Below are 144179 nucleotides of genomic sequence, written 5' to 3' on the forward strand. Positions count from 1 at the left end.
AACGTTCCCAGTAAAAAGGAGGTTAACGTTACTCCATAAATCAATATTCCCAGTGAAGAGGAGGTTAACGTTACTCAAATTAACATTCCCAAAGAGGAGGAGGTTAACGTTACTCAAATTAACATTCTCAGTGTGGAGGTTACCGGCACTCCACAAATTAACATTCTCAGCGAGGAGGAGGTAAACGCTAATGCACCACCTAATGTTAATGCACCACCAGCGGCTCAATCGCCAATGTTATTCCTGGCAAAGCGTTGCTATGGGTACCAAATCTAAATTGGTGACGAGTAAACGAAGAGCACCTGATGAGTCGTTAACACCAGGTGCTGTTAAAAAGGTTGTGCTGGATGTGCAGACCTTCGGTGCAAAAACTCATCAAGATACTCCTGAAATCTCTTTGCAAAACGTTAACCAAATAAATGAAACGGAACACCTGGAGAAGTGTAACGGGATTCAAACGGTAAAACAAAGTGCTTCCATTTCCCGCACGGACAAGGGTGATGATGTAAATATGGCTGACAGTGAGTCAGTGAACGATACGTCATCGATCCGACCACATGAAGGTGATCAAACTATGGTCCAACATAATTATGCCCATTTAACAAATGAGGGTGTAAACACAAATCCACAGGAGTGTGGAAACAATGATTTGACTCCAGTTGAGGAAAGTCGTAGTCAGGCTGCCGATGTTTCCCAAACCCAACACTTTGGGGACCCCCAGACCCTGGCATACTTGTTCATAAAACAGGAATGGCTGAGGGTATTGACCCAGACCCCTTTGGGGCAATGTCTGACTTATCGGAATCAGAGGAGGAGGTGGATGTGACGGTTGTATCACAATCAATGGCAGATCAGCCCCAAGTCTCTCATCTTGTTCCTCATTTCTCAATGAAACGTAGACAACGGAATGTTGTCATTTTTGATCATTTCCCCAACTTGGCTTCTGTTACGGATTTGTCACTTCCGTTGTTGTGGTTTTCATCCACTGTAAACATTTTTGGTTCCATGTATTATTATTGTTATCATAGCCTGGTGTTGGCTTAACGGTTAGGGTGCTGGCTTGGGATCCTAGGATCCTGAGTTCGAATCCCGGTCGATCACTAAATTAACACCAGGGGGGTTAACTCAGCCTGTTCATCCTTCTGAGGTCAGCAAATTGAGTACCAGCTTGCTGGGATGAATGATCCCGGTGTATACCCCGGTTTAGAATAGGTACACCATATCCCTGCGCATCGTAAGAGGCGACCAAGGGTTGGCATCAGGAAGGGCATCCGGCCATAAAAATATTGCCTCAAACAGGGAACCATGATTGTCATGGGGCCTGCAAGGCTAACCCCTGCTCTAGCGGGGAAAATGACCTTAAAACGATCATTCATTCATTTCATTCATATGTACTATTATTGTTATCGTTCAAGTGAAATAGAGATTACTATTTTCAAAAGGTAAAAAAAGTTAATGTTTTAAATGAAACCGGAACTGGAAGACGACGAAGAGGAAGAGGAGAGGAGGCGGAGCGAGTGAGTCGGACAAGAAGACTAGCTGCTTCGAGGTCTGGAGCGAACGTTGGCGAACGAGGGTCACGAGTGAACTTTGGGTTTCCTGGGAAAGGGATTCCTGCGACAGAGTTGTTATCGCTGTGACCGATAAACCTGCGTGACAGGTTCTGCGGTCGATTCTGAAGAGAATGGTTGGAGTGCCATTACGTCTCGAGAAACGGGCCGTTGGCCATTTTGACTCGCGCCAGATTTTCGCATCGCTCCAGGTTTTTCACCTCGCTTCAACCATTTTCACCGCATTCAGACGTTAATCTGGTGTGTGTGTGTAACGTGGCTTTTGAGTGGGAAATCTGCGGTTCGCCGATTGGGAGCCGTGGAACGTCCATACCCGAGGGTGTGATTTCCCAGTCGCCTTGAGGGCACCTTTGCGCAGCTTTGGCAGCGTGACTGTGACTGTCATCCGAACGGGATTTTGGTCTCGATTAGGCATCGTTCTGACGATCACTGGAGCGGATCGACTTTGGCTTGATGCCGGAATAGAGACATTGGGAATGTTCTTCTTTTCGCTCACTTGGAGCACAGTGAGTTATATTGTACGAACCTGATGGTACCATCACAGGAAATATATATTGGTTGTACAATTGATTACTATTGTTGTTGTACTGTTATTCTTGTGTGATCTTAATACAATACTTGTTTGTTGGTAACAATTGGTGTGGTTTCACCATTGATCTTTGACATACAGAAGAACACATCTTTCTGCCGTGACTCCTCTCGGGGCTCGGAGGTACACCGTGAGGGGGGTTTGGGGAGGAGCACGTAACACTTCCTTTATTCAGGCTGCAAAACTGGTCCTAAAAAATCTGAGGAACTAAACCTCACAAAATCACAGTTCCATCGACTAAAGTAAATAACAACAAAGGCAAAGTTTAAGTTTTCTCAGCATCAGACAAAATTCACAAACAAATATGAAGACACTCACTCTTGCAACTCTTAATATAAATGGTGGTGGGGCGAATAACATCCGCCAGATCCAAGTAAATAGTTTATTCAAACGGAAACAAGTTGATGTGATCTTACTGCAGGAAACTCATATCATTGAGAAGGTAGAACATGACTGGAGCAGCATTTTTAAAGGTAAATGCTTCTTCAGTAACATGTCATCTGTATCTGCTGGAGTTGGGTTCTTGTTAAAACCAGGACTTGTACCTGACTCTTGCCTCTTTCAGGAGGTGATAAAGGGCCGGTTTGCTTCCCTGGAACTGGTGATTAATAACATAAAATTTATTATTTTTAATGTATATGCACCAAGTGAAAGTACTGACCGTAAAACGTTCTTTACTGTCGTGGTAAACCATTTAAAATTGTTTGACCTGAATCAGTGCATATGCATGGGGGGTGATTTCAATTGCATGTTTGAGCCCAAATTGGACAGAAACTCACCAGAACCACATCCCGAAGCCCATGGTGACCTCTCCCATTTCCTTTCCATTGTGGGTTTACTTGATGTATGGCGCTTGATACACCCAAATGACCAACAGTACACATGGTGTCGATGTTCCAATGGTCAAGTGTCCTTAGCGAGGCTTGACAGATGGTACATCACCCCACGTTTTAGGAATATGATAACCTTCTCGAATATTATTCCCTCTATCTTCTCCGACAACCACATGGTCACTATGGGCCTATCCTTTCCTCATTTCAAACATACTAGTGGCTATTTGAAATTTAATACTAGTCTTTTGGATGATGCCTTTTTTAAGGAAGCCTTTCGCAATCTATGGATGGTAGTAGTTGAAGAAAAGCCCCGTTTTGCTTCCATTAACCTTTGGTGGGACAACATGAAAACCCATCTAAGGCTGTTTTGTCAACAGTTTAATTCATATGTCACTCATGAAAGTCGAGTCACACTGGCTCGGTTAGAAACTGAAATTCTAAAACTGGAGAACAAACTGGCGAAACAAGAGAATGAGGCAAACTATAAGTTACTCCTTGAAAGAAGGACCCAACTTGGAGAACTATTGCAGGAGAAAGCTGCAGGATTATTAGTTAGATTAAGAATAAAAAAATATTAAAGTATCAGATAGCCCGAGCAAATCCTTTTTTCACCTTGAATCCAAAACGAAGACTCAGCTTATCTTATCAGTTATGGACCCCAGTGAAAATGTAATTGCAAATTCTGATGGGGTAAAAAATACCATTAAAACGTACTATTCAGAACTGTTTGCAAAAAAAGATGTTTGTGAGGATAAGATGAAACTCTTTACCTCCCATCTCCCATCTCTGACTGAGACTCAACGGCTGGAGCTGGATGTGCCGTTAACCCTTCCTGAATTAGAATGTGCTCTGGCTGAAATAGAATCTGGAAAAGCTCCAGGAATTGATGGCCTACCAGCTGAGTTTTACTTGGAATTTTGGGACCTTTTAGGTCCAGAACTCTTAAATGTAATCCAAGAATCCCTGCGAACTGGTGCAATGCCATTAAGCCTAAGGAGAGCAGTGGTGAGTCTCCTCCCAAAGTCAGGAGATCTCCGGCGGATGGAGAATTGGAGACCAGTTTCAGTATTGTGCACCGACTACAAACTGTTTTCAAAAGCGATGGCAAATCGTCTGAAGAAAGTCATTGGTGACCTGGTCCTACCCGATCAGACTTTCTGCATCCCCAGTCAATCCATTTATTACAACATTTTTTAAGTTCGGGATTTAATGGGCACTTACCACGATTAAAATGATTTTTGAATAATTTTTCTAGACCTTGAAAAAGCCTTTGACGGTATTGATCATGTTTTTTGTGGCGTGTTTTGGAAGCATGTGGCTTTGGGGTTAACTTCAGAGCCTTCATATCTCTATTGTACACTGACATCTCCAGTGTAATTAAGGTAAACAATGAACTCGTTTCCCCCATACAGGTGCAGAGAGGGGTACGGCAGGGTTGCCCATTCTCAGGATGGCTTTTTGCATTCGCAATGGAACCATTACTTTGTACACTCAGGGAGAATATCTCTGGCCTGACGTGTTTCCCAAGGAGTCCACCATTGACTATATCAGCTTATGCAGATGATGTTTGTGTCATAATCAGAAACAACCGGGATATTGATGCTCTTGTTAAAGCCTTGAGAACCTTTTTCGAGACTTCTTCCCTGAAAGTTAATTGGAGGAAAAGCAAAGCTATTTGGGTGCCTTACCTTAATAGTTGCCTCCCTGTCTCGACACATCTACCTCCTCTTCCAGAAAGCTTAGAATGGAAGGCAGATGGGATCGACTACCTTGGTGTGTCCCTCGGTTCCACACAATTTTTGAAGAAGAATTGGGAAGGCTTGATTGGAGAAATGGAGAGGAAACTGAACCTGTGGAAAAGAGTCCTACCGCACCTTTCATTTAAGGGCCGTGTCTTAGTTGCCAATAACTTGGTTGCTGCAACTTTATGGCATCGATTTATTTTGCCTACAACCGCCGGAAGTGCGGCTTAGAATGATCCTGGCCAAACTTGTGGACTTTTTTTTGGGAGGCCATCATTGGCTGCGGCCAAACGTAATATGCCATACTTCATCTGAAGGAGGCCAAGGCCTTGTTCACGTGAAATCCCGCCTCATGGCCTTTCGCTTGTGCTCCATTCAGTGCCTTCTATATGTTGAGCACCTGCCAAACTACCCATTGGCCTGTCATATTTTGCAACAGGCGGGCAGACTTGGCTATGGTCATGAAGTATTCCTGACCCACCTCAAGGATGTGGATACAGCAACGCTCCCTATATTCTACCAGAGCCTTCTCAATGCCTGAAAAGGTCTTACCATGAGTCGCAAAGAGGACACATACTCCCCAGGGATGTTCGAAGTTGAACCACTGTTTTTCAACCCTCTCTTCCCTGATGTATTCAAGAGCCGTGATTTGTGCCAACGCTTCATTGATGCAGGCATGAACAAAGTATGGCACCTCTGGCCAAACTCTGGTGTAGGGTGGAAGACTGTGGAAGATATTTCAAATATGACAGGAATTCGGTCCAAGAAGACAATCGGCTTAATATTGAGAGGTCGTACAAAAAGGTCATCAACTACGGTTATTTTTCTATTATTATTACTACTATTATTGTTATTATTATTATTATTCTATTATTATTATTATTATCTATGATTATTATTAATTAGTCTATTAATTAGTCTATTATTAGTCTATTATTATTATTATTATTATGGACTCAGAATACACATGGACATCCTGATGGGTCATATTTCCCGAAACTGATTTTTGACAGCTCCCCCAGAGAACTTCCACCTGTTAGCACAGGGACAAATTCATTACAAGCTGCAAGCAGCAAGAGTCTGCATAGGTGTTGCGTGTCTCTAATTCTCGGTGTTTCTCCATTAAACGGAGTAGCACGCTGGAAGAGACTTCTCTCTGCGGGGCCCCCCACTGAACCTGTATGGGAAGCGATGTATTGTAAGCAAATCACCAAAACAACAGGGGATCTCCAGTGGCGCATTGCCCACTGGATCATCCCATGCAATACATATGTGAGGAATTTTGCCCCAATATCTGCATGCTGCCCCCTTTGCTCTGTAAATGAGGATGTATTTCATTTTTCATTGGCTGTGAAAGACTTTTTCCATTATTTAACTGGTTAAACTTTGTGTCACACAAAATGAATTTCAGATTTACTTTTCGTTCCTTTATTTTTGGGTTTAAAAAGGAACGTCAACATGACAAAAAGTATGAACCGTTGTGTTTTTTTGTAGCAACAGCAAAACTTGCGACATACTTGTCCAGAAAGGGGAAGCGTAATGGTAAATCGCTTCACCAATGCAACGTCATGACGTTTTTCACTGCGCTTGTTTCTGCAAGGGTAAAACTTGAATTTAATTTTTCCAAGACCATGGCTGAACTTGATCTGTTTGTGGAAAAATGGTGTTTAGAAAATGTTTGTGAAGTTCGCCAAAATGAGTTGGTATTATCTCTTTCTTAAATAATCAAGTCTTTCTATAATTTAGTAGTATTGCGTTATTTTATGTTTTTATAATTATGAACTGATTAATTGTTATACTCTCATTGTTTCCTCGCTTTCATATTCTCTCCTGTTTTGTTTGGATTTTTGATTTGTAAATTGTACATACACACACTTTTATAATTTTGTAAGAAAAGGATCTCAAAACTCAAAGTCTCTCTCTCTCTCTCTCTCTCTGTCTGTCTCTGTCTCTCTCTCTGTCTGTCTCTGTCTCTGTCTCTGTCTCTCTCTCTCTCTCTCTGTCTCTCTCTCTCTCTCTCTCTGTCTCTCTCTCTCTCTCTCTCTCTCTCTCTCTCTGTCTCTCTGTCTCTCTGTCTCTCTTGCTCCCACCCCTAAACTCACAAGTCACTCTCCTGGAGAGGATAGCAACGTGTGGTGAGCCATCACCCTCCCCCTCTTCCTTGCTATCTGCCACTTCCTCACTCTCCCTCCCTCTCTCTTGCTTCCCTCTCGCTCCCTCTTGATCTCACTCACTCTTCCTGCCTCACTGCCCCTCCTTGCTCCCCTGCTCCCTCTTTCTCTCTCCACCTCTGTTTGTATTCCCTTCAGCGAAGCGACAGTTGCTATTTGCTAGTTACCAGTAAGCTTGTAAAGCACTCGCCAAATGGCTTATGCACTCCATTTAAACAGTGGATAAGGAACGGTTGGCTTGGCAAGCGATAGCAAGCGTGTTGGCCATGGAACACACCACAAGTCTACGCTTGTGTATTCGACTATTGGTTGGATTGCGTTGCTGGGACATGGTGGTTTTTTGAATGCTTGGAACGCATTTTGGAACACAAAAACTACAATAAAACAACCCAAAAATGCAAAAAAAAAATTATTGTTTTGTATAAATTGGTGTGGTGTTGATGTGGCGTAGGCCTGATGGGCCGAATGTCCCCTCCATGCGTATAATTACCTCCGCCACCGAAGGTGGATGGAGGTTATGTTTTCACCCGTCTGTTACTTGTGAAAATGGAAGATTTTTCATTCAAGTATATTGCTTGGTCTTGTGCATTATTCTGTCTGTCTGTCTGTTCATTTATTCATTCATTCATTCATTCTTCTCCAATGGCTTGATCTCCGATCATCAATTTGGATTCAGACCAGGTCATTCTACTCTGGACATGCTGCTTCTGCTGTCTCAACAATGGATGGAGGTCCTCAATGCCAAACAGGAAATCAGAGCTGTCTCCCTTGACATATCACATGCCTTCGATACGCTCTGGCACCCAGCTCTGCTCACCAAACTCTCCTCCTATGGTATCCATGGAAATCTCCACGCATGGATTGTGGAGTTCCTCTCTGGTCAGAGTCAACGTGTGGCCCTGAATGGATTTCTCTCATCTCCCATCTGCATCTACATCTCGCTGTCTGATAATATGGACCAACTTCTATCTTCCCATCCCAACTCTCTCTTCCTCATATGTGGTGATTTCATTTGTCACCATGCCAGTTGGCTGGGTGTGGGTACCTCTCTCACCAGCCATGGCTCTTCAGCAAAGGACTTCTGCGACTCACTGGGACTGACACAATCTGTCAATTTCCCGACCCGGATCTCAGTCAACGGAGCATCTTCTCTTCTGGACTTGGTTATGACTAACTTCCCTGAAAATGTCTGCTGCTCTTCTTCTGCTCCAATCGGCTCATCTGATCATGTGCTTTTTAAAGTGGACATCTCTCTGACCATTCTCAGAGAGCCTACTCAGCGTCGATGAGTCTGGCATTTCACTCAGGCCAACTGGCACAGTCTTCAAGCAGCCATCAATCATCTGGACTGGTCTCCCATCTCTACCGCCTCTGACATCAACTCATCCTGGGAATTCTTCCAAAGCAAATTGCTCTCTCTCATGCACAGATTTATCGCATCTCGTCTTCAGTTGTCATACCATTCCTCCCATCCATGGTACAAGGAATCTTGTGGTGAGGCTGTTGCCCAGAAAAAACTTGCTTTCGTCTCCTGGAAAGCAAATCCAAGGGAAGGAAATCTCATTTCCTTTCACAAAGCCTGAAACAAGTGTGTGTCCACCCTCAGGAGAGCCAGGAAACAATATCTCTCCATTCTCAAGACCGAACTCTCTTATCTGTCTCCCTCTTCCAAATCCTGGTGGCGTCTGGTCAAATCTGTTTCTGGTGTTTGTTCCCCCTCCATCCCCTCCCTCACCTCAAACGGCTACACGGCTGACTCCGCACGTGAAAAAGCTGAATGCCTCAACTCTGTGTTTGCCTCTAAATCTTGTGTCCCAAACCCATCCCTCTCTGTACCCACCGTACCCAGTCATACCCAGCTGCTCGTGGACTCTGTGTCCTTTCCTCCTGACAAGGTGGAAAAGTTTCTGTCAACCCTCGACTCTGATTCTGCAACTGGACTTGACGGCATCAGCCCACGGGTCCTAAAATCCTGTTCTTCCGCTCTTTCACTCCCTCTCTCTGTTCTCTTCACCCTCTCTTTTGCTCGAGGTCATCTGCCATCTGCTTGGAAATCAGCCAACATCACGGCTTTGCACAAAAAAGGTGCAAAAACAGATCCTAGCAACTACAGACCAATCAGCCTTCTCCCAATTATCAGCAAAGTCATGGAATCCATCATTGCTTCAGACATGAAATCTTTCCACTTCTCCAATGGCTTGATCTCTGATCATCAATTTGGTTTCAGACCTGGTCACTCTACTCTGGACATGCTGCTTCTGCTTTCTCAACAATGGATGGAGGTCCTCAATGCCAAACAGGAAATTAGAGCTGTCTCCCTTGACATATCATGTGCCTTCGAAACGGTCTGGCACCCCGCTCTGCTCACCAAACACTCCTCCTTTGGTATCCATGGAAATCTCCACGCATGGCTGGCGGACTTCCTCTCTAGACGTAGTCAACGTGTGGCCCTGAATGGGTTTCTCTCATCTCCTCTTCCTGTTCAGGCTGGAGTTCCCCAAGGCAGTGTTCTGGGCCCTGTGCTTTTTCTGGTCTTCATCCATGATCTCTCTGACTCTCTTGAAAATCCTCTCTATCTCTTTGCTGATGACTCTACTCTCTGTTGCTCTATTCTTCATCCCTCAGATCAGCAGTCTGCAGCCTTCTCACTCTCTGCAGACCTGGACAAAATCACAGACTGGGAAAACAAGTGGAACATGTCTTTCAATCCTAACAAATCTCACACTCTTACGATGTCTCTCCGAAAAGACCAACTGGACAACCCTCCCATCCACTTTCTGAATAATCCTCTCCAAGAAGTTCTGTCATTCAAGTTTTTGGGTCTCACTATCTGCCATGATCTTTCCTGGGAAAACCACATTTCAAATCTGGCCTCCAAAGCAGGTCGCCGACTGGGCATCCTCTGTTGTGTGAAGTCCTTCCTTGGCACACCTGAGCTCCTCACCACATACAAGGCTTTCATCCGCAGCTCAATGGAATACTGCTCTCCCCTCTGGGCTGGTGCTCCTGCCTCACACCTAGCTCGTCTTCACGCTGTTGAAACCAAAGCGTCAGAATCATTGGAATCTCCCGCGATGAAGCTAATTCCAAGGGCCTTTCACTCACTCACCGCAGGCAGGTTGGTGGTCTTTCCGTCTTCTACCGACTCCTCTCTGGCCTTGCCCCCCCCCCCCCCGCCAGCTCTCTCTGGGCTCTGTCCCCCAAATATTCCTACAGGTCGCACAAGATCTGCCTGCAACCCTCTTATGGTTAAACTGCCAAAATCAAGACTCTCTGCTCACCTTCACTCCTTCATTCCTCTTTTCTCCCACCTCTGGAACAAACTCCCTCACTCTCTTCAATCCCACTCCACCCTCCAAGTCTTTAAAACAGCTGTTCACCACCATCTCTTATCTTCCCCCATCCAAAACCTTGATCTTTTCTACCACTGCTAATTTCACCCCAAGTCCACTTTTTTGAAATACCAACTTCTGTCCTGGAAGTCCTTGGTGTCCTTGTGTTTTATACTTCTCCCAACCCCACCCCACCCCTTCCCACGCCCCCTCCCCCCAAGCCCTCTCCCTCCCACACATCTCCCTGCTCTCAAATGTTGTGTTTGTGTGCTTCCCCTTCTCTCCCCATCTTGCCTTCCGCTCCCTCTTTTTATATATTTTGTTTGTCTGGTTGATTTGTTTGTGAAATAAATGTTAGCTCTTTCACGAGCCTCGATTCAGTATACAAAAAAAAAAAAAAAAAATCTCCCCTTCCTGTTCAGGCTGGAGTTCCCCAAGGCAGTGTTCTGGGCCCTGTGCTTTTTCTGGTCTTTATCAATGATCCCTCCGACTCTCTGGAAAATCCTCTCTACCTCTTTGCTGATGACTCCACTCTCTGCCGCTCCAATCCTCTTCCCTCAGATCGGCAGTCTGCAGCCTTCTCACTCTCTGCAGACCTGGACAAAATCACAGACTGGGCAAACAAGTGGAACATGTCTTTTAATCCTGACCAATCTCACACTCTTACTATGTCTCTCCGAAAAGACCGACTGGACAACCCTCCCATCTACTTTCTCAACAATCCTCTCCAAGAAGGTCTGTCGCTCAAGCTTTTGGGTCTCACTATCTGCCATGATCTTTCTTGGGAAAACTACATTTCCGAGCTGGCCTCCAAAGCCAGTTGCTGACTGGGCATCCTCCATCGTGCGAAGTACTTCCTTGGCACACCTGAGCTCCTCACCACATACAAGGCTTTCATCCGCAGCTCAATGGAATACTGTTCTCCCCTATGGGCCAGTGCTCCTGCCTCACACCTCGTTCGGCTTCACGCTGTTGAAACCAAAGCTTTCAGAATCATTGGAATCTCCCACGAAGAAGCTATCTCTGAGGGCCTTTCACTCACTCACCGCAGGCAGGTAGGTGGTCTTTCTGTCTTCTACTGACTCCTCTCCGGCCTTGCTCCTCCAGCTCTCTCTGTGCTCTGTCCCCCAAATATTCCTACAAGTCGCACAAGATCTGTCAGCAACCCTCTTATGGTTAAACTGCCGAAATCTAGGCTCTCTGCTCACCTTCACTCTTTCATGCCGCTTTTCTGCTGCCTCTGGAACAAACTCCCCCACTCCCTTCAATCCCACTCCTCCCTCCAGGTCTTTAAAACAGCTGTTCACCACCATCTCTTATCTTCCCCCATCCAAAACCTTGATCTTTTCTACCCCCGCTAATTCACCCCAGATCCAATTTTTTTGAAATTCCAACTTCTTTCCTGGAAGTCCTTGCAGTGTCCGTATGTTTTATACCTCTCCCACCCCCCCCCCCCCTTCCCATTCCCCCCACCCTCAAAGACCTCTTCCTCACACAGATCTCTCGATGTCCCTGCTCTCAAATGTTGTGTTTGTGTCCTTCTCTCTCTCTCCACATCTTGTCTACCACTCCCCTTATTATATGATTTATGTGTCGGTTTGCCTTTCTGTGTGATTAATCTTAGCTCTTTCACGAGCCTCGATCTTGTATTCAAAAAAAAATAAAAAATTCAAGTCTGCTGGTTGGTCTTGTGCGTTATTCTGTTTGTCTGTCTGTCTGTATGTTAGTCGCCTGCAGGTCACAATTTTCTACCGATATTCACAAAACTTCACCAAACGGCAGAGTTGGTCATAAGCAAGAAGCCTATTGTTTTTGGGGTCAATAGGTCAACATAGGCCAAAGGTCAGCAACTTTTTCATATTTCTAAAATCCTCAATTTTCATCCCATTGACTTGAATTCGAAGAGGATTTTCATATCTGGTCACTGAATTCAACCAACATCTATTTTTGAGGTCAGCATAGGTAAAAAGGTCAACATAGGCCAAGTTTCTAAAATCTTCAATTTTCATTCAATTAACTTGAAATTTGAATAGGATTTACATACCAGGTCACTGAATTCAACCACCAATTGTACTTTAGGTCAACATAGGCCAAATTTCTAAAATCCTCCGATTGACTTGAAATTTTAAGCGGATTTGCATATCTGGTCACTGACTTCAACCACGAAGTATGTTTGAGGTAAAAATAGGCCAAAAGGTCAACATCGGCCAAGTTTATACAATCCTCAATTTTCATCCAATTAACTTAATAATGAAGAATTAACGACTTTTGAGGTCAACATAAGCCTAAAATAACAACTTATTTTCGGGATTTCGCAAGTATCGTGCTATGCACGACCAATTTCTTGTTTGTTTGTATTTCTGTCTGTGAACAAGATATCTCAAAAAGTTGTGGACAGATTCAAACAAAAGTTGGCATCGAGGTAGTGCATGTGACAAGGACGAAATGATTAGATTTTGGTGAGGATTCGGATCCGGATAGTAGAATTTTTAAAAGTGATTCTTCGCCATTGAGAGATCGGGCTCAATCCAATACAAAGCACGATATCTCAAAGTTATGGACGGATTTGAACGAACCTTGGTGGAGAGGTTGGGTGTGTGACAAGGACGAATCGATACGATTTGGTGAACATCTGAATATGGATTCGGATACGAGAAATGCTAGGTTCTCGTACCAGCTTGCTGGGATGAATGATCCCGGTGTGTACCCCGGTTTAGAATAGGTACACCGTATCCCTGCGCATCGTAAGAGGCGACTAAGGGTTGGTGTCAGGAAGGGCATCCGGCCATAAAACATTGCCTCAAACAGGGAACCATGATTGTCATGGGGCCTGCAAGGCTACCCCCGCTCTAGTGGGGAAAAATGGCCTTAAACGATCATTCATTCATTCGATAATTATTTAATTTTAAAGTTATTCTTCACCATTGAGTGATCGGGATAAAAACGATATATTGAAGGAGCACGGGCTGCAGCATGATACGGACAAAATGATGTCAAGGCACAAACTCGTCCGAGAAGATATTTATTCGTAAAACCAACTCGGGAACACTGAAAAGCCCGTTTATCGGGCTGCATTATAAAGCACAACCAGAAACCGAAACCGAAAGCCACGCCTCGCTTCGGTGGTCACGTGATCAACAGGTGTAGCTGATTATACCCGCCCGCGCGGCACGCTTTGGTGGTCACGTGACCAGCCACTCTGGCGCCGTGGATCCCCACCGGTGACGTCACCGGCTGGAGCAAGGAGATTCTGATGCTGGTCTTGCTTGGGGGACCCATGGGTCGCTACACACGCCCCCCCAGAATGGACCCGGTCCAGGGAGGTCAACCTGATGACCCGACCGAAACGACCCCTGGCCAGTCGTGGGGGGGGGGGGGGGGGGTCCGGTGTGGTGGTGGGTGTGGTCGGACGGGGGGTGCAGGCAGGGGGGTCCGGTGTGGTGGCGGGTGGTCGGACGGGGGGTGCAGGACGGGGGGGGGGCGGCCGAGGGGCCGGGCAAGTCCTCGGGGGAGGCTGCCGACGTTCCTCGCGGGCCTCCCGAGGTTGCAGTTCGCGGGTGCAGTGCCGAGAAGGCTCGAACGGTGCACGCGAAAAGCGGGTGAGCCAACCGAGGGGCTGGTCCAGGCCTCGGGGGAGGCTGCCGAGGTTCCTCGCGGGCCTCCCGAGGTTGCAGGGTCGGAGAAGTAGTTGCGGTTGTAGTTGTAGGTGCGCGAGGGTGACGAAGCGGCCGTTCCGCCAACGTCAGTGCGCGCGAAGGTGACGAAGCAGCCGTGCCTTTGGAGGGTCTTGGAATAGCTTCGCCCCTCCGGTCGTAGAGGAGGAGCCGAGCGCGGTGCGCGAACCTCATAGTCATGGCCGTCGTCGTTTCCGAAACTCCGGCATTTCGAAACCGCGTTCGAAACTGCGCCCGAAGCCGTGCGGGAGAAGCCGGCGTCACCAGCTTAGGTGGCTTCCCTGGCTAGGGCGCGCTTGCCGTGTTCGTTCGCAGCCCCTGCATCCGTGCGGGGGCAGTCGGGGTTGCGTGTTCAAATTCGGGGTCACCAGTGAAGGTGCACGGGCTCCAGCATGATACGGACAAAATGATGTCAAGGCACAAACTCGTCCGAGAAGATATTTATTCGTAAAACCAACTCGGGAACACTGAAAAGCCCGTTTATCGGGCTGCATTATAAAGCACAACCAGAAACCGAAACCGAAAGCCACGCCTCTCAAGCGAGGCGTGCTTCGGTGGTCACGTGATCAACAGGTGTAGCTGATTATACCCGCCCGCGCGGCACGCTTTGGTGATCACGTGACCAGCCACTCTGGCGCCGTGGATCCCCACCGGTGACGTCACCGGCTGGAGCAAGGAGATTCTGATGCTGGTCTTGCTTGGGGGACCCATGGGTCGCTACACACGCCTCCCCAGAATGGACCCGGTCCAGGGAGGTCAACCTGACCGAAACGACCCCTGGCCAGTCGCGGGGGGGGGGGGGGGTCCGGTGTGGTGGTGGGTGTGGTCGGACGGGGGGTGCAGGCAGGGGGGTCCGGTGTGGTGGCGGGTGGTCGGACGGGGGGTGCAGGACGGGGGGGGCGGCCGAGGGGCCGGGCAAGTCCTCGGGGGAGGTTGCCGAGGTTCCTCGCGGGCCTCCCGAGGTTGCAGTTCGCAGGTGCAGTGCCGAGAAGGCTCGAGCGGTGCACGCGAAAAGTGGGTGAGCCAACCAAGGGGCTGGTCAAGGCCTCGGGGGAGGCTGCCGAGGTTCCTCGCGGGCCTCCCGAGGATGCGGGGCTGGTCAAGGCCTCGGGGGATGCAGTGGACGGGGGGCGGCCGAGGAGCGGGCAAGTCCTCGAGGGAGGCTGCCGACGTTCCTCGCGGGCCTCCCGAGGTTGCAGTTCGCGGGTGCAGTGCCGAGAAGGCTCGAACGGTGCACGCGAAAAGCGGGTGAGCCAACCGAGGGGCTGGTCCAGGCCTCGGGGGAGGCTGCCGAGGTTCCTCGCGGGCCTCCCGAGGTTGCAGGGTCGGAGAAGTAGTTGCGGTTGTAGTTGTAGGTGCGCGAGGGTGACGAAGCGGCCGTTCCGCCAACGTCAGTGCGCGCGAAGGTGACGAAGCAGCCGTGCCTTTGGAGGGTCTTGGAATAGCTTCGCCCCTCCGGTCGTAGAGGAGGAGCCGAGCGCGGTGCGCGAACCTCATAGTCATGGCCGTCGTCGTTTCCGAAACTCCGGCATTTCGAAACCGCGTTCGAAACTGCGCCCGAAGCCGTGCGGGAGAAGCCGGCGTCACCAGCTTAGGTGGCTTCCCTGGCTAGGGCGCGCTTGCCGTGTTCGTTCGCAGCCCCCGCATCCGTGCGGGGGCAGTCGGGGTTGCGTGTTCAAATTCGGGGTCACCAGTGAAGGTGCACGGGCTCCAGCATGATACGGACAAAATGATGTCAAGGCACAAACTCGTCCGAGAAGATATTTATTCGTAAAACCAACTCGGGAACACTGAAAAGCCCGTTTATCGGGCTGCATTATAAAGCACAACCAGAAACCGAAACCGAAAGCCACGCCTCTCAAGCGAGGCGTGCTTCGGTGGTCACGTGATCAACAGGTGTAGCTGATTATACCCGCACGCGCGGCACGCTTTGGTGGTCACGTGACCAGCCACTCTGGCGCCGTGGATCCCCGCCGGTGACGTCACCGGCTGGAGCAAGGAGATTCTGATGCTGGTCTTGCTTGGGGGACCCATGGATCGCTACAATATAACATATTTCAAAAAGTTACGGACGAGTTATGACTAAACTTGGTGGACGACTTGGTTAGGTGACAAGAACAAGCTGATTATGTTTTGGTTCAGGTCCGAATCCAGATCGGGCCTATCAGTATCAGTGGGACACAAAACAAACTGTCCAGCCTGGCGGAGGTTTGCGCTTTACCGAGTGCTGTTCTAGTTTCCATGTGTGTACATCCTTGTGTGTATATGTTGGCAGTCAATGCAGAGTGAAAATTTCGCTTTGTTGTCAAGATTTGTACAAGTTCCTTTTAAACATTTACAAAGGTGTATGTAAAATATTTCGAAAGATTTATAATGCTTTATATTATTTTACATAACTTACTTTCTTTCAATCGCTGTACATCGATTCTGTTTCCGTTTTAAATTATTTCTAATTGTGCATAATCGCTTAGCCATGGTGGTGTAGTTCAACGCAGTGTTTTAGACGTTCATATTTGGTTATCTTAATTTTATCGAAGAATGTAATTTATTATTAAATGTTTAAATCCACTCCATATATCTGGAAGCACTACTACCGGTACCACAGCTTCAGGAAATGTTTTGTTTTCAATGCAAGAGTGAATTGAAAGTGAGCGGGAACCGGGAAATGGTACATGAAGGCCTGCTGGACAAGAGCATGAGAGAAAGATAGATGAAAAAGGCCGAAGGAGCGGGAGGGGAGAGCGATATATGTGGTATCTGCATCCCTCCCAGGTTTGTAGGGCGTTCATTTGCTGCACTATAAAACAAATATGCATTTATGGACGGTATACTATTAAATGTGTGCGATCTCACGTTTGAAACTGTCTATACGTCCCGCTTTGTTTTTGCTGCCGAAGTCCAAATGACGCTGCAATTCGTGGTTCGGTCCTGATTAATCGATATTCAGTTAGACTGACGTGGGAATGGAATAGATTCGGCTTTTATCAATGCAATTATCCTCCCCGTGCATGCATGACGACATGTTGTTTTAATACACGAGTCACGAGTACACCCACTCACTTCAGGAGCGGCAGGAACTCTGGGGTACATAGATTACAGTAGATCTAGGCTCTGGTCCGTTGGTCTGTGGTGGATGCGTTAAGCATATAATTCCTCAAAGCCGTCGGTGTTCCTCCAGATTAGTATTAAACAGCAGTAGCGACTTTAAAAAGGTAATCATACGTGTTACTGTTTGTTATGTGGTTTATAATTTTTTTTAGATTTTGGTGAAGATCCGGATCTGGATCCAGATAGAACTACTAGAATTTTTTGTGATTCTTCACCATTGAGAGATAGGGGCAAAACAATATACAGCAGGATATTTCAAAAAGTTATGGATGGATTCGGACGACACTTGGTGGACAGGTTGGGTGTGTGACAGGGAATAATTCATATACAGATCTGGTCTATCAGTGCGATACAAGACGTAAACGGTTCAGCCTGGTGGAGGTATGCACTCTATTGAGCGTCGTTCTAGTTACTTCCGCCACCAAAGGTTATGTTTTCACCCCTGTTTGTTACTTGCAAAAATCAAACATTTTTCACGTATATTGTGCGTTAAAATGTTGGTCTTGTGCGTTATTCTGTCTGTCTGTATGTCAATCGCTTACAGGTCACAATTTTAAACCGATCTTTACGAAACATCACAAAATGGTAGAGTTGGTCATAATGAAGAAGCCATAATGTTGTTGAAGAAGCATATTGAAGTTTGTCAAAAATGAAGATTTTGAGGTCAAAAGGTCAACATGGGCCAAAGGTCAACAACTTTGTCAAATTTCTAAAGTCGTCATTTTTTATCTGGTTTACTTGAGATTTGATATCAAATCACTGAATTAAATTACCAATTTATTTTTGAGGTTAACATAGGCCAAAAGGTCAACAACTTATTTTAGGGATTTTGCAAGTATTGTGCGATGCAGGATATATTTTTTGTTTGTTATGACGAAAATTGAAATTTTCCGTCATATGTCGGTCTGTCTCGTTTGTTTGTTTGTTTGAGTGTGATAACTCGCAAACGCTTTAAGCTATCTTCGTCAAACTTTACCAGAGAGTTCTGGAAGACAAAAGTGAGTGTCAATGTTTTTTGACTATATATGTCAAAGGTCAAGGTCAGAGGTCAAGGTTCTCATTTGTCCAGGCAATATACCAGCCATCCTTTGAGCTAAGAAGCTGAAATTTAGGCACGATGATGAATAAGTGCTTTGGCAAAAACAATGGTTATTATTTTTGATGAATTGATTATTACTTAATTAGGTTACATAATGCTCCGTTATTACATAATTGAGCATACGGAAGCATTTTGGTCATGTATGTTGCTATGTTCATAATGGAGAACCCAAACACAATTTTTTGTTATCAAAACCATTGAAAACCATTAATCACAGTCTAATTTCAAGGGTATTTTTTTTCTTTTGCCAATCACAAAGTGTTGGAAATAGCCCAAGACTGTCGATTTTTGGTTCACGAGTTATCAAACAGAGTGACCACTATATTCGTCATGGGTGTGTGTCTGTCTGTCTGTGTGTCTGTCTGTCTGTCTGTGTGTCTGTCTGTCCACAGAATAACTACCCGATGATATCATCCGATCTTGATGAAACTTGGGTGGGAGGTTGATATCATGATCTAGTTGTGTCCTGCCTAGAGTGGGCGTATTGTGCCCATTGTGGGCGGAGCGACGCCAGAAAAAGATGTCTTTTTAGGGGGTAATCGAGGTCAAGCTACATCTTCTCCGAGGGAGTTGGTGGAATCTGACAGGGGTTTCGGTATTTGGTTAGGCCAATGTCATGTGTCTAGCCCCACGGAGCTCGATTTTTCATTTTCCCCCCAAAGTTTCGTCACAAGGTCACAAAATTTAGAAACGTCGATTTTTGATAGTTTTATTACATTGTTTGCTTCCTGATAGGGTGAAATGTCGTACATGATCTTATATTATCACATACATCATGAAATACAAGTTTTCCAACACCTTTCAGAATCCTTAACCTTTGACCTTTGAAGGTCACAAAGGTCAAAGTTTCAAAGTTGTCAGAATCTAACCGAATTTTCGGTGTTGTGTAGCTAACTAACCTCATAACTGATTATACATTATTTTCTATCTCACATGTTGTGTGTTGTGTATTTCAAGGTCAGTAACCTTTGTTTTGACATTTCCGGGCCTGTTTCAGTTATAGTCTGTCCTTTGTCATTGAATACCGCTCGCTCGTGAACCATCGTCGTCTCCTGACTTGTTCAAACTCAGTTCAATCCAAATGGCGACTTCCATAGAGAAACTGTCTTCTGAGCTTGGATTCCGATACTGATTCCTCCCTGATTAGCAACTCTGAAGGTTCTCAGGATGTTGAAATGGATAATGGATCAGTGGGAGTGTGAAGAAGCTATTGGAGACAAGATTAGTGATAGAAACACTTTCGGAGGAATGTGTGTAAAAGCATTACATCTAAATTGGGCATCAGGATATATGGATATGCTGCTCCATTGTATTCCCTGCATCACCTGTGCAGATATCATCTTTATATATTGCAGTGCAAGGTTTGCTTTCTTTGTATGTCTGCACACTGACAAAATACACACACACACACACACACACACACACACACACACACACACACACACACACACCCTTATTCTCTCTCTTTTCTTGAATGCCAATCGTACTGAATTTGAATCTTCCTTGGGTGGTAGTTTATGGGATATCGGAGTTGACGTGGTGGCATCTGAGACAATGGCTTCTCTGTTTTTGAGCTCTTCAGATGTGCAGGGCAAGGTGGCGGCGATGTTAGGCAGCACATGTAGAAAGGTGATTTGGTTGCCGGCAGACCAACACAGGTGTTCGATTCACCACTCAAATCGCCCATGTGCATAAGCTGGTAGCTCGACAGAGAAGAAGAAGAAAAAAAAGAACCGCCTCTGGAGGCCATTTCCCCCCGCAGAGCTGGGGTTGGCCTTTTTTGGGCACCGTGGGCCCCTTTTTTGAAGCAATGTTTTACGGCCGGACGCCTTTCCTGCCGCCAACCCTGTTAGTTGCCTCTTGCGACAAACAGGGAATTACCAGCAAGGGTACTCAATTTGCCGACCGAGGAAGGATGACAGGCTGAGTCAACCCACCTGGTGTTAATTCAGCGATCGACCAGGATTTGAAACCAGGATCCTAGGATCCCGAGCCAACACCCTAACCGCTAAGCCAACACCAGGCTTAGCTAGGCAGAGAAGGTGGTACAGATTTGTGCGACGGCTGTTTCTTCCGCTTAATCGTGGGGATAGCGTCCTCTCTCGATCGTGGGGAATAACCACAAGATATAGCCATCTCTGTTTCTTAACGGTTTTCTGTAAAATGTTCCGAGCACAAAATCGACCATTTTGTAGGCCCATCCACACTGGATATTTCGAACAAACCTTATCCAATTTCTGGCAGCCCTGGGATCTTTTGGCCATTGGTGCAGCATGAAACCATCTCGATTTGTATTACTGCATCCACCAAGGACGCATTGGCTAGGCATATTTGTAGAAAATGGAAAACTATTTGCCATTTGAGTTAAATTGTTTGTTGATGTTATCCATCCATAGACAATACGGAAGTGGCGGTCGCTTTCACGAGGTGACGTCGCGGATAATCTTAAGAAGAAGAACATTTCGCCTTTTAATCACAAAATTGCCCACTTTATAAATAGCAAATCGGAAAAACAACAACAAACAACAACAACATGCATTTTAAGGGCATTTTCCCTGCTAGAGCAGGGGGTTAGCCTTGCGGTCCCCATGACAATCTCCTCCATTTTGCCCTATTTTCTGCATCTCCCCTTGTTAACCCCCTTGCCCGCATTTCTTCTTCCACCATCTTTAGCCAAGTCTTTCTCAGTCTTCCCCGTCCTCTACTTCCTTCTACATTCATTTCCGTCACTCTTCTCAACCAGTCACTTTCATCCTTCCTCAACACATTACCAAACCATCTCAACCTGTTCCTCTTCACAGCATCCATCACAGGCTCGATTCCCATCATCTTTCGCAATTCATCATTTGTTTTCCTCTCTCTCAACGATACTCCGCACATCCACCGAACCATTCGCATTTCCACCCTTTCCAGCCTTCGTTGCTGCTCCACATTCATGACCCATGTCTCGCTCCCATAAATCATAACACTTCTCACAAATGCAGCATACACCTTTCCCTTCAGTTTCAACGACATTCCCTTCCTCATCAGCACGCCACTCAGTTCCCGAAACTTCTTCCATGCACATCTCACTCCAGCAACCGTTGCCGTGTCTGATCCACCTTCTCCATTCAGCATGTCTCCGAGGTAGCAAAATGTTTTCACACCTTCCAGCTTCACGCCGTCTCCAAGATCCAACTCAACATTTCCTCCATCTGCAGCTCCCTCTGTGCACACCTTACATTTGAATGTCGCTGCCACACTGGTTAATGACCCTCTCAGACCACTACATTTTTGATGAACCCACTCAGCGCACATTGTACATTGAATAGAGTTCACTCCGACACCCTTCCTGCACACAGCACATGGCCACTTCCCAGTTCTTTCCACCTCACCACATGCTTTACCACTTGCCATCACCTTCGTCTTTCCTATATTCACCTTCAGACCTTTTGTCTCCATACATTCCTTCCACTTGTTCATCTTTTCCTTCAGTCCATCCATACTTTCCGCAATCAACACCAGATCATCTGCTTACAACAACTCCCACCGGAAACCCTCCTTTACGTTCTGAGCCAGCACCTCCATCACAGCTACAAATAGTCGTGGACTTAGTACCGACCCCTGATGCACTCCCACCTTCACCTCAAACTCACCACTGTTCCCGTCCTTCGTCCTTACAGCTGTGCGTGCTCTTTTGTACATTGCCATCACTACTCTGATCAACCATTCCTCCACTTCTAACTTCCTCAAGGCCCATGTCAATACTTCACGTGGAACCCTATCGAATGCTTTCTCCAAATCAACAAACCCAAGAAACAACTTCTTCCTCTTCTCCATGTACTTCTCCTGCAACTGCCTCACAATAAAGAGCACGTCTGTCGTTCCTCTTCCTGGCATAAATCCAAACTGCATTTCGTCGATCTTCACCTTCCTTATCCTCCTCTCCAACACCCTTTCCAATACCTTCATTCCATGCTCCAATAACTTTATCGCTCGGTACGAGCCACACTCCAGAGGGTCACATTTCCCCTTGTATAGAGGGACGAGGGTACTCAGTTCCCAATCCACCGGAATGCGGCCTTCTTTCACCACCAGATTACAGATCTCTGTCATTCTCTTCACACCCCAACTTCCTGCTGCCTTCAACATATCTCCCACAACTCCCGTCGGCCCTCCCGCTTTTCTACTCTTCATTGCTTTTATCGCTTCCTCTACTTCCTCCTCAGTTATCTTCTCTGCCGGTCCTAAAACTGGGCTACTCTCTATGTTGCCATCCCATTCATTCTCTGTATTCAACAGCATTTCCATATATCTTTTCCATCTTCCTTTAATTCCATCTGGGTCCACAACGATTTGTCCCACTTCATCCTTCAAGCAACTCACCCCCATCACATCACACCTCTCTTTCGCTATCTGCTTTACAATCCTGAATACCGCTCTCTGGCCCTCTTCCGAATCCAAGCGTTCTCCAAACATTTTCCTACATGCCTCCTGCGCCTTTGCTACCTGTTTCTTTGCAGCCTTCTTGGCTGCCTTATATCTTTCATGCTCTGCTTTTTCTGCTCCCGTACCCTTCGCCTTCTGCCAGTCCTTGAACTTCTTCCTCTTCTCGTCAATCCTCTTTCCAACTTCATCATCCCACCACCATGTTTCCGAGTGCCTCGGTGGTCCTTTTGTCCATCCACATACCTCGCCAACGGCTCCCAACAGACTATCTTTCATTGACATTCAACCACGTTCAAGCTCAACCACATCATCCTCTACCCTACTCAACCTCTCTTTTAATGCCTCCCTTACTGTCACCTCTTTCAACCTCCACACCTTCATTCTCGGTTGGTACTTCACCCGCCGAGCTCTTCTCGCACCTTTCACCCTTATGTCGCAGACAACCAAGTGGTGCTGTGAAGCAGCCTCCTCCCCCGGGATCACCTTTGTGTCCCGGAGGTGCCCCCTATCTCGCCTACACACCATCAGGTAGTCAACGGTTGTCGCCGACCCACCTGATGTAACAAGCTTATTATCCCCTTTCTGGAACTGAGTGTTACAAATCAACAAAGCAGCTCCATCAGCAAACTCCAAAATCCTTTCACCTTCTCCATTTCTCACACCATATCCGTAACCCCCATGAACTCCCTCAAAACCGTCCATACTCCTTCCCACATGTCCATTTAGGTCTTCTCCTACCACAACAACTTCCTCATCTTTCACGTTTTCCATCAGCTTCTCTATCGCACACCAGAACTTGTCCTTCTCTTCATCGCTCCGACCAACCTGCAGAGCATATCCCGAGATGACGTTCACCAAGAGCTTTCCAATCATCATTTTCACCATCATCAACCTATCACTAACTCTAGTCACACTCACCACACTGTCTACAAACTCCTCAGAAAACAGGACACCAACACCATTCACGCTCTCCGGGCACCCTTGCCACACAAACTTGTATTTCTGTCCCTGCCGAACCTTCACCATTCTCACACCACTTCCCTTCCATCTCGTCTCTTGCACACAACATATGTCCACTCTTCTTCTGACCAATACTTTTTTTTTTTTTTTTTTGGTATACAGAGTCGAGGCTCGTGAAAGAGCTAACATTTATCAAACAAACAAATCAAACAAACAAGCAAACAAAGTATATAAAAAGGGGAGCGGTCGACAAGATGGGGAGAGAAGGGGAGGAAGCACACAAACACAACATTTGAGAGCAGGGACATCGTGAGATGTGTGGGAGGGAGAGGGCCTGGGGGGAGGCAGGATAGGTATAAAACGCAAGGACACCAAGGACTTCCAGGAAAGTAGACAAAAGTCACCTCAAAAAAGTGGATTTGGGGTGAAATTAGCAGGGGTAGAAAAGATCAAGGTTTTGGATTGGGGAAGATAAGAAATGGTGGTGAACAGCCGTTTTAAAGACCTGGAGGGAGGAGTGGGATTGAAGAGAGTGAGGGAGTTTGTTCCAGAGGCGGGAGAAAAGAGGAATGAAGGAGTGAAGGTGAGCAGAGAGTCTTGATTTTGGCAGTTTAACCATAAGAGGGTTGCAGGCAGATCTTGTGCGACCTGTAGGAATATTTGGGGGACAGAGCCCAGAGAGAGCTGGGGGAGCAAGGCCGGAGAGGAGTCGGTAGAAGACGGAAAGACCACCAACCTGCCTGCGGTGAGTAAGTGAAAGGCCCTCGGAGATAGCGTCATCGCGGGAGATTCCAATGATTCTGAACGCTTTGGTTTCAACAGCGTGAAGACGAGCTAGGTGTGAGGCAGGAGCACCAGCCCAGAGGGGAGAGCAGTATTCCATTGAGCTGCAGATGAAAGCCTTGTTTGTGGTGAGGAGCTCAGGTGTGCCAAGGAAGGACTTCGCACGACGGAGGATGCCCAGTCGGCGACTGGCTTTGGAGGCCAGCTTGGAAATGTGGTTTTCCCAGGAAAGATCATGGCAGATCATGAGACCCAAAAGCTTGAGTGACAGAACTTCTTGGAGAGGATTATTCAGAAAGTAGATGGGAGGGTTGTCCAGTCGGTCTCTTCGGAGAGACATCGTAAGAGTGTGAGATTTGTCAGGATTGAAAGACATGTTCCACTTGTTTGCCCAGCCTGTGATTTTGTCCAGGTCAGCAGAGAGTGAGGAGGCTGCAGACTGCCGATCTGAGGGATGAGGAATGGAGCGGCAGAGAGTGGAGTCATCAGCAAAGAGATAGAGAGGATTTTCAAGAGAGTCAGATAGATCATTGATGAAGACCAGAAAAAGCACAGGGCCCAGAACACTGCCTTGGGGAACTCCAGCCTGAACAGGAAGAGGAGATGAGAGAAACCCATTCAGGGCCACACGTTGACTACGACGAGAGAGGACGTCCGCCAGCCATGCGTGGAGATTTCCATGGATACCAAAGGAGGAGAGTTTGGTGAGCAGAGCGGGTGCCAGACCGTATCGAAGGCACGTAATATGTCAAGGGAGACAGCTCTAATTTCCTGTTTGGCATTGAGGACCTCCATCCATTGTTGAGACAGCAGAAGCAGCATGTCCAGAGTAGAGTGACCTGGTCTGAAACCAAATTGATGATCAGAGATCAAGCCATTGGAGAAGAGGAAAGATTTCATATCCGAAGCAATGATGGATTCCATGACTTTGCTGATAATTGGGAGAAGGCTGATTGGTCTGTAGTTGCTAGGATCTGTTTTTGCACCTTTTTTGTGCAAAGCGGTGATGTTGGCTGATTTCCAAGCAGATCGCAGTTGACCTTGAGCAAAAGAGAGGATGAAGAGAACAGAGAGAGGGAGTGAAAGAGCGGAAGAACAGGATTTTGGGACCCGTGGGCTGATGCCGTCAGGTCCAGTTGCAGAATCAGAGTCGAGGGTTGACAGAAACCTTTCCACCTTGTCAGGAGGAAAGAACACGGAGTCCAGGAGCAGCTGGGTATGACTGGGTACGGTGGGTACAGAGAGGGATGGGTTTGGGACACAAGATTTGGAGGCAAACACAGAGTTGAGGCATTCAGCTTTTTCACGTGCGGAGTCAGCTGTGTAGCCATTTGAGGTAAGGGAGGAGATGGAGGGGGAACAAACACCAGAAACAGATTTGACTAGGCGCCACCAGGATTTGGAAGAGGGAGACAGATAAGAGAGTTCGGTCTTGAGAACGGAGAGATATTGTTTCCTGGCTCTCCTGAGGGTGGACACACACTTGTTTCGGGCTTTGTGAAAGGAAATGAGATTTCCTTCCATTGGATTTGCTTTCCAGGAGACAAAGGCAAGTTGTTTCTGGGCAACAGCCTCACCACAAGATTCCGTGTACCATGGACGGGAGGAAGGGTATGACAACTGAAGACGAGATGCGATAAATCTGTGCATGAGAGAGAGCAATTTACTTCGGAAGAATTCCCAGGATGAGTTGATGTCAGAGGTGGTAGAGATAGGAGACCAGTCCAGATGATTGATGGCTGCTTGAAGACCGTGCCAGTTGGCCTGAGTGAAATGCCAGACTCGCGACGCTGAGTAGGCTCCCTGAGAATGGTCAGAGAGATGTCCACTTTAACAAGCACATGATCAGATGAGCCGATTGGAGCAGAATAAGAGCAGCAGACATTTTCAGGGAAGTTAGTCATAACCAAGTCCAGAAGAGAAGATGCTCCGTTGACTGAGATCCGGGTCGGGAAATTGACAGATTGTGTCAGTCCCAGTGAGTCGCAGAAGTCCTTTGCTGAAGAGCCATGGCTGGTGAGAGAGGTACCCACACCCAGCCAACTGGCATGGTGACAATTGAAATCACCACATATGAGGAAGAGAGAGTTGGGATGAGTCGACAGAAGTTGGTCCATATTACCAGACAGCGAGATGTAGATGGAGTCATCACTGTTTGGTGGACGGTACAACACACATATGAGCAAGAGGTGGGAGCGAAGGGGAAGCCGTAGCCAGAGGTATTCCTGGGGGTGAGGTGGAGAGAGGGCAGTGCAGGGCGAGTGAGGAAGAGTTTTTGATAAAGATAGCAACCCCACCTCCAGGACGAGGCTCAGGTCTATCATACCGGAGGAGGGAGTAACCCGGGAGAGATACTAAGGAATCGGAGACATCATGAAGGAGGAAAGTTTCTGTTAAGCAGATCACGTCTGGTTTGACAGAAGCAACCTGTGTGGAGAGATCAGTTGAGTTTGAACGAAGGCCCCGGATGTTTGAGGTCCATACCGTTAATGAAGAGGAAGGGGGAGCATCGGATACAGAACAGGGGGGAGGAGGGGTAGGGTAAGATGTGGAAGAGGTGAAAGAGGTAGGGAGAGCTGTTGAAGGTGTGTCAGAGATTTCAGAATAGCTCGGAGAAAGGGAAGGATGGGGCGGACAAAAGGTTTGATGGTGATTGGGTGAGGCACAATGAAGTGTTATTTGAGGAGGGGTAAGAGCGAGGCAGAAGATTGGGGGAGATGGAGGTGAGAGTTGGAAGGGGGAAGAAGCGGGGAGGACGCTTTGAGGAGGGAAATTGAGAAGAAATGAGGGTGGGGAGATTTGAAGGGGAGGGGCGAGGGGGGAGTTTCGGAGGGAAGGGACAAGGGGAGGGATTTGAAAGGGATGGGATATGGGGGAGATTTGGAGGGGAGGGGTGAGGGGGGGGAGTCTCAGAGGGGAGGGGCGAGGAGGAGTCTTGGAGGGGAGGGGTGCGGGTGGAGTTTAGGAGAGAAGGGGCAAGGGGGGAGATTTGAAAGGGATGGGTAATGGGGAGGATTAGGAGGGGAGTGGCAAGGGGGAAGATTTGGAGGGGAGGGGTGATGGGGAAGATTTGGATGGGAGGGGTTATGGGGAAGATTTGGAGGGGAGGGGTGAGATTGGATTTTAGAAAGTGTACAATTAATGGGAAACGAACATTTATTGCAAAATGAGTTTCTTGTGATCTTCGAGTCAAAAATACGTTTAAGGACGCTGGAGGGAGGATGGAGTGCAGGAGAGTTTAAGGAATGTAGAAAAGAGGCACTGAAAGAGATGGAATTTTTTTGGGGGATGAATAGATTTGGTGAGCAAGTCGAAAGCAGCCTTTTAAAGAAGAAGAAGAAAAAGGTGTTATGATATACGACGGAATACAGAACTTGAGGGGAAAGTGTAAACATTTTAAGGTTAATAACAGTGAAAACTATCTGGGGAAATGGGGGAGAAACACGTGGTCAAAGAACGAACGAACGAATAAGAACGAATAAACGAATGAGAACAAAGAATAAGAACAGAGAAGGAAATGTTTTTTTGTTTTTTTTCTTTTTTTTTTGAGTTGATTTTAAACAAGGAAGTAGGCTACGGGGTGAAAAGACTGGGAAAAGCAGAGAACGAAAGTTATTGGAGCACAAACGACGGACCGCTGAGAGGAAAACAAAGCCTCAAGGTTGGACACTGTACAAGGCCTCAAAAGACACAACACGAATTAACACGATTTTCTATACAGGTATGAAAGATTTGCACTGAAAATCTTCCTCGGGACACACGATACGTACAACACCATAAAATAAATACAGTTATAACGAAAATACAAATGGGAACAATTACTTAACTTTGATTTCGATGGAGAGCGTAGACAGCTGCGAATAAACGAAACCTCGCCGGCAAGACCGGAAGCGGAGGTCAACTTCCACCACTTCTCCTGATCTCCCCGTCATTGTCCCTACATTCCATGTCCCAAACCTCAGAAACCAATCTCCACTTCGGGCTGTAATCTGCCCATATGTAGTTGTAATTGTCATGGTTCTCTTTTTGAGGCAATGTTTTTATGGCCGGATGCCCTTCCTGACGCCAACCCTCTTTGTCGCCTCTTACGACACGCAGGGATACGGTGTACCTATTCTAACCAGGGTACACACCGGGAGACCCCAAAATCCTAAATCGGAAAAAGACACCATATCTATTTTGTGGGGTATCAAGGGACAGATTAGCGTCGACGTGGTCTGAGCATTTGTGTTCCCCTTTAAGTATTTTGATGGGTCATACTAAACACCACCCGGAGACACATTTTTAGCAAATGGACACTTTTTATGCCTCCATCGATGAAGTCACCGGAGGCATTATGTTTTCACGATGGCCGTCGTGAAAGGTTTTCGTTACCGCGATAACTCGAGAACGGTTGAAGGGATCTTGGTCAAACTTGGTGCAGGTATGGGTAATGAGGTTCAGATGAACTGATTAGATTTTGGGGTCACAAGGTGAAAGGCCAAAGGTCAGAGGTCATGTTAGGTAAAAATCCTGTTACGCAATAACTTGTGAACCAGTTATGGGATTCTGACCAAATTTGGTACACTTATGTAGAATGTTGCAACGATGAACTGATTAGATTTTGGGGTCAAAGGTCAAATGTCAAAGGCCAAAGTCTGTAATATGTCTATAACTTAAGTTCGGCTGATGTGATCTCATTCAAACTTGGTACAGATATGTGTAAGGATGTAAAGATGAACTGATTAGATTTTGGGGGCAAAGGTAAAGGGTCAAAGTCTGTGATAGGTCTATAACTTGAGAATGGCCGAAGTGATCTAATTCAAACTTGGTACAGGTATGTATAATGATGTAAAGATTAACTGATTAGATTTTGGGGTCACAAGGTCAAAGGCCAAAGGTCAGAGGTCATGTCAGGTAAAAATGTGATAACTTGTGAACAGCTGAAGAGATTTAAATTAAAACCTGGTACAAGTATGTGTAATGATGTAAACATGAACTGATTATATTTTAGCTTTAAGAGGTCAAAGGCCATATTCGGTAAAAATCCTGTTACCGTGATAACTTGTGAACCAGTGATGGGATGTTGCGCAAACATGGTATAAGTATATATTATGATGCAAAGATGAATTGATTATATTTTCGCATGAAAGGTAAGGAGTGAGGTGATTTTGTGGTTTTGGTGAGGTCAGACGTCGTGTCAGGTAAAAATGTGATACTTGAGAACAGCTAAATAGATTTAAATCAAACCTGGTATAAGTATGTATAATGATGTAGTAATGTGGGTGGAGTCATGTCGGTCGACGTCGTGACATGCAAGTGTCGTTCTAGTTATTCTTCATTTGATTTGATTGTTGTCCTATTGGATGAAAAAGCACAGAGTAAAGTAACATAACTGACCTTGCTGATTGCGCTGCTTGCTGAACTGTCCTTGCCAACCCTTAAAGTCGTTTAGGCCCCTGAAATCCACAAGACTTTTAAGACCCCGAAGGTCCTGCTATCTGTTTTGAGAGACCTCATATTCCTGGTGACAATAATGTCGTCTTGTTCAACAAATCTGATTTTTCAAAAATAATTTAAAGAAAAAAGAAAAAAACGTTTTCTTTTGTTCATTGCTGACCCCTAAGACCGTTTAGACCCCGAAGATCCAATAGACTTTGAAGACTCCGAATATCTAACTATCTAATTTGAGAGACCTCATATTCCTGGTGACAATACAGCCATCTTGTTAAACAAATGAGATTTTTCAAATATATACTGTATATATATATATATATATTTTTCAAAAACAAAACCTGTTTCTTGGGCATCTTACTTGTATGAGTTGTATGAGGGCATCTTACTACTTGTATGAGTCAAAGTAGTAAAGCTGCACCAACATTTACAAAGGATAGATGTAAGTGTAAACACTACAATGGAGTTTACATCTTACTATCTATGAATTCAAACCTCCTCTACTTGAATCAGAACTTAATGTTCAAATTCTTCATCAATTTCTTTAATTGTCTGATTTAAAGTGTAAAATTTAAGTCTTTTTTTGCATTTTTGAATTTAAATTGTCTGTGAGGAAGTGGCACTGCACTTTACAGTAGTGTATTTCCGTTTTGTACTACTTGTGAAAGAGGAGCAGAGATCCTTCTGGTGGATGCCATGGCTTTTGTGGACATTTTCCTCAAAGTTTTTAATCAGATTGAGAAGACTAAGGAATTGTATTGGAGTCTATCAATACGGCAAGAAATGAGATGCGGGGTTTCTTGAATACTGAACAGTTTATTCTCCGTTAGCATACGATCCCACGTGAAGAGGTTTGCCAAAGTGAGTTGTGTTGCTCCCGTTCCAGTACGTATTGGTGCCTGTGGTTAATAATCAATTGGGGCATTTTGTGTTGGCAATCCATGACAAGATGCCCTGTTAAATATCCATCTGTGGTTTGTGAATTAAAATTACAAATTCAATATCCTCTCTGGGACAAACAAGATTAGAGGTTACTAAGACTGAGAGCAAAGCCTTTCATGACTTGCCTTGTACCAGGCAGAAAACTTGGCATTATAAATTCGTCACCAAACATAATGATTCTCGATGAGTCCTGTCTCAAACATTGCTCTTTATGTGCCACAATTAATTGTGCCCATCATACTCACAATCGAGCAATGATGAAACGAATCTGGTGCAACACACAAAGTGAAACTGACATGAAATCATCACCAGTATCTCGGAAATGGTGAATGTGATTTTTACATGAAAGAGGAAAAACAAATTTTGTCGTCATACAAATCTACAGTGATCATTGCACGAGTCGATCACAAGAGGGCAGTCTATAACTACAACAGTGGTAGATTCTCTAACACCATTATTTAGTGTTTTATAACTGTATTTTTGTCGCATAACAGTATTGTTTATTTATATTAGTTTATATCTATAGTCTATTTGTATGGTGTGTCTCTCCATGTGTCCATGCATGCGTCCGTGTGTGCGAGTTCCAGACCCCACTACTATACCTTTGAACCTCTTGACACCCCAAATATCTAAGACCGTTTAGAATGTTAAGACCCCTTAAGACCACCAAGACCCTTTAAGACCCCTCAGGTCCTTTATAACCCAAATCACTTTTATATCCCTAAGACCTTATCGACCTTTAAGACCCCCTAAGACCATTTAGACCCTTTATAATCCCAAGACTTTATATTACAATGAGCCACCTTTCAATTTTTTTTCCATGGAGCGATTTTGGGGATATAGAGGTGCAAAGCTTTCCGTTTTTTTTCCAAGATGGCACCCGTAACACGTGACATACGTCATCATAATTATCATTTAAAAAGTCTACGAGAGAAGGATCTTCTATGGTGAAAATGTCATGTCAATCGGTTCAACAGTTACAGAGAAAACGAATTTTAAAGTAAACAAGTCAGGAGACAAGTCACGATGGTTCACGAGCGAGCGGTATTCAATGACAAAGGACGGACTATAACCGAAACAGGCCCGGACTGGGGGGTCGGGGGCCCATGTGGCAGGTGTCGGCCCCCGACATGTGGTGTACATGCCTATTTACAAAGGGCCCCAATGCGCTGCGTGCGCAGGCCTTTAAGAGCCAGCTGTACGTAATTGTGTGTGGTGCTGGCCTGGAAATGTCAAAACGAAGGTTACTGACATTGAAATGAGATAGAAAATGATGCATAAATCAGTTATGAGGTTAGTTAGCTACACAATGCCGAAAATTTGGTTCGATTCCAACAACTTTGTAAATTTGACTTTGTGACCATCAAAGGTCAAAGGTCGAAGATTCTGAAATTTGTTGGAAAACTTGTATTTCATGATGGATGTGATAATATAAGATCATGTACGACATTTCACCCTATCAGGAAGCGAACAATGTAATAAAACCATTAAAAATCCACTTTTCTAAATTTTGTGACCTTGTGACCTTGACCTTGGGGCGAAAATGAAAAATCGAGCTCCGTGGAGCTAGACACATGACATTGGCCTAACCAAATACCGAAACCCCTGTCAGATTCCACCAACTCCCTCGGAGAAGATGTAGCTTGAACTCGATTAGCCCCTAAAAAGACATCTTTTTCGGGCGTTGCTCCGCCCACAATGGGCGCAATACGCCCACTCTAGGCCGGACACAATTAGATCATCATATCAACCTCCCACCCAAGTTTCATCAAGATCGGATGATATCATCGGGTAGTTATGCTGCGGACAGACAGACAGACACACACAGACAGACACACAGACAGACACACACCCTTGATGAATATAGTGGTCACTCTGTTTGATAACTCGTGAACCAATAAACCTGCAAAATTCTGGCAGAAGGGACATGCATACATACATACTGTTGTGTCCCCGGGGTTAAGACGCCTGGGTGACGGATGACCGAAACGAGTGCTCTTTATGTCTCATCACCGGCACCGTGGTCATGCCAATAGGATGGTGTTGATGTATCATGCTTACCTTTAAGGTGTATAGTTGTCAGTCATGACTATCACCTTCTTCTTGGCCAACACCACATCCACCCACATTGGACTGCAAACTGCGACTTACACCAAAATCTGTGCACTTTTACTCGTTGACCGTAGACCGACATCAGACTTGTGTATTGCTCTGCATCTTGGGTCGCATTGTGCACTGTGGGATGGCAATGGATTCCATAATGCCACCGGAACAACAGATAGCACTATGCGGCTCCCATTTTTAAAGATTAGATCATTCGAATATCTGAGATATGGTGGTACAAGTCCGACGATTGTGAGTCCTCTTATTGTATGCTCAAACTGATTTGAACAAGTGCATACCATAGCCTTGTTGATGAATGAAATTTGGTCAAAATTGCTGATATTCTTTGCGACGTTGTGTCTCAGGTTCGGGTGGGGGGAAGGTGACGTTGGGTACAAAAATAGTTGCAGCTGCAATGACATGCATATAGATAGGTATGGCTACTGCTCAGCTTTTACTTGGGACCAGAAATTGGGCCGAGGTTGGATCATGCAAAAAAATAACACCGCAAGTCAACTTTTAACACTTCGTCAAGTCAAACATTGAGAACATCGTGTACATTTTTAGTTTCTTTAACCTGGAATGACCTGCTAATGCTTTAAATCATTAATCATTTCTGCTTCATTCATTCATTTGTTGAAGGTGTTTGCTGGGTTCTTATTTCTGTCATCCTTCATGAGAATCGCTTTGACATTATCCGAATGTTTCCATCTACACATTTCCCCCAAATTGAATTTATTCAATAATTATGGTTTGGGCATTGCTGACCTTCCGAATTTTTATCATAATCAGCTCCATGAGATTTTTTTTTAACTTGTAAAAAAACAATCCTGTAAGCCCAATTTCAGTGACAATGACGTATCACACTCTATTAAATGTTGTAGTTGTTAAATTTTCAGTGAAACTTTACAAAGTAGAATGGCACTCGGTAGAGCGCAAACCTCTGCCAGGCTGAACAGTTTATGTTTTGTATCCCACTGATACTGATGGGCCGGATCTGGATTCAGACCTGAACCAAAATCTAATCAGCTTGTTCTTGTCACCAAACTAACTTGTCCACCAAGTTTAGTCATAACTCGTCCATAACTTTTTAAAATATGTTATGTATCGCTTTTCGCCCAATCTCTCAATGGTGAAGCATCACTTAAAAATTAGATAATTGTCGTATCTAAATCCACATTCAGATCTTCACCAAAATCGAATCAATTCTTCCTTGTTACACACCCAACCGCTCCACCAAGTTTCGTCCAAATCCATCCATAACTTTTTGAGATATCCTGCTATGTATCGTTTTTGGCCGTATCTCCCAATGGTGAAGAATCACTTTAAAAGTTCGACTATCCGAATTCGGATCTTCACCAAAATCGAATCATTTCGTCCTTGTCACATACACTACATCTCCGCCAAATTTCGGCCGAATCCATCCACAACTTTTTGAGACATCTTGTTCACAGACAGGGGTGAAAACTTAAGCTCCAGTCACCTTCGGTGGTGGAGGTAACAAACAGAAAAAAGCAAAATAGCTTCGGTCGCTGATTCATCCGTTTATCACTTGGGCATATGATTCGATGGCAATTATTGTTTTAGTTAAATGAAAGTCATGCATGATATACGTTCCATTATATTTAGCATATATTTCTTCTGATTAGTTGTTTTGACCCACTTGCGGATAAGGAACCTGCATTGCGAGGAAACCACTCTATTTTGACGCCATACTTAACTTGAAATTGGCACGACACCCGAATGCTTTCTCTGCTCGTCGAGCTCTCCTTCTCCAAAGTCAATAGCAGGGAGGACCTGCTTTTCCAATCTCGCTCTTTGTCTCCCTCCGCGCTCCATGGTTTGCCACTTGGCTCGCGTGCAGAAAATTCTTTTTGCGACCGCCTGTTGTTTTGCTTACCGGTTGAAAAGAGGGGATTTTGAGTTGTTTTTAAGTGATTGCATACCACATATTGATCGTTTTTAAAGCTGTTCCTTTGTACTGTATGCCGGGGAGTTGTGGAGAGAAATTTGAAATCGTGGATGTATTTGTTTAGCCTTTCAGTCTGTGGATATTGATAAGATTTTGTCTCCAGTTTTCTCTTTAATTCACTTTTATATACATATATATATATCATAGTGGAGCTTGCATGTAAATCACATGGAGGATAAAGGCATTTCTAGACGAGGGATAATGCACATGGCACATGGGCTTTGAACCTGGATTCTCAGGATCACGATGCAGGTTCAGATGGAAATGCCAAACAGGCCAACCATGATGTTAAATACTAAACAGGCCAGCTCTCGGCATTTCTTATCTCTTCTATTGGCCAGATACTCCGCAAAATGTCAGCTATTGGTGTTGGCATTGTACAGCAGTTTAGGGAAAATATTATGTGCTTGGTCATAATGACCCAGGTTAGTCTTCTGCACTATTCCTGTTCTATTATCATTGTTATCTTGCTTATCTTGTCGTGTTTCCTCTTTTAATTTGTTGTTTGTGATGGCCTTGCACTGCAAATTAGCAAGAATTGTTTCATAATATATTGACCTTCTTTTTTTATTCCATTAGAGACCACACAGAAGGTACCTTTTCTCTACAAAGCAACTGCAAGATCAACACGGTGAGCTTTTTTCAAGGTTTGAGGTAACGCCTAATCTGGATGGAAATTACCTCAATTGGGCAAAGGTAGTTGCACATTAGTCATTTTCTTGCAAAAACGACAAAGGATTCTAATATTTTCCGCAGGTACAGGAAACTCAGCCAGCTCATTATCCTCTCCAGTGTTACGCACTCTGCTGAGACATGAAAGTGAAGCAAAGGAAGTTTTGAAAATGAAGATTGAGTACAACTGGTTATCGTCAAATTTAAACTTTTGCATCTTTTTAATAAAATAATGTATCATTAACCAGGTAATGTAATTTGCATTTCTTGGTGATATCTGTGGGGGCAGCGATGTCATGTCCACAATTGGCTATGGAACCCATGATATAGAACATACCAGCAGGGCATGCTTGCACATTGCAAGCAACTACTCCGGTGCATCCTACGTGTAGACATAATACATATAAACTTTATATAATTTAGCAATATTTCAAACGTATCGATACTAAAGTACATCATAGATCAGAGACGTAGACGTAGGAATGACATGTAATTCATTCCTGGATGTGGATTAATACAAGTGTGCTGCGTCCCAACCAACTGTGTTGGAGATTTGCATAAAATTGAAGGTACACGTGATGCGAAAGGGTACAGGCAAGTTCTGGTCCATCTATGCTGTTCTCCCAGAAACGCATCTCATTGGGCAGGGATTCTTCTTCCAACGTCATGATGACGACAAACATACAGCCATGTGGTGAAAGACTATGGAATGTAAAATCAGTGAGGCTATCAGGGAGTTGTATAAATACTGAGAACGTGAAAAGGCAACCAAATACCTTTGATGAATTATGGAAAGTGCTGCAGGACATTTGAAATAACATTCCACAGTCATACATTGGTAATTGTATGGGAGCATTAAAATAAGGAGTCATGTTTTATATAAAGCAAACGTCTCCCAGTGAAATTGCGACAAGCTGGAGCACAAATACCAAATGCTATTGCACTGTCTGACGTATTAATTTTGTTTTTGTTTAACATTTTCTGGAATTATGCGTTCTCTCAATTGCAAATACACATTGTGTATGTCCTGTTTCCATTATTATTTCATATACGACACACAAACACACACACACACACACACACACACATTGAAGTTTAGCCTGGATGAAATTGCAAGTCATACATTCTCTTCGCAGAGTATTCTTGCCATTAGAATGGAGCTGCAAGCTATAAGGACGTTAACAAAATCGATGCAAGCTGGAAACTTTGTTAATATCAGAGAGACGGGCCAGAGACCATCTGCATCATGTTAACCAAAACTTTATTCTGAAATTGATAATCTTTTGCTGCAATAACTGTCTTCATTCATCGTGGCGTGTGTTTGAATATTCCTCATTCTGCAGAGGAATTTCGTTTCATTGTGGTGTTGGGCTAGCGGCTAGGGTGCCGGCTTAGGATCCTAGGATCCTGGGTTCGAATCTCGGTCGATCGCCGAATTAATGCCAGGGGGGTTGACTCAGCCTGTCATCCTTCCGAGGTCGGCTAATTGAGTACCAGTTCACTGGTAATTCCCTGTTTGTCGTTGAAGGCGGCAAAAAGGGTTGGCGTCAGGAAGGGCATCCGGCCGTAAAACATTGCTTCAAAAAGGGGACCAAAAAACAACAACTACCACGGTCCCCGAAAAGGTCAACCCCCGCTTTGCGGGGAAAAATGGCCTCTAAACGGTGGTTTGGTTTTTTTTGTGGACTACACTTCTAGATGGAAAATGCAGTGCAGTTCACTCGGTTGACTCTAGAGCTGAAAGATCGCACTGACTAGATTCCAGAAGATGAACATTGAAACGAAACGGGCTCTCGTATTTCACAAAGCTCAGCTGTTGAACATTTTTGGAGCTTCATTAAAAAGCAACTACAATGGTTGTAGCTGAAAGCATTGTAATGAGGCAAAGTGTTCAACCTTGTGCGTCATTGATAGTAGCTTAGTTTTGTGAAATATACCAATGATGTATTTATGATGTATCTTGGGTAAATAGGCTAAACTGATATGAGCGTGTTCCACCTTGCACTGTCTTGGTGGAACAGAAAATGTTATGGGCTTAAAAATGCATACTAGCTCTCTCACCGCACTATTATACCAGCATTGGGGTGCGGGAGAGTTGGGGAAGGGGGAAATCGCACGACAAGACGTGGCAGAATACACTTTTAACTTGAAAGCATCCTAAAATGCAAAGCCCTTCCGCACCCGCTTTGTACTCAAACTAAACTTGATGAAAACCACGGCTAAAAGAAAATTGGAATTTTATTAATCGCTAATGGGTGTGCATTGTGACATGGTTGTTCTTGCCAATCATTTTTTAGGTTTTTGTGATGGGGGAGACCTCTGTGTAATGTCATAAAAAGGGATTGGCCCATCTGCCTGCGAAGCAGGAGACAGGAGTTTGCATGTGCATCCAGGGCATGTTTTTTTTTTTGTTTTTTTTTGCATTTCAGCTTTTGGTATCAAATTTTCAACAAACCTTTATTATGAGAATATGGAGAACAATCTTAACATGTACAACTCAGCGGTGTCTGTATGCATGTTTGTCTGTTTGTCTGGTAACTACTCCGAGAACATTAGGTGGATCTACACCAATTTTTCAGGGTATACTCAGGGGGTCTTTACTTGGGTTTGGGATGCTTTCTTGTTAAAAGTGTATTCTGCCACGTCTTGTCGTTGCGATGACATCCCCCATCCTCAATGTTGGTATAATACTATAATAGTATGGTAAAAGAGCTGATCTGCATTTTTAAGCCCATAATGTGTTTTCTTCCACTCATGAAGTGGAAGGTGGAATATCTATTAGAAAATCACACTGACTAGAAGATAAGCATTGAAACAAAACATGCTCGTCATATATTACAAAGTTTTATAAGATACATGATGTCGACCACTATCTACAGATTGTGTTCACCACATCTGATGCTCTTATCTCCTTTTGGAACTGAAATGAATGCATTTCAAAATTCCCAAGGAGTGCAATTTCATGTACTGCAGTTTTATTTATTTATATTTGCTTGCATATTGGGACATTGGAGATGGGCCAGTCTTGATTGCTGGGAAAATAAGTAATCAATTGGGTACACAATCGGACTTTAAAATCCTTTATTTCCATATTTTCCTTGGTCTGTACTTCACAGTAGACATTTACTTTGTAATCAAAATATTTGTCATTCTCGAACACAAAAAGGAATGACAAATATCTGTACATATGTGATATCAAAGAGAAATTGTCGGTCGAGACTCGAAGCCTGTTGCGTCACTATCTGTTTTCCGACCTCTGCATTCGCAGCTAATTTGGTTGCTATTGCAGAGGTTGGAGACCAGAGGCTGATACGGCAGGTAATATAATTGCATTTGTGCATTTAGGAGACTTCATATGTACCGTCATATATTGTGATGTCTCTTTTGGGCTGGCAGGATGGCCTAGTGGTACACACTCACCTCAAAGCTGTCTAGCTTTGGTTTGAATCCCAAATTGGCTACAAACTGCCATACCGATCTTTCATAGGAAGGGTGAATCATCAATCTGTGATGATCCCTTGAATGGACTTAAGCCAGGTGTACCATCTGCTTTCATTACTTGGTGGATGTTAAAGATCCCATGGTGTCCTTCTTGAAGAGTAGGCGAGCAATTGCCGGCATCATGGCCAAATTCCAAATTCCTGCCTTAACCTCAGCCTGACCAGCCGGTTCATGAAAGACCTTGGCCAAGCTTCCCCCAGCCAACCCCACAATTGTTGCCGTTAAAGAAGAAGATTGTGATGTCTCTTTAAATGCATTCACAAAATAGACGACTTTGAACACTTTTTGTCTTTGTCAGTAGTAATAGCTTTTTTGTCTTTGTCAGTCGTAATAGCTTTTTTGTCTTTGTCAGTAGTAATAGCTTTTTTGTCTTTGTCAGTAGTAATAGCTTTTTTGTCTTTGTCAGTAGTAATAGCTTTTTTGTCTTTGTCAGTCCTAATAGCTTTTTTGTCTTTGTCAGTAGTAATAGCTTTTTTGTCTTTTTCAGTTGTAATAGCTTTTTTGTCTTTGTCAGTAGTTATAGCTTTTTTGTCTTTGTCAGTCGTAATAGCTTTTTTGTCTTTGTCAGTAGTAATAGCTTTTTTGTCTGTCAGTAGTAATAGCTTTTTTGTCTTTGTCAGTAGTAATAGCTTTTTTGTCTTTGTCAGTAGTAATAGCTTTTTTGTCTTTGTCAGTAGTAATAGCTTTTTTGTCTTTGTCAGTCGTAATAGCTTTTTTGTCTTTGTCAGTCGTAATAGCTTTTTTGTCTTTGTCAGTAGTAATAGCTTTTTTGTCTTTGTCAGTCATAATAGCTTTTTTGTCTTTGTCAGTCGTAATAGCTTTTTTGTCTTTGTTAGTAGTAATAGCTTTTTTGTCTTTGTCAGTAGTAATAGCTTTTTTGTCTTTGTCAGTCGTAATAGCTTTTTTGTCTTTGTCAGTAGTAATAGCTTTTTTGTCTTTGTCAGTCGTAATTAGCTTTTTTGTCTTTGTCAGTAGTAATAGCTTTTTTGTCTTTGTCAGTTACGTTTGATTATTTGCAGGTCAAATTGAAAACTTTTAGTTGATACCTACCGATACTTGTATTGGCTTTCATATCGATTTAGAGATCAAACCATTGATTAGTACGTAGTGCATTGAGTGTGCTTTTGTCATACAAAGCATTTTTTCCACATTTTTTTGTTGCAGTTATTCCAAAGAAAAAGCCAATAAAGGGGGAAAAAAGTGTTTGGTTTAGTCCAAAAATAAATGCAATGGCTACGAAAACTCCAGCTGGTGAAGACCCAAAGAAGCTAGAAAGGACAGGGAGAGTGCGAGAAATTGGATCCCAGGCTATTTGGTCTCTGTCATCTTGCAAACCAGGTGTGCATTTTCACAATATCCCATGAACATTCTTCTTGCAATGAGGACAATGCATTGATTTTTTTTTAGTGCATAGTAATTCCACTTTCTATGTAAATACAGGGTGTCTCAAAATACATGGAACCCATGTCACTGCTAATAATTCTGCCAATATTAATGTTCTTGTTCTTTTTTTTCAGATTTGAAGAGAGGAGACCATAACAACTAATAATTATCAATCAAAATGCCTTGGACAAAGGAGGAAAAACTATTTTGCGTCACTACTTATTTGGAGACGAAATCGTTCAAAACGGTGCAAGCAAAATTTCGCAGGAAGTTCAACTTCAACAACTATCCCCAGAAAAACCAAGTTTATCGTTGGGCACACACATTTCAAGCCACTGGATCAGTAAACAACCTCAACAAGAAGGCAGAAACACCCAGTTCTGGCAGGAAGCTGACTGCAAGATCTCCTGACAATGTGAATGCGGTGAGACCTTCTGTCGGAAGGAGCCCGAAAAGGTCCATCCGAAGACGTAGCCAAGAGCAGGGTCTTTCACGTGCGTCAGTGCAAAGAATCTTGATCAAGGATCTTCAGCTGTACCCATACAAGATCCAGATCAAGCATAAACTCACACCAGCTGACATGGCAAAACGTGTTGTGATGTGCCGGTGGTTCGAGAATAAGATCGAAGAGGATCCTGACTTTCTTGATGATGTTTGGTTCAGCGACGAAGCACACTTCTTGCTCTGTGGGCATGTCAATAGCAAGAACAATGTGTTCTGGGGCACACAAGCCCCAGACGAGGTGCTTCAGAGGCCCTTGCACTCTGTGAAATGCACGGCCTGGGTGGCCATCTCAAAACATGGCATAATCGGACCGTTTTGGTTTGAAGACGCAGACGAGGAGGCAGTCACTGTCACAAAGGAGTGTTACATTGTGGTGCTCAACAAGTTCTGGAGGGGACTTGGGAGACGTCGTGGCATGAATAGAGATGTGCAATGGTTCCAACAAGATGGGGCAACTCCACATACAGCCAACGTCACGATGGAGTGGCTGGACCACCGATTCCCTGATCGGCTGATCAGCAGGCGCCGCGAACCCGAGTTGTCTCCGCATTCACCCGATCTGAACCCCCCGAATTTTTATCTCTGGGGGTTCTTGAAGGACCACGTGTATGAGAATCGTCCTCAATCCATTTCTGAACTGAAAGTGGCCATCACCCAGAAGATTCGTGCCATCAGGAAGGAAGAGTGTGTCAGGGTGATTGACAACTTCGCTCGTCGGCTTCAAGTGTGTCTAAGGCGCAAAGGCGGTCATTTGGAACATTTGCTCTAATAAATGTATCCTTTGAGCTAGAGACCTCAAATCTTCAGTTTTTTTATTGTTATCATATCAGCTTCCAGGAAATGTAATCTTTTTTGGAGTTTCTTGTCTGAGTAATAAATTATTATCATGTTAATGGGTTCCATCTATTTTGAGACACCCTGTACATGGCTTTGATGATATCTGTGATGAAACTGACATCCTCTTACTTTTTATGCGCTTCCAAAGATTGTGTTTGAGCTTGGCATTGCTATTTTATTAATGGGGAAGTCAAAGAGAAATGATGCGCATTGAAGAAGCTTCCATTTCCCTTTTAGCAATAACTTCGTGTAATAACTCCGTATGAGAAGTTGTTTCAGCAGCAAGACTTTATCGTTGGGCATGGCTTGATGTTGGAGGATGCCCTTACAACTACTTTATAGACTCCTGCCAACTGACTTTGAATTATGGTGATCGTCTAAAAAGAGTGGGGAAAATGGGAGCAACTGGTGGAGAATGAAATTTGATCAAGAGTGAGGGGGCCAAGGTTTGATAACCACTCCCTGCAGCCACCATTTATTGTACACTGCTCCTTTCCTATTCCATCCCCAGGCGCTGCATGACGTCATCGCCGGGCACAGAAGAGGGCCTGGCGATGACGCGCGCTGAAAAACTCAGTTTTCACTCTGGTTTCTATCTTCTTTTTTTTAGTGTTTGTGTGTCTGGGCGATATCTCAGCCATCCTTTGAGATATGAAGCTGAAATTTTGGCACACTAGTGAGCACGCGCTTTGGCAAAAAACGTATTTTTAGTTTTTTCATTAATCAATGAATTGATTAATTACTTAATTATTATAGATTTATAAATCACTTATTTATTTTCTTTCTCATCTGTGCAATATCTCCAGCACATTTTGAGCTATGAAGCTGATATTTGGACACGACAACGACCAAGTGATTGTAACCGACCAATTGCTGTAAATGGTATTTTTGATTCATTGGTCAAAAGGTCAACTCAAGATCAAACTTCCAAAATCATAAATTTTTTCATCTGAAAAATCATCAGTTTTCTTCCGATTAACCTGAAAATTAAAGCAATTGCATAGTGCATCACTGAATTGGGAAAGCAACTATTTTGAGGTCAAAAGGTCAAAGGTCAACTCAAGGTCAAACTTCTAATATAAATTTTCATCTGAAAAATCAGCAATGTTCATCCAATTGACTTGAAAATCAAACAGCAATTGCACAGTGCCTCATTGAATGGGGGAAACAAACTGTTTTGAAGGTGAAAGGTTAACTCAAGGTCAAGCTTCTAAAATCATAAATTTTCATCCCATTACTTGGAAATGAAACAGCAATTACATAGTGCATCACTGTATTGGGAAACCAACTATTTGTTAAAGTCAAAGGTCAACTCAGTCAAGCTAATATCATTTTTCATCTTTTTTTTCTCTTTTTTTTTTTTTTTGTATACTGAATCGAGGCTCGTGAAAGAGCTAACATTTACTTCACAAACAAATCAACCAGACAAACAAAATATATAAAAAGAGGGAGCGGAAGACAAGATGGGGACAGAAGGGGAAGCACACAAACACAACATTTGAGAGCAGGGAGATGTGTGGGAGAGAGAGGGCTTGGGGGGAGGAGGTATGGGAGTGGGGGGGGGGGGGGGGGGGGTGGGTGGGAGAAGTATAAAATACAAGGACACCAAGGACTTCCAGGACAGAAGTTGGTATTTCAAAAAAGTGGAATTGGGGTGAAATTAGCGGGGGTAGAAAAGATCAAGGTTTTGGATGGGGGAAGATAAGAGATGGTGGTGAACAGCTGTTTTAAAGAACTGGAGGGTGGAGTGGGATTGAAGAGAGTGAGGGCGTTTGTTCCAGAGGCAGGAGAAAAGAGGAGTGAAGGTGAGCAGAGAGTCTTGATTTTGGCAGTTTAACCATAAGAGGGTTGCAGGCATATCTTGTGCGACCTGTAGGAATATTTGCGGGACAGAGCCCAGAGAGAGCTGGGGGGGCAAGGCCAGAGAGGAGTCTGTAGAAGACGTAAAGACCACCAACCTGCCTGCGGTGAGTGAGTGAGAGGCCCTTGGAGTTAGCTTCATCGCGGGAGATTCCAATGATTCTGAACGCTTTGGTTTCAACAGCGTGAAGACGAGCTAGGTGTGAGGCAGGAGCACCAGCCCAGAGGGGAGAGCAGTATTCCATTGAGCTGCGGATGAAAGCCTTGTATGTGGTGAGGAGTTCAGGTGTGCCAAGGAAGGACTTCGCACGACGGAGGATGCCCAGTCGGCGACTGGCTTTGGAGGCCAGATTTGAAATGTGGTTTTCCCAGGAAAGATCATGGCAGATAGTGAGACCCAAAAGCTTGAGTGACAGAACTTCTTGGAGAGGATTATTCAGAAAGTGGATGGGAGGGTTGTCCAGTCGGTCTTTTCGGAGAGACATCGTAAGAGTGTGAGATTTGTCAGGATTGAAAGACATAACCCCCCCCCCCCCCTCCACCCCCTGCCCCTCCTCGACGTCCTCCTTCCCACCACCACGAGCTTTCTGCAGGCACATATTGTCCCCAATCAACTCCCTTCTGATGGAGCTCCCAAAATACAAAAATACTCACCTCAACCAATTCGTTAGCTTTTCCCACCTGTAGAACCAACTTAACATACTCATTCTTGCCTCCAAATCTGAAAAATCATCAATTTTAATCCGATTAGCCCGAGCCTTGATTAAGATCATCAATTTTAATATCAATGAAATGGACAATTTTATCTATCCATGGCTTTTTTGAGGGGAGGGTTGGATTTTGCAAGTGTCGTGCTCTGCATGACGTCTTCTTGTTTATTTATTTTCATTATTAATCACTTATTTATTTTCTTTCTCATCTGGGCAATATCTCAGGCACCTTTTGAGCTCGGAAGCTGATATTTGGACACGATAATGGCCAAGTGATTTGGCTGTAAAGAGTATTTTTCATTTATTGATCAATCAATTAATTGATTAATTATTTAATTATTCAATTAATGACAAAATTAATAAGTTTTAAAAAGTGACAGATTCGGATGAAATGGTGGTGGTTTAGGTATTCTATTTAATTTAATTATTTTATGATTATTATTTATTTATTTTCTTTCTCATCTGGGCAATATCGCAGGCACCTTTTGAGCTAGGAAGTTGATATTCGGACACGACAGTAACCAAGTGATGTGACTATAAAGGATATTTTTGATTTCTTGATTAATCAATTAATCAATTAATTCTTTAATTTTTTTGATTAATGACATTTAATTATTTTTCAAAAAGTTACAGCTTCGGGTGAAATACTGGTGGTTGAGGTGTGCTATTAGCCAATTGATTAAGAAATTATTTTACAATTATTGTTTATTGCTTTTAATTATGCAAATAATCAATCAATTATTGCACACCTCTCCCTTCCAATACTGTCTATGTGCTTCATGGTGGCATTTACAGGCACCGAAGGCGCCCCGGAAATGTCACTCACTGGAGGATATGTTATTTAATTGTCATGGGGTGGTGTATTTTGAATGTATCTGTACTTGTTACATTTTGCTTTGGGGTTTTGTGGATTGTGTTTCGATTGTGCATTACATTACCACTTTACACAAAAAGGTGCAAAAACAGATCCTTGCAACTAGACCAATCAGCCTGCTCCCAATTATCAGCAAAGTGATGGAATCCATCATTGCTTTGGATATCAAATCCTTCCTCTTCTCCAATGGCTTGATCTCTGATCATCAATTTGGATTCAGACCAGGTCATTCTACTCTGGACATGTTGCTTCTGCTGTCTCAACAATGGATGGAGGTCCTCAATGCCAAACAGGAAATCAGAGCTGTCTCCCTTGACATATCACTTGCCTTCGATACGGTCTGGCACCCAGCTCTGCTCACCAAACTCTCCTCCTATGGTATCCATGGAAATCTCCACTCATGGCTTGCGGACTTCCTCTCTGGTCGTAGGCAACGTGTGGCCCTGAATGGATTTCTCTCATCTCCCCTTCCTGTTCTGGCTGTAGTTCCTCAAGGTAGTGTTCTGGGCCCTGTGCTTTTTCTGGTCTTCATCATTGATCTCTCCGACTCTCTGGAAAAACCTCTCTATCTCTTTGCTGATGACTCCACTGTCTGCCGCTCCATTCCTCATCCCTCAGATCGGCAGTCTGCAGCCTCCTCACTCTCTGCAGACCTGGACAAAATCACAGACTGGTCAAACAAGTGGAACATGTCTTTCAATCCTGACAAATCTCACACTCTTACAGTCTCTCCGAAAAGACCGACTGGAAAACCCTCCCATCTACTTTCTCAACAATCCTCTCCAAGAAGTTCTATCGCTAAAGCTTTTGGGTCTCAATATCTGTCATGATCTTTCTTGGGAAAACCACATTTCCAAGCTGGCCTCCAAAGCCAGTCGCCGACTGGGCATCCTCCGTCGTGTGAAGTCCTTCCTTAGCACACCTGAGCTCCTCACCACATACAAGGCTTTTATCTGCAGCTCAATGGAATACTGTTCTCCCCTCTGGGCTGGCTCCGGTGCTCCTGCCTCACACCTAGCTCGGCTTCACGCTGTTGAAACCAAAGCTTTCAGAATCATTGGAATCTCCTGCGATGAAGCTAACTCCGAGGGCCTTTCACCCACTCACCGCAGGCAGGTTGGTGGTCTTTCTGTCTTCTACCGACTCCTCTCCGGCCTTGCTCCCCCAGCTCTCTCTGTGTTCTGTCCCCCTAATATTCCTACAGGTCGCACAAGATCTGCCAGCAACCCTCTTATGGTTGAACTGCCAAAATCTAGGCTCTCTGCTCACCTTCACTCTTTCATTCCCCTCTTCTCCCGCCTCTGGAACAAACTCCCCCACTCCCTTCAATCCCACTCCTCCCTCCAGGTCTTTAAAACAGCTGTTCACCACCATCTCTTATCTTCCCCCATCCAAAACCTTGATCTTTTCTACCCCTGCTAATTCACCCCAGATACACTTTTTTTGAAATTCCAACTTCTTTCCTGGAAGTCCTTGCAGTGTTCATATGTTTTATACCTCTCCCCAAGCCCTCTCCCTCCCACATTTCTCTCGATGTCCCTGCTCTCAAATGTTATGTTTGTGTCCTTCCCCCTCTCTCCCCATCTTGTCAACCGCTCCCCTTGTTTTGTGTTTTATGTGTCGGTTTGACTTTTTGTGTGATTAATGACTCTTTCGGAAATGACTCAACTCTTTCACGAGCCTCGATCTTGTATACAAAAAAAAAAAAAATTGTCATCTCTACCTTACTAGTTTGCTCTTTCTTGCCTCCCTGCTTTTAGGCTTTGGTGTTGACCAGTTGCGTGATGACAATCTAGAGACTTACTGGCAGTCGGACGGCTCTCAACCTCATCTGGTCAACATTCAATTCAGGTATCAAAATTCGGATAAATCCTTGCATTTTACCTGTGGCAGTTCATATGGTGTGTTGCAATTTAGTTTGATGCGTCGTGATATGTTGTGATCTCATTTGGATTGATGTGTTACGGTTTTCATCCTTTCAGGCGGAAGACTGCTGTAAAGACTGTATGCATCTATGCAGACTACAAGGCCGACGAGAGCTATACACCGAGTCGGGTCTCGCTCCGTGTTGGAAACAATTTCCATGACCTGCAAGAAATTCGAGTAAGCATGGGACTGGGGTTTGGGAGTGTGGGGAAGAGGAAGGGGATATTTTTTTTTGAGGAAAGTGAGGATGGTAGTTATGATGGAAAGCATAATGATGGATTTATAGTCGAGTTAAAAATATAGAACCTTAGTTGAAACTTAAGGTTCAAAATAAATTACCTTCAGGCCACCTTTCATCAAAGCCTCCAACTTTTGATAATTTGTTGCTCAGTGCAAATTTGTTTCATCTGTTGAATTTTTTAAAAATTTTGTGTACATGATTGAGGCTCTGTGGAAGAACTCAAACAGAACCTAGGGTAACAAAATGGAAAGGGGGAAGCACCAATAGCAGAGTAGAAGTTAAAATGATAATGAGATCAAGGGATGGGGGAGAAGGACTCATGGGGTTAGACATGCTGCACATAAGCACAGCAAGAGGAAGGAAACACAGCAAGAGGAGGACGAAGATGAGGATACAACAAAAAAGGAAGAAAAAAAGCAATGACAACTAACAAACGAAAAGTGGTGAGGGAGAGGAGGGAAATTCACAATAACCTAGAAAACGGAGTGCTTGGGAATATGGTATTTGAGGTAGAAAAGATCATGAATATGGATGGGGGATAACCCGAGGTAGTGGTGAACAGCTGTCTTGAAGTCCTGGGGGAAGAATGGGACTGCAAAGACTGGGGAAGTTGGTTCAACATGTGAGAGAAAAGGTTTCTGTAGGGCTTACACAGACCTCCATCAACCTCCTGGTGAGACTACCTAAATCCAGGATTCTGCTCACCCCCACTCATTTGTTACTCTTTTCTCCCACCTCTGGAACAAACTCCCTCACTCTCTTCAATCCCACTCCTCCCTCCAGGTCTTCAAAACAAATGTTCACCACCATCTCATCTCCTCCCCCATCAAAAACGTTTATCTTTTCTACCCTGTTAATCCACCCCAAGCCCACCTCCTTCAAATTCCCAGTTACATTTGCAGAAAGTTCCAGTAGTGTCCATCTTGTTTATCCCATGTACCCCACCCCAGCCCAATTCCCTTACACAGATCTCCTGATGTCCCTGTTCTCTACTGTTTTGCTTCCCTCTCTCTCCCCCTCTCCCCACTCCCTTTATTATATGTTCTATGTGTTAGCTCATATACGAGCCTCAGCTAAGGATACAAAAAAAAATTGGAACCTTACATTGAGCAGCAGTATATTTTACCTCGGGCCGACGTGCATGCTATCCATATAAATGCAACAGCTCTGCAACGGCTGCACTTTGACAACACTGCCTGGGATTTCTGCCAAGTTGTTGGGATGTGAGCGGGGCAAATGTGTTACCCACTACCAGCTGGTCCTGAGCACTCACAGCCGCTCAGGGCAGAAGGTTGTTATACCAAGCGGAGCCAGCTTGGGACAAATAGCTGCTGAAGCTTTCCATCATGCTTGTCCAAAGAAGTTTGCAATGCCACATTTGCAGATTTCTTCTGAGGAAAGTAACTTTAAAGTTTGTCTTGTCTACAACCTTTATTTGTGTGATCCTTTTAAAATGGTGGTGAGCACCGCTAAAACGCTTTCTTTTTGTCTCTCGTTTATGATGAATTTCTTCAACCCAATCTTCATGATATAGCAGTTGGATCTGGTGGAACCAGGTGGCTGGGTGCACATCCCATTGGAAGACCCCGGTGGGAAACCATTGCGCACTTTCATGATCCAGATGGCAGTACTGGCAAACCACCAGAATGGGCGCGACACCCATCTGCGCCAGGTGCGGGTCTACACGCCAGCTGAGGAGATGTCTCTGGGTAACCTTCCACGATTCACCACCACGGACTGTCTTAAGTACAGCACCATACGTTAGTCAAGGATGGGTGGGATGATGGAATGCATGGGGGTGGGAGTGAAAGACAGGATTGTTTTGCTGCTGTCCAGGTTGCACATTTGAAATGTTACCATGACAGTGTCAATATTTTAATGTTTTTTTTTTTTAACTGGCCAAGCTGCTGACTTTTACGTTTGGTTTTTTTTGCCCTTGCCTTCGAGGGGAATTTCAATAGCGCGTTTCTTCTTCATTTCCATGGTCTGCCAGTGCATTGGTATGCTGCTAGTAAAATTATATATAAATGAGAATATTGGGCCATTGTTCTAACCGTGGATTAGCAACCCAGCGCACCTTCATGGGTGTCTGATTTTGACAAGGTCTTTAGAAAAAAGTTTTGGTTTATTGGTTAACAACCAGCACCAAAAGACAGCTTGTTTATACTCAGAAGTTGTTTTGATTTGTCACGAGTCTTTGAAATTCTTCTTTTTTTGTTTGTTTATACAATTAAAAAAAACCCAACAGTATGCTTGTGTTCCACGACTTAAAATGCAACAGCGTCATTCAACACCAAAGAAAGCAAGCTTGTTTAACTGAATTATACTCTTACACAGCGATATTTTAATCGCAATCTAGAATCTGTTTTCATCAAGAACTCCACAATTCTGTATGATCTGAGGATCCATCAACTTCATCACCGTGTCTCTTCACCTGTTTTGGGTCCATCTATATATTAAAATTCACAAAGAAATGGAACTTTTCCTATGCTTCCCCTTTTCAATTTTTCTCTTCTTAGTTGCTACCCTTACCTGTGTCATACACAATCTTACAATATAAATTTGATTCATCAATATACAAAATCCTTTATCTGCATTGAATAGCAATGGTTAAAATGTGGACATATATGTAACACGTCATTTCAATGTTCTTCATAACTTTGTTGTTCCCCGTCGCACCGCAGAGCGAAGTGGGGACTATGGCTTTCCCCTCCGTCCGTCCGTCCGTGTGTGCGGGCAGGCGTGCGTAACCGAAGGACCGCATTCGAATTTGGTGTGTGAGTGCAACCCACGTCAAAATCCAAGATGGCCGCCGCCATGTATGTTTGATGCCATGTATGTCTGAACCTTGTGAGCTGAATATCTTGAAAAATAAGCGAAGTACCAACTTCTAATCTGGTGTGTGGGTGTATCTAGGCACAAGGAAGAATGCTCTTGAAAATTGGGTCGCCACGTCAAAATCCAAGATGACCGCCGCCATGTATGTCTGAACCTTGTGAGATGAATATCTTGAAAAATAAGCGAAGTACCAACTTCTAATTTGGTGTGTGGGTGTATCTCGGCATAAGGAAGAACGCGATTGAAAATTGGGATTGGGTCGCCACGTCAAAATCCAAGATGGCCACCACCATATATATGTCTGAACCTCGTGAGCGAAATATCTTGAAAAATAAGCGAAGTACCAACTTCTAATCTGGTGTGTGGGTGTATCTAGGCACAAGCAAGAAGGCTGTTTAAAATTGGGTCGCCACGTCAAAATCCAAGATGGCCGCCACCATATATATGTCTGAACCTTGTGAGCGAAATATCTTGAAAAATAAGCGAAGTCCAAATTCTAATCTGGTGTGTGGGTGTATCTCGGCATAAGGAAGAACGCTATTGAAAATTGGGTCGTCACGTCAAAATCCAAGATGGCCACCTTGCGTCTTCCACTTTGTCAACTCGCATCACTTCACCGACGGGGGACCTAGGCGTAACGCTTGTTCTTGTGGCTTTTCTCCCTCCTCTCTCTCTCACCCATTCAATGTTGTCTCTATAAATGCAAGTGTCGGTCGGTGTTTGTTGGACAAGTAAACACTATATTTTAACTAAAATTTGATCTAAGGGAAATAAATTAACTTAATATCATGGGAAACGCGGTGCAGCTGACGTTTTGAGTTGAGCCCTTTATCAGAGCCAAACCTCAATTATTATCCGACATTATGCATCTTCTTTCTTTCACTTGATAGCATCAAGTGCTTTTGCACCAACAGAGAGCTAATGCTCAAAACTTCAGCTGGACCTCGTTTTACACGGCGCTAAATATACTCTGAACGTTCCATTATTTCATCCCATGCCATGTCATCATGGATACTTGTAAAAATGAATATCACAGTGCATGACAAATACAAAGGAATAAGTATGGTTGACCATTGTTACATAACTATGCTGTAGGTCATTTGAAAAGTAAATTGCAAAATAGGGGATACATAAATCAAGGAACAAGTGGCATAATGCCAAATAAGGTGAGTAAGAACTATTGGAAGCAGTGAGGAAGTTATTATACTTGTGCATACATCTCTACATTTCCCATGTCAGATATTTGCTATTGTCATTTATGTCATGCTAAATATATTGTCTCTCTCTCTGTGGTGCTTTGCCAGAAGGTATGTTCAGTGTTGCCAAAGCAGCATCACACCATGGATTACACTGGGTGGTTTGCTTTTTCCTTCCCAGCATTAGTCATGGCAGAAATTTCTAAGATGGCAAGAATCCCAACCAAGATGCTGGTTGAAAGTCACCTAATCTTTGCGAAAGACTGTCCAACTAATGCTATCAGATGGGCCACCCAATTTAACATCCATGCGAGGGCCGGCACACTTTGTGATGCAGCACCTTGCATGCGAAAGACCAATCCGACAGTTTATAGTCGGGTCGGCAATCAAATCCAGTCTAGACAGCTCAAAGGTAAGTGTTCTACCTCTTCACCATCTGTTGGACACAAACGCAGTATATAAACTTTAATGTTGATAGATATTTTGAAAGTGTAACAAATGGTATGTTGTGTCCAAGCTACATAACATCCCTGTCAAGTAATGCTTGTACACATTGTGTTGCATTGAAAAGACAGAGTGAGAGTTTGTACATCAATTAATGACTGTAAATAAACTAACAATAGCAGGACATAAAATAACAAGGCTGTACACACATTTTCTTTTTTGTCTGCCCAAGTAAAACCTCTTATTGAACACCTGTCCACCAATTTGCAAGCGGCGGACATTCTACATCATCCATTCGTCCCCTTCGATCCTGATGACGTGGTTCTGCTGACTCAGGCTCTCCTTCTGTACACCCTGCGCCTTGCTGAATACTACAGAAACAGACAATGCGTTGATGTATCAAACAGTGGTCCAGTGACATAAGCATTAATGGCAATATTGCAATAAAGATTAGAGGGATGGATCAAGATTGGGATAATCACTGTTACAATCGTACACGCAAGGCGTGGTTCTTGATTCCCTGGAAGGAGACGAGGCGGCGTAGGATGGCTGCAGCTGCTGGAGATCGTGGCTGATCACCTTGCATTTCTTGGGATGGAGCTACATGTCGCAGATGGAGAAAATAACGGTGAAATCAGATTGACACTGGCAAATAACACCTGTCTTGTTACCCCACATGCACAAAGTGAAAAGCAGGGTTATGTAATTAGTTCACTCTGTCTGTCTCTCTCTGCCCATAAACGTTAGTTTATGATCGAGGAACAACTTGATTTCAATACATGACTTTCAAAATGGTGTATTCTGAGCCAGAATGCTCTGCGTGCATGCACAGAAACCCCAGGAAACATTGGAGTTCAGGGCATCTTGTATAAATATACATTCACGTGAAAAAGTAAGTACACCCCATGTAAAGTTTTGACTTTTTCAACATATTTCCACATACAGCTATTTGATCTTCATTTCAACAATATTGATAGATAAAGGTGATATAATATAATAAATATCATGAAACATTTACATTTTGTAGTCCATTGTATAATTTAAATAAACATACCGTAAATGCAAATTTCGCATGTGGAAAAAGTAAGTACACCCCTACATTTATCACTACTTCAAATACCTAAAATTAGAATCAGGTGCACCAGCTCCTCATTTGCTCAATACACAGATCCTCACACACACAGCATCATCTAACTAACTACTTCCCCTAAAACTCGTGCTTCCCCGTCTTCCCATTAAACTAAGCACACCCTCATCATTATCATCCATCTAATCTCTCTACGTCCCCTCTACAGTACAAATGTCCCTACTTAATTATCATGTCCTCCACCAGTCTGCCTTCTAATTCCCTAACAATTGACCTAGCCCGCCCTCGGCTAGCTTCGGTGCCCCATGGAGGCAACGATCGCTGGTCCCTCCATGTGCATGTCACTGCCATCCCCCTAATCTAATGCTCATGAGCCCCGGTAATGAGGAATGGTAAAGCTACCATCCCCCCATGCCGGGCACCATTCCCCAACACTATTGCTATCCGTCCACTACTGTACTCGAGCCTCTCCATGCGGAAATACATCGTCGTCACAGCTCGGCTTCGAAAAGCCGAGCGATGCATGCGGGTGGTTTGTCTACTGTTGGTTGGGTCCGTCCGGCATTTTCGATCCAGGGGAGGAGGCTTTGTTGGGCCAAGGTTCAAGGCGCCATCTCTGCGCGGAGCCTTGCGGTCCCACGCACAATGGCCCAACCGCCCACGGTCGGAGCACCGCAGCCGCCAGGGAGCGTGGCTCCGAACTCTCCTACCCCCCCCCCCTCCCCTTGAACCGTGCCGATTGCCTTTCCCGCCACGACGTGGCACCGACCATACAGGGTGGGGCCCGGCGTGAACCGTGCACGCCGGTCCTTGTGAACCGTGCACGCCGGTCCTTGCTCTGAAACTTTGTCCATCCAGGATGGAGCTTCGCTGGCCTGACTCCACCCACAATTGTAACCTCGAAAAATCAAATCTCCACCATTTTGTTTGCTACTTTTAGGCCTTAGGCTTCAGGCTTCACGTGTACATTTGAAGACCGAACACCACATTTTCTATCATGAAATAAAGGTACGTTTTGATTACAACTCATGCAGTGGAAATGAGGTAATGCATGTTTTATTCGGGAGCACCCGAGGCAGCGGTCGACTGCACACCACCCAAATAAAAATTCATACAATCAAGGGGACTTTGTTAATTTTTGTTATCTTGTTATTTCTTCACTGTATGTACTGTACTTCACTGTACAATCAAGTCATGCAATCATCCATTCTGCTTCAGGCTTGTAAAGTTTGAGATGACACTCAATAAAACTTTCATGCTTGGGTTTATTCAAATAAAATAAAAACTTTTTGGGAATGTCTCCATCAACTGAAGTACCATATTTATTGTTTTTCCTTTATCTTGCGTGTACACTCAAATAGGATAAAGTGTTTAGGATTGATTGGTATATCACAGACCTGGCATATCAAGCACTCCGTTGATCACATGGATGACTCCATTGGTGGCCATGAGGTCGGTCTCCTCCACCTTCTGCCCATTCACAGTCACCGACCGATCCTTCTCCTGGAAATTCGGGAGACAATATTAGGAATAGCTCACTTGCCCTCGCAATGCATAATTGAAGCCTTCACAGATGAGGTCAGGGCTATGAGTAAAACCCTGTTCTGGTAATTGCACGAAGACTTCTTGTGCTGGAAAAGTATTTTTTTCAAGCTGCTACTTTTTTTTTGAGGATCATTCCACTAATGAATGGATGATTACTCGAACTACATGTGATCCCATGACCACTTGCGATATTTCACGTGCAAGAATCTACCATCTGAACAAAGTGTCAGCCTAAACAATGCAATTGCCATGACTTGTTGGGATATTGAGAGAGAGTATTTTATCAAACCCTTTATATATTCTTGGATAAGGCTGATGAACTTTTTTTTTTTTTTTTTTTTTTTTTTTGTATACTGAATCGAGGCTCGTGAAAGAGCTAACATTTATTTCACAAACAAATCAACCAGACAAACAAAATATATAAAAAGAGGGAGCGGAAGACAAGATGGGGAGAGAAGGGGAAGCACACAAACATAACATTTGAGAGCAGGGAGATGTGTGGGAGGGAGAGGGCTTGGGGGGAGGAGGCGTGGGAAGGGGGGGGGGGGGGAGTTTTTGGCTGTTCCTCAATATAAAATTTGAGGGAAGATAGTCTCATGAGCGGTGTTCGATACCTCAGTACTGTGAAGTGGTGAGGTATCGATTCCAGTGGCTGTGAAGATCCTACCCCTTGGTGGGACCATACTACGGCTGGCAGTGATTGCCGGATGCTCCCCTGTTCCTAAGTATCCCCAGTGGCGAAGGAGAGGGGTCTCCAATGGCCTGATTAAACGCAATGTTTTGTAATGATAAATAACAGCAAGGCAGCAGCAATAAACAAATGCACAAGCGACCTTCCCTTACCAGGCAAAACTTACCCTACATGTTGCCAAAATAATGGTTTACACACAGGGTGTAGGGTGCGGAAGATGGATGTGAAAAAACCTAAAGTAAACTTACGACAGATATAATAAATGAGCCAAGGGAGGGGTTAGGTGTGGGATCAGGAGGGGTGGGCTAGGGGTGATATGATGTCATTACGGAGGTACGGCGGCTGACTCTGCACACCACCATTTTGATTCCAATTTCGTTCAGGCCGAACATATCGGCGAACCTGTCATATATCACAATCGCTATGTTCTACCTTTACGTTTTTCATTCAGTGTGAAACACAAACAAACCGATTGTTAAAATGACCATCAAATATCGAAAGCATCGGCATTACGGATCTTCCAACGACACAGTACGTATAGGCCTAAGGCTGAATGCCTTCATGCCTCACCTTCAGGCTGCTTTGGACAAATTAGCCTAGGTTTCTTAATACAGTAGTGTTGTTTTCGTAATAATAAAAATAGCGTTAATACTAATAATATAGTAAATCTAATCGTAACACTGCAATCCCTTTGTCATTATTGCAAAGTTTCTAGATTGAAGCGGTGTATGGTTGGTTCATTGTTGACTCAAAACATAGAATAAACTAATAGTAATACCGGGATTAGCCGGTATCGTGCATGTGTCTTGTGGTGAAAAGAGTCCTTAAGTTTTGCAGTTTTGTTTTTAGTTTATTTTAATCCATATTTAAATTGAGCAAACGAGGGAGTTCTATGCTTCAATATGGATTCATAATGACTGTCCAGACGCTTTGAGCTCCCTGTATCGCAAGGTTCGGTGCTGGGGATCTGCCTCTGAGGCCTACATGGTTCTGCAGTGACCGACCCTCTGATGGCCTCGTTGCCGGCGAGGTTCACCCTCCCTCCCATGCCAGCATGGACTGCGTGCCCCTGTTCGTGGTTGTGGTGGTTTTTGCAATGTTCATGTTGGTATCCCCACCCAGGTCATACTATCGTCTTCAGCTAAAGTATCAAACAAGCCCAGCTACGCCGCTGTTAGACTTCCGGTCTTGTTTTATATTGCTTCTTGAAATATTACCATATATAATTTTGTGTGCTCCTTCCATATTCTTTTAAAGGGTTGCTGCTTTCATCGATTAATAATTGTTACTGTTGGAGCCTCTGCATTTAAGCTTCCATTCCTGCTTTGTCTTTTTCAATTCCTGAAAGAGGGCTTTTAAAACTGGCATCTTTACGATTAAATAGACACTATTTTTGTTCCAAATAAATTGATTACGAGCTTGCTAATGGTACCATTTGTATTGTTCTACGACAGCAGGAACCGCTACATTATAGCCCGAGGTCCTGCTTCTTAAATCCCATAGAGACTTTCTTTAAAACAGGAAGTTTTAACATTAAACGGTCCTATGGTACCATTTTATTAGTCCACTACCAGTGTACACCGGAGGAGACTTTGGGTTTGCACGCCGTCCCTCCATCTGTCAGTCTATCCATCCGTCAGTCTGTCCGTCCGTCAGTCTGTCAGTCCGTCACACAAATAACAGCTTTCCAGACTTTTTTTCTAAACGCTTAATGCTAATGATTTCAAACTTGGCACATGGTTTCCTCATGATAGTTTACAGATCAAGCTCGAACCTCATGACGTTTCGATCATTTTTGACAAAGTTATGGCACTTTGAACTTTGGTAATTTCCCCAACAGTTTTCCGGACTATAATTTGGAGTGCGGTAAGTCAAAGCTGTTAATATTCCTTGTTTTAACTCCAATTTACATTCTGTTTCCACTTTTAGTGAGAAGTAGGGGTCTGTGCAACCATTCATGAACTTTATTTGGTGCAAATCGGATAATTCTTAGCCGGGTTACCTCAGACCGTGAGTTGGTAATTATATAATTCACAGTTGAATATGTGCAGGCCGCTCCACGGAGCGACCTTGCCGGCTTATTTTAACTCCGATTTACATTCTGTTTCCACTTTTAGTGAGAAGTAGGGGTCTGTGGAACCATTCATGAACTTTATTTGGTGCAAATCGGAGAATTTTTAGCTGAGTTACCTCAGACCGTGAGTTGGTAATTATATAATTCACACTGCCGGTAGGGGACATGTATTGCAGCGCAATACTCGGAATGCTTGTTATTCTACCTACATGGTTCTGCAGTGAACAGGGTCACGTGTTCAGGGGCACACAGACAGCAGGAACCCTTTACAATGAACCGTGACATACGGACGGACAGACGCTAGGGATAGACAAAGTATGAATGAGTGTGTGTGTGTGTGTGTGTGTGTGTGTGTGTGTGTGTGTGTGCGCAATATAGGTTAAACGTGAATGCTTACCACTTTTACTTCCAGCGGTGTTCCCTTTGTTGATGTCACAAGGTTTGTACCCACAGGCACCATCCCACCACGCACAAGAGCCCCCTGGCTCAGGTGTGCACCAAGAAACTCGGCCAGCTCCTCTCGGTTCCCTGGAAACACGGTGCTTGTGGCATGTGTAGAAAGAAGCAGCAAAGTGAAGGATTTTTTTTCCAAGAGCCAGAAATTCTCTCAAATCAGCATATTGCCTCAGACGCATGAGTCTGAGAAATAAGGTGCAGCATACTTCTCAAATGCGCAAGCTTTGCAGGTGCCATTGATTGGAGTGCTTCATTGGTTGGAGCAAACAATGTCATCTCTCCGGGCTCCCTTAACTGTTTACGCAGACCGGATCTTGTGAACCAATTCACCAAAATGCTGTGAGATCAATAAAGATACATGACAAATTATCAAGGAAATTATGAGACATCATCTTACTTTTTATACGGATTTTTCATGGATTTTATACAGACATAATATCAGTTGGTAATGCCAAAAAGATCAGTTAATATTATTCCCTCTAGCTTATCAAGATGAAAAGTTGGATCTTTCATCCTTCCTCTGGATGAAAGAGGAGGCTATGCCAAGTTTGGTTGCACTGGTTACTGCAGGGTCCAAATGCATAAACAACCAAACAAACAAACAAGAAATATGTCATGCAGAGCAAAAAAGTAAAAGTTTGAAATCCTTAAAATACGTTGTTGACCTATGACCTATGTTGACCTTTTGGCCTATGTTGATCTCAAACATAATTGATTGTTGAATTAATTGATCAAGTATGCAAATCCTCTACAAATTTCAAGTCAATCGGATGAAAATTGAGGATTTAAATAAGTTGTTGACCTTTGGCCTAAATTGACCTTTTAACCTCAAAATCAATAGGCTTCTTCCTTATGACCAACTCTACCGTTTGGTGCAGATTTGTAAAGATCGGTTTGAAGTTGTGACCCATAGGCGATTGACATACAGCCAGACAGACAAACAAACAGAATGAAAAATCACTTGTAGAGCGACACTTGGCAAAAGAGAACAAAGCAGAATGGCACTCGGTAGTGCATCCTTTTGACATCAAAAATAATTGGTGGTTGAATTCAGTGACCTGATAAGCAAATCCTGTTCAAATTTTAAGTTAATCGGATGAAAATTGACAATTTTAGAAATTTGGCCCATGTTGACCTCAAAAATAGTTGGTGGTTGATTTCATTTCGCTGATATGAAAATCGTATTCAAATTTCAAGTAAATCGGATGAAAATTGAGTATTTTAGAAATCTGAAAAGGTTATTTATCTGTGGCCTATGTTGACCTTTTAACCTGTGTTGATCTCAAAAATAGTTGGTGGTTGAATTCAGTTAGCCGATATGAAAATCCTATTCAAATTTCAAGTCATTCGGATGAAAATTGAGGATTTTAGAAATCTGGAAGAAAGTGGTTGACCTTTGACCTATGTTGACCTTGTGACCTCAAAAATAAATAGGATTCTGTCGGATCATCAACTCTACCATTTGGTGGATTCGTGAAGATCCGTTTAAAATTGTGACCTGTGGGCAAGGTAAGTGAGCGGATAGACGAACACATAAACCGGAGTGATCAACATACTTGTTAAAAAAAATATTTTTTGATAACTAATAATGCACAAGACCAACCAATATATTAGGTGTACCGGAAAGTAATGTTTTTTAAGCTGTGTATTCCTCTGAAGAACAACATTACTTTCTGGTACACCTAATACTTGAAAAATCTTTGCTTTTCGCAAGTAACAAACTTTCTTCTTTATATATTAGATTATCAACTGATGCTGTGCCCAGATAATGAACCGGTTGGGGATTATGGCCTGCAAGGAGTGCAATGAACCTACTAACTTGGTATAGACCCCACTTTCAGGCTTGTACTGTAAACGATTTATTCACTTGCCACATTGATCATTATTAAGTTTCCCACGACGCCCGCCTAGGACAAAGTTGCGATGCCTTTTCTTAGTTTTTCTTCACCGCTCCTTTCTATTCCATCTCCAGGCGCTGCATGATGTCATCGTCGGGCATCGAAGGGGACCCGGTGATGACGCACGCTGAAAGGAAGTACACAGATCCGTTTTTTTGTTTTCTTGTTTGTTTGTTTGATTTTGGCTGGGCGATATCTCAGCCATACTTTCAGCTAGGAATCTGAAATTTGGGCAAAATAGTGAGCACATGCTTTGGCAAAAGCGGTATTTTTTTGTTTTTTGATTAATCAATTAATAGATTAATTACTTTATTATTGATTAATTAAGTACTTATATATTTCCTTTCTCATCTGGGCAATATCTCAGGCGCCTTTTGAGTTAGAAAGCTGATACTTGGACATGACCACGACCAAGTGATTTGGCTGTAAAGAGTATTTTTGATTTATTGATTAATCAATTATTCGATTTATAATTTAATTATTCGATTAATGACTTAGTTAATTTTTTTTTTTTTAGTTACAGCTTTGGATGAAACACTGGTGGTTGAGGTATGCCATTAGCCAATTGATTAAGAAATTATTTTACAATAATTGTTTATTGATTTTAATTATGCAAATGATCAATCAATTATTGCACACTCTCCCTGCCAATACCGTCTCTATGTGCTACACGGCGGCATCGCCGGGTGCCTAAAGCACCTCGGCAATGCACTGGAGGATGTTATTTATTTATTTGGCATGGGGGTGGTGTACTTTGAATGTATCTGTACTTGTTTTTTTGTTTTTTTTTGTTATAGTAGCTCCTTTTTTGCAGGTGGGGGTGGTTGTTTTTTTAAACATTACTGGAGAGGGAGTGTAAGGGGGTATAGTAGGGGAGGTGGGGCAAATTTATATAGTGATAAAATGTGAATAAGCAAGATTAACAGAAAAAACTAGAACGTTACTCGGTAGAGCGCTTACCTCCACCAGGCTGTACAGCTTATGTTTGGTATCCCACTAAATAGGCCAGATCTGGATCCGGACATGGACTAAACTCTAATTGGCTTGTTCTTGTCATCGAACCAACTCATCCACCTTTTTCTTTTCATAATCCTTCCACAACTTTCGGTTTTAGCCCTGTCACACAATGGCGAAGAATCACGTAAAATTCTCTGATCCGGATCCTGATTAGAATCTTCACCAAAATTGATTAAATTCTTCCTGGTCACACACCTAACCTGTCCACCGAATTTCGTCCGAATCCGTCCACAACTTTGAGATATCGTGCTATATATATTTTTCCCCTATCTCTCAATGGTGAAGAATCACTTAAAAATTATTGGATCCATATCCGGATCCGGATATTCATCAAAACCTAAGCATTTCGTCCTTGTCACATATCCAAACTCCCCACCAAATTTCAGCCGAATCCGTCCACAACTTTTTGAGATATCCTGTTCACAAATAAACAGACAGACAGTGCTGAAAACATAACGTCCATCCACCTTCGGTGGGAAAGGTAATCAGATGATTCTCAGTTACATAAGTATTCAACCCTTTTGCCTAATTAACCCTAAATCTCTTCAGGAGGAAATTATTTGCTTGAACGGTTACAAAATAAGTGTAATATGGTTCACCTGGATGTAATCAGTGGTTTAACTTAAAAATTAAGCTCCCCCACTTATGGAAGGAGATTTCCAAAGAAGTCAGACATAAAGTGGTGGAGAAGCCCTGTTCAGGAGAGGGTTATAAGAAGATTTCAAAGTCACTCATTATCCCTTTGAGTACGGTAAAATCCATCATTAAGAAGTGGAAGACGTATCATAACACCCAGATTCTACCCATATCAGGTCACCTATCCAAAGCTTGTATGGAGTTTACCAAGAAGCATCTTAATGATACTGTGGGCATGTGGAGAAAAGTTTTGTGGCCAGACGAGACAAAAATTGAAATTTTTGGTCTAAATTCAAAGCGTTACATCTGGCACAACCCTAACACTGCACATTACCATCAACACCAACCCTACTGTCAAGCATGGTGATGGCAGAATCATGTTCTGGGGCTGCTTTTCATCAGCAGGGACTGGAAAGCTTGTCAGGATAGAAGGGACAATGGGCGGTGCAAAGTACAGGAGAATCCCTGATGAAAACCTGTTTGAGTCAGCAATGAATCTGAAACTGGGTAGAGATTCTCATTTCAGCCGGACAATGATCCAAAGCACAAAGTTAAAGCCATAATGGGTTGGCCGAATTAGAAAATAAATGTTCTTGAGTGGCCCAGTTGAAGTCCTGACTTGAACCCAAATTAACATTTATGGCGAGATTTGAAGATTGCAGTCCATTGACGGCAGAACTTGGAAGAACTAGAGTAATTTTCATGTGAAGAATGAGTAAAGATTTCACCATCTCACTGTGCAAAGCTGGTAAGGCCTACCCAAAAAGACTAAAGCAGTCATTGCTGCAAAAGGTGCTTCCACCAAATTTTTATGCCTCCGGCAACTTTGGGTTGTCCGTCCTTCCGCCCAAGCTAAACCTCGTTTTTCTCAGCAACCATACGTCTGATTGAGACAAAACTTTCAGGGTAGGAGTGACACCCATGCAGAATGTTTTTATGATAATTGTGATGTCATAGGTCACGTGGTATGGCAGCCATCTTGGATTAAAAGCAAACAATTAAAAAATTATTTCTCGGAAACCGTTCAATGGAAAAATTTGAAACTTGGCACATTGTCAAGTACTCCCAATGGGAAACAAAAGCATGATAATGATTACATCATAGCCAAAGTGGTATACCAGCCAAAAATGTTTTAATCGAATTCCTTATCCTAAACATCTGAAATTAGATGCACATGATCTATGACCCATTTGTATTGAAATATTAAATTGATGACATCATAGGTCACATGGTTTGGCAGCCATATTGGATTGAAGGAAAATATTAAATAATTATATCTCTGAAACCGCTCACCTTATCAATGCTAAATTTTACAAATATCATCTAACAGCACTGTTGCATATAGTTTGAAAATGATGATGTCATAGGTCACGTGGTTTGGCAGCAATCTTGGATAGAAAAACGAACCTTATCTGATCAACACGAAACATTACAAACCTGATCCCCTACCCATACATATGCAGAGTGTACGTTTTTTTAAGGTCATATGTCATGTGGTATGGCAGCCATATTAGCTTGAATGCCAATATTTAAAAAAATCCCTTCTCTGAAACTGCTTCACCGATCGATGTGAAACCTGTCATGTCTGGTAAAAACGTGATACTTGAGAACAGCTGACGATTTAAATCAAACTTGTTTATTTTTAGGACAGTGAACGATGGCATCTACCCGTTGTGGGACTATGCGGAGGCATAATGGCGACACAGTCGAATTGTTCTAGGTTATTATTATTTTCGTCACCGAACGCGGCGATATACACCGCCCAAATAAAGGGATGCGTTTATTCATATTGAACTGAAACTTAGTAGGAGACATGTATTGTAAAGCAATTCTCGCTCATGTTTAATATAGGATGAAAGGTGAATGTATAAACATTGATCAAAGGTTCACAGAGCTAGTACATAACACAGGTACAGGTTAAAAGATTTGGAGACATCAGTGAACTATTACATGTCACAAGGAAATTAATTGATTATGCATTAAAAAAAATTAAAACACTATGGGCTTCCAGTAGTCTGGAAGGATGATGCAAGGATAGTGAAAATATTACCTTTGAACTGTCTAGTCTGGGATCGCTTCCCAACCTGACTCGGGTTGATGTATCACATGTAGGGCGAGTCATCAGTGTGTGTGCCGTCCCTAGCATGGACATTAAACTGGTGTCCCATCTCCTGGCATTGGTTGCTGGATGTTAAATATGCCCACGGTGTCTCTCAGGAACAGTAAGCAAGCTATCATCGGCACACTGGCTAAATTCAAAATTCCTGCTCTAATCTGTGGGGGGCACTGCACCCTGCCCCAAAAATCAGTCGCACAGCTACGATCCCAGCAAAATATGCTACCTGCATCTAAGTGCTGCAGATGCAACAAGAAGAGCCATCGCAACACCTTTTTCCCTTCTTAAACCATTTTGCAGGCTGTGTTGTGAGCACAACGCATGTGACAACCAAGAATGTCTGTTGTTTGGCCCAATAGCTCTGGTTTTAATTTTGCTCTCCAGGTACTATTACCTTGCTCGTTAACTGAGCGCACATGAAATCTGCGATTATGGTCAGCAACGGTGTTGCGTGCGTAGTCATTCAAGAACAGGGAACATAGCGCAAAATGAATGAGATTTGTGGCTTTTGGATAAACGAATCCACTCTACTCGTTGCCACCAATGTTGCAGTTGTATCGCACAACAAGCACTGTGTAGAGCTAAGGAAATGATCATCTAATGCTTGAGAAACATTACCTGAAACGTTTGTCGGATGACAATATATCTATGATGGTCGCAGTTGGTGGACGGATGATTCCATCCAGGATAAAGAGTGCACCGTTTCTCATCGGCTTGTCCCGAATGTCAACGCACGCATTCTCGATACACAATGCCTGTTTTGATGAAAAGCGGAAGGAAAAAGGAGGATGTTGGAAAGTTTTTATCATATGTGAACTGGTTCTCTGGACTATTTTATACAACAGAACTGTCTCTTATGGTCAAATGGACATCCAAATAAAGTATTTTTTTTAAATCTCACCCGGTGGTAAACGAAAACCCGTAGATATGTGCCAAAAAGGCTTTCAAGCAATTGTCCATGGTAGAGATCCCTTGAAAGGTATCTACCTTGCACCAGGTGCTGTTCTGCAAGCTTCTTCAATTCATACTGAGGCATCGTTGGCAATTCTTTAAAGAGAAGGTAGGATGAATGTGTCATCGGAAGGCAGCGATGGACAATTGGTGGTCTCGTTTTTCATTATTTTTATTTGTATACAAGATCGAGGCTCGTGTAAGAGCCAACATTAATGACAAAAAATAAACAAACGGACACATAAGACATAATAAAGGGAGCGGGAGACAAGATGGGGGGAGAGAGGGAAGCACACAAGTACAACATTTGAGAGCAGGGACATCAGGAGATCTGTGGGAGGGAGAAGGCTTGGGGGGAGGAGGCATGGGAGGGCGGGAGGAGGAGTGGGGGGTGAGAGAGGTATAAAACACATGGACACTGCTAGAACTTCCAGGAAAGAAGTCGGTATTTCAAAAAAGTGGATCTGGGGTGAATTAACGGGGGTAGAAGAGATCAAGGTTTTGGATGGGGGAAGATAAGAGATGGTGGTACAACATTTAATTTTCATTTATTAACACATTTAATATTAACATTTAAGAGATGGTGGAGAGGGGGAAGCACACAAGTACAACATTCGAGAGCAGGGACATCGGACATTTGAGAGTAAAGCCACGTGCAAGCTCATTTGTGCACAAAATGTTGGTGAGTCTTTTATGATGAGTATCTTTTTTTCAAAATGTGTTATTCTGCACATTCTGAAATGCAGGAAAGGCAATTGAGCCGTACCTTCCAGTGCCTCATTCTTTGGTGCCAGAACAGTGAGGGTGTCCCCGCTGGAGAGGCGGTCACGGAGTCCAACACGCGTCAGCAGCTTTGTGAACTCGTTTACACCATACGTCTCTGCCACGTCTACCATGTCTTTCACTGCAGGAGATGGATCACTTGGCTTTAAAATCACCACCATTCCAGTTCATTGGCCTCGTACATCGCTCCTTCTTTTCTGCATCCACCAATGTGTGGCTGTGCAAGTCAGCCAAGTAGTTTATGCAAGAATGTGAAGTGCACAACACCTTTCATTTCAAAACTGTTTAAAAAGTATCCATATGGAGGCACTCAACACTTATAGGTGTTTATAACTGTACCCAATTGAATGTTCTGTACTTCCTTCAAAGGAATTTACACTACTATGACAACCTACAACTCTTTCTTATTTACACCTACATTTATTCACATTGTGCAGTGTTACTATGATGCAGCACAGTTGATGTTAATCTCTTTGAACAATATACTTGCCTACACTTTATAATAAGTAATCCTTTTGCAATAATATTATTAGCTCCACATAAGATATTCAAAACACTATCCTGGCATTGGAAGAGGTGAAGGATAAAGTTGAAGATCCCACCAGCATCAGGTACGATGAGCTCATCTATAATGTGGATGACCCCGTTGGTGGCAACTATGTCCTTGCGTTGAATATTGATGTTCCCATTAATTTTATGGCCAATCGCGTCGCAGTTGACAGTAAGCTTGGCACCCTCGGCACTATGTACGGGCGTTGGTCCCAGGAAAGATTCAGTGCATCGCATGGTGTGCAGTACATGGTTTAGGATCAGAGCTGCAAAAGAAAGAATAGGGATATGAATGATTGAGATGCCCCACTCCTTGTGCACATGGTGTAAAAAAACAATGAAATAATCGAACGTCACACAATTTCAATGTAAGGGGCGATAACAAAATCACTTTTCAAAACTTTTTATTGGTTTAATTTTTTGAGGTTTTCATGTTTTTTCTTTCAGTCATTTGGACATTAAGGTGCAGGGTGCTTGCTGGCTTTCTTGTTGAAGGTAATAGTCATAACTTAGCACACATGAAAAGGTGCCTTGGTAATATCACATTATTGTGTATGTGTTTTGGCCAATGCCATATATTATACAGAAATATATATGGAAGCAGAGGGCAGCTGATCCTGTAGATTATTCCGTTCTTTGCAAAATTTATACTTTTGATAGGCCATGTGGTACTTTTTTGATCCTTTTTTTTTTTTTGATAAATTGATACTTTTTTGATTATATGCATATACAGACTTGGCATTTAATATGGAATATTTTTTTTAACTTGACTTGGGTTTACTTTCTGAACTCGGTATATCAATCTGGTGAGTTTCTTTTACGCTTCGGTGATTCCTTTGTTAAAAGAACCATGTCACTGATTGTCTATCGCAGCAAGAAGTCAATAACAGGATTATATCACAGGTGGCGTGACAAAATGTACGGACAGGTACATTTGACGATTGGCTTCACAATCGGGTATATAAGGGTTGTTGCGTTCTGTATTAGTGGAAAACAACTGCTGCATGTCTACAAAAGTTATTGCCGCTTCCCCTGGAGATGGTCCGTCAACTCAACAATGCTGTTTGTCATTTAGTGGTGGTGTTACGAAATTCCGGCATGAAACAGCGTGCTAATGCTCGGCAGTATGGCATCACTGAAGGTCAGGTGTCAAAGATCCTGAAACGAAATGCTCAGCGGGGTGTCCCTACTCCAATACCGAGGTCAGGACGTCCCCGCAGAACCACAAGGAGGGATGATCGCCAGCTGCACCGGTTAGTCCGCAATGGCCGTACCAAGTCAGCTAATCGGCTTCGGGCTGAGTGGCAGCAACTGCCAAATGTGCCTGTATCCAGAAGGCTAGTCAACCAACGACTGGTTCAAGCAGGCTGTCGTGCCAGGCGTCCCCTGAGAAAGCCACGTCTGACCAACCAACACCACCAGCGCCGATTGCAGTGGGCCAGAGAGCACCGTCAATGTCAGCCAGGACACTGGAATCACGTGATCTTCAGTGACAAGTCTAGATTTCTGGTCTATCGTCAATATGGCCGCATCCGAGTGCGCAGACAAGTGCATGAAGCCTACAACGAAGATTGTATAGTGCCAAGAGTCCAAGCTGGAGGTGTTGAGGTGACCGTTTGGGCTGCTTTTCATGCAGGGGGCAAAACTGACCTGGTTGTTCTGAATGGAAACCTGAACCAGTTCAAGCACAGGACCATTCTGGAAGAAACATTGCTTCCATTTGTTCGTGCAGCCTTTCCAGGAAACTTTGTCTTCCAAGATGACAATGCACGGCCTCATCGTGCTCGCATGATCCAACACTTTCTTGCTGACCGTGGTGTAGAGTATATGGAGTGGCCTGCTATGTCCCCTGATATGAATCCGATAGAGAACTTGTGGGCAGAATGAATGCGTCAAATCGACAACTTGGACCAGCAGCCTGCCTCTGTGCGTGAATTGCAGCAGGCTATTGTAACTGCATGGCAAGCAATTCCTGTCCAAATCTTGGCAAATCTCGTGAACAGCATGCCTCAACGTGTACGTGCTCTCCTGAATGCTCGTGGGGGTTACACGAAGTACTGAACTGTAATTTTACTGTCCGTAATCCCAGTCGTAATTTAACTTTTGTTTTTGTAAAAAAAAAATTTGGCTAATGTGCAAAATAAAGAGATACTTCTGGAAAACGCACAGAAGTTTAACACAGTACTGTCCGTGAATTGAGTTCGATATCAGTTTACATCACTTTCAAGGATGAATTTATTTGCTTTGAAATGTCAAATGTGGTTTTTGTTTCTTTTAAAGGTCACATTAACAAAATCTAGAATAATTTCAACATAATTCCAATGAACTTTGGGTTCTAAGACATCTTGAAAAGTAAGTTCACCCCCGCCAAAAAAAATTCCACATTAAATGCCAAGTCTGTATATATATATGTATAGATATATATATATATATATATATATATATATATATATATATATATATATATATATATATATATATATATATATATACACAAACATACATACATACAGAAGCAGAGGACGGTTGATCTTGTAGATTATTCTGTTCTTTGCAAAATTTATACTTTCGATAGGGCATGTACTTTTTTGATCCAATTTTTTAGATAAATGGATACTTTTTTGATCAGTACAAGCTGATCTGCCTACATTTCCAGTGATGATCTAAAAGAGTCTTAAACGCCTTCACCGAAGGGGCCCGACTACGTGTTGTGGAAAGCTGTTCCAATCAGTGATGATCTTTTGACCAAAGAATCGTTTTCTGATGTGTAGTCTGCTACGGCATTGCCAGGTACCTTTGCTCATCTTATAAAAAAAATTCAAATGTGAGTTTTTTGTTGTGCGTTTTTTGTCAATCTTTCATGGCCGAACATATATGCCCCAAACCTTGGGTGTATGTACTTCAGAATCTTGGCAAGGTTTTAAGCGACTGTACATTGGCCTTAAAGGCCATTTTGAGGCCCCCAAAGGCTGCTATAAAGTGTATACAGTATTGTGTTGTAGGAACAGGCATTGTTGTCACCGGCCTGCAGGCAAAAGATAACTATGTACCATGCTGCCAATAACTTCATAGCTTTTAAATCTCCAACGCGTCTTGAAACTCCCACCAGGAAAAACTTACCTGGCTGGGCATCGCCGGGTACCCTCTCTAGTATTACTCGACATAAAACCAAGTATTTTTCAATTTTACCTATTGCATAAAATGTCTACCCCTTCCAGCCCTCCCATCCCTTTCAATTCTCTACCCACTCCTCCGTCATTTCCATTTCATTACCCTTTTACCATGCTCCCCCCTTTGACCCCTACCTCTCAATTTTTATTTTGTCAATTAACCCCCTTCCGCAACTTCCCCTCCATATGAAAAACTAGCAAACACACTGCTCCAAAGCATAAAGCGTACCTTTCAATTCATCTGTGTTGTTCATGATTCGCTTGAGGGTGCTTTGGGGCAGCTTGTCGAAGGCCGCATTTGATGGGGCAAAAAGAGTGAGTGGTCCATCGGCGGACAGCATATCTAGCAATCCAGCCTTATTGACTAATTTCTGAGGTCAGATAAAAAGATGGGACAATGGAATGCATTCCAGCATTGACAACAAAACAAAATGAAAAATTTTACTTTTCACGCTCCATACTCACCCCGAGTTGCTCGAGCTCTTCGTAGTGGTCAACAATGTCACCGATAGTGTTTGATACGGGTTGATTGACACGATCTATGAGGTGTACGACGCCATTGGTCGCCAGAAAATTTGGTGTTACGAGTCGTGCGCAGTTCACAGTAACAATCTGTCAATATTCCATGAACCGGTCAGTAAATAATCACAAACACAAACACACACACATGGAGGAGTGGGTCACACACACACACACACACACACACACACACACACACACACACACACACACACACACACACACACACACACACACACACACGGGAGTGGGTCACACACACACACACACACACACACACACGGGGGAGTGGGTCACACACACACACACACACACACAAAATCAATTTTAGCCACTGAGGTTTGAAAAGTATAGAGCATGGACAATCCCCATCGGTTGGCATCCATGGGGAGAAGGAAATTCCTCTTGAGTAAATGGCCCACTGAGAAAGGCGGCGCCCTTGTTATGACATCACTGGTGCCCAGAGTATCCCGGGAAGTAACGGTAGTGACGCTACTTCCCCCAAGTTCAGTGGCTGTGTTAAGTGTTTGTCTCATCAGTATGTCTGTGTGTGTGTATGTGTATGTGTGTGTGTGTGTGTGTGTGTGTGTGTGTGTGTGTGTGTGTGTGTGTGTGTGTGTGTGTGTGTGTGTGTGTCAGCTCTATTACAAGCCTTAGCCAAAGCATTAAAAAAAGATTAAGTGCACACTTAATTTGTGAACAGTCATATTGTGTACAAGTGTACAATATTGTTGGGATCATATTTCTGTATTGAAAGCTCCTCCCACAAAAAAGCACGTATTCGTACCCCATTGCGATAGTGGTTTATATAGAGTGGCTGCTTCTCATACATGCTGGTGAGTACAGTTCCACTGGGCAGGTCTCCAGTGAGCAGGCGTTGTGGGACCATATGGTAATGTAGCGAATTGAGCAATTCCACATTTATGTTGTTCAGCAATGCGTCACGGTATTCCTGTCGAGAACGAAATGTATTATTGACCAGGTCATTATATGAAGTATTCACCATTGACATTTTCTATGCATGACTATCTTCTGCAACAATCAATCTTTTTTTAATACACTTAACACTATCACCTGATATATCCACTACCTCTCATCGAAAGATGTTGTGTATCTGTATTTCAAGTCATCAAAGAACAGTTTGTAGCTTGAAGAATCCATCATCACCAAAATAATGAGAACTGTAGAGGGAAAACTCAAAAGCATAATCAACTGGAGGTGGTTTTGTGCCCAAGACTCAGAAGGTCCAAATTTTCAGCCACAGCACAGAGGAACTTGACCAGGACATCACACAATAGACCACAAGGCCCAGGCAATCAATCTCATCAGTTTGGTCAAACAACAGTTTGTAATGAGAGTTCAGAATCACAAAAATTGCGAGAAATGCAGAAGCAATCCAAATGAGGTATGTTTGATAATTTTCAAAATTTCGATGGCAGTTCTCGTAGTTCTTGGTGATTATGTATTCTTGCAACTACAACTGTTACTGATGACCTGAAGCTTACTTTTGGTGATGAGACCTACATGGTCAGCTGAAAAGGCAATGATGACTGGTTTTCTGGGTCTTATTGTCTAATGCAGGCCTGCGTTGCTCTGCTTCTCTGAGAGAGCATTTCAAATCTTGGTGCACAAGGCCTTTTGTTAATGAGGCCACTATGGCTGAAATGGACTTTGAGACATTGCTCCTTTTTTTGACCAAGAAAACCTCGAGTTGATTACACATTTGTATTTTCACCTTTTGTTTTCCACAATTTGGTGAGTATATTGCAACCCGGCGAGTTTTGGTGAGTATTGAGCACCGGAGGAGAGGGTATTGCATTTGGGTTTATTTATTACTTGCAAAATCGAATATTTTTCAAGTATATTGGTTGGTCTTGTGCAGCATTCTGTCTGTTTGTCTGTCAATCGCGCCTGCAGGTCACATTTTAAAATCAATCTTCACGAAACTTCACCAAATGGTAAAGTTGATCATAGGGAAGAAGCCTATTGATTTTGAGATCAAAGGTCAACTCAAGGTCAAACTTCTAAAATAATAAATTTTCTTCTGAAAAATGATCACTTTTCATCCGATCAACCTGACAATTAAAGAGCAATTGCACAGTACATCAAGGAATTGAAAAACCAACAATTTTTGGGGTCAAATGGTCAAAGGTAAACTCAAGGTTATTAGCTCTTTCACGAGCCTCGATTATGTATCCAAAAAAAAAAAAAAAAAAAAAAAAAAAAAAGGTCAAACTACTAAAATGATCAATTTTCAATTGAAAAATTGTCCATTTTCGTCCTTTTAACTCAGAAGTTAAACAGCAATTATACAGTGCATCACTGAATTGGGAAAGCAACTATTTTGAGGTCAAAAGGTCAACTCAAGGACAAACTTCTAATATCAATTTTCATCTGAAAAAATAATCAATTTTAATCTGATTGACCCAAGCTTTGATTAAAATAATCAATTTTAATCTGATTGACCCAAGCTTTGATTAAAATAATCAATTTTAATCTGATTGACCCAAGCTTTGATTAAAATAATCAATTTTAATCTGATTGACCCAAGCTTTGATTAAAATAATCAATTTTAATCTGATTGACCCAAGCTTTGATTAAAATAATCAATTTTAATCTGATTGACCCAAGCTTTGATTAAAATAATCAATTTTAATCTGATTGACCCAAGCTTTGATTAAAATAATCAATTTTAATCTGATTGACCCAAGCTTTGATTAAAATCAGCAATTTTAATCTGATTGACCCAAGCTTTGATTAAAATCAGCAATTTTAATCTGATTGACCCAAGCTTTGATTAAAATCAGCAATTTTAATCTGATTGACCCAAGCTTTGAATAAAATCAGCAATTTTAGTCTGATTGACCCAAGCTTTGATTAAAATAATCAATTTTAATCTGATTGACCCAAGCTTTGATTAAAATAATCAATTTTAATCTGATTGACCCAAGCTTTGATTAAAATAATCAATTTTAATCTGATTGACCCAAGCATTGATTAAAATAATCAATTTTAATCTGATTGACCCAAGCATTGATTAAAATCAGCAATTTTAATCTGATTGACCCAAGCTTTGATTAAAATAATCAATTTTAATCTGATTGACCCAAGCTTTGATTAAAATAATCAATTTTAATCTGATTGACCCAAGCTTTGATTAAAATAATCAATTTTAATCTGATTGACCCAAGCTTTGATTAAAATAATCAATTTTAATCTGATTGACCCAAGCTTTGATTAAAATCAGCAATTTTAATCTGATTGACCCAAGCTTTGATTAAAATCAGCAATTTTAATCTGATTGACCCAAGCTTTGATTAAAATAATCAATTTTAATCTGATTGACCCAAGCTTTGATTAAAATCAGCAATTTTAGTCTGATTGACCCAAGCTTTGATTAAAATCAGCAATTTTAATCTGATTGACCCAAGCTTTGATTAAAATCAGCAATTTTAATCTGATTGACCCAAGCTTTGATTAAAATCAGCAATTTTAATCTGATTGACCCAAGCTTTGATTAAAATCAGCAATTTTAATCTGATTGACCCAAGTTTTGATTAAAATCAGCAATTTTAATCTGATTGACCCAAGCTTTGATTAAAATAATCAATTTTAATCTGATTGACCCAAGCTTTGATTAAAATAATCAATTTTAATCTGATTGACCCAAGCTTTGATTAAAATCAGCAATTTTAATCTGATTGACCCAAGCTTTGATTAAAATCAGCAATTTTAATCTGATTGACCCAAGTTTTGATTAAAATCAGCAATTTTAATCTGATTGACCAAAGCTTTGATTAAAATCAGCAATTTTAATCTGATTGACCCAAGCTTTGATTAAAATCAGCAATTTTAATCTGATTGACCCAAGCTTTGATTAAAATCAGCAATTTTAATCTGATTGACCCAAGCTTTGATTAAAATCAGCAATTTTAATCTGATTGACCCAAGCTTTGATTAAAATCAGCAATTTTAATCTGATTGACCCAAGCTTTGATTAAAATCAGCAATTTTAATCTGATTGACCCAAGCTTTGATTAAAATCAGCAATTTTAATCTGATTGACCCAAGCTTTGATTAAAATCAGCAATTTTAATCTGATTGACCCAAGCTTTGATTAAAATCAGCAATTTTAATCTGATTGACCCAAGCTTTGATTAAAATCAGCAATTTTAATCTGATTGACCCAAGCTTTGATTAAAATCAGCAATTTTAATCTGATTGACCCAAGCTTTGATTAAAATCAGCAATTTTAATCTGATTGACCCAAGCTTTGATTAAAATCAGCAATTTTAATCTGATTGACCCAAGCTTTGATTAAAATCAGCAATTTTAATCTGATTGACCCAAGCTTTGATTAAAATCAGCAATTTTAATCTGATTGACCCAAGCTTTGATTAAAATCAGCAATTTTAATCTGATTGACCCAAGCTTTGATTAAAATCAGCAATTTTAATCTGATTGACCCAAGCTTTGATTAAAATCAGCAATTTTAGACTGATTGACCCAAGCTTTGATTAAAATCAGCAATTTTAATCTATTTGCCCCAAGCTTTGATTAAAATCAGCAATTTTAATCTGATTGCCCCAAGCTTTGATTAAAATCAGCAATTTTAATCTGATTGACCCAAGCTTTGATTAAAATCAGCAATTTTAATCTGATTGACCCAAGCTTTGATTAAAATCAGCAATTTTAATCTGATTGACCCAAGCTTTGATTAAAATCAGCAATTTTAATCTGATTGACCCAAGCTTTGATTAAAATCAGCAATTTTAATCTGATTGACCCAAGCTTTGATTAAAATCAGCAATTTTAATCTGATTGCCCCAAGCTTTGATTAAAATCAGCAATTTTAATCTGATTGCCCCAAGCTTTGATTAAAATCAGCAATTTTAATCTGATTGACCCAAGCTTTGATTAAAATCAGCAATTTTAATCTGATTGACCCAAGCTTTGATTAAAATCAGCAATTTTAGACTGATTGACCCAAGCTTTGATTAAAATCAGCAATTTTAATCTATTTGCCCCAAGCTTTGATTAAAATCAGCAATTTTAATCTGATTGCCCCAAGCTTTGATTAAAATCAGCAATTTTAATCTCAATGAAAAGGGCAATTTGATGTATCCATGTCAACCTTTTTGGGGGGTGGGGGAGGGATGGATTTTGCAGTTATCGTCTCTCTGCATGACATATTTCTTGTTTGTTTGTCTGCCTGTCTGCACATAATGTGCTAACATAGGCTAAAAATTCCACCTCGAGGTAACTAGTATTACACGTAATCTTTTGTCAACCGAGTACCTCGATAAAGTATGTGCAATGAGAATGTGAGTACCTCGATAAAGTATGTACAATTAGAATGTGAGTATTTCTATAAAGTACGTACTATAAAACCACACAAACCACACAAACCACAAGTCCTAGGCGAGGGTCTGCAATCACTGATTTCTGAAAGCCAGTACTATGGCCTGGTCTGCAATCTGATTTCTAAAAAGGGTTTTGCAATTGCCTGCGTGTGTGTTTGTGTATGCGTGTGCCCAGGTCATTTTTTTTTTTTTTTTTTTTTTTTTACCATTTGAGCATTTGTCATCAAATTTTCAACAAGCCTTTATTATGAGAATTTGGAGAAGACTAATGAATAATTGGGCTAAAAGGCGAAAGGGCAAAAGTCACTGCAAGTACAAATAGGCCTTATTAGCCCATGCGCGCGCAGCATGGGATGGCTGGGTTTTCTAATCGCTTCAATCTTTCTTTATTTACCATTTGGGCTTACGTCATCAAATTTTCAAAACCTTTATTATGACAATATGGAGAACAACAACAATAAAATCTACATTTTTTTTATCTGTTGGTTTTGTCAAGTTGAGTACAAAGTAGATGCGGATGGGCTTTGCATTTTGAGATGGTTTCTAGTTACCCTCACCCGAGAAGAGGGTATTGCATTTGAGTCCGTTTTTTGTCTGCTTGTCTGTTTGTCCGCACAGAATAAATATGATTTTCTCTGCAACAGTTGTTCCGATTGACAGGAAATTTTCACCATAGGTGCAACACCACATGTAGAATTTTCTAATGATAATTATGACGTCATAGGTCAAGTGGTATGGGCGCCATCTTGGAAAAACCGAAACATTTTGCACCTCTATATCTCTGAAAGCACTGCATAGAAAAAATTGAGACATTGCTCATTGCAAACAACTCTCCATGGGGAATAAAATATGTTGATGACGTCATAGGTGCCTCCATTATGACATCATAGTTTGACAAGTACAAAACTTCATCCAATGAAGGTGAAATTTCTTGAGCATAATCTCGGGATAAATTGGTGGAGAAAAAAACTAATAATTATGACGTCATCGGTCAAGAGGTATGGCCGCCATCTTGGAAAAACCAAAAAAAATTGCACCTCTATATCTCCAAAAGCGTTGCATAGAAAAAATTGAGACATGGCTCATTGTAAAGAACTCTCCGTGTAGAATAACATATGTTAATGATGATATCATAGGTGCCTCCATTATGACGTCATAATTCGACAAGTACAAAACTTCATCCGATCAAGATGAAATTTCTTGAGCATCATTTAGGGATAAATTGGTGGAGAAAAAAAACAAAACAATGACGTTATCGGTCACGTGGTTCGGCCGCCATATTTGTTTTAACACAAAAGCCTTTAAAAAAACCCTGAAAACACGTCCTGGCAAGGGTCTGCAGTCTTTGATTGCTCTTTCTTGTTTATTATGCAATGTGTAAACAGAAGGTTGTTTCATGACAGATGGAAAAATAGACAAAAACAATGTTGGAAAGTGACAGCAAGAGGATCCCACCATTGGAAGCAGCTGCCAGGCCTCATTGCTGGGAGCGAACATGGTGTAGACACCCTCCCCCTCCAGCTTGAGCTGGAGCTCCGACTGGTTCGAGTAGCTCTTAGTGAGGAGTGCGCCGACCTTCCCTAAGGTTTCGTGCATGTTGACTATTGGTGAGACTTGGGGAAGGAAGTGGAAAAAAATCTCAGGTTATTATTCTGGAGATGGTTCACTTAACGTGTTGGTGTTGCTGTAAAAAGAGATTGCATGTTATATTTTCGATGATCTCTGCATTTCCATCATCGAGTAAAGAGCTTGGCAAATATACGCGATTCAAACATAATCACCTTTCTCCACCACTGTCAACTCAAATATTGCGCGCAGGTGTGCGCAAAAAACACCGGTCTGTACCGAGTATGTTTTCCCTCACTCAAGCAAATCAAAACAGTGTCTTCTACAAGTTTCAAAACCAGAAAGAATGTAAAACGCTAGTTTGGTGGGTCATCATGGTCCTTCAATGTTCCTCATGTGCTATCTATATGAAACCGGTTGGTAAAATGTTAACCAGCACCGAAAGGTAACAGAGTCCCTTTGGAGTTAGGGAGTTGGCCATGTCCATTGGGAAGCGGAACTGACGGAAGTTTAGGGGGCATGGCGTCTAGGGCTGAGAAAACGGAGACGGCCATGTCATCATGGGGAAGCCTGTACGAGGCTGCACGGTGTGTCATCCTTGGAGGGTAATTCCGGAGTAGATCTTGGTTTTGGAGGAAATACAACACGTGTTTGGCCACCACCACTTTTGCCTTGCCTTTGCCACAGTTTTGTGTTGACTAACTCTGTTTTTCTGATTAAAGTTCCAAAGTTTTCTTTTGCGACTCTACAGCAAAATTATTCCAGATGAACTAACTCCGAATGAAGTTGTGTGTCTGAGTCTACCGGGAAACATATATGTTCAGCAATTCCCACTCCTCCAATGCCACCACATCCCAGTATGTGGCACCTTCGGTCCAGGTTCAGAAAAGAGGAGATCCATATATGTCAAAGGACATTGCCATCACAGGTGTTCTCTTCAAAACCCATCTTCCATATTGAACGGTGTAATGATTCGAGCATCCACTCCGAGTCTGGAAAGTAAGCGAATGAAACCCCAGCCAAGTCATAACAAAGACTATTAAAATGGTACGTGCTGCTTCCTTGGTTGACATTCAGCATCTAAAAGGTTAAGAGCACAGACAATCTCAAAAGGAATTGGCATCTATGGGGAAGAGGAAATTTCTCCTGATGAAATGTCCCGCTTAATGCGGTCGGTGAAAAAGGTGGCACCTTGTTGTGGCATCGCTGGTACCCAGAGTGCTCCGAGAAGTGATGGATCTTCCCCCAAGTACAGTGGCTATATTTATCTCGTCTAATGGCCCTGTGTTGTCTCATGTATTCGTCTGTATGTCCATGTTGTGAGATGTGTGTGTGTGTGTGTGTGTGTGTGTGTGTGTGTGTGTGTGTGTGTGTGTGTGTGTGTGTGTGTGTGTGTGTGTGTGTGTGTCAGCTCCACTACGAGCCTTACTTCCTGAAAAAAAAGGAAGTACAATTTTACCAAATAATTAAGAAAATGGCAAGAGGATCCCACCATTAGAAGCAGCTGCCAGCAAAAAAACTAAATCATATCTAGTGCCCTTAAGTTGTCTCCTCAACTCCATATTGTGTTGATATTCCCAAACCGTTTTCCATATCTTTATCAAGTGAAGTGTTTCATTGCCCTTTATGCCCTCCTGCATGCGTCGCAGTACTTACTAGCCGTACATCCCTCGATGTTCTTGACTCGTTCGTAGCCAGGACAACATTCGTAGGAAACCACCCTGCGGAAGTGGCGTGGGAGGACAAGGACAATGACTTGAAATTGTCATCACATCACCAGATATTTGCAGAAACTTGACAGCATGTTCACTCAAACTCGGATTCACCTCTGTGCGTACTCCACTTGATCTCACCACCCGCTAAACGTGGAATTCAATTTCAACAGAAACACTCGTTCTAATATTAAACATCAATACTTAGACCGTTATTCTTATCCAAATGCGTGAAGACATTTTCTCATTGAGATTCTTAACCATAGTTGGGTGTTCTTAACCATAGTTGGGTGTTCTTAACCATAGTTGGGTGCACCACGCCTTGTCAACAAACCTTAAAAAAACATTTTTAGAGACCTGATAGATCAAATTGGTGTATGCTTCTTACAGATTAGTCTTCTCTGCAAGCTTTTCAGATCTCAAACTTCAAAGAAAAATGTTACATGGTACATGTAAAATTTATTTTTGGAGAAATCATGGAATAAAAGTTACCCATCTTTCACATTTTCTGTAGCAAAAAGTTATTGTCAAATTCCAAACAAATTCATACACAGCAGAGACAATGGATATACAAGTACTTAGTAAAACAAGGAGAAAAAGACATAAAATAACACAGCCTTTCCTGGCGAGGAAATCTGCGGCTTCTGCTCCATGACTGGCCCTGCAAAATCTGCAGGAACGCGCTGCCACGTTCTATCAGAGGCGGCCATAACAACGACACGAGAGGGATTATCAGCATCAGTTTTACACGGATCACATGCTTTTACCATGCTTTTACCATATCACATGCTTTTATCATCCTTTTACCATAACACATGCTTTTGCGCTCGATGCTCAAGCCCCGGCCACCACAACAAACTCCGAGCTAAACTCTTTGTTTTGACCAAACCCAAATTACCCTCATGCAACTCATTGAGACAGCGCTGACGTAAAGCAGCAGGAATGACCACCCTCATGCCCCACATTACACAACCTTGAGCTCGGACGCCCGTGATACATATGGAGCATATTCTGACGTCGAGGGCAACTCGCGCCAAGCACCTGATGAAACAACCTGCGCAACACGTGACAGCACAGGATCACGACGAATGGCAGCGGCCACTTCCGCAGCGATAACCGGACCAGATTCAATCTGTTCCAACATGAACACCTCAACCTCGTCTGCAGGTTCGGCACCGGACTTTGTAGACTGCAATCGAGACAGGCCATCACAGTTAGCGTGCCGTTCAGAAGCACAAAATTTGATTTCATAGTCGTACGCACTGAGGACAAGACACCATCTCTGTAGCCGAGCGGCGATAGTCACTGGAATGCCTTTCTGAGGATTAAACAAGAACTGAAGCGGCTGATGATCAGTTTGTAGGAGAAAATGCCGACCTATCATGTACTGGAAATTTCGACACGCCCCATACCAAACTCAGCGCCTCACGCTCAATCTGAGCAAAGTTCTGCTATGCGGTGACAAAGCACGTGACACAAAACATACCAGACGCTCAGCACCGTCACTCATTACCTGAGACAAGACGGCACCGATGCCGCAGGAAGAGCTGTCACACGCCAGAATGAGAGGACGTGAAGGTTCGTAATCTGCGAGTACCGTGTCTCCAGTAAGGTGAGCTTTGACTCATTCGAATGCTGCTTCTTCCGTCGAACTCCACCTCCAACAAACATCTCGACGCAGCATGCGAGTCAGTGGAGAAAGCTCAGTGCTTAGGTTGCTGACATACCTCTCGTAATACTGAGCAAGCCCAATGAAGGAACGAAGCTGAACTTTGTCCCTTGGGCTGGGCATGTCGGCTATAGCGTCGACTTTCTGAGGGGCTTTTGTCAGCCCCTCTTGGGTGATGACATGCCCCAGGTACTCCACTCGCTTCTGAAAGTATAAGCATTTGTCCTTGTTCAAGTGAAGACCATGAGCAGCTAATTTAGACATCACCTTTTCAATGTTCTCAAGATGTTGTTCGGCCATGGCGCCCACAATGAGGATGTCATCCAAGTAGCATTTTGCAGGTAAGTCAGTATATAGACGATCCATCACCTTCTGCCACATTGCCGGAGCCGATACGATCCCGAAACAAAGACGGGTATCCTGATACATACCGACACGTATTGACGGTAAGGTGGTGATGATCCTCCGGTGCAATCTCAAGATGAAAGTACGCATCGCGCGAGTCCAATTTCGTGAAGTACCGACTCCCCGCCAACTTTGAATATATCTCGTCAATGGATGGCAATGGATACTGCTCCACACAGAGGTTGGGGTTAACAGTCGCTTTAAAATCACCACACAGGCGAATACCTCCAACCCGCTTAAGCACTGTGACCACAGGCATTGCCCACTCGAGAGTGTTCTACCGGTTCAATGACCCCAATATTTTCCAATCGATCGAGCTCCGCTTTGACCCGATCGCGAAGGGCATATGGCACCGGTCGAGGCTTCCAGAATCGCGGACTGACACCCTCCTTCAGGTGCAGGTGACCTTGAGCACCTTTGAGCTTCCCAAGTTCAGGCCCGAATAGAACATGGTGTTTTTCCAAGATCCCCTCCAAGCGTGAAGGAGACGGAAATGACGTATGGACACTGTAAATGTTTGCCCATTCCAGACGAATGGCGTGCAACCAATCACGACCAAGGAGAGATGGTCCAGAACCATCAACCACATGCAGGGGCAACACCACATGCTGGTCCCGATAACGAACCAATACATCCATCAAGCCTAAGGTCTTTATCATCTCCCCTATGTAAGTACGAAGGGTAGTGTGTATTGAGGCTAAGACCTGACAACCCAACTGACGCCAGATCCATTTACTCACGAGACTGACTGATGCCCCAGTATCCACTGTGAAGTTGACTGGCCTGCCATTCACACTGACAACCACCGCAAAGGTGTGCTTCACAGCTGAAGTCATCGGAAACACACCCTGTTGATCAAACTCACTGCCAGCCCCGACCACATCAACCGATGACGGTGCTCAGCCCCGACAGACCCTCCACACAAGGCCCGTCTTACCACACCAGTAACACACCACATTCCAAAATGGACAGCTCCCACGAAAATGTGAACCACCACATCCCTGACAAGGCTGCTGCGGTAGTTGTCCCTGTAACGCACTGCTTGCACGAACCAGGGAAAAAGAAGAAGAACCTCCCTTATCCGCCGACCCAGTTGGAGAATTGCGAGCACGTGACCCTCCCGTAGAAGCATTGCAAACACGTGACCCTCCCGCACCTATGGCATTAACAGCCGAGTCCTCCCCAACAATGGCGCAAACAACCTTACTAGCTTGTTCCACAACAGCCGCAGTTTCAACCACTTTAGCAAACGTAATCTCTTCAAACATCATCCCTAAAATTGACGCGACCATCTTCTCATCTCGCAACCACGCGATAAAACGATCCTTCAATCTTTGTGATCGTTCATCGTCACCAAAACGACAATCCCCCGCCAGATGCTTCAGCATGGCCACAAAATCAGCTACCCTCTCATCGGGAAACCGAACCAGGTTGTCGAACTCATACCGCGATAACAGCATCATCCGACATCCTCGCCGGCGAAATCAAGTCACACAGCAAACGGAAAACCTCCGCCAAGAGGGACGATAGAAGTATCGCTTTCTGCTTCCCCGCTTCGTCGATGTCGTTAGCGATGAAATAAAAGCTCAGCTGCTGCGCAAAAAGTTCAAAGTTGTCCCCAGCATACTCCGGGACCTTTCCATACAACGTAGCCGTGGTCCGAAAATTCCTTGTTGCCAATTGTAATGTTTTTGTTATAAAGATGCGGACATGCAGAGAGCATCAAGCACCATCTCTATTCCAGGCAACGGCAACGGCAACACAGGCCTCAATTGGCCCACGGCACTTCAGGTACAAGCAGGAGATTGATGTCGAAGGCCTACCTGATGACAGCCTTCATACCGTTCATCATACCTTCCTAATGGAGATGCTTCTCTGTGCACGGTCGATCAAGTTTACCTACTAGGACCCAGATCACTCATGAACTTCCACCGGTTCATCCCTCGCTGGTGTCTTGTTGCACTGTTCCTGCAGTGAATGATCCAGGCATACGATGAATACAACCTTACGTGTATACGTAAGCTGTAGTCGGGTAGTCTTCACCCCAACTCGCTTTATACGAAGAACATACCTCACTGATGATGGCTAGCCACACACTGAAGGTACTGAGGAATGATGCACCGCAAACCGCGGCGGTGAAGTTGGTGGTGGGACCGCGCGAGGCATGCTGGGAGGGAGCTCGGGGTGCTGGGGCTGGTGCTGCTTGTACGCTGTGAGATTTCTGTGGGATGGATGCTTGGACACGTACGCTGCTCTCTGCAAGTGTCATCTCGTATTTATGAACACCAGGGACACTGCAACAGTGTGGGGGTTGAAAGGGTAGGGACGGGAATGGGGTTTCACATGGGGTGGCGCCTACCCTCCACACCTATCTCGGATTAAATGCTTTTTTATGGCACATATTGAACTATTATGCATGTGAAGCGCGGTGCTACGCGCGCTTGCTTGTACAACAAGAAGGAAGCGGACAACGCGGTGAGTTTAAGAGTCTTTATTAAACGAGCTCAACTGTAGCACTTGCGCGCGCCGGGCTGCGAGCCCGGTGTATATCCCGCGGCCACGCCTACCCCTCGGGCGTGGCCGCCACCCACTTGGTGCGTGGAATGATGCCCTCACGCCAGTGAGCTTTCGTGTCCGCCACACGCGCCCCCCCAGAATTCCCGCGCACCTGGAGGGCCAGTTTGCGGGGCAAACGGATGACCCGGCCGAAGCGCCCTCTGGCGACCGGCGGCGTCCGGGGTGCAGGGATGCCAGCTGGGATGCCTCCGGCTGCACCCGGGATGGGTGCAGGACCGGGGGGCGGCGTGCCGGCGGGACTGGGAGGTGCCGGGGGTCCGCCCGCAGGGGGGCGGCCCCGACGCGGGGGCCGAGCCACCGGCGGTGGGTGGTCAACGTCGAGGTGGGCCGGTTTGAGGCGATCCACCGAGACGCGGTCGGGAGTACCGCCGATGTCCAAGGTGAAATGTTTCACCCCGGTCTCCAGCACGTGGAAAGGCCCGTAGTACGGGGGCCGCAGTGGTGTCCGTCGTGCCGGACGAAGACGTACTCCACGGTGCGAAGCTCCGGGGCGACGTGCGTAGGCGGGTGCCCGTGGTGCGCCGTCGGCACCGGGGCGAACCTCCGGGCTGTCTCCTGCAGCGCGGAGCGCTCCTGCGCCGCGGACCATGGTGCCGTGGGGTCGGGGAGGAACTCGCCCGGCACCCGCAGCGGTTGTCCGAAGACCAACTCCGCCGCGGATGCGTGCAGGTCGTCCTTGGGCGCCGTCCGGAGGCCCAGCAGGACCCAGGGGAGCCTGTCGACCCAGCCGCCGTCACAGAGGGTGGCCCGGAGCGCGGCCTTCAACGAGCGGTGGAAACGCTCGCACAGGCCGTTGGCCTGGGGGTGGTAGGCCGTGGTTCGGTGCAGCTGGACCCCGAGCCCCCGCGCGACCGCCCCCCAGAGCTCCGAGGTGAACTGGGGGCCGCGGTCGGACGATATGTCCGAGGGGGCGCCGAACCGGGCGACCCAGGTGGCGATGAACGCCTGTGCGACGTCCGCCGCCGTCGTCGCCGCCAAAGGCACGGCCTCCGGCCACCGGGTGGTGCGGTCCACCATTGTCAGGACATGGGTGAAACCCCGCGAGGGGGGCAGAGGTCCCAGCAGGTCCACGTGTACGTGGTCGAACCTTCGTTCCGGCACCGTGAACGGGGCCAATGGGGCCTGGGTGTGCCGGTGCACCTTCGTGCGCTGGCACGCGAGGCACGTCCTGGTCCAGCCGCGGACGGCCTTCCGGAGGCCATGCCAGACAAACTTGTCGGTGACCAACCTCTGGGAGGCCTTCGTTCCCGGGTGGGACAGGCCGTGGATGGCGTCAAAAACCTGGCGCTGCCAGCCCGCGGGCACGATGGGGCGAGGCCGCCCGAGGGAGACGTTGCACAAGAGGGCCGCGCCGTCGAACGGCACCTCGGTGACGCGGAGTCCCGTGATGGCGGTCCGCAAGGCCTGGACGCCGGGGTCGGCGGCCTGGTCCGCTGCCATCCGGGCATAGTCGATGCCAAGGTGGACTGCGTGGGCGACGGACCGGGAAAGGCAATCCGCCACCGGGTTGTCCTTCCCCGCGACGTGCCGGATGTCCGTCGTGTACTCGGACACGGCCGAGAGGTGACGCTGCTGCCGGGCCGACGACGGCTCGGTGACCTTGCCCATCGCGAAGACCAGTGGCTTGTGGTCGACGAAGGCCGTGAACGCACGGCCCTTGAGCAGATGGCGGAAGTGCCTGACCGCCAGGTGAAGCCAGAGCAACTCGCAGTCGAAGGTACTATAGCGGTGTTCGGGCGGGCGAAGCTGCCGGCTGAAGAACGCCAGCGGTTGCCAAGCACCACGCACCCATTGCTCATGCACCGCGCCCACCGCGTAGTCCGAGGCGTCGGTGGTGAGGGCGATCGGTGCATCGGGCGCCGGGTGCGCGAGCATGGTGGCGTTCGCCAAGGCGAGCTTCGCGCCTGCGAACGCCGCGTCCATCTGCTTGGTCCAGGTAACGTCACCTTTGCCCGGCTTCCCTCGGAGGGCCTCGTGCAAGGGGCGCAGGAGCTGTGCGATGCGGGGCAGGAACCGATGGTAAAAGTTTACCATGCCCAGGAACTCCTGGAGCCCCTTGATCGTGCGGGGGTGCGGAAGCCCCTTCACCGCCTCCACCTTGGCCGGTAGGGGGACGGCCCCGTGCCTGGTGACGCGGTGCCCCAAAAAGTCGATGTCGGCGACGCCGAACCGGCACTTGGCGGGGTTCACGATGAGGCCATGCTGGCCCAGACGTTCGAAGAGCGTGCGGAGATGGTGAAGGTGCTCTTCGCGGGACGCGCTGGCGACGAGGATGTCGTCCAGGTAGACGTACACGAAATCCAAGTCGCGCAAGACGCTGTCCATGAGTCGCTGGAACGCCTGAGCCGCATTCTTCAAACCGAAGGGCATCCAAAGAAATTCGAACAGTCCGAACGGCGTGATGACCGCCGTCTTCGGGATGTCCTCCGGCCTGACGGGGACCTGATGGTAGCCGCATATGAGGTCCACCTTCGAAAAGAAGGACATGCCCGACAACCGGGCGGAGAAGTCCTGGATGTGGGGGACGGGGTAGCGGTCGGGGGTGGTGGCGTCGTTGAGGCGCCGGTAGTCCCCGCACGGTCACCATCCCCCGCCGGGCTTTGGCACGATGTGAAGCGGCGACGCCCAAGCACTCTCGGAGCGCCGCACGATGCCGAGCCGCTCCAGCGTAGCGAACTCCGCTTTAGCCACCGCGAGCTTCGTCGGCTCGAGGCGGCGTGCCCGGGCATAGACCGGTGGCCCGGCGATGGGGATGTGGTGTTCCACCCCGTGCTTGACGGCCCCCGCCGAGAAGGTGGGCCGCGTAAGGACCGGGAAGCTGGCGAGGAGGCGGGTGAAGTCGTCCGCTGCCGGAAGCGTACAAACTAACCTCGCCGGGACTGAACCGCTCAGCAAGCCGCTTGGCGAGCCGGTCGGTGAGCCGCTCAGTGAGCCGCTCAACGAGCTGCTCAGCGCGCAAGCAAGCGAGCTGAACGTTTCAGCCTGGACGAGACGTCTGTTCTTCACATCTACCAACAACCCGTGTGCACAGAGGAAGTCCGCACCGAGCAGTGCCATGGGGACACTAGCGGTTACAAATGTCCACTCGAAGCGTTGCCTTCCAAACCGCAGGGAGAGGCAGCGCTTCCCGAATGTGCGTATGGGTGTTCCGTTCGCGGCAAGCAACGCGGGGCCCCGGCCTGTGGTGTGCTTGTTGGACGTAGAGGCAGGAATAACGCTCACCTGTGCCCCCGTATCGCATAGGAAACGGCACCTGGACAAGGTGTCCATTATAAAAAGAAGGCTGCCGGAATGGCCGACGCTCAGGGCCGCTACCGAGCGCCGGCTTTGTAGTTTCCCGACTTGCCGAAGGAGCACGGCGGGCAACAAGTCCTCGCCTTGTGGCCAAACCTGGCGTGGAAATGGCACCAGGTTTGCGGCGAAGGCGGAGGCCGCGGTTTTCGCGGTGGTGGTGGGCGTGGCGTGGCGGCGGCCACGCGGCGTGCCTCAGCCTCGGGATCCCCGAGGTGTGGTGCATCAGCATCAGGGTCAGCCTTGGGATGCGCGACGGCCGCGCCAAAACTCGCCTGCGCGTCCAAAGCCGCGAAGTACCTGTCGGCCTCGGCAGCGAGAGCCCGGGGTTCTGTCGTCACAGAACCGGCCAACGCGAGGCGGACTCGTGCCGGCAGCTGGCGTCAAAATAACGCCCGGACTAGAGCGTTCGGGGTTTCGTCGCCCATCAACAACAGCATATGGTCCATGCGGACCGACGGTCGCGTGTCACCGAGCTCGGGGAGGTCCAGGAGGCGGTCGGCCCGTGCGTCCACCGTGAGGCCGAACGTGGCGAGGAGGAGACGCTTGATCGCCTCGTACCTGCCGTCGGCCGGTGGGTTCCTCAGGACTGACACGATGCGGGCGGCCGTGCCGGGCCCGTGGGAAGCGACCACGTGGCAGTACCTGGTCTCGTCCACCGTGATGCCTCAAAGTCGGAACTGGGCTTCTGCCTGCAGGAACCAGACTTCGGCTTGCGTCTCCCAGAACCCGGGGAGTTTCATTTGGACCGTGTTGTTTGCCATTGCGATGGCGTATTCGGGTGGTCAGCGACGGTGGACCAGAATGTCGGAGGGTCACCAATGAAGCGCGGTGCTACGCACGCTTGCTTGTACAACAAGAAGGAAGCGGACAACGCGGTGAGTTTAAGAGTCTTTATTAAACGAGCTCAACTGTAGCACTGGCGCGCTCCGGGCTGCGTGCCTGGTGTATATCCCGTGGCCACGCCTACCCCTCGGGCGTGGCCGCCGCCCACTTGGTGCGTGGAATGATGCCCTCACGCCAGTGAGCTTTCGTGTCCACCACACATGGATATTTTTATTTCACATTCAGCCTGTGTCTGTTGCGTCCTTCATTGCGAGTTGCATGCCTGCGCTGCTGATGCAGTGCCCCCTGTAGGTTAGAGCCGGGATTTGGAATTTGGCCACGATGCTGGTGCTCGCTTGCCTACCCTTCATGAAGGACACTGTGGGATATTTACCTTTCACCAACTAATGCCAGCAGGCAGGATGCTCAGCTTAACATCCATCTGAGGGATGGCACACTCATTGATGCCTTGCTCTGCCTGCGAAATAATAGGATGATGGTTTGTAGCCAAGCAGAGATTTGAACCCAGGCCAGCCAACTCAGAGGAAAGTGTACATCCACACCACGTCCACCACACCACCAATAAAGGAGTTAACTCCACTCAGGTAGCTGTCTGTCAGAGTGCAAGAGGTGGGGATTTGTTCTACCTGAGATGGGTATTTGTTCAAATGCCTTGGGGTTTCATCTGTAGCAGTGATTGGTAGAAGGCCTCGGGTGATGTTCGGTGGAAGACATCGGGGAAAAGATGGTTAAAACAACCCAGCTCCAAGAGACAGTGAGGGAGGAAGGGGATATGAAAGTGAGCAGAAGGTGTGTGAGCAAGCAGAAGAGGTGAGAGCCGGCAGGAGAGGCGATATCCGGCAATAGAGATGAGAGCTGGCAGGTGAGGTGAGAGCCGGCAGAAGAGGTGAGAGAGGCAGGAGGTGAGATCCGGCAGGAGAGGTGAGAGAGGCAGGAGGTGAGATCCGGCAGGAGAGGTGAGAGCCGGCAGGAGAGGTGAGAGCCGGCAGAAGAGGTGAGAGAGGCAGGAGGTGAGATCCGGCAGGAGAGGTGAGCTCCGGCAGGAGAGGTGAGAGCCGGCAGGAGAGGTGAGAGCCGGCAGGAGAGGTGAGAGCCGGCAGAAGAGGTGAGAGAGGCAGAGGTGAGATCCGGCAGGAGAGGTGAGATCCGGCAGGAGAGGTGAGAGAGGCAGGAGGGGTGAGAGCCGGCAGGAGAGGTGAGAGCCGGCAGGAGAGGTGAGAGCCGGCAGGAGAGGTGAGAGCCGGCAGGAGGGGTGGGAGCCGGCAGGAGGGGTGGGAGCCGGCAGGAGGGGTGTGAGCCGGCAGGAGGGGTGGGAGCCGGCAGGAGGGGTGGGAGCCGGCAGGAGGGGTGGGAGCCGGCAGGAGAGGTGGGAGAGGCGAGAGCCGGCAGGAGAGGTGAGAGCCGGCAGGGGAGGTGGGAGAGGCAGGAGAGGTGAGAGCATTGTAGAAGAGACGAGAGCGGGAAGAAGAGGAAAACGTGGGCAGAAGGGGTGAGAGAGGGTCGAGAATGAGGCAAAACCACAGACTGCGAGAGAGCAAAGTGCGCAGAGGAAGCTTTAGCGCTGACGGTGCATTTTTCGGCTCTGTGACAGGTTGATGCAGCCAGTGATCTCCCCGACCAACGGCCTTCGCCTTCCGCGCGATTCTGTTTCCAAATATCAGGAGACCGAGTTCCTTTTATATATAGATAGGACTGTCAGGATAGTCTAGAGGTAAGAGCACTCGCACCTGAGCTGTCTAGGATGGATTTGAATCTCGGCCCGGCTATAAAGTATCATCCAGGTATTTCACAGGCAGGACCGGGCATCAAGGTGTGCGCCTTCCTTCAGATGAACGTTAAACCTGGCGTCTCGCCTGGTAGCTTCAGTCGGTGGATGTTAAAGATCCCACGGTGGCCATTGCTAAGTATATTTGAGCTATTACCGGAACCCTGGCTAAATTCAAAATTCCTGCACCCTTGGTAAAGCTTTGAGTGGCAACCTGTCGAGGATCATCACCTTAGCCAAAGAAACCGCTTTGGCAGAACAGACTCTGTGTAGGGCATTGCACATAAGGAGAAGAAGAGAATTATTTTAATGATTCGAATTTAATTCAACACTCACTTTTTCCCCATCACATACAATTACAGATTACAATCTCTGCTTGTGAGTCACCCCTTGCAGGGGAGGGTAGGACATTCAGCAGTCAAACCCACATAGCTGAGGCATGAGCTGGGATCCAACGTTAAAGTTCAAATATAAAACCTGTAACCAGTCTATTTCAATCCACTGCAGGACGAAGGCCTTATTCTCCTTGTGTTTATTATACTCCACACAATAGCCAAGTGTGCTTCACACTTCCGCCAAATGCGGTTTGGCAAGAGTCTGTGCTCTGTCCCCCAAATATTCCTAAAGGTCGCACAAGATCTGCCAGCAACCCTCTTCTGGTGAAACTGCCAAAATCTCGGCTCTCTGCTCACCTTCACTCTTTCATTCCTCTTTTCTCCCGCCTCTGGAACAAACCCCCTCACTCTCTTCAATCCCACTCCTCCCTCCAGGTCTTTAAAACAGCTGTTCACCACCATCTCTTATCTTCTCCCATCCAAAACCTTGATCTTTTCTACCCCCGCTAATTCACCCCAGATACACTTTTTTGAAATACCAACTTCTTTCTTGGAAGTCCTAGCAGTGTCCATGTGTTTTTCACCTCTCCCACCACCCCCCCCCCCATTCCCATGCCTCCTCCCCCAAGCCCTCTCCCTCCCACAGATCTCCCGATGTCCCTGCTCTCAAATGTTGTACTTGTGTGCTTCCCTCTCTCTCCTCATCTTGTCTCCCGCTCCTTTTATCATATGTTTTATGTTGTGTCAGTTTGTCTTTTTGTGATCAATGTTAGCTCTCACACGAGCCTCGATCTTGTATAAAAAAGAAAAAAGAAAAAAAAGTGAGCGGCCCCAGGGGAGAAACAAACAAGTCTATTCAACCGACCAAACACCTATCGCATTTAAATATAAACGTGTATGAAAACACGTGTTTTAGTCCATGCTTGCACCTGATTATTTCATGCATGGGGTGTTTTGACGATCCAGATGTTTTCTCCATGTATTAGCCTCATCTGTTCCCAAAGTGTCGGAAGAGGCTATTGCAATCGGTGTGAGATTGTGTGTGATTGTGTGTGGCAATACACAGATGTACTTGGATATTTGATGTAATCTATGTACCCCCTCCAGCGACACTGCACTAAATGCGAATTTCTCTTATTTCGTACTGGTCTAACATTTACAGAATTTAGGGTTTTTATTTTGATAAAATGTGTTCTTTGAATAGTTCCGAATAAGCTTACTACTTTACTATGTTATTGCAACCTAAGGTATTGCAAAGAGTGTGAATCTGACACAATTGTTGTGAATGTCACATCTGTGTTCATATGGTGTGAAAACATGTGTGGTTCCATGACTAGGAGGAACTATTTCAGTATAGTAGCCACATTTGTCCGACAGACAAAGTGTTCCTTTAAACTCACCTCCCTAAAACTATCCGGGATCCTCTTTGCAGTGGTTGTACCCCCCAACGCAAGTCGGGGGTCAAATCTTCCCTATTCTTCCCTGCTGCCCGGATTCGTCAGGGCAGCACGGTCATGGTCAGAGTGCCGATCGGTCACCATGGATCGGCCCTTTGCCTCTCCCTCTCTCCCTCTCTTGCTCTCACCCTCTCTCGCTCTCTCGCTCTCCCTCTCTCGCTCTCTACCTCTCTCCCCCGCCCTCTCTCACTCTCTCCCTCTCTCGCTCTCTACCTCTCTCCTCCACCCTCTCTCACTCTCTCACTCTCTCGCTCTCTCCCTCTCTCGCTCCCCCCTCTCTCGCTCTCTCCCTCTCCCTCTCTCGCTCTCTACCTCTCTCCCCCACCCTCTCTCACTCTCCCCCTCTCTCGCTCTCTACCTCACTCTTTCCTCTCTCCCTCTCTTCGCTCCCTCGCTCTCTCCCTCTCTCCCTCTCTCGCTCTCTGCCTCTCTGCCTCTCTCGCTCTCTGCCTCTCTCGCTCTCTGCCTCTCTCGCTCTCTGCCTCTCTCGCTCTCTGCCTCTCTCGCTCTCTACCTTTGTCGTGGCCCTGACTTTGTCAAGGCGGGGGTACACCATCCTAGATGTAGGGGATCTCTGGATCGCTCCTCAGAGATCAATCGGTTGTCTCCGTACTTGGTCAAGAAAACTGTCCGGAGCTATACAGCAACAACTCACCTCCCTTATTATAACTACAAGTGGGCACTCCAGCCAAGAGGGTGGGAGTACACTTGTCGGCCCACCTTTGGTGGGCAATGTGCTGCGGCACATTCTTGTAAATGCATTTTATAATTTTCGTCATTTTTGAAACACATTTTGTTGATCACAAAATATCATACCCCAATGTGATCGTATTTAAAGCAAGCAACACATTATTGTGACGTCTATTGTGATGACGTTTTCTACTGAGGCAAACGGCGTCAATGGAAAAAAAACATGTTCATTAACCATTTCATCATATATCGTATTTAAGCATTTTCATTCTTGATGGTTTTTCTATGGGCCAGAGAGCCCACTCAGGCCCAACATCAAAGACATGAAGAACGATTCAGCCGGGAAAAATGGGCACACCCAATTGGTCAGTGCCACAAACAATGGACGGGTGAAGGGAAAAACCGGCACACCCAATTGGTCAGTGTCACAACCAATTCATGAATGAAGAGAAAAATATGCACACCCAATTGGTCAGTGCCGCAACCAATCAATAAGTGAATATTGGCGACATAGCTACAGCCAAACAAGCTCTATTTATGATAGTAGATTAGGTCAGGTCAGGTATGGGGGCATGCGCTGGAGCAGCGCGTCGCCACATCCACTTTCCGACGGTACTCCAGGGGCCTCCGTCTGGCAATCCCCCAGGCTGATGCCTGGCCCATCCCTATCTCCTTGAGATGCCGATCAACCTGCTCCAACCACAAGGCACGCAGTCGGCCTCCTCCATTCACGAGGCTCCTTTGCTGAGAGTATCTGGTGAGCTGGATCAGCGTCTGGAAAATGAGCCACATGTCCATACAGCCACAGCCGACGCTCACAGACCATACAGGAAACAAATCTCATCTGAGTCTCTCTCAGCAACCGCTCGTTGGAAGCGAAGTCCGACCAGTGATAGCCAATGATTCTCCAAAGAGACTTGGTTTCAAAGGCATTAAGTATCATTCCCTGGCCCTTGGTAAGGGTCCACGTCTCGCATCCGTAGAGAAAGACTGGAAGCACCAAGGACTTAAAGACTCTGACTTTTCCAGGAAGAAGAAGAAGAAGTTCCCTGATTCGCCGACCCAGTTGAAGTCTTGCGAGCACGTGACCCTCCCGCAGCTATGGCATTAACAGCTGAGTCCTTCCCAACAATGGCACGAACATCCTTTCTCGCTTGTTCGACAACAGCCGCAGTTTCAACCGCTTTGGCAAACGTAATCTCTTCAAACGTTATCCGTAAAATTGATGCGACCATCTTCTCATCTCGCAACCCCGCGAATAGTCTAGTAGATTAGTCCATTTAATGACCTTTACTATTATAGAAAATCGCGTTATCGACTTCTACTCACCGCTAAAGGTTGATGACTTCGTCCAGTCTAAACAATGTCCCATAAGCTGTTAGGCTTAAGCACTTGGGAATATTGTCACAAGTTCAATGAGAACCAAGAAATGGCATATCACCAGTAGGTCAATCCAACGTCGTGTCCACGAAGTAATATGAGTCATAAATGGTCAGTACCCATGAAAATAATCTGCTCACTGTAAGGAGTTTGATGATCATGAACATGGATCATGGTCAGTTTGATGATCAGTTTGATGATGATCATGGGTGAAAGGAGCGAAATGTGAGGGGTTGTACAGTTGCTGGTGCTGGTGCTGGTTGAGGGACAGCTGCCCGTGCTGGTGCTGGTTGCATGCGCAGTACTCAGGTCATGTTCCGCAGGAGCAGGCTTCAACCTGTCAATGCTGACAGTACCATGTTCGCCATTGTAGTTAATAATGAAAAACTTGTCAGCCTGGCGGCTGACCTCAAACGGTCCATCATACGGGGGTTGAAGTGGCTTCCGCACCACGTTGTATCACACAAACACATGAGTACAACAATGAATGTCTGAAATGTCCTGGGCTTGCCTGTGCTGTAACCTGGCAGATGTAGGCTTCAGGTTTCTCACGTGTATCCATAGTCTATGTACATATTTGCTCGGATCCAAGTCGTGATTCAACTGAAACTGTTCTGGCAACTTGAGAGTCGTGCCAAAAACTAATTCAGCAGCACAGCAACTTAGGTCAGACTTAATAGCAGTCTGGATACCAAGCGAGGTGATTGGGAGACTCTCCATCAATCTTGTATTTGTATGGGCTTTCAGAGACGCTTTCAACTGTTGATTGAATTGTTCCATGAGTCCATTCGGTGATGGATGATAAGCTGTGGTTCGGGTTCTCCTACTGCCAAGTAGTTCCGACAGAGTTTGGAAAAGTGCTGATTTGAACTGATGAACTTGGCCTGTGGTTATTGTTGAGGGTGCACCGAATACAGCTACCCAATGTGAGATGAATGCTTGTGCTACTATCTCTGCAGTCTGGTCAGGGATGGGTATTGCGGCTGACCAATAAGTAAAACGATCAATGCTTGTGAGCAAGTATGTATTGCCGTCTGATGGAGGTTGAGGTCTAAGTACATTGATGTGGACATGGTCGAATCTGGTGTCCAGTGTAAAAACTATGCCAAGTGGAGACCTGATGTGTCAATGTACTTTGAATCTCTACCATGCCATGCAGGTCCTGGACCAGTCTTTGACGTCACGATTCCATCCCTGCCAGATGAAACGCTGTGTCTCTAAATGTTGAGTGGCTCTGATGCTAGATTGAGACAAATTGTGTCGAGCATCAAAAATTGCACATTGGTATTCGAAAGGGATTTAAGGGCAAGGATCACATGTGGAAACGTCACATGCAATCCTACCCCCAGAAGTATGAAGTGGTACTTCTTTGAACTGGGTTGCCATTGAATTGGTTCGCAGCCTTTGTAGCTCCTCATCACGCTGTTTGGCTTCAGCTATGATAACGAAATCGATGATCTTAGATGCATCCAGAGCATTTGCAACAACTCGGGAGAGTGCATCTGCTGCAGAGAGTTGTCTTTACCACAGATGTCCCTCAAGTCCATCATGAATTGGGAGATGAAATCAAGATGTCATACGACTCTTGGAGAGTGATGATTGTGTGCTGACTTGAGAGCATAGGTCAATGGCTTGTGGTCCGTACAGATAGAGAACGTCCTTCCTTCTAGCATATGCCAAAAGTGTTTGACACTCAGGCAAGCTGCTAGAGGTTCTTTCCCAAATGTGCTACATCTGGTCTCTGCAGGTTGGAAACGTTTTGAGAAAAGGAGAGTGGTTGCCAGATGTCATCTACATTCTGCTGCAAAACTCCTCCTACTCCCACATCTGATGCATCGACTAAGTGTCATAGTGGTGCTTCACCCTTGGGATGACCAATTAGTGGCATAGTGGTGCTTCATTCTTAGAAGTGGTGGTGCTTAGACTCAGCCAACCTCATTTTCACCTCTTCGAAGGAAGACTACTTTTTCATAGGGTGTGATAGGCTGATTTTTCTTATTCTTGTTACGTAGTATGTTCGCCAACGGCTGAGACACATCTGCACTGTTAGGGATGAAACACCTGTAAAACTTCACAAGGCCAGGAAACTCCCTGAACTTGGGTAGTGATGTGAGTTCAGGAAAGGCATGTACGATCTTGACTTTCTCCTCCAGTGGGCAGATACTGTGTTTGTCTACAATGTAGCCGAGGAAGGAGAGTGAAGGCAACTCAAACTTGCATTTGCTGAGATTGATGATAATGCCATAGTTATCAAGGCGCTCGAAAAGTTATCAAAGTCCATGAGTTATTTGCCCGAAGTTGTAAAGCAGCGAGTCGCAAGGCAAGAGAGTGTCTCCACACTCTAGATAAAGCCTTCATCCTCTCGTCCCTGGAAGCTGGAGTTCCTACAGCTCAGCAGCGAAGTGTGGGGAAAAATGATTGGTTAGCAACCAGATAAGAAAGTACGCCTCACTACTGCCATTGGTTGGACCAATAAATGGAACAACGTTCATCATTGGAAAGTACTGGAAAATTGCCACCGATGAAAAGTACTCTTCACTATTGTTACAGATGCTGGAGAGATCCAAATTGGCAGTCTTTACAACAGTGGTGCTGACGTGGCCCAGATAACTCCGAAAGGCCGGCGTGTCTATCAAAAGGTCACTGATGCAGTCCACAACACTCTGCCCGGATCTTTGTGCCCAGGATCAGTTTACCGTACCTGCGGGATGAATGAAGCAGTTGGGGAACGGTGCTTGCAGCTGCATAATGAATATTAATTGGCTGAGGGAACCAGCATTATGTGCCGCACCCTATATAATAGTCCATCAGACAAATTAATCACTTGGACTAATTTGCCCAGGAGTGCTATCTCAGACCAAATCTGAGCAGGATAAGTCAAGACACAATATCAACTCTTTCAAAAATTTATTATACAAGGAGGAAATTGGTGGGAGAAATGTCGGTTGGGGAGTTAAACTGGGAAATTAGTGGGAGAAATCAGGAAAGGCAAGCAATTGTTACAAATGTCAAGCACATATTAATTTATATTACCCCTACTTGATATTCCTGCCATCAAATGCCTTAAAACAATTACTTAGCACCTCTATGCAAATGGATCCAGACACCCAAACAAGTGAGAGAAAGGGCAGCAAGAAGGGTGAGAAAGAGATAGTGAGAGGTCTTCTACAAGCCCTGACACACTCACCTTGCTCAACCCTGGCTGTGATTGTAGTCACCCCAATGCTTGGCAGTTCTGGTTCACGTCCCGCTCACTCCCTCTGCCTTTCTTCCCTCCACTACATTAGCGTCCTGGTTGTGTGGGGACACTGGATGTTCTCGAGTTGAACGCATTGTACTGAGTGGTTGAGAGAGAATATCATCCGGTCTTGCCAGATGAGATGGGCAGCTACATGGTAGCGTGGAGACAGCCGGTGTGGGATAAAGGCACGCTGAGCATGATGTGTGCATCCGTGAGTAAAGTGCCAAAAGCCGTGGAGTGTATGAAAGAATGAGTTGAGGAAGAAGAAAGACATATAATGTCAGAAAGTGAAGAAGAAGAGAATGAAAGGCTGAAAGAAAAAGTTGAGAGAAAGGTGGGAAAGAAAAAGTTGAGAGAAAGGTGGGAAAGAAAGCGAGCGACTGTGTGAGCGAGCGAAGGAGCGAATCTGTAATCAGTGATCTGTAATCTCATTACAATCTCAATCTGTCTAATCTAAATCTCTGTGCAAATCTCCCCGAATGCGAATCTCCCATCTCGCTCTTTAAAAAATGGAAGGTTATGTCCCTCTGGTCTCCTCAAACCTGCCTTGTGTCCGATCTCACCCGAACCGCTATGTCTCTGATCTCCCCTGGACCACTGTGAAATCGGCTGCGTCTCACACTTTATTGATTCTCCTCATCTTGCAGATTCCAGGCCCCACGTTATTTTCCGTTTTTTTTGTATACTGATTTGAGGCTCGTGAAAGAGCTGACATTTACTTCACAAACAAATCAACTAGACAAACAAAATATATAAAAAGAGGGAGCGGAAGACAAGAGAAGGGGAAGCACACAAACACTTGAGAGCACACAACATTTAAGAGCAGGGAGATGTGTGGGAGGGAGAGGGCTTGGGGGGAGGAGGCGTGGGAAGGGGGGGGGGGGGGTAGGTCAGGTCCCTCCTTTGGTGATGCAATTCAGTGCATCAAAAAAGAATAAAGGACCGGGTCTTCGCTTTTTGCCCGCCAATGCAGTTTCATTGGGCAGCTCTCAAATGGGAAGTAGCCGTGGCAGGGGGTTTGGGAGCATTTCAATGACTTCTCTGATGGGGAGGATCACAACCCATATCTATCCACATGAAAACGATGTATTCTTAATCACTAAACAGAATACTATGGCATTCCTAGCTTCAAAACCTAGGTGCATGTGCGTTGTCCTTCCCAGGGCTCACAACAGTTAGGTTTGGGGTGGGCAGAGGTTTGGGGTGGGCAGCAGCTTGCGGCAGCTTGAGGTTGAGGCAGCTTGAGGCAGCTTGAGGTTTGGGGTTGAGGCAGCTTGAGGCTAAGGCAGCTTGAGGCAGCTTGAGGCTAAGGCAGCTTGTAGCAGCTTGAGGCAGCTTGAGGCTAAGGCAGCTTGAGGCAGCTTGAGGCAGCTTGAGGCTAAGGCAGCTTGTAGCAGCTTGAGGCAGCTTGAGGCAGTTGAGGCAGTTGAGGCAGCTTGAGGTTGGGGTGGGCATTTAGGATCGTGGAGGCACCCGATGACGCTGCAGAGTGTAATTTGCTCTCCCCTATACAGGATGGAGCATCAAGTTGAAGTTCCTCAGCAGGAGTTGAAGGGGGAGCTCGCGATAATTTAGTTAAGTCCAGCTCAGTTTCCATAGCGCCAGATATGGTGTTGAGCCAGTCCTTATTTATTTTGAAATTCCCCAACATTCCAGAACAAACCCTTTGTGCGTATAAGGAACTGCTGGAGATAGTTGTATTTACTTTTTTTTTATCCTCTTCAACAGACGCTTGTATGTTTTCCATCCTCTGTTGAGGCTTCCATCGGAATTTGTGCATGTCCTTCACAGAGTAGATGATGAAATTTGTGCATATTTACTTTACTTACATCACTACAATTCATTAAATTGTTTAATTGCAGCCTGAGGAGGACACGTTATTGTAGCAAGAATGGTTACTTTTAGTTTTCTTGAACCCAAAATTAAATTGGGCCTATCATAATTCTAGAGCAATAGGCCACAATGCATGTGACGACAATGTGATGGTCACAACACATAATGTCACCAAGGGAGAAGTTTGGATTATACAGTAACTTTGAATTAAATGGTGTTTAGTGGCTCTTAGACGCGTTACACCTTGATGTCCTAGTAGTGGTATTCATACCTACAATGCCTCTTGAGGAGAAATTGGGGTTAATTAGAAATGAGAATGGAATAAAAAATGTTAAAAAATTGTGTGATTTGATTGATGACATTTGCGGAGCTGTTCCTTACACGACATTGCAGTTGGGCGATTCCAGAATTTTGGAAAGTAGACGAGTGAAAGTTGTATTGACGAGTTCGCAAATTCAGATATACAAATTTCTCTCTAATTTTTGAATGTTGAATTTTTTAAATTTAAAAATGGCAGGTGAGAGCACATTTTAATTCAAGGGTGAGATGGAGGAGACGTTCATGCCAACAGTGCCACAAAGCACGGACCAGACATGATGAGCATATTCAATCAGATAATGAAACAGATGTGGGAAGACCTGGCCAAGCGCAAGGCCGAGCTCTGCAGTAAAATGGAAACAGGCCAGGGCAAGGTAACAATGGGCCTACGTGAGGTAGGATCTGGCCTTGGCGAGGTGGAAACTGTCCAGGCTGTATTGGCAGCGAGCCGGCCCAAGCTAATAGTAAACCAGGTCTAATTTATGATTAGAGTGTAGGTTGGCAGGCCAAACTTAGCATAAGGTCAAAGTGGCTCAGGACAAGGCTGCAAGATGAGCCAACTTAAAAACGGATATGGAGTTGGACTGAGTCACAGGCTCAATGTGCAGCCAAAACTCCATGCAGTCATTTGCAGAAGGAACAACACGAGTAAATGAATACCGACATCTTGGCACAGAATGTGTCTCCATGTGGATGAGGAATAATCTGACATGACGAGGTGGCCATCGAAGGACCACAAGAATAGAGGACAGTTGCATTTTGTAAAAAGTCAGATATATACATATATATACATATATATGTCGGCGTTAAAGCGTTAAAGTGGTGCCCGGAACAATCTTACACTCTCCGTGTCAGGATTGCTGGTCTTTCTGTCTCACTCAAACGACATATACCAGGCTAGCTTCAATCTCTCCTTCTTGCAAACAAACATCATACACTTTTCTGCTCTTTAATTTAAGGCCTGGGCTTGATGAGGGCTATATAGTCCGTGCCTGGAGCCTCCAACGTTAAAAAAACAAGATTTATCATATTTTTTGGCGTGATTTCACAATCCAATTGCTTTCGAATAGAATATGGTGCTGGAATTTTACCACACAGTTTTTTTGCCTTTATTTTTCCACACATGAAATCTTGCAATGGTGGAGTGATTGTAGATATCTATATGAACTTTTACAGTACAGTTAAAACTTCGATACGATTGGTGATATTTCACAGAATGGTAGACTTCACAAAGTTCAGCGGCAATAACTTTATCTTCCTAAGGTGACGCAGACGATTTCAAAAATTCCCATAAACTTAAAACGATATGTTAGGAACTTCTTTTTGAGACATGTTGGAATTTGTGCCTCATGTTTGTGAACGAATGAATGAATGATCGTTTTAAGGCCATTTTCCCCGCTAAAGTGGGGGTTAGACTTGCGGGCCCCATGACAATCATGGTTCCCTGTTTCAGGCAATGTTTTTATGGCCGGATGCCCTTCCTGACGCCAACCCTTGGTCGCCTCTTATGATGCGCAGGGATACGGTGTACCTATTCTAAACCGGGGTACACACTGGGATCATTCATCCCAGCAAGCTGGTACTCAATTTGCCGACCTCGGAAGGATGACAGGCTGCGTCAACCCCCCTGGCGTTAATTCAGTGATCGACCGGGATTCGAACCCAGGATCCGAGGATCCCAAGCCGGCACCCTAACCGCTAAGCCAACACCATGTCTGTGAGATAGCAAATTCTTAAATATACGTGTGTTTTTCTGTATTTTATTGTCACCTTTATTTTCATCAATATGCTTAATAGTGGCATGAGGGTTCCATCTTTGTTTGCCATTTGGCTGGAAGACACGTCAGCGTCGCAACATTACTGTTACCATAGGTGTGAAAAAGTTCACGTGATTGTTCGGACCGATGGTTAATTTTTACCGATCACCATTTGGTAATCTTGAGGTAATAGCGTGAACATGATCACTTGCCAGTTGCGGCATTTAAAAGTATTTTCTGTAACTCTGTATGTAGTCAGGGCCCTTAGGGATATTTTGGTTCAAATTCTTCCTAAAGCATCAAATTTGGCGCAGATGTTGCCCATGCCATACTCTTTCGATTTTTGACGGGCACCAAGGGCGGTATGATCCGGGGACCATACCGGTCCATCCCGCCATGTCACCTGACCTATGACGTCATAATTAGGACATGCATCCAATCACATGGCGTACTATAAGTGGTCAAAGTTCAAAATGAATCGATCGAAAAATGAAGGCAGGGATCCATTTTTAAGGTTTTCATAAAATCCAATATGGCCGCCAGGTCACATGACCTATGACGTCATATTTCTGACATGTATACAATCATGTATACATGAACCCGGATCATGATCGCACAAAAATTAAACACAAGGATATGACATACAGTTCATAAAACATCAAAATCCGTACCTTTGTAATTAGACTGATGAACTGCATATGCCTGAAAATTAGGAAATAGACATGTAAATATTTCCTCTAATTGTCAAAAATAAGGTCAGAGTTCGATTACCCAACCCAGAAACATAAAATGGTGAACCTCGCAAAATCTTGACAAAAAACTCAAAAACCGACATGTTTGACTCAAAAATGACCTTTAAGATGACCTTGAGGATTGACCTTGACCTCGAATCATCAAAATAACATCATAATTGGATTCCTCGACCTCGAAAACCCCTGAAAAGTGGTATCATACATGATTCCAACCCTTTTGGTTATTTAACTGATTTTCCTCTAATCCGGGTGGCGGCCATTTAGTTATTAGTATTTCGCCATTTAGTATTTCCATTTAGTATTTCGTTTTTCGCCATTTAGTATTTCGCCAATATGGGGCCCCCGGGGGGGGGGGGCGCCCGTCTTGGCGCCCGTCAAAAATCGAAAGAGTATGGCATGGGCAACATCTGGGCCAAATTTGGTGCTTTTGGAAGAATTTGAACCAAACGGCCCCAAAATATCCCTAAGGGCCCTGACTAATGAAACCCTCATAGAATAAAAAACGACTTGGCCAAAACTATTTTTCTGCACTCCTAAACTGCTGCATGAAACAAGCTGAAAAGTTTTGGTTGTAAACTATATCTGAGTGTGCTGAAAACGGAGTGTGCTGGAAACCTTCTACTAAGTTGAGATGGCCACCTCCAACTTAGATGTTTACTTTATGAGAGTGGAGAATTATTATAAGAAGTGGCTGAATTATCATACCTGCTAATGCACGCTTGCACCGCTGGACAGAATAACTTGAAAACTGGATGTTATGGTGAAAAAAACTTAAGCAAACTCCCGGAAGTTGTACAACACAAAACAAAGTTGCCCCCATTGCTGTTCTCATAGGGAGAGGGTGCTTCAACTTATTTTAAATTTGAACAAAGAGCTAAGAATGTGATAGGTAGGCATGAAGTCAGTAACAACTATAGCTTTATAAAACCATTAATGCTTTTTACACACATCTCAAGCTGGTCCAATGTACAGTTTTCAAGCCGCAAGAGGACATACGAGTACTTACGTGGGGTTGCCACATATCTGGCGTGAGTACCACTGCTTGCAATTGGAAAAGTACTTTTTGTCAGTCCCCTCCACATGCTGTACTGCACACACATTGGACCTATGGGGAGAGAGACCTCTTAATATAGAACAATGTTCATGACAAGAATACCTACTTTTGAGCTGTCTTGTCTGGGTTGGATTCCCGACCCGACTATATACCGATGGATCCATGCTTCGCAGGCAGGGTGTGACATCAAAAGTGTGCCCTCCTTTGGATTGACGTTAAGCCCCAAATTTATGCTATGAACTACAAGGATACTCATCAGCAGATTGTTTGCGCGTTCCACAAAGTATGTTACCTTCAGGCTGAACTTGTAACTGACTTCCATCCAGTCCAATGAATGAATGATCGTTTTAAGGCCATTTTCCCCCACTAGAGCGGGGGTTTGCCTCTAACAGGGAACCATGATTGTCATGGGGCCCGCAAGGCTATGTTTTTATGGCCGGATGCCCTTCCTGACGCCAACCCTTAGTCACCTCTTACGATGCGCAGGGATACGGTGTACCTATTCTAAATCGGGGTACACACAGGGATCATTCATCACAGCAAGCTGGTACTCAATTTGCCGACCTCAGAAGGATAACAGGCTGAGTCAACCCCCCTGGCGTTAATTCAGCGATCGACCGGGATTCGAACCCAGGATCCAAGGATCCCAAGCCAGCACCCTAACCGCAAAGCCAACACCAGGCTAACTGCTAAGTCCAATATGCATATGAATAGGATCAGAAGAATTATTCCAGGACACAGAGACACAGAGATAGAGAGAGTGTGAGTGAGGAGACGACTGTGGAAGATAGTGAAGTAAAGGGAGAAAGAGGAAGAGAGAGAGAAAGAGAGAGAGATGAAGTGAAAAAGAGAGCGGAAGAGTGTAGAGAGGAGGAACGAGGGAGAGGGAGAGAGTGATAGAGATAGAGATAGAGATAGAGATAGAGATAGAGAGAGAGAGAGATAGATGAAGTGAAAAAGAGAGCAGGAGAGTGTAGAGAGGAAGAACGAGGGAGAGGGAAAGAGAGAGCGATAGAGATAGAGAGAGCGATAGAGATAGAGATAGAGATAGAGATAGAGATAGAGATAGAGATAGAGAGAGAGAGAGAGAGAGAGAGAGAGAGAGAGAGATGAAGTGAAAAAGAGAGCGGAAGAGTGTAGAGAGGAGGAACGAGGGAGAGGGAAAGAGAGAGAGAGAGAGGCAAATAGATCGCTCCTTTCTCCAAAAAAGGGGACGAAATCATAAAAGTTTTTTTTTTTAGTCTTGGCCAAAGGATGAACACTTGTGGAAGAGCTAACCTTGGGGTTCAAAAGTATTCCATCACAACGATAGCTCCAGCAGAAAGATTATTTTGGGCAGGATAAATAAGACGTTACCCTATCCGCCTATCGCTTCTGTTGATGAGATGAGGGTTATAATTAAGTCCAGACGAAGTATGTCATCCCAGTGATTCTTCCAGTGAATTTCCTCACCCGGGGACCCTGCACATGGCACTTCAACTGGACTTACGCAAATCATCACAACATGAGAACCTTTTGCAAAGCTCTTAAAGATGTACTATATTGTCCTCAATCATGAGGTTCATCCATCGCCTTAATGCCTTTTAATGGAATTGTCTTGATGGGAAAATCGAAGATAGTTCCCACTTTGGAAATCTCCTCAATATACAGTGGAAAAAATGAGATATCAATATGGAAGTCATCCATCCGATTCCACAATTTGTCATGCAACAGAAATTGGCTGAAGATGAAGAACCGAGTTTGGATGAAAATGGCAGTGGGATAAAACAACTTTCAAACAGACACTTGGCTTGGACTCAATTCATTCTGAAATGTGAAGGTATGGTTGGTGAAGCACTCTTCTTCTTATGCTTCACAGAAATGCTTCAATGAATGTGGCATCAGGAGACCATACTGCGAGATTTGAAAGACGCATCGTTGATCTATAATTTGTATTTGCTTACCTGACAAAGGTATTTGACTCAGTAAACAGAGAAGGCCTTTATCAAGAGCAGCACTCGTAAAAGCAGGATGCCCTCAAAAATGTATCAGCGTGATCAAACAATTTCACGATGGAATGCCAGGTTGGGTTATATAAGGTGGCAATGCCTCCGAACCCCTCAGCGTGTCAAATGGAGTGAAGCAGGTATGTGTCAAATGGAGTGAAGCTTGCTCCGACTCTTTTTAGCACACTATTTGCAGCAATGCTGGTTGACACTTTCCACGATTGCCTTTTCGGGGTGTCAATTCGATTCAAGGCAGATGGTAAACTATTTAACTTGAAACGGCTGCGACCTAAATCAAGGGTTTCGGAAGAAATAATACGAGAGTTACGCTTTGCTGAAGATTGTGCACTTGTTGCTCACTCTCAAGAAGATATGCAGATTAGAAACTGTCATCCCGATGTCTTGCAGGCAGGGCGATTCATCAATGCGTGTGCTTCCAAAGATTCCACGGTGTCCTTGGTATCCTAAGCAAATGACAAATTTCTACCCTAACTGACAGAGGATGTTGCATCAGTGGCAGTCATGTCCTCAGCCACAATTATGCTACCCACAACCTTCTGCTGCATACAAAAGGAGAAAAGGAAGATGTTGCATCAGTGGCAGTCGTGTCCTCAGCCACAATTATGCTACCCACAACCTTCTGTTGCATACAAAAGGAGAAAAGAAAGATGTTGCATCAGTGGCAGTCGTGTCCTCAGCCACAATTATGCTACCCACAACCTTCTGCTGCATACAAAAGGAGAAAAGGAAGATGTTGCATCAGTGGCAGTCGTGTCCTCAGCCACAATTATGCTACCCACAACCTTCTGCTGCATACAAAAGGAGAAAAGGAAGATGTTGCATCAGTGGCAGTCGTGTCCTCAGCCACAATTATGCTACCCACAACCTTCTGCTGCATACAAAAGGAGAAAAGAAAGATGTTGCATCAGTGGCAGTTGTGTCCTCAGCCACAATTATGCTACCCACAACCTTCTGCTGCATACAAAAGGAGAAAAGGAAGATGTTGCATCAGTGGCAGTCGTGTCCTCAGCCACAATTATGCTACCCACAACCTTCTGCTGCATACAAAAGGAGAAAAGGAAGATGTTGCATCAGTGGCAGTCGTGTCCTCAGCCACAATTATGCTACCCACAACCTTCTGCTGCATACAAAAGGAGAAAAGGAAGATGTTGCATCAGTGGCAGTCGTGTCCTCAGCCACAATTATGCTACCCACAACCTTCTGCTGCATACAAAATGAGAAAAGGAATATGTTGCATCAGTGGCAGTCGTGTCCTCAGCCACAATTATGCTACCCACAACCTTCTGCTGCATACAAAAGGAGAAAAGGCAGATGTTGCATCCACTAGATTTGGCCTCGCCATCAGGAACCAAAATCTTGAAGGAACCCGCACGGGGGAAAACGCTTGCATTCAAGCACCCATCATTGATGGAAATCAGCAAGCTATGCAGGTCATGGATAAATTCGTCCACTTTGGAAGTGCTCCATCAAAAAATGTTAAAATAGGTGATGAAATACAATCTAGGATTTGTAAAATGAGCTCATCATTTGGAGAGCAGGGAAATGGACTCTTGGTCAAGAGAGGACTCGTTCTCTCTACCGAACTGATGGTGTACGGAGCTACTGTATTAACTGTACTTATCTATGTTTGCGAAACCTGGACAATGCACAGTTTCGACTAAAGAAAGGTCGACTGTTTTCATCAAACTTGTTCAACAAAAATAACGAACACACAATGGTAAGTTAAAACCCTTGATATAGAAGTTCTCCAAAAAGCAAATATACCAACACAAAGCTCTGCTGAGATGGCCCGGCCACCTACCTCCATATGTCCAATGAATGCTTAACTGAGAAACTTGGCCCGGCCACCTATCTCCATATGTCCAATGAATGCTTAACTGAGAAACTTGGTCTGGCCACCTATCTCCATATGTCCAATGAATGCTTACTGAGAAACCTGGCCCGGTCACCCATCTCCATATGTCCCATGAATGCTTACTGAGAAACTTGGTCTGGCCACCTATCTCCATATGTCTAATGAATGCTTACTGAGAAACTTGGTCCGACCACCTATCTCCATATGTCCCATGAATGCTTACTGAGAAACTTGGTCTGGCCACCTATCTCCATATGTCCCATGAATGCTTTCTGAGAAACTTGGCCTGGCCATCTATCTCCATATGTCTAATGAATGCTTACTGAGAAACTTGGTCTGGCCACCTATCTCCATATGTCCAATGAATGTTCACTGAGAAACTTGGCCTGGCCACCTATCTCCATATGTCTAATGAATGCTTACTGAGAAACTTGGTCCGGCCACCTATCTCCATATGTCCCATGAATGCTTTCTGAGAAACTTGGCCTGGCCACCTATCTCCATATGTCCCATGAACGCTTACTGAGAAACTTGGTCCAGCCACCTATCTCCATATGTCCCATGAATGCTTACTGAGAAACTTGGTCTGGCCACCTATCTCCATATGCCCCATGAATGCTTACTGAGAAACTTGGTCCAGCCACCTATCTCCATAATGTCCCATGAATGCTTTCTGAGAAACTTGGCCTGGCCACCTATCTCCATATGTCTAATGAATGCTTACTGAGAAACTTGGTCTGGCCACCTATCTCCATATGTCCAATGAATGTTCACTGAGAAACTTGGCCTGGCCACCTATCTCCATATGTCTAATGAATGCTTACTGAGAAACTTGGTCCGGCCACCTATCTCCATATGTCTAATGAATGCTTACTGAGAAACTTTGTCCGGCCACCTATCTCCATATGTCCAATGAATGTTCACTGAGAAACTTGGCCAGGCCACCTATCTCCATATGTCTAATGAATGCTTACTGAGAAACTTGGTCCGGCCACCTATCTCCATATGTCCCATGAATGCTTTCTGAGAAACTTGACCTGGCCACCTATCTCCATATGTCCCATGAACGCTTACTGAGAAACTTGGTCCAGCCACCTATCTCCATAATGTCCCCTGAATGCTTTCTGAGAAACTTGGTCCGGCCACCTATCTCCATATGTCTAATCATCTAATGAATGCTTACTGAGAAACTTGGTCCGGCCACCTATCTCCATATGTCCCATGAATGCTTTCTGAGAAACTTGACCTGGCCACCTATCTCCATATGTCCCATGAACGCTTACTGAGAAACTTGGTCCAGCCACCTATCTCCATAATGTCCCCTGAATGCTTTCTGAGAAACTTGGTCCGGCCACCTATCTCCATATGTCTAATCATCTCATGAATGCTTACTGAGAAACTTGGTCCGGCCACCTATCTCCATATGTCCAATGAATGTTCACTGAGAAACTTGGTCTGGCCACCTATCTCCATATGTCCAATGAATGTTCACTGAGAAACTTGGTCTGGCCACCAATCTCCATAATATGTCCCATGAATGCTTTCTGAGAAACTTGTATTCTGAGCTGAAGAAAAGGAAGGGAGGCCAAATGAAACGCTCCAAATTGACTTCCTAAAATTAACATTCAAGTTGTGCAATATCGATATTAGCAACATCACAAAAGATAGGAAACCTTTTGGTGTATAACAATACACATCAAGATGCTGAAAAATATGGGGTGGGGGGTGGGGGTGGGTGGGGGACAAATGAAGGTTATCCCCCATCTAAAACCATGATCTTTTTACCCCCATTAATTTTTACCCCCAAAGGCCCATTAACATGATCTTTGTACCCCCATTAACCCTCCGAAAGGCCACCCTTTCCAAGTTTCCAGTTTTTCCTTTCTGAGAGTTTGCTTCTGTATCCATATATTGTCCTCCCATACCCCTCATTCTTCCACACATCCCTCATTTCTCCAAGTTTCCATATATTTTGTCCCTCATCCCTGCTGTTGTTGTTTTTCGCCTCTCTTTCTGCTGTTTCCTTACGTCCTGATCTCTTCTCTGTTCTAGCTCCTCCATGAGCCTCGACATTGTAAAAAAAAAATTTTTTTTTTTTTTTTTTTTCATTTGTGTGTTCGCTGGATTTATTTATTTATTTAAATAAAACACATTTTTTACTTTAGAATATTTTCCCTTCCTTAAATCTAATCAAATCTCCGATCTGTTGGGAGAGATAGGTGTCATCTTCGAATATGAAGAACAAGCATGTTTGGATGTATGTATGTATGTATGTATGTATGTATGTATGTATGTATGGCTGGTTGAATGGATGGATGGTTGAATGGATAGATGGATGGATAGATGGATAGATGGATAGATGGATGGATGGATGGATAGATGGATGGTTGAATGGATAGATGGATGGATAGATGGATAGATGGATGGATGGATGGTTGAATGGATAGATGGATGGATAGATGGATAGATGGATGGATGTATAGACGGATGGATGGATGGATGGATGTATAGACGGATGGATGGATGGATGGATGTATAGACGGATGGATGGATGGATGGATGTATAGACGGATGGATGGATGGATGGATGGATGTATAGACGGATGGATGGATGGATGTATAGACGGATGGATGGATGGATGGATGTATAGACGGATGGATGGATGGATGGATGTATAGACAGACGGATGGATGGATGGATGTATAGACGGATGGATGGATGGATGTATAGACGGATGGATGGATGGATGTATAGACGGATGGATGGATGGATAGATGTATAGACGGATGGATGGATGTATAGACGGATGGATGGATAGATGGATGGATAGATAGATGGATGGATGGATGGATGGAGGGATCGATAGATGGATGGATGGATGGATAGATGGATGGATGGATGGATAGATAGAGATGGATAGATGGATGGATGGATGGATAGATAGAGATGGATGGATGGATAGATGGATGGATAGGTGGATAGATGGATAGATGGATGGTTGAATGGATGGATGGATAGATGGATGGATGGATAGATGGATAGATGGATGGATGAATGAATGAATGAATGGATGAATGGATGGTGCGGTGTTATAGTTTTGTTTATAAAACTTTTGAAAGCCCAACATTTAAAAGTTTCAAGGGTCTAATTTAAGAAATACCGAACGAAAGGGAATTTACAATAGTTAGCCGCAGTACTCGCTTTACAAATGACGTATTTTGGACACGTCACATTTATGGCTTTACTTCGATACGTCACATCCAGATACCATACAAATGTGGAAACACAAATTGTTTAAATTAAATCGATGGGGGAAGCACCAGGGCGCAGCTACAGAAAAAGCAGCTTTTTGTGGTCTTGCAAGATGACGTCATAATGAAGCGATAGTCGAGGAACAATAACAAGTAAAAGGTGCAGCATTAATGACTAAAGGAGCGCGGGAATGGGAGAGCGCGTCCCCAGCTCACCCATGTTTGCTCCCACGGATCCGGCTGTGCAGGAGGATCTTGTCGAAGTACGAGGCGGTGCAGGTACAGCAGAGACAAAGGGACAGCGCAACGGCCACGAACAGGCAGGTGTGCAAGCCCATGGTTCCGCAGGGGGGACGAGCAGGTGTAGCTTCGACTGTGGCAGGTAAGGAAGTCAGACAGTACGTGAGAGGACTCGATTGAAATGGCCGTGAATGAAGTGAGAGACGTTTACCGCGTTTCGCATGACATTCGGGTGTGCGCTGTCCCCTTTTATACCAGAGCGGTTTCCCTTGGTGGTGAGGAGGGCGGGCTCCATGTCCACGGACACAGGCTGACATTGGACGGACACAAAACTTGAGCGACCCTCCTTAACTTCATTTGTTTTGCTTCGATACGCAAGGTCGAAAACATGCACAGAGTGAGATGACGAGCCTGGTTGGAGAATGGAGGTTGGAGAGTTTTAAAAAGTATAAAATCGTCAAGGTCATCGATTTATTACGTACTCACGAAGGGTGATGATCGCAGGAAGTGTAGGAGAAGTTGGAGATAGGATTACTAGGTATGGGAAGGGGAATGTATGAAACATACGTCAGTATTCAAATTTGGGCGGCAGAGGGTGATTAAAATATCGATATATCAGCAACAATGCAAATCTCGATAAATAACTAGAAAGCATCTGAAAATGCAAAGCCTGCCCATGTCCGTTTGGATGTGGACGTCTTCTTCCTGCGTCTGCTCAAAATAAGAAAAACGGGTCAACAAAAAAATACAAAATGAAAGTTGATTTTATGCAACCTTGACCTTTCAGGTTTAGATCTAAAAGAATATTCAGCTTCTACCTTTTGATTGGTGAACCAATTCTTTGACCCAATATGCAAATTCTTTAAATTTCCGGTCAATCAGATGAAAATTGCCAATTTTATGTGATGCTGACCTTTGACCTTTTGACCAAATTACTAATTTGTCTTCTCCATATTATAATAAAGCTTTGTTGAAAATTTTATGTCAAAACTCAAATGGTAAAAACGTAACAGCCCGGACTGACAAACACACACACACACACACACACACACACACACACACACACACACACACACACACACACACACACACACACAAAACTCGAATAAATATATAAACGGTAATATTCTGTCCGACCCTCCTTTTTCCTGATCCCCTGCTCTGCTACCTCCAGGTACTCCGCACAATTCCTTAAGCACACCCTTTCGGCAAGGCCAAGCGTATTTAAAGGAAGCATACTTTTGCACTGACATCGTAAAATTGCCTTCCTATTCGTCATGAGTATTGTTAACTATTTTAACTTAAGGTCAAACTGGCGCATGAGTTAAGGCCTCATCATGTGCACCATGTAATTTCTAAATAATACATAGTACTGAAGTGTGGTGCTGCGCACACACAACTTGCTTGCCAAAGAGGTAGGCCACAACGGGTTTGTTAAAACAAAAGAGTCTTTATTTCGAAAGCTCGAACTGCAGCACTGAGCGGGCTCGAGCTTAGAGCCCGCATATATGTGCCGAGGCCACGCCTAGTCCCCGGGCGTGGCCGATCGGTCGAAGGGCGGGGCATGTGCCATCGGTCCCCGCCTGGGCGCTCGCGCCACCAACTGGTGCACGGAATTATTACCCCTTGTGCCCGCCACACGCGCCCCCCCCAGAATTCCCGCGCACCTGAAGGGTGAGTTTGTGGGGAAGCCGGATGACCCGGCCGAAACGCCCCCTGGCGATGCGTGCAGGGATGGGGGGTAGTGGGCCGGCGGGGCTGGGGGGTGCCGGGGGTCCGACCGCCGGGGGGCGGCCTCGACGCGGAGGCAGAGCTGCTGGCGGGGGTGCCGGGGGTCTGACCGCCGGGGGGTGGCCTCGACACGGAGGCAGAGCTGCTGGCGGGGGGTGGTCTGGATCGAGGTGGGCCGGCTTGAGGCGGTCCACGGAAATGCGATCCGGGGCACCGCCGATATCGACCGTGAAAAATTTGTCCCTGGTCTCCAGCACGCGGAAGAGCCCGTCGTACGGGGGCCGTAGCGGTGCCCGGTGGGCGTCGTGCCGGATGAACACGTACTTTGCCGTGCGAAGCTCCGGGGCGACGTGGGAAGGTGGGCAACCGTGGTGTGCCGTTGGCACCGGGGCGAACCTGCGGGCGGTCTCCAGAAGGGCGGAGCGCGGACCAAGGAGCCGTGGAGTCGGGGATAAATTCACCCGGTACCCGCAGTGGTTGCCCGAAGACCAGCTCCGCCGAGGACCGCGCAGGTCGTCCTTGGGCGCCGTCCTGAGGCCCAGCAGGACCCAGGGGAGTCTGTCGACCCAGCCGCCGTCGCGGAGGCTGGCCCGGAGCGCGGCCTTCATGGAGTGATGAAAGGGCTCGCACAGGCCATTGGCCTGGGGGTGGTAGGCCATGGTGCGGTGTAGTTTCACCCCGAGCCCTTGCGCCACCGTGGCCCAGAGCTCTGAGGTGAACTGTGGGCCGCGGTCGGACGAGATGTCCGAGGGGGGCACCGAACTGGACAACCCAAGTGGCGATAAAGGCTTGCGCCACCTCAGCCGCAGACGTCGCCGCCAATGGGACGGCCTCCAGCCACCGTGTGGTGCGGTCGACCATGGTGAGGAGGTGGGTGAATCCTCGCGAGGAGGGCAGAGGTCCCACCAAGTCGACGTGTACATGGTCGAATCGCCGCTCGGGCACCGTAAACGGGGTCAACGGTGCCTGGGTGTGGCGGTGGACCTTGGCGCGCTGGCACGCGAGGCACGTCCTGGCCCAGTCGTGGACGTCCTTCCTGAGGCCATGTCAGACGAACTTCGCCCCGACGAGTTTCTGGGATGCCTTCGTGCCAGGGTGGGACAGGCCATGGATGGCGTCGAACACTGGGCGCCCGCCGCCAGCCAGCGGGCATGATGGGGCGAGGCCGGCCGAGGGAGAAGTCGCATAGGAGGGCCGTGCCCGCGGCGTCGAACGGCACCTTGGTGACGCGGAGGCCCGTGACAGTGGTCCGCAAGGCCTGGACGCCGGGGTCGGCGGTCTGGGCCTCCGCCATCCGGGCATAGTCGACCCCGAGGTGGACTGCATGCACGACGGACCGGGAAAGGCAATCCGCCATCGGGTTGTCCTTACTCGCCACGTGACAGATGTCCGTCGTGTACTCGGACACGGCAGAGAGGTGGCACTGCTGCCATGCCGACCATGGCTCGGCGACCTTGGCCATCGCGAACACAAGGGGCTTGTGGTCAACGAAGGCCGTGAACGGGTGGCCCTCCAGCAGGTGGCGGAAGTGTCGGACCGCCAGGTGGAGCCCGAGCAACTCGCGGTCAAAGGTGCTGTACCGGCGTTCGTGCGGGCAAAGCTGCCGGCTAAAAAACGCCAGCGGTTGCCAAGCACCACGCACCCATTGCTCGTGCACCGCGCCCACTGCGTAGTCTGATGCGTCGGTGGTGAGGGCCATCGGTGCATCGGGCGCCGGATGCGCCAGCATGGTGGCGTCAGCCAGAGCCAGCTTTGCGCCCGCGAACGCCACGGCCATCGGCTCCGACCATGCGATGTCACCTTTGCCCGGCTTGCCCCGAAGGGCCTCGTGCAAAGGGCGGAGGAGCCGGGCGACGTGGGGCATGAAGCGGTGGTAAAAGTTTACCATGCCCAGGAACTCCTGGAGCCCCTTGATCGTGCGGGGCCACGGGAAATCCCTGACCGCCTCCACCTTGGCCGGTAAAGGGACGACCCCGTGCTCGGTGATGCGGTGCCCCAAGAAGTCGATGGTGGCGACACCGAAACGGCACTTGGCGGGGTTGATGATTAGGCCATGCTGGCCCAGGCATTCAAAAAGCGTGCGGAGGTGGAGCAGGTGCTTCTCCCGGGACGCGCTCGCGACTAGGATGTCGTCCAGGAAGACAAACAGGAAAGGTAAGTCACGCAAGATGCTATCCATAAGCCGCTGGAATGCCTGGGCCGCATTCTTCAACCCGAAGGGCATCCTTAGGAATTCGAAGAGGCTGAAAGGGGTGATGACGGCCGTCTTCGGGACATCGTCCGGTTGGACGGGGACCTGATGGTAGCCCTGGATGAGGTCCACCTTAGAAAACACGGTCGTGTTGGCCAATTGGGCGGAAAAGTCCTGAATGTGTGGGACCGGGTAGCGGTCGGGGGTGGTGGCATCATTGTGCCGGCGGTAGTCCCCGCACGGCCGCCATCCCCCGCCGGGCTTCGGCACAATGTGCAGCGGAGAAGCCCAAGCGCTGTTGGAGCGCCGTACGATTCCCAGCCGCTCCAGCGGGGCGAACCCGCTTTTGCCACGGCGAGCTTCGTGGGCTCGAGTTGGCGTGCCCGGGCATAGACCGGCGGCCCGACTGTGGGGATGTTGTGCTCCACCCCGTGTTTAACGGCCACCGCTGAGAAGGTGGGCCGCGTGAGGGCCGGGAAACTGGCGAGGAGGCGGGTAAAGTCGTCCGCTGCCGGAAGCGTGCAAACTAAACTCGCCGGGACGGAACCTTCCAGCAAGCCACTTGGCAAGCCGCTCGGTGAGCCGCTCAGTGAGCCGCTCAGCGAACAAGCGAGCGAGCTAAAGGTTTCGGCCTGGACGAGCTGTCTGCGCTTCACGTCGACCAACAACCCATTCGCACATAGGAAGTCCGCACCAAGCAATGCCATTGGCACGCTGGCGGTCACGAACGACCATTGAAAGCGCTGCCCTCCGAACCGCAGGGAGAGGCAGCGCTTCCCGAATGTGCGGATGGGTGTACCGTTGGCGTCAAGCAACGCGGGGCCCCGGCCCGCGGTTCGCTTGTCGGACGTGGAGGCCAAGATGACGCTTACCTGCGCTCCTGTATCGCAGAGGAAACGGCGCCCGGACAAGGTGTCCATAATGAACAGGAGGCTGCCGGAATGGCCGACGCTCAGGGCCGCTAATGAGCACTGGCCTGGTCGTTTCCCGACTTGTCAAACGAGCATGGCGGGCGACACGTCCTAGCCTTGTGGCCGAACCTGGCATGGAAATAGCAGCAGGCTTGCGGTGGCGGGGGCGGCGGCGGCCCCGGCGGCCGCGGTGTTCTCGGCGGCTGTGGTGGTGGGCGGGGCGCGGCAGCGGCCACGAGGGACGCTGTAGCCTCTGCCCCGGGATCCACGACGGCAGCACCGTAACTCGACCACGTGTCGCAAGCCGCGTAAAACTTGTCTGCCTCTACGGCCAGGGCGCGGGGTTCCCTTATTTTGGAACCGGCCAGCGTGAGGCGTACCTGTAGAGGTAGCTGGCGTAGGAAAAGCGCCTGGAATAAGAAATCCGGGGCTTGGTCACCCAGCAGCGACAGCATAAAATCCATCCGCACGGATGGTCGTGTGTCGCCGAGTTCGGGAAGGTCCAGGAGGCGGTCGGCCCGTTCGATCTCCGTGAGGCCGAACGTGGCGATGAGGAGACGTTTGAGCGCCTCGTACTTGTGGTCGACCGGCGGGTGCCGCAGGATGGACACGACTCGGGCGGCCATGCCGGGCCCGAGGGCGGCGACCACGTGGTAGTAACGGGTCTCGTCCGCCGTTATGCCTCGAAGCTGAAATTGCGCTTCGGCCTGCACGAACCACACGTCGGCCTGTGCTTCCCAAAACTCTGGGAGTTTTACTGCGACGGCGTTGGTGGCTATGGCGCGTTCGGTGGTCAGCAAAGGCTGAACCAATAGGGGTCACCAGTGAAGTGTGGTGCTGCGCACACACAACTTGCTTGCCAAAGAGGTAGGCCACAACGCGTTTGTTAAAACAAAAGAGTCTTTATTTCGAAAGCTCGAAGTGCAGCACTGAGCGGGCTCGAGCTTAGAGCCCGCATATATGTGCCGAGGCCACGCCTAGTCCCCGGGCGTGGCCGATCGGTCGAAGGGCGGGGCATGTGCCATTGGTCCCCACCTGGGCGCTCGCGCCACCAACTGGTGCGCGGAATTATTACCCCTTGTGCCCGCCACAGTACAATGCATCTATCTAATTTAGGCACCACAAATGTAGGTGGAATGATGAGAACCATTTGATTACCGAGTCAGTTGCTTCATGTATTTCTGCAAAATGGACCCCATGGATCTCCCCTCTGGGCTGAAACTGAAATTTAAAAAGCGATTCTTCACCATTGGGAGATAGGGTCAATAAACGATATATAGCACGATATCTCAAAAAGTGACAGACGGATTGGGACAAAACTTGCTGGACAGGTTGGATGTGTGACAAGGACGAATTGATTCGATTTTGGTGAAGATGCAGATTGCATTAGGATTAGATTATTTTTAAAGTGAATCTTCACCGGGTTAAGTGACAAGAACAAGCTGATTCAATTTTGTTTCAGATGTCTCTCCGACTCTCTTGAAAATCCTCTCTATCTCTTTGCTGATGACTCCACTCTCTGCCGCTCCATTCCTCATCCCTCAGATGGGCATTCTGCAGCCTCCTCACTCTCTGCAGACCTGGACAAAATCACAGACTGGTCAAACAAGTGGAACATGTCTTTCAATCCTGACAAATCTCACACTCTTACTATGTCTCTCAGAAAAGATCGACTGGACAACCCTCCCATCTACTTTCTCAACAATCCTCTCCAAGAAGTTCTGTCGCTCAAGCTTTTGGGTCTCACTATCTGCCATGATCTTTCTGGGGAAAACCACATTTCCAAGCTGGCCTCCAAAGCCAGTCGCCGACTGGGCATCCTCTGTCGTGCGAAGTCCTTCCTCGGCACACCTGAGCTCCTCACCACATACAAGGCTTTCATCCGCAGCTCAATGGAATACTGTTCTCCCCTATGGGCTGGTGCTCCTGCCTCACACCTGGCTCGGCTTCACGCTATTGAATCCAGTAAAATTACAGTTCAGTACTTCGTGTAACCCCCACGAGCATTCAGGAGAGCACGTACACGTTGAGGCATGCTGTTCACGAGATTTGCCAAGGTTTGGACAGGAATTGCTTGCCATGCAGTGGCAATAGTCTGCTGCAATTCATGCACAGAGGTAGGCTGCTGGTCCAAGTTGTCGATTTGACACGTTAATTCTGCCCACAAGTTCTCTATCAGATTCATATCCGGGGACATGGCAGGCCACTCCATATGCTCTACAGTCTACACCACGGTCAGCAAGAAAGTGTTGGATCATGCGAGCACGATGAGGCCGTGCATTGTCATCTTGGAAGACAAAGTTTCCTCGAAAGGCTGCACGAGCAAATGGAAGCAATGTTTCTTCCAGAATGACCCTGTACTTGAACTGGTTCAGGTTTCCATTCAGAACAACCAGGTCAGTTTTGCCCCCTGCAAGAAAAGCAGCCCAAACGGTCACCCCACCACCTCCAGCTTGGACTCTTGGCACTAAACAATCTTCGTTGTGGGCTTCATGCACTTGTCTGCTCACTCGGACACGGCCATTTGACGATAGACCAGAAATGTAGACTAGTCACTGAAGGTCACGTGATTCCAGTCTCCTGGCTGCCATTGACGGTGCTCTCTGGCCCACTGCAATCGGCGCTGGCTGTGTTGTCTGGTCAGGCGTGGCTTTCTCAGGGGACGCCTGGCATGATAGCCTGCTTGAACCAGTCGTTGGTTGACTAGCCTTCTGGATACAGGCACATTTGTCAGTTGCTGCCACTCAGCCCTAAGTCGATTATCTGACTTGGTACGGCCATTGCAGACTAACCGGTGCAGCTGGCGATCATCTCTCCTTGTGGTTCTGCGTGGACGTCCTGGCCTCGGTATTGGAGTAGTGACACCCCTCTGAGCATTTCGTTTCAGGATCTTTGACACCTGACCTTGAGTGATGCCATACTGCCGAGCAATAGCATGCTGTTTCATGCCAGAATTTCGTAAAGCCACCACTCAATGACAAACAGCATTGTCAAGTTGATGGACCATCTCCAGAGGAAGCGGCAATAACTTTTGTAGACGTGCAGCAGTTGTTTTCCACTAATACAGAATGCAACAACCCTTATATACCCGATTGTGAAGCCAATCGTCAAATGTACCTGTCCTTACATTTTGTCACGCCACCTGTGATATAATCCTGTTATTGACTTCTTGCTGCGAAAGACAATCAGTGACATGGTTCTTTCAACAACGACATCACCGAAGGGTAAAATAAACTCACCAGATTAATATACTGAGTTCAGAAAGTAAACCCGTCAAGAAAAAAAAAAAATTCCATATTAAATGCCAAGTCTGTATATATATATATGTATGTATATATATATATATATATATATATATATATATATATATATATATATATATATATATATATTGTTACGGAACGCAACGTCGGCCTATGGTTCCCCTTTGAGGGGGGATTAGTCCCCTCGATTATTGCTGACCGACGTGGTCCCTGAAGCTGAACCGCGGCCTCCGGAAAGGCCGGTGCACAGCCCCGTTCGTACCGCGGATAAGATGTTACTTGATTGCCGAGCGGTGTTTAGCAACTGCAGCACGAATTGTTACCAAGATTAACCCGATCCTGAAACGTTGGCCAAAATCGCGCCACAGGTGTCCAATGAGGGAAAAGACAACAACGACGGATGCAGAGAAAGAAAACAAGAGGTAGGAAATACGAATATGATTTATTATTACTATTTACAGGACCAAAAGAAACCAAGGAGGAGGAAAGATAATAAAATAAAGCAGGAAGAGGGACGGACCAGAAGGACACAGTGAAACTTAGCTTACCTATGCAGTCTTACTTAACCCAGGACAGAACAAACAAAGACGGACTCGCACGAATGGGGAATGAAGGCAGGAACGATTGGAAGGAGGAATGGGAAGGTTCAGCTGGGGTAGATGGTTCGGGCTTGCTCCCGCACGGGACGTCTGGCTGGACCTCGACGGCCACCGATGCCACCGCAATCTGGTTCCCGCGGGGTAACGGGTCGAAGCTGCCTGGTGGAGTCAACGCTGCTTGTGGAGCCAAACTGCTGGTGGAGCCAAAACTGCTGGTGGAGCCAAAACTGCTGGTGGAGCCAAACTGCTGGTGGAGCCAAAACTGCTGGTGGAGCCAACTGCTGGTGGAGCCAAAACTGCTGGTGGAGCCAAACTGCTGGTGGAGCCAAAGCTGCTGGTGGAGCCAAACTGCTGGTGGAGCCAAACTGCTGGTGGAGCCAAACTGCTGGTGGAGCCAAAGCTGCTTCTCTGGCTCACCTCAGGACGCGTCTCCCTTCTTTCTCCGAGGGCTCGTCTGGGATCATCTGCCGTCTCTGGCGCAACTCTTAGAACTTAGAACTCCTCTGCCGTCTCTGGCGCAACTCTTTCTTGGAACTTCTCTGCCGTCTCTGGCGCAACTCTTTCTTGGAACTTATCTCAAAGGCTTCCGCGCGCGCTTATATAACGCCTCGGGCGATCAAGCCGCCGGCCTCCAGGACACGCCCATCGGTGAGCTCGTCTCGGCCCTGATTGGTGGGCACGGGCTCTCTGGCTCCACCCTTGATGACGATGGGTGGGCATGCCCTTCTTCCCTGAGCTGACCACGCCGTAATGGCGGCAAATGCAGTTGGCAGTAGAGGCTTTGGGAATGGGAATGAAAGGGGATCTATCTATTTGAATTCGGTGCAATGGAGTGTCAATTAATGGAAGACACAGCCTTAACCTACATAGAATAAGGAAATAAACTATCAACAAGGAGGAAATCTATGATTGGCTAACGTGATTGTTTATGACCTAATTACGGGACGCACTTTGACCTTTATACACAACTGGAGGAAGGAGGGTGATATTTTACAATGTACTACACAATAAAAAAAACACAATTCTCATATCCACAACAATATATATATGTATTGTTGCGGTTTTGAGAACCCACACGTGTAAATATGACATCATTCTTGTAAATATGACATTAAAGGGTTAAAGGTTGTACCCCATAGTTAGGCCACAAGCAACACATAGGCCACCATAGAACTTCAGTTATTTCATTAGTATGTGTATAGGTAAGGCCATGTTTCCACTAGTTGAATCTGCGTTGTGTCAATCAAATAAGAAGTAGGCCCAGTCCGTTCATTTTGCCAACCTCCCTCTCCAAGCGATGCCATTACGGCGCCTCCAGTCTGCCCATGGCTCTCCAAATTTGTTACGCGCCTTTGTTAGCAGCAGCTGCCTTAGCACTCGCTCAACGTTGCCATAAGCCACGCGGTGAGAGCCGGAAAAAGGGTGCGGAGCACCAGGAAGAAGGTGTGGCCACGTCATCCAGCCGTCAATGGCGGAGCCGGTAAGCCTTAACCAGCCAACCAGGGCTGAAGTGACATCGCCGTCAGGCGTGGCTTTGGGGCTCGCGGAGTGATCACTTGGTGAGTTATAAAAGCGAGCGCAAAGCCCTTTCACGGGACTTGCCAGCGAGCACATTTACCAACAGGACTTACTTACCAGAGCGCGCATGAACTTACTGATCGGGAGAGCACACCTTTGTAAAGACTTACCGCGTGAGAGAGCTCGCCTTGACTGACGCTGGGAGAACCGCGCGTCGGACTGTCGTGATTGCAAGGACTTTATGAGATATACTGCGCGCTTGATTTGAAGGGACTTGTTGGAGGCGCGCTTGTTGGAGAGAACTAATTGGGAGAGCGCTATTGAAACCGGACTTGCTGGGAGAACGCGCGTTGCATTGACAAGTCTGATGCAGGGGCGCTGATGAAAGGAGGACCTTATCAAAGGAGTACATTTGAGAGGGGGCATTTGGCGCCTTTGTATAGTGCACATATTACGTACTCAGCATACCAGCTTCCCCCCGTTATATAAATTGTCCGGTCGCGTTCCACTACACGCCGAGAGCTGCTGCCGTTTTCCATCTGCTGCACGGTACGAGTCGTGGACCGGACGAGGCGGACACCATCGCCGGACCCTCTACCTGTTCCACCCTACCATCTACAATCCCCGTGTGAGTGTGTGTGTTTGTCCTGGGTATTAAGAATAAGACTGTCTAAGACTGCCCTGTGTTCTGCTTCTTTCTCTTCCTATCCTGTATATTCCTTTCGTTTCCTCTTCTCCTTCTTGTAAATAATTAATAAACCAATCTTTGTTCTTTCTTGGTTTCCTCTTATTCGATCGCATCCGTCTTTTCTCTCATTGGATAAACGTGGCACTATTGGAACCGCTATAATCGGGTTTAGTCCCTGTTAACAGCTCGGATCGCGGATTGCTATCCGCTCGGCATTTTCCATCATATCCGTGGTTCGAGCGGGAGTTATTCCCTCGTTTCCGGCCGGCGTTAGTAATTAGGTAGTAGTGAACCCCTAGGCCTAACAAACCCTACCTAACGCCGTGCCGGGAAGGACGTTATAACTTCCAGGACTCGGGTCGGCCAGATAAAAAGACAAGCGGATTAACCCCCCCCCACCCCCCTTGATAAGGGGAGAGCCGATGTCCAAGATCCGTAACAATTGGTAGCCAGGAGTTGGGATTTTGAACCTGGGACTAAATTTTTTTCGACCAAATTTCGGACACCAATTGTGCTATTGGCCGTAACAATTGGTGTCAGGGAGTGGGATTTGGACCCGAACCAAATTTTCTTATCTGTGGAAAAATTTGGTCAAAATTACGAGCGGCTGAAATTTTATTACCATCTAAATTTTAAATCGTGCCATGGATAACCAAGGCGGTTGGATGCCGGTGGGGGTATAAATAAATGAAGAATTAATAACCCAGGACCCCCAGGAAGAATTGGGAAAAGAGGGGAACATTGATAAGGGTGCGGCAGCTGGCAAAGAAAATGGCGGCGCCTCGCACGTGGCAGCGGCAGCCAAGCCCGCTGTGCGAGCCTTTTCTAACATTGAATTGCTCCTAATCCAACTGAATAAAAAAAAATAGACGAACGAGGGGAGATAATAAAAAAGATGGGGAAGGACATTGACCGCGAGTTGAGCAGGAAAGGCACACGGGTATGCGACGGGGTAGCGCGACTTGAGAAGCGCCGGGAAAGTGAGTTGGAGCAAAGCGAAGTCACGTGGACCGGGGTAGAAATCGCGACCCGGCGTATGGGGAAGCCGGCGACCGCAGAAGTAGAAAAGAAAATTTTATTAGCGCCAGCGGTCGTCGCGCTGAATAAAGAAAATAAGATCGAAGAAATAGTGCAAATTGGGTTTGAAGAGACGGCGGACTTAGAAGAGCAACAGCGGGAGGAAAGGATGGAATATATGCAAAGTCCGTGTTCGCATCATGATGTCGTGCTGCCTAATTCCAATAAAGATTTGCAGGTGCGAGAGGAGAAAAGGATCCCGAAGGTAAGCGGGGCTGTATATGGCGTGAAAAGGTTTGGCGCGAAAGGATTTTTCATGCGCTTGGGATCCAGACATCACCCGGGCGCTCGTAGAAGGTCCATGGAGAGGTGTATGAAAGAGAATGGCGCGCGTGTGAGAAAAAAATGCGTGCCGGAGCGCGAGTGCACGACAGAGTGTGAAAGTGAGGGAGAATGTACAATGGAGTGTATGTGTGAGAAGTGCGACACAGAGAGTGAGATGGATGGAGAGAGTGTGCAAGGATGCACACCTGAGTTGGTTGTGGAGAGTGTGCGGGGATGCACATTGGAGCACGTGATTGGGTGTGCGACAGGGGATTGCACACCCATGGGTAGGTGTGCGCTGAGTGGGTGGATGCAAGAGTGCACACCCATGGTGGTTACGGAATACGTAACGGGAGAGTGGGCGCCGAGATGCGCACGAGAGGAGTGTGTAATGGAGTGTGCGAGCAGCGAGTGGTGTGCACCTGAGTGTGGAGCGAAAGAGAATGCACGAGCGAGTGCAATGACGGAGTGTATGGGATGTATGAGAGGCGCTGGAGCGCCGCAATGTGTGAGTAAAGAAAGGGTCGCGAGGTGTGGATGTGAGAATGCGACTCGAGCATCGACGCTGAACGGGGCAGCGGTTAGGCTGACAGATAGCCGATGCGAGCTCCCGGGGCGTGGTGCGCTTTGTGTGCTGCGGGGGCTGGCGGGGATCGTTGCCGCGGCGCTCTCGCAAGGAGCGCTGTGCATGATTCGCGCCGGGCTCCGCCCTGTACGGTCGGTACCCGCGCTTTGTTAGGCAAAGCGATCGGCCCGGTTCGAGGGAAAGGAGGAGGGTTCGGAGCTGCGCCCCTTTGTGGTGGCAGCGCTCTGGCCGGGGAAGGCTGGGCAATCGCGCATGGGAGCGAAAGGCCCTGCGTAGGGATGGTGCCTGGAGCCTTGGCCCGAGTATGCCTCCTCCCCTGAATCGAATGCCGGACGGACCCAACCTACAGTAGACCATACCACCCGTATTCATTGCTCGGTTTTTCGAAGCCGAGCTGTGATGAAAATGTATTCGCACCGAGAGGCTCAGAGTATAGTGGACGATTAATGATAGCAGTAGTGATGGATGGTAGTCTTACCATTCACATTACTTTTGGGGCAAAGGAGCTATAGGTTTATGGGGTTTGGCAGTGAGAACCAGCCAGGGAGGGTTAGGATAAATGTTAGGATCTAGAGATGACCATAGGTGACCAAGATTTAAGTAGTGACAATTGTACAAGTAGTGGGGACGTAGAGTAGGGTAGTTGGATGATAACGACGGGGGGATGTGTGTAGTATAAGGGATGACAGGGAAAGCACCAGTAATTAGGGGAAATAGTTAGATTAAATGATGCAGTGTGTATGGAGTGTAGTTTATTAAATAAGGAATTGAAGGAGTGTTTTGCTGGTGAGCATGTTGAAATGAGGAATTGAGCGTGGGAAGATTTGAGAGGGTGAGGCAATGGTTTGGAGAAGTGATGTATTGTGAGCGTATTGTGGATGAATGTAATGAAGTTGGTTGAATGAATTGCCTGCTTAGTGTGCAAGTAGAGATTTGGTGAGTGGTAATAAATGGGGTGGAGTGCTTGTTGGGTGGAGTGAGTATTGTGGAATGAGTGGGGTGGAGTGCATGGTGCGAAGGAGTGAATGGGGGAAGGATGGACCCTTTCATGAGTACCCGGGGAGGGTAGTTTAAAAGTAGGTAGAGGGAGTAGGTAAATTGTGGTTGGATATTGACATCTGTGGTGCGGAAAGTAGCAGAGTACTGCTTGGATGGGTGCATTAGTGTGTGGAATGGCTGGGCGTGTGGCCTGTTAGTGCATATGGTTGGTTGAGCACTCCGCCACTAGTAGTCTGTCAGCCAGGTGAGGCCGCAGGTAGGCTCTGGGAGCCAGGTTAGAGTTGAGTAGAGTTCAGCAGGGCCCGAGGATCCTAAAGAGAGGACCCGTGTAGCCCAATGCCAGAGAGGGCATCGAGGGGGTAAGCGCCAGGGAGGGCCTTCCCCAGGTAGGTTAGTGTGAGGAGCTAGGCAAGCTCGGGTGGCGACGTTCAGTGGCGGAGGTGCGCAGGTAAGTAGGACCTGCTAGGAGAGCCACACAACCCAGCCCCGAAATTGTGCGAGGGCGCAGTACAGAAAAATCGGGGGAGTGAGACCCCAAATTGGTAGAGCGCCACAGTATGGTCAATGGGAATTGGTTTTTAGAACCGCATAGTGTAAACATGGCCAATGGATTGGCAGGGTAAGACCCCGGGTAGATTAAAGTGTTAATGTCAATTAGAGTATAGTTAGGAGAAAATCTCTTCGCACCATCCGCATCCACTCACCTAGGTGATAGAACTCCACACCAGATTTTGGCAAACATTTGGAATGAAAGACGCATCAGGACGTGGGTTTGACATTGTGGGTATCCCATCTCTTCCTCCTTAGGAGGGATTGATGATGAATTTGGATTAGGGGAGATATGGGGGACGTGACAGTCGAGACGAATTAGTAAATTTGTAAATTGTGTAAATACGGGGAAGGGCAAGGGTAGTGTAGGCTGACATGGGGGGTGACGTACGAGTAGGGACGAGCTTTCTTAGCTCGCTCTCCCTTGCCCTTCATGTCGCATTGCCTTGTATTGATGTGTACCCTTGCGCCCTTGCCCCCCGTTAACCTTTGCTTTGTCGTCCTTCCCCACTCATGGACCATGGTCTTTTGTGTCCGAGGGGGGTGTGCAGGTGCCCTGAATTGTGCTGCCTGCACTCTTGCTGCCTGCATGCCTGCCTGCACCGGTACACCCTATGGACCACACGTTCTGCGGCCTGGCACCTATGGACCACACGTTCTGTGGCCTGGCACTTATGGACCACACGTTCTGTGGCCTGGCACCTCTGCTGGGACAGACCTTTGCTGCCAGCCGTATCTGGCTTGCGGACCACTGTTTTAAGTGGCATCAATGCCCAGCAGTCGGACCACATACGTTGGCCCTGCTGGCCATGAATAAAAAAGCGGACGCTGTTTGTGCCCTTTTTATTATTAACATCAAGCAAGAAGATCAAGCCAAGATACATCGGCCCAGCAGAGAAGAAGAAGACACCATTTATTATTTTTGAAATGTTTCAGTGCATTTTCATATTGGTGCTGGTGCTTTTTGGTGCATTTTTCTTTATTATGGGTGCATTTTGGTACATATGGGTATGGTGTATCGGTGCAGTGCATTGCAATGGCATTTTCCTCTTTTCAAAACATCTTCTCTTTTTCCCACAAAAGACAGGTCCTGGGTTGTAGTGTAAATAATTAGTAGTCTTGTAAATAATGCTCCCCACCGGCTCTATGTGTAGTTTGAAAATAATTCCGTAATTCGGTTAATTGTGGGCGTGAGTCAGTTAGGTAGGACGCAACGCAGCAGGGGGGACGTATCTAGTGTTAAAACTGTCGCACTCAGGGTAGTAGGTTAAAAGTAGAGGGTAACCACACCTAAGTGTCACATTAATTTAAAAGATAGTCCTTTTGTTTCGGCTCGGGTTGAGCCTGGAAAAAGGGGGGGGGGGGGGTGCAGTGTTGCGTTTTTGAGAACCCACACGTGTAAATATGACATCATTCTTGTAAATATGACATTAAAGGGTTAAAGGTTGCACCCCATAGTTAGGCCACAAGCAACACGTAGGCCACCATAGAACTTCAGTTATTTCATTAGTATGTGTATAGGTAAGGCCATGTTTCCACTAGTTGAATCTGCGTTGTGTCAATCAAATAAGAAGTAGGCCCATTCCATTCATTTTGCCAACCTCCCTCTCCAAGCGACGCCATTACATGCCCTCCTGTCTGCCCATGGCTCTCCCAATTTGTTACGCGCCTTTGTTGGCAGCAGCTGCCTTAGCGCTCGCTCAACGCCGCCATAAGCCACGTGGTGAGAGCCGGAAAAAGGGGGTGGAGCGCCAGCAAGAAGGTGTGGCCACGTCATCCAGCCGTCAAAGGCGGAGCCGGTAAGCCTTAACCAGCCAACCAGGGCTGAAGTGACATCACCGACAGGCGTGGCTTTGGGACTCGCGGAGTGATCGCTTGGTGAGTTATAAAACGAGCGCAAAGCCCTTTCACGGGACTTGCCAGCGAGCACATTTACCAACAGGACTTACTTACCAGAGTGCGCATGAACTTACTGATCGGGAGAGCACACCTTTGTAAAGACTTACCGCGTGAGAGAGCTCGCCTTGACTGACGTGCTGGGAGAACTGCGCATAGGACTGTCGTGATTGCAAGGACTTTATGAGATATACTGCGCGCTTGATTTGAAGGCACTTGTTGGAGAGAACTAATTGGGAGAGCGCTATTGAAACCGGACTTGCTGGGAGAACGCGCGTTGCATTGACAAGTCTGATACAGGGGCGCTGATGAAAGGAGGACCTTATCAAAGGAGTACATTGGAGAGGGGGCGTTTGGCACCTTTGTAAAGTGCACATATTACATATGCAGCGTACCAGCGTCCCCCCGTTATATAAATTGTCCGGTCGCGTTCCACTACACGCGGAGATCTGCTGCCGTTTTCCATCTGCTGCACGGTACGAGTCGGGGACCGGATGAGGTGGACGCCATCGCCGGACCCTCTACCTGTTCCACCCTACCATCTACAATCCCCGTGTAAGTGTGTATGTTTGTCCTGGGTATTAAGAATAAGACTGTCTAAGACTGCCCTGTGTTCTGCTTCTTCCTCTTCCTATCTTGTATATTCCTTTCATTTTCTCTTCTCCTTCTTGTACAAATTGTAAATAAATTACTTGTTCTTCCTGGTTTTCCTTTTATCCGATCGCATCCGTCTTTTCTCTCATTGGGTAAACGTGGCACGATAGGAACCGCTCAGAATCGGGTTTAGTCCTTTGTTAATAGCTCGGATCGCGGATTGCTATCCGCTCGGCGTTTTCCATCATATCGATGGTTCGAGCGGGAGTTATTCCCTTGTTTCCGGCCGGCGTTAGTAATTAGGTAGTAGTGAACCCCTAGGCCTAACAAACCCTACCTAACGCCGCACCGGGAAGGACGACGTTATAACTTCCAGGACTCGGGTCGCCCAGATAAAAAGACAAGGGGATTAACCCCCCGCCCACCCCCCCCCCCCCCTTGATAAGGGGAGAGCCGACGTCCGAGATCCGCAATATATATATATATATATATATATATATATATATATATATATATATATATATATATATATATATATTGTAACGAATTTGAGAAGTGTAACGGATTTGAGAAGTGTAACAATTTTGAGAAAGTGTAACGAATGTGAAAAGTATGGTTTTGTTGTGTGTAACTGACCCTCGTAATGTAAAGAATGGTCGCAGCTCGTCCTCTTAGTTAATTCCATAAACCTACACACAGGACACGATATATCCTTTTAAATAGTTAGTCCCTTATTCTCTGTGTAGGCTAAGGATGTGTTTCCCACTAGTTTGACTCTTCATTGCACCGAATTAAATAAGAGTAGGCCCTCTGACGCCCCATGGCAGCTTCCAAGTGCCAGGTTCGCCACTTTGCTGCAATTGCCTCTTTAGGCACTTTACTGCATTTTCATCTGCTGTCCACTTTGCTGCATTTGACTCCATTACGCACGAGGTAACGCCGAAGAAGAATGGCGGGTCTCCACCTCGTCATAGAGGGGAGGAGTAAGTCGGCCCCGCTCATCCAACCCAGAACAAGGGGTTTGGCTTGAGAGGGCGGAGAGAGAACGTTTGGGGAAGGTTCAAAAAGGGTGAAGGGCGGGGCCTATATAACCCGCCGCGGGACGCTCCCAAGGGAGACGAGATGAGCTTTGACGGAGATGGGTCCAGGAGATGCGCTGGAGACGAGCAGGTGTGACCGAGCCGCCGTGAAACGTGCCGCGCTGCAGGAAAAGCGGACCGGGGCAACGCAGGGAGCGCACGAGGCAGCAGTACAGAGAAAGGAACTTTGCCCGCGCAGTTTGGGACCAAAGCTCGGCTTCTTGAGCTTGTATAGGTAAGCTAAAGATTTCACTGTGTGCCTGCTCCTTCCATTTTCTGTATATAACCAACTGCTCTCTTTGCTTTGGCTTGTGAAAATAATTAATAAAACCTGTTATTCCTCAGTACGTCTTCTTCTTCTTCCTCTTTACATTCGGTCGCTTTAGAGTTTTCCATATTGAATAGCTGTGGCGCGATACGGCCAACGTCTGGGTGAATCGGGTGAATCGGGGAAAACTGTTAGGTCGCGGTGCCTTCGCTCGGCAAACAACATCCTTAACCGCGAACCGTAACAATATATATATATATATATATATATATATATATATATATATATATATATATATATATATATATATATATATATATATATATATATATATAATGTATGCAGAAAGAGGGATAGATGTCATTTATTTCCAAAAAATAAATGAATTAATTTAACTACCTCATATGTATTAAACAATTATTTTTATTTAATTTAACTATTTTTTGGAGTGGACCGATTATATTACTGGGAAGCACGTTTTGAAAATCCTTCAATCCAATAAAATAAGTAAGCAGAGCTAATTTAATACTTCAATCCGATAAATAATCATGTTTATTCACCATTTATTTAAGTTTCTGTGTCAAGAAATATTAAAATAGAACACGGACACACATTTTTGGACAAACACATCTATCTATAATTCCAGTAATCTCTGTCTGTACGTTTGTTTGTCTGTGACCGCTGTTTCTCGACAACCACGGGTCCGATATACTTTTAACTTGCCAGGTATATTGCTGGGGACCCGAGGATGTGCCTTTTCAAGGTTTCATATTAATCGGACAATTACTTACCGAGCTATGTCCAAAAAACGATTCAACCAATCAGAGAGCAGCGAACGATCGCGTGTGCCGAACGTGGCGGGCACACTCTGCCTCGGATGGCACATTTGAGAGCGTATTCATTTATTTCACGTTTGCAAACTATGTTGGCGTTAAACTATGTTTTACAACTAATAAAAACGAATTTGCGATTCATTCGCTTTCCTGCGCGTTTGTGCACGCGATGGCGATTTCTTTACCAAACTCCGGAAGCCGTTCGCTTTGGACCAAACCATTGCATGTAAATAGAGGGGGGGGGATTGTCACCACTCGCAAGCCGTTCGCTTTGGACCAAACCATTTCATGTAAATAGAGGGGGGGGATATAATTTTAGATATAGATATAGTACGGGCATGCCCTAGTGAAAGTTAATGTTGGGAGCTCCTTTTAAACTCATTTTCTAGCTGGACCAAATTGGCAGCCTGGGATTTTTCAATCCAACACAATTAGGCTGGGCTATGAGTGGGCTAACATGAACAAAAGGGTGTGACGTGACCTAAAACATCGTGAAACAGCCACGACCTCGTTTCTGGTCACAGCATGATGGTGGTGCCTCCTCTGATGTGGTCCCTGAGTTGTGGCATGGTCGAAAAGCTGCTCATGAGGACCATACTGGCTTGAGTATAATTCCGGTCTTACCCGGGCACAACAGCAAATCCAGAAGGTTGAACCTGGCCTGTGGTTGCTTGTGGCCGACTTGTTCCTTCATCAAAGAGTGACGAACCCCCGGCTTCGTTTTACTTCACCATTGCTCCCCTCCAGGCTGTGCTGTACTTCAGCTCCATAAACTCCATCCTCTCCACTCTTGGACACTGGCTAATGGTGTAAGACGATCCTCTTTGATGGAAAAATTAGCCAACCAGAGATTCAGCATGGCCAGCACCTTCTAGATCATTACCTCCCTCCACCCCATCAGTCAGGTAGTGGACTCTGTACCATTGTCGGAATGTCCAGTAGGTGTGTGTGCAGTATTAAGACTTGTATGCTTTTGTAGCAAAGTCAAATATTTGTCCAGCTATTCTCAAAACGAAACGACAATGCTATCTCAGGCGTCTTTGGAAAGAGCTGGAGGTGGTTGCACCTTTTGCTTCACGAGTTATCGAGTGACCACTATATTCTTCATGTGTGTGCGTCTGTCTGTGTGTGTGTGTCTGTGTGTCTGTCTGTCCGCAGCATAACTACCCGATGATATCATCCGATCTTGATGAAACTTGGGTGGGAGGTTGATATCATGATCTAGTTGTGTCCTGCCTAGAGTGGGCGTATTGCGCCCATTGTGGGCGGAGCCACGCCCGAAAAATATGTCTTTTTAGGAGGTATTCGAGTTCAAGCTACATCTTCTCCGAGGGGTTTGATGGAATCTGACAGGGATTTTGATATTTGGTTAGGCCAATGTCATGTGTCCAGCCCCACGGAGCTCGATTTTTCATTTTTTTTTTTTTTTTTTTTTCATTTTTCACTGAATTTTCGCTATTGTGTGGCTAACTAACCTCATAACTGATTATACATTATTTTCTATCTCATTTCAAGGTTAGTAACCTTCGTTTTGACATTTCCGGGCCTGGCCTGTCCGGCCTGTTTCGCTTATAGTCCGTCCTTTGTCATTGAATACCGCTCGCTCGTGAACCATCGTCGTCTCCTGACTTGTTTCTTCTTTTTTTTGTATACAAGGTCAAAGCTCGTGAAAGAGCAACAACACAGAACAGATCAGGATGTAACAGAACAAAAGGAACATTAGAGAGAGAGAGAGATAGGGGGAAAGGACACCAACTGCAGAGTTGAAGGACAAAATAGAGGGAGACTTAGACAAATGAGAGGTGTGGGGAGGAATGAGGCGTAGGGAAGGAGACATGGATCGGATAGAGAAGCAAACTCTGAGGATGGAAAAACTGGAAATTTGAAAGGAGGTGAGCTTGGGGGTGGTGGGGTGTAATGGGGGTAAAGAAGATCGTGGTTTTGGATAGGGATGTGGTGAATTTGTCTTGAAGACCTGAAGAATGAGATTGAAGAGAATGTCGACGGTGGTTCAACAGGTCGGGAAAATAGAAGCTGATGAATAGAGGTGAGCAGTGATTCTGGATTTTGGGAGTTTCACCAGAAGAGGGTTGATGGTGGACCACGTGCATCCTTCTGAAACCTGGGGAGTGGGAGGGGGGGGGACAAAGCATGGAGAGCAGAGGCTGCCAGACCAGAAAGGAGGCAGTGGAAGACAGAGCGACCACCCACCTGTCTGCGATGGGAAAGTGATATGCCCATAGATTCAGCTTCATCGTAAGAGATTCCAATAATCTTGGAGGACTTGTTTTCCACGATGTCAAGCTGAACAAGATGTGAGGCAGGGGTGCCAGCCCATAGGGGAGAGCAGTACTCCATGAAGCTGCAGATGAAAAACGTCTGGAATGTTTTTCTATGACCTGTAAAATCTTTATTTTATTTCACGTGAATTATTCCCTTGAACACTGCAGAACACAAATCGCCTTTTTAGCACTTTCAAAACCCTTTCATTTAGCAGAAAAGATTATGGTATTTTGCGTCCACGCGGCCAATCAAATTTGCCGCTCGTAGACAATGCCCATGTCCTTGTTTCTCCAGACAGTCCTGGGTCATGTGTTTTATTGACTCTCTAGTTTATAACGTGGCAAATTTAAAGAAAAAATTTGCAAGTATGTTCATCACTCTGGTTTGTGTGTTTGTGTGTGTGTTTGTCTATCCGCTCACTTATACTTGCCTACAGGTCACAATTTTAAACCGATCTTCACGAACCTTCACCAAATGGTAGAGTTCGTGGTCCGACAAAATCCTATATATTTTTGAGATCAAAAGGTCAAAGGTCAACCACTTTTTTTAACATTTCTAAAATCCTCAATTTTAATCTGATTAACTTGAAGTTTGAATAGGATTTACATATCGGCTAACTGAATTCAACCACCAACTATTTTTGAGATCAGCATAGGCCAAAAGGTCAACATAGGCCAAAGGTCAACCACTTTTTTCCAATTTTAAAAAATCCTCAATTTTCATCCGATTTTTTTTTTTTTGCTGCAACGAGCAGCTCTATGAGAGGACCGCGTTGTTGTTCTTGTTGTTGGGGTGCCTTTTTACTTTTTGAATAGCGCATGCGCATACACTCGGACGTGCGTTGGTATGAGGTAAGAACATTGCGCATATTGCAACGTATAGCCTCATGATTCTACACGTCGCAGCTGGTGACCACACTGTGGTCATTTTTCTCTTGTTTTTGTATACAAGATCGAGGCTCGTGAAAGAGCTAACATTAATCACACAAAAAGTCAAACCGACACATAAAACACAAAATAAGGGGAGCAGTAGACAAGATGGGGAGAGAGGAGGAAGGACACAAACACGACATTTGAGAGCAGGGACATCGCGAGAACTGTGGGAGGCAGAGGGCTTGGGGGGAGGTGGGAGAGGGTATAAAACATAGGGACACTGCAAGGACTTCCAGGAAAGAAGTTGGAATTTCAAAAAAGTGTATCTGGGGTGAATTAGCGGGGGTAGAAAAGATCAAGGTTTTGGATGGGGGAAGATAAGAGATGGTGGTGAACAGCTGTTTTAATTACCTGGAGGGAGGAGTGGGATTGAAGGGAGTGGGGGAGTTTGTTCCAGAGGCGGGAGAAAAGGGGAATGAAAGAGTGAAGGTGAGCAGAGAGCCTATATTTTGGCAGTTTAACCATAAGAGGGTTGCTTGCAGATCTTGTGCGACCTGTAGGAATATTTGGGGGACAGAGCACAGAGAGAGCTGGGGGAGCAAGGCCGGAGAGGTGTTGGGAGAAGACAGAAAGACCACCAACCTGCCTGCGGTGAGTAAGTGAAAGGCCCTCGGAGTTAGCTTCATTGCAGGAGATTCCAATGATTCTGAAAGCTTTTGTTTCAACAGCGTGAAGACGAGCTAGGTGTGAGGCAGGAGCACCGACCCAGAGAAGGGAACAGTATTCCATTGAGCTGTGGATGAAAGCCTTGTATTTGGTGAGGAGCTCAGGTGTGCCAAGGAAGGACTTCGCACGACGGAGGATGCCCAGTCGGCGACTGGCTTTGGAGGCCAGCTTGGAAATGTGGTTTTCCCAAGAGAGATCATGGCAGATAGTGAGACCCAAAAGCTTGAGCGACAGAACTTCTTGGAGAGGATTGTTGAGAAAGTAGATGGGAGGGTTGTCCAGTCGGTCTTTTCGGAGAGACATCGTAAGAGTGTGAGATTTGTCAGGATTGAAAGACATGTTCCACTTGTTTGACCAGTCTGTGATAGTGTCCAGGTCTGCAGAGAGTGAGGAGACTGCAGACTGCCGATCTGAGGGATGAGGAATGGAGCAGAGAGTGGAGTCATCAGCAAAGACTTTTGGCTAACTGAATTTCGGCTAACTTGAAATTTTAAAAGGATGTACATATTGGCTAACTGAATTCAACCACCAACTATGTTTGAGATCAGCATAGGCCAAAAGGTCAACCTAGGCCAAAGGTCAACAACAATTTCAAATTTCTAAAATCCTCAATTTTCATCCGATTGACTTGGAATTTGAAGGACATTTATATATCTGCTAACTCAATTCAACCACCAACTATTTTTGAGATCAACATCGGCCAAAGGTCAACCACTTTTTTGAAATTTTTATAATCCTCAATTTTCATCAGATTGACTTGAAATGTGAGTAGTATTTACATATCAGCGAACTGAATTCAACCACCAACTATTTTTGAGATCAGCTTCGGCCAAAAGGTCAACATAGGCAAAGGTAAACCACTTTTTTGAAATTTCTAAAATCCTCAATTTTCATCCGATTGACTTGAAATCTGAATAGGATTTGCATAACAGCTTACTGAAACCAACCACCAACTATTTTTGAGGTCAATGTCGGCCAAAAGGTCAACATTGGCCAAATTTCTAAAATTGTCAATTTTCATCCGATTAACTTAAACTTTGAAGACGATTTGCATATCAGGTCGCTGAATTCTACCACAAACTATTTTTGAGGTCAAAAGGATGCTCTACTGAATGCCATTCTACTTTGTTCTGTTTTGCCAAGTGTCGCTCTATGAGTGATGTTTCATTAATTTATTGTCCATGTGAAAAACATGGAAATTTTACATCCACTGGCAATTCAAAAACAAAGCTTGAGAATGATAATGACTGAAAGGGAGTGCTTGCAGCACATCAAAAATCCTTTTTGAATTTACATTGAAAATACGAATTGCATTTGGCACAAATTATTGTTTAAAACGACAACATATAAGAATACCTTGGATTCCGGACTGATAGAAAAGAACTAAAATGCTGTTATCGACATGAAACTCTGTCAATTTCCTTAAAAAGTACAATATTTAGTTTGCTCGGACAAGCCGAGCTTCCATCTTCTCGGTTTTGCTCGGACCATCTTCTCGGACAAGTTACCTGCCCAAAATTTGGAATTATTGTTCTTGCTCCATTTCAATTTGTTATCAATCACTGTGCCCAAATAGTTATACCCAGGAACTTGTTCTATATTATTTATGGTCATGAATAAATCAATGGGTCATGATGAAAATAAAATCAATTTCCTTAGTCTTATTGACATTATTTAAGAACTAAATAATGATGGTCCCACCAATTTCCAAACTTTTCTGAACTTCATTCACATATTCATGCTTATTGTGGTTTAACGAAATAGAGGAGACCCAACCTTGTGGTGCACCTAGACTCAAAACCCAAACAGCTCTTTTATATCAATAAGTTCAAAATTATGATGACACAACCCAACTAAATTTAACAAATTTAATATTCCGCATGATAAAAAGATCAGCCTTTGGTCTTGGGATACAGGCCTAGAAGTTGAAGATATAGGCCTATAAGTTGAAGATACAGGCCTAGAAGTTGAAGATATAGGCCTAGAAGTTGAAGATACAGGCCTATAAGTTGAAGATACAGGCCTAGAGGTTGAAGATACAGGCCTAGAAGTTGAAGACACAGGCCTAGAAGTTGAAGACACAGGCCTAGAAGTTGAAGACACAGGCCTATAAGTTGAAGATATAGGCCTATAAGTTGAAGATATAGGCCTATAAGTTGAAGATACAGGCCTAGAAGTTGAAGATATAGGCCTAGAAGTTAAAGATACAGGCCTAGAAGTTGAAGATACAGGCCTATAAGTTGAAGATACAGGCCTAGAGGTTAAAGATACAGGTGTAGCGACCCATGGGTCCCCCAAGCAAGACCAGCAGCAGAATCTCCTTGCTCCAGCCGGTGACGTCACCGGCGGACAACCTCGGCGCCGGGGTGGCTGGTCACGTGACCACCAAAGCGTGCCGCGCGTGCGGTTATGATCCTTTGCACCTGTCGGTCACGTGACCACCGAAACACGCCTCGCCTGAGAGGCGTAGCTTTCGGTTTCGGTTGTGCTTTCTGGTTTTGGATATATATGCAGCCCGATAAACGGGCTTTACAGAGTTCCCGAGTTGGTTTTAACAATAAACATCTTCTCGGACAAGTTTGTGTCTTGCCCGTCACTTCGTCCGTCTCAAGCAAGAGCCCCGCTCTTCACAGGCCTAGAAGTTGAAGATACAGGCCTAAAAGTTAAAGATACAGGCCTATAAGTTGAAGATACAGGCCTCTAAGTTAAAGATACAGGCCTAAAAGTTAGAGATACAGGCCTATAAGTTGAAGATACAGGCCTAGAGGTTGAAGACACAGGCCTATAAGTTGAAGATACAGGCCTAGAAGTTAAAGATACAGGCCTAGAAGTTGAAGATACAGGCCTATAAGTTGAAGATACAGGCCTAGAAGTTGAAGACACAGGCCTAGAAGTTGAAGATACAGGCCTATAAGTTGAAGATACAGGCCTAGAAGTTGAAGACACAGGCCTAGAAGTTGAAGAATCAGGCCTAGAAGTTGAAGACACAGGCCTAGAAGTTAAAGATACAGGCCTATAAGTTAAAGATACAGGCCTAGAATTTAAAAATACAGGCCTAGAAGTTGAAGACACAGGCCTATAAGTTAAAGATACAGGCCTATAAGTTAAAGATACAGGCCTAGAAGTTGAAGACACAGGCCTATAAGTTAAAGATACAGGCCTAGAAGCTAAAGATACAGGCCTAGAAGTTGAAGACACAGGCCTATAAGTTAAAGATACAGGCCTAGAAGCTAAAGATACAGGCCTAGAAGTTGAAGATACAGGCCTATAAGTTGAAGACACAGGCCTATAAGTTAAAGATACAGGCCTATAAGTTAAAGATACAGGCCTATAAGTTAAAGATACAGGCCTAGAGTTTGAAGACACAGGCCTATAAGTTTAAAGGTTGTCGAAGTACATCTAGATTGCAGAAGTTGTGTGAAAGGACGATGAGGGAGATGTGCCTCGCTCGGGGAAACATCAAACGTGCTTGTTATAGCCGAGCTAAACCCAGCCACGCAGCCGCAAATTGCTATGTTCGGATCCGAGTTTCGCATTGCAAGAGTGCCACTATTTTTAGGGTGTTCACACCAGGAGTTCCGCACAAGATGGCATTGGGAGCTAGGAAACGGGAAAGTCGATGGAACAAGGGGTTCATTGGATTCAAATAAAAACGAAATGTACGAATGTGCTGAAGAATTATCATTCAATCGTCGACTCGAAAGGCCGTGCCTTTCTCCTGGAGCTTTGGAAAAAATATAAAACTAAAACAAGGATAGCTGGAAAGACCATTCACCCATAAGGTTCCATTGGCAACTGTCTCAAGACCCAGGAAGCTTAGCTAGGCCCTGTTCACTACTACAGGCAATGGAGTGCACAGGAAGTCCCATTCACTCCATATTGTTAGGTCTTGGCAAAACTCGCTCTTCGATGGATGGCTCTTAGATCAACACGACCTGTTCAAATGGTATATTTCCATCTTTCCGTCCATTCTCACTTCCAAACCACTTTAGCCTTAAGGACAAGGACATAAAAACACACTTAGCAGGATTCAAACCTGAATATATCAGCTAAAAACATGAATTTTGCTTTCATGTGAAGAGTCTTAATGTAAACATTTTTCGATATGTCATCGCATTTGTTGGTTCACACTTAGAATTTATTTCTAAACTTGTGGAAAATCCCTGTCTATTGGACACCATGTGCGTCGCACAACGGGGGAATTGCTTCGGACTCGCCATTGGTATTTGCACCCTCTTCTGGTCTTTAGTGGAGTGGCAGCAAGATGTTATGATAAGTTTAACACTTATGATGAAGGCAGAACTCACCACACATTGCTCGTACAAGTAACACATCTAGATTTTGAAATGTATGTTAAACTTTCAGGCAGATCTCACCCAGTCATCAGACATACTCATATTGGCAATGCGGAAACCTTTCTCGCTGTCGCTGTCTTTAAGGAAATATCGAACATACACATGGAGTTGTTATCAACTGATCTTTAACCCCAAATAAAAGACGTGTTTTAAATTTGTCAAGGTATATGGTAAACCTGCAAATATCTGGCTGCGAACAGTCAGAAGTGAGCTTTGATAACTACCTACGTCAGATTGATAAATGAGAATTATACAGAGATAGAGCAAGTGAAAAACATGGAAGATGGCAGCAATTTAGAAGATGACTGTGAGTTGGTGGCACAGCGGTTGTTTGGGTGTAAACCACGTCACAGCCTTTCCCGTCCAGTCCCATGGGCACACCATGCGCAGTGGTCTGGATGGACCCTGGGGTACAGTTGGGCATTCCCAACCCCTGACCCACGCTGGCCTCCCACACCTAGCTTGGAGCTTGCATGGAAGATGGTTGCCAGCAAGGCTCAGCATATTCTGCTGCCTCTTCTCCAGCAGTATCACCAAGCATGACCATTGTGTAGGTCATGCAGGAGTATTGTTGTGCATCTGGATTGACCTGAATTTGGGCCCATGTTTTCTAAGTGTAGCACTCTGTGTTTTTCTTGTGGTTCCGCTGGATTTGTTGTACCCGTTCACATGGTAGAGAATAAAATCAGCCTAGGTTCGTAAAACGTTTTGTAATTATGTAATAAATCATACATGAACTGGTCCACTTGGGAACAAATTGCAGTATTTATTCAAAGGATGCTGTACAAAAACATGTATAAAGCTAAAAGGATAGAGGATCCCACGTCCAAGATCCCTGGATGGGCTCTGTGGATGGGATCCTTGTGGAAACCAACTGGTTCCCCAAGACCTTTTTGGGAGCAGGTGGGATCCCATTGGCAAAACATGTCTGGGGCCGCAGGACCACTTTGTAGATGTGATCTCACCTGCTATGGGGTCTGCGGAGTGGTCCTCGGGCCCCAGGCGGCTTCTTTCCAGAGTTGCGTGGGATCTCTGGAAGGGGTCTTACGTGTTTGTCTAGTGGCTCTTCTTGTCACCACAACCCCACAAAAATGTTGCACTTTGCCCCAGAGGGACCTGAGATCCTGGAGCATGGCGCCGGGATCTGGGATCTTCACACACACTCTGGGAGATGGGGTGATCCTGTCTGCGAAGCCTGCCGAGAGTCTCGCACCCCTTAGCAGACTCCAAGAGCATGTGGGATCTTGTCCTTGGTGGGATAGCCTGGTTGCTACCTTCTTGGGCATGATCACTTGCTATGGGGTCTGCGGAGTGGTCCTCGGGCCACTGGTCATGTGGTCATGGTCTGTGTGGATCCGAGGACCTCACAACAATATTAGGCTTTCTAATGCAGAGGCAGCTCCATAATACGGAAAGAAGTGGAAAGGGTAGAGGAAGAGAGTGGGGCATCACAGTGTCATGAAGCTGTTGAAAAAAAAAATGGTCAGAATCGTAGTTGCTTATTCATAATTCCATTTCTCTGTGTTGTAATATTTGGGTAAAGACATCTAATTTTTCTTCGAAATGAAGGTGTAATTGTTTACCTCAAAAAGAGTATTTTTTTATGCCTTTGCCCCCGAAGGTGGCCGGAGGAATTATGTTTTCAGGTTGTCCGCCCGTCTGTCCGTCTGTCCGTATGTCTGTCCGCAAGGGCTAAACTTCGTTTTTCTCAGCAACCACTTGTCCGATTGAGACAAAACTTTCAGGGTAGGAGTGACACCCTTGCACAATGTTTTTATGATAATTGTGATGTCATAGGTCACGTGGTATGGCAGTCATCTTGGATTAAATGAAAAAAAAAAATTTTTTTCTCGGAAACCGCTCAATGGAAACATTTTAAACTTGGCACATTGTAATGTACTCCCAATGGTGAACAAAAGCACGATAATGATGACATCATAGGTGAAGTCGTATACCAGCCAAAAATGTTTTAATCGAATTCCTTATCATAAAAATCTGAAATTGCATGCACATGATATATGACCCATTTGTATTGAAATATTAAATTTAAGACATCATACGTCACATGGTTTAGCAGCCATATTGGATTTAACCTAAAACCCTAAAAAAACATCTTCTCCCAAACCACCAAATCGATTGATTCTAAACTTTACGTGTGTCATTGACTAGGCATGGCGATTAAAAGATGATCACAAAAACATCATTGGTCACATGGTGTGGCAGCCATATTGGATTGAAGGAAAATATTAAATAATTATATCTCTGAAACCACTTACCCTATCGATGCAAAATTTTACAAATACCATCTAACACCATTGTTGCATATGGTTTGAAAATGATGATGTCATTGGTCATGTGGTTTGGCAGCCATCTTGAATAGAAAAACGAACCTTATCTGATCAATACGAAACTTCACAAATGTGATCCCCGACCCATACATATGCAGTGTACATTTTTTAAAGGCCTTATGTCACGTGGTGTAGCAGCCATATTAGCTTGAAAGCCGAGATTTAAAAAAATCTCTTCTCTGAAACCGCTTCACCGATTGATGTGAAACCTGTCATGGCTGGTGGAAATGCGATACTTGAAAACAGCTGAAGGGATTTAAATCAAACTTTTAAATATTTTTAGGACAGTGAACGATGGCATCTACCCATTGTGGGACGATGCGGAGGCATATTGGCGACACAGTCACATTGCTCTAGTCCTCTAGGTTTGCTGTAGGTTTTGTTACATCCGCTTGTGGAAATCTACCTCTTCTGCTTGTGTCATGAGGTCATTAATAGCAAGAAACATATCAGTAAATAGAAGGAGCTCAACAGCGGCTCCGATCGTTTATGTCAAAGGAAATGCCTCCTCATGGCATAATTTTCTTGTTAAATGATGAGCAAGTACACTTTAAGTCAAACGTGTTTTATACTCAAACATGCCAGTTGTTTTATATTGTACTAATAGGGGTAACAAGAATATCCTGGTGTTGTTCTATTCCTGTTGTCATTTTGAAATAATCAAATTAAATTTTTTTCTATTTTTGGTGGGGGCCGAAAACACTTTCCCACACTGATCTGAGGAATGCGCTTGAGGATAATTTAAAATTTCCTTTCACATAGCTATTTATTTTCAAACTTATTTTCAATTTTTTTTTTTGCCTCAAACACTCCCCGGCAATCACTGATGAACCTCTGAAAATTTGACGAAGATCTGTTTGGCTATCTCAAAAAAAAATGTCGACACAGACATACAGACAACCATCTCGTTTATATGTTAGTATAGATTCACAATGGTCTGTTGTGGGTTTGTTGTACAAGAACAGTTCAAATTTTACCTGGACATTTGTTTTAAATGATAGATGACTCTTCGTGAAGGATAGACTCAACACCACGAATAGAACCGTCCACTTCTGAACTTGTATGGCGAACAGAAACTCTTTGGTCATTCCTGAACTCATTTGTTGTGTGCACTGTTGCTCAAGGTGACCGATATTGCACAATGTGGTTCATTCTTTCCATCTGAAGGTTATTTGTACCAGCCAAATTCAGGTGTCCTTCACAGGAAATCATTGTGTGCAGTCAGGAAGTTGTAAATCCCAGTAGACCTGATGTTTCTCTTGACCAGAAATTTTATAATCACTGCACTCATTTGTTCACACTTTTTGTTGCGTGTTTGACCACCATCTTGATTTTCAGCACATGCATTAAAGCAAGGAAGCAGGTGATGATGCATATTTGTTAGAAACACTACAGAGACAAATTCCCTTCAAAATAATTTATTTAAACATATTACTCTGCCTTTTGTAAACAAAAAATAAACAAAAAAAACCCCAAAAATTTCAAACCAAAATAATTTTGATTAAGTTATTTAGAATATTTCTTTGCATTTTCAACTTACCGAGAATTCTCAAATGTACTTCAGAGTTATGTCCCGCAAGGGAATCACGTGGTCATATGACAACAAAAATAACTAGAGAGTTCATAGACATGATGCCCACGCAGTGTTAAAGTGTGTCATTGACAAATAATGTCCAATGCTTGGAGAGGATTAGACAGGAGGGTCTTGCCGTTCGCGAGGGTTACATTCTTGAAAATTACAAATAGGGTTAGGAACTTCAACTATAAAATTTGTCCAAACTGTACCCTTAACATGTTTGTGGATTGTTTTTGTTTCATTTATTTTCATGCACAAAAGAGCTATTTTTTTATTTTTTTTTGCCTACAAGATCGAGGCTCGTGAAAGAGCTAACATTAATCACACAAAAAGTCAAACCGACACATAAAACACAAAATAAGGGGAGCGGTAGACAAGATGAGGAGAGAGGGGGAAGGACACAAACACAACATTTCAGAGCAGGGACATCGAGAGAACTGTGGGAGGGAGAGGGCTTGGGGGGAGGTGGGAGAGGTATAAAACATATGGACACTGCAAGGACTTCCAGAAAAGAAGTTGGAATTTCAAAAAAGTGGATCTGGGGTGAATTAGCAGGGGTAGAAAAGATCAAGGTTTTGGATGGGGGAAGATAAGAGATGGTGGTGAGCAGCTGTTTTAAAGACCTGGAGGGAGGAGTGGGATTGAAGGGAATGGGGGAGTTTGTTCCAGAGACGGGAGAAAAGGGGAATGAAAGAGTGAAGGTGAGCAGAGAGCCTAGATTTTGGCAGTTTAACCATAAGAGGGTTGCTGGTAGATATTGTGCAACCTGTAGGAATATTTGGGGGACCGAGCACAGACAGAGCTGGGGGAGCAAGGCCGGAGAGGAGTCGGTAGAAGACAGAAAGACCACCAACCTGCCTGCGTTGAGTGAGTGAAAGGCCCTCAGAGTTAGCTTCATCGCAGGAGATTCCAATGATTCTGAAAGCTTTTATTTCAACAGCGTGAAGCTGAGCTAGGTGTGAGGCAGGAGCACAGGCCCAGAGGGGGGAACAGTATTCCATTGAGCTGCGGATAAAAGCCTTGTATGTGGTGAGGAGCTCAGGTGTGCCAAGGAAGGACTTCGCACGACGGAGGATGCCCAGTCGGTGACTGGCTTTGGAGGCCAGCTTGGAAATGTGGTGTTCCCAAGAAAGATCATGGCAGATAGTGAGACCCAAAAGCTTGAGCAACAGAACTTCTTGGAGAGGATTGTTGAGAAAATAGATGGGAGGGTTTTCCAGTTGGTCTTTTTGGAGAGACATGGTAAGAGTGTGAGATTTGTCAGGATTGAGAGACATGTTCCACTTGTTTGACCAGTCTGTGATTTTATCCAAGTCTGCAGAGAGTGAGGAGGCCGCAGACTGCTGATCTGAGGGATGAGGAATGGAGCGGTAGAGAGTGGAGTCATCAGCAAAGAGATAGAGAGGATTTTCCAGAGAGTCGGAGAGATCATTAATAAAGACCAGAAAAAGCACAGGGCCCAGAACACTACTTTGGGGAACTCCAGCCAGAACAGGAAGGGGAGATGAGAGAAATCCATTCAGGGGCACATGTTGACTATGACTAGAGACGAAGTCCGCAAGCCATGCGTGGAGATTTCCATGGATACCATAGGAGGAGAGTTTGGTGAGCAGAGCTGGGTGCCAGACTGTATCGAAGGCACGTGATATGTCAAGGGAGACAGCTCTGATTTCCTGTTTGGCATTGAGGACCTCCATCCATTGTTGAGACAGCAGAAGCAACATGTCCAGAGTAGAATGACCTGGTCTGAATGCAAATTGATGATCGGAGATCAAGCCATTGGAGAAGAGGAAGAATTTGATATCCGAAGCAATGATGGATTCCATGACTTTGCTGATAATTGGGAGCAGGCTGATTGGTCTGTAGTTGCAAGGATCTGTTTTTGCACCTTTTTTGTGTAAAGCGGTGATGTTTGCTCATTTCCCAGATGCTGGCAGATGACCTTGAGCAAAAGAGAGGGTGAAAAGAACAGAGAGAGGGTGAGATCGAGCAGCAGAGCAGGATTTTAGGACCCGTGGGCTGATGCCGTCTGGTCCAGTTGCAGAATCAGAGTCGAGGTTTGACAAACACTTCTCCACCTTGTCAGTAGAGAAGGACACAGAGTCCAGGAGCAGTTGCGTTCGACTGGGTAAGGTGGAAACAGAGAGAGGTGGGTTTGGGACACAAGATTTTGAGGCAAACACAGAGTTGAGGCATTCAGCTTTGTAATAAATCATAATAATCATAATCATAATAATCGTAATAATCATAAGCTTTGTAATTCAGCTATTTAGAATAAAGTATTATTATCTATTTTGTTGAGTTAGGAAAATCATGAAACTTACCTTTAACCATAATGATGGTAAACTTGATCCAATAATGTGATGGCGATGTTGATGATAGGGACGATAAACTTGAGTTGATGCAGATGATGGTGTTGATGATGTTGATGATGTTTTGGGGTTGGATGGGGTTATTGTGTTGACGACGCATGTCAATAAATGTAATTAGGTGAATAAATGTGGGAAATAGTTCACCAACCTGCGATTATTTGAGCGCATTGACTGCAAGCCGCAAAGCTTACCTCAATAAATTAATCGCGAGAGCAAATCCACAAAGGGAAACCATGAACGGCAAGGCCCTCCTGGACATATATTTTAATAAAATAATAATTTTAAAGATAGTTTAAAAAATCTGGATGTTTAGCGCTACTGAAGCAGACTTACACACCAACCGCCCTTATACACTGTAATAAGACAACGTTGAGTCACAATTTAGGAGATGGGGGCTTTATTCATCACAATCGAACGCAGCGTCAATCACCATGGTACCATTATGGCGGCCTCTTCTTCACTCCGATACACACGGCATGCCCTCTAATGCTATACATCAATAAATAGCATGGTTATTGGAGGTATTATGAAGGCGATTTATGTTCTACAGTCTTAAACTATATAATTAAATTCCCATAAAAGTTTAAAGGCATATAAATAAATAAATAAATTCCAGATTTTAGCGCCATTTTGTCCAGTGTTTATTACACCACCCTATCTCACATGTTACATTAGTTATTCATGCCTGTTGTCTGTGTTATTTACAACATCCTTAAAAACTGTAAGTTTCCTGTTTGGAATGATTTTCAATTTTGTTTGACTGCCAGGTAGGCAGACAGAGTAAAGAAAAATCGCACCAGTGTCCAAAGAAAGCGGTTCAGTTTGGCATTTTTAATAAAAAAATAGGCAAAGCCTAGAAACGAACGAAACACATTATAATGACCCTTTAGAATCCATTATAATGACCCTTTAGAATCCATTATAATGACCCTTGAGAATTACTTTTAGAATTAAACACGATGGGTTAGAAAGGTTATTCTTCATTTTGACGGATGGAAGGACATATCCAAATACTGAACCAACTTCTGAACTACTGAACTACTAACTGAACTGGTGTTGTACTGAACTACAACTACTGAATAAATACTGAACACAACTTCGTTTAAAAATGATCTCACGCCTCTCTACGCATGTGCGGTCAGGATGAATTCGGAGCCAAGGTACGGTAAAATGACAAACTTATCTTCCTGTTCATGTTCTGATTTGTGTTCAAAATATAACAATCCATTTTAATAACTTGTTCTTCGATCATAAACTGACAATCATACACCGATTAGTGTTATGGACCAGTACAACAATTAATTGTGCTGCGGTTAAAGTTAATCGTAATGTGGAGGAAAGTCAACTGTACTGAGTAAAATAATTAGTGTTGGCTTGTTTTAATGTCACGATGACAGTCCAAGGTTGCAGTAAGGCTTTGACAAGAATTTTGGAATGGTAATAAAACGAAGATCAAGGCAGACGAAAGGCTGCAATGGACTTTGGAAAGACAACAGCGCCTCAAGAAAATAAACAGCTCTTCACATAAGAGGCACCAGACTGCCATCATGAACTTGCCAGCCATAAAACATCTGTGGTTCAAAGAACATATAAGAAACACTGACATTCTGCAAAATATATAAAATACCAACAATTTGTGTCAGAAGACAGGCGAGAGGAACATGTAGATTGCAGACAGAGAAAAGGAACTGCTGTGTACTGCATTTCTTGTGGCAGAATTCATTTTAAAAAGCGGTTCACCCAGTAAAGGTGGAATCGGGAGTCTTCTGTATACGAACCTGGATTAAATGATTCAGTAACTCCATTTCCTAATTAAAGAACGAGCTTCACCCTGCTGTACACTGGTCATTCTAACCTACTAGTCGGTCTACTTGTCAAAACTGCTAAAACTGTTGCCCTGCTATGTTTCAGAGATAACTTTAAAGCAGGTATGTCCTCGCTGGCTGCATCTAGACAGTAGCCTGCATGTTCCTTCCATTTATCCTCACCTGCTGCCAGTATGCATCATTCTTCACAGCA

General features: G+C 45.4%; 2 protein-coding genes across 6 annotated transcripts; one reads left to right on the forward strand and one right to left on the reverse strand.

Annotated features, from left to right (window-relative positions):
- The first annotated feature begins 16385 nt into the window (after nucleotides 1–16385).
- ANAPC10 (anaphase promoting complex subunit 10) lies at nucleotides 16386–49732 on the forward strand. 4 transcript variants are annotated; one of them, XM_068113843.2, is made up of 6 exons: nucleotides 16386–16684; nucleotides 35320–35371; nucleotides 40078–40251; nucleotides 46842–46932; nucleotides 47064–47184; nucleotides 48783–49732. In XM_068113843.2, the coding sequence occupies exons 1-6, from the start codon at nucleotides 16661–16663 to the stop codon at nucleotides 49011–49013; spliced, it is 693 nt and encodes a 230-aa protein (XP_067969944.1). In that variant the 5' UTR covers nucleotides 16386–16660; the 3' UTR covers nucleotides 49014–49732. The 4 variants fall into 4 exon arrangements, with proteins under 4 accessions (XP_067969944.1, XP_067969945.2, XP_067969946.1 ...); XM_068113844.2 differs by having other exon boundaries at nucleotides 16537–16684; nucleotides 48414–49732; XM_068113845.2 differs by having other exon boundaries at nucleotides 16537–16684; nucleotides 48786–49732.
- LOC137425417 (transforming growth factor-beta-induced protein ig-h3) lies at nucleotides 49355–108854 on the reverse strand. 2 transcript variants are annotated; one of them, XM_078776629.1, is made up of 16 exons: nucleotides 108559–108854; nucleotides 101182–101280; nucleotides 77804–77868; nucleotides 76037–76194; nucleotides 70006–70170; nucleotides 69165–69311; nucleotides 68929–69070; nucleotides 65583–65795; nucleotides 64964–65101; nucleotides 64148–64293; nucleotides 63865–64001; nucleotides 57786–57916; nucleotides 57521–57651; nucleotides 54211–54316; nucleotides 52223–52326; nucleotides 49355–52097 (listed from the first exon to the last, which is right to left on the reverse strand). In XM_078776629.1, exons 1-16 carry the CDS (start codon nucleotides 108678–108680, stop codon nucleotides 52059–52061), a joined length of 2043 nt encoding a protein of 680 aa, XP_078632755.1. In that variant the 5' UTR covers nucleotides 108681–108854; the 3' UTR covers nucleotides 49355–52058. The 2 variants fall into 2 exon arrangements, with proteins under 2 accessions (XP_078632755.1, XP_067969942.2); XM_068113841.2 differs by lacking the exon at nucleotides 69165–69311 and having other exon boundaries at nucleotides 108559–108812.
- Nucleotides 108855–144179: the final 35325 nt, after the last annotated feature.

This window comes from Myxine glutinosa, chromosome 4, assembly GCF_964187855.1.
Source record: "Myxine glutinosa chromosome 4, kmMyxGlut1.1, whole genome shotgun sequence".
In the NCBI taxonomy this organism is placed as follows: Eukaryota; Metazoa; Chordata; class Myxini; order Myxiniformes; family Myxinidae; genus Myxine; species Myxine glutinosa.

Excerpts from the sequence above, each read along its gene's own strand:
- ANAPC10 (XM_068113844.2), top strand. The coding sequence starts at position 16,661 with ATGTGGTATCTGCATCCCTCCCAG. Across the intron at positions 35,372-40,077 it reads GCAACTGCAAGATCAACACG|TTATTCCAAAGAAAAAGCCA; the intron begins GTGAGCTTTTTT and ends TTTTTGTTGCAG. Across the intron at positions 40,252-46,841 it reads TCTGTCATCTTGCAAACCAG|GCTTTGGTGTTGACCAGTTG; the intron begins GTGTGCATTTTC and ends CCCTGCTTTTAG.
- LOC137425417 (XM_078776629.1), bottom strand. The coding sequence starts at position 108,680 with ATGGGCTTGCACACCTGCCTGTTCGTGGCCGTTGCGCTGTCCCTTTGT. Across the intron at positions 77,869-101,181 it reads CAGATATGTGGCAACCCCAC|GGTGGTTTCCTACGAATGTT; the intron begins GTAAGTACTCGT and ends CCACTTCCGCAG. Across the intron at positions 70,171-76,036 it reads CCTGGCAGCTGCTTCCAATG|GAATACCGTGACGCATTGCT; the intron begins GTGGGATCCTCT and ends CGTTCTCGACAG.